The sequence below is a fragment of the Thamnophis elegans genome, chromosome 4 (assembly GCF_009769535.1).
Source record: "Thamnophis elegans isolate rThaEle1 chromosome 4, rThaEle1.pri, whole genome shotgun sequence".
NCBI classification, from domain to species: Eukaryota; Metazoa; Chordata; class Lepidosauria; order Squamata; family Colubridae; genus Thamnophis; species Thamnophis elegans.
In genome coordinates this window covers 23,956,348-24,100,526 of record NC_045544.1, presented here as the reverse complement: position 1 = coordinate 24,100,526, position 144,179 = coordinate 23,956,348, and the positions used below count along the sequence as shown (strand labels likewise).

Genomic DNA, 144,179 nt, shown 5'->3' with positions numbered 1-144,179 from the left:
AAGGCCGAGGGACTGGAACCAGTCGAGGCCGAGAAGGCTGGGCAACCGGCCCTTGACTATGATGAGGGGTAGCCGGCCATTGAACCCCTTAAACTGCACCCTGACCTTGCGGGTTCCAATCACTGGGATCAGGTTGCCCTGATAGTCTCGTAATGTCAGATTACAGTCTTGTAATTGGCGTTTTGACAGCTGGGGCAAAAGCCATTTAATCGTGCTCCAGGACACAATGGACGTGGCGGAGCCGGTGTCCAGCTCCATTTCACAGGGCCTCCCTTCAATATTGACAGTCAGCTCAATCTTTTTCTGTACATTGTGGCAGGCGAGGCCCTGATTTGCGTTCCGGAGGATGGCATGGCAGTCCATCCTGGGTTTCTTTGGACCTTCCGTTCGGTTCCGCGGTTGATGGAACCAATCAGCCTGAAACTCTGAGGAGGACATGGGTTGCGCGGTTCGGCACACCCGAGCGATGTGGCCCTTTCTGCCACACCGCTGGCAGAGGGCTTGTCTAAATCTGCACTCAGCTCTTTCATGGTTGCCTCCGCAACCACTACATGCAGATTTAGGGTCACCCTTCCGCCGTGTTACGCTCTTTTTGTTCGCCTCATAAAGGCGGTTGATGTCCTCCTCTTGCCCTTCGACGTCCGATTCCTCGCTCTCCGTGTCTGGTAGACCGGTAGCTGTGCTGAACGTATTGGCGGACTGTGCGGTTGGAGTAGACCGGCTCTTCGCAATGGTAGCTAGGGATGCCGTGGCCATTTCGGCAGCCCGAACCTCATCGAACGCGGATTGAAATGAGAGGTCTGCCTTCGTTAGTAATCGCTTCTGAAGTTTGAGGTCTCTGAGGCCACACACCAGGCGGTCGAGAAGGGCCTCATCGAGATCACGGAATTCGCAATGGAGGGCGGCTGATCTTAGAGTGGCGACATAGGCGCTGACTGACTCCCCCTCGGCTTGGCTGCGTTGATGGAATGCGTGTCGGCGAGCTATCTTGGACGGAGACGGAGCGTAATGGCCCGTCAGCTTTGCCATCAGGACTGGCCATGGAACGGCCTTAATAGGTTCAGGGGCGGTGTGGAAAACGTCCGTGCCGCATACTGACAGGAAAAATGCGCATTTCCTTTCATCTGTCAGCTCAGTGAGGTCGTGGGCGACCAGAAAACATTCGAAATGGGCGGTGTATGACTCCCACGTTTCGGAGCCATAGTTGAATGGCGCGAAGTTTAACGTGGCCATTCCTGTCAGTGAGGCGACGTCTCGTCGCAGCAAGGTTAGATATAAGCGCGGTTCTAGTGACTCAGCGAGTGACTTCAGCTAGCTCGCACCTCAGTTTGGCAATCCCACCTTCGTCGCCAGTGGTATGTCCCCAGGGACCGTGGGTAGCCAGAAGAACTGAGGCGGAGACGGGAATAAAGGCTAACAATTTTATTCCCTAACAAATACAGGCTAACATTCAGAACCAGCTTAAACCCAGGAAAATGCGCGCTGCTCGTTTGGACAGCTCCCTTTTTATACAGGAGCTGTCAAACGACCAGCCAATCAGGTATCGAGTTCTTCCCGCTTGAATTCTTTATTTCAACGCATGCTCAGAACATGACAGGAGAGTTCCTTCAGATATACTTTTTCCATACCCATTCCAGCTTTAGACCCAGATTTCTCTTATAAGGTCAATATCTAGGTTGCAGCTCTTTCTCCGCCTCTCACAATTACTCTCAAAACCCATTACAAAGGCTCTTTTTTTTCTTTGCAATGATGAGCTAAATGACCACACCTGCCATTGTCATCCTCTCTGGCTGATGTGGATCATTTTAATTGAACATGTTGGAAAGTTCCAAATAGATGAAGGGTACTGTATAGATGCAGGACTGTATTTCCATGTAGTTCATTCTAAATTAGTAAGATTATTCTAATCCATTTTTCACCTCTAGTTTTTGAACTGTGCAATTTTTCTTTGCTTGAGATATTCCTTTGAACTGTTCTGCCTGATGCTGGGTGATTCTGATGCAGATTTTATGGGTTTTGTTCTTTGCCCTTTTGACCACAAAGGTCTCTCTTTAAGCCCTCATGAAAGGTCATTTTTATTTTATTTTGCTTTGCCTTGCCTTGCCTTATTATTTTATTTTATTTTTATTTTATTTAGAAAATATATGTGGTAGTTCCTATTCTTTTAAAACCTCCACCTAGTTTACAATATATAGTAAAACATTATTAACACCTATTTTTAGAAACAAGCCTGTAATGAAATATAGATTTACAAAACTTAAAAGTGTTAGAAAGTTTGGGAAATAAATCTGTTTTGAGCCTCCCCCCCCCCAAAAAAAAAGTGTTGAAGGATGAAAAATATTGCAACGTAGGGGTGGGGGTGAAATATATGCCAATAATCAGTTTGCTTAAAGAAATTAGAATTCTCAGATTAAATTAACAAATGCAGAATTATTTTTAGGCATTAATAATGTAAATGCTGGGCAACCTCTCTGACTCTTATTTCAACATAGCCATGAAAAACACAAGAAAAGAAAATAACAGACTATCGATAAAAATCTAACATGTTAGCTGTATCTGAAAAGATAATTATGCACATCAGCTGCATTGACTGGGGACTGTCAACTTCACAATTATTTCAGCAGTTCAGCCATGGAATTGTCTTATATTGACATACTTGATAAGATGGAAAACGTTCAAATAATGTTTTAGAAGAAATGGGTGTTGCGCATCAAAGGATTTGATTTCAACCTTCAGACAGTACTATGCTCTCTCAATCTGTTTGCTGGTTATATTTTTTCAGTGCTTTGTCATAAACCTTTCCTCAATTTTTTCTGAGTCAGTGATATATGACTGGTAAGCCATATGATGAACAACTGAGGGAAATTGGAATGTCTAGTCAAACAAAGAGAAGAACAAGGGATAATATGTTGGTGATCTTCTAGTACTTGAGGGGCTGTCACAGAGAAGGAGGAATCAATTTATTCTCCAAACCACCTGAAGGCAGCACAAGAAGTAATGAGTGGAAGATCATTAAAGAGAGTTCTAAACTAGATCTAAGGAGAAGTTTCCTGACAGTGAGAACAATTCATCGTGGAAGGACTTGCCTCCAGAACATGTGGGTAGTCCATCACTGGAAGTTTTCAAGAAGAAACCGGACAATCATTTTTCTGAAATGGTATAGGATCTACTGCCATGGACTAGAAGACCCCCAAGGTCCCTTACAATGGATTATTCTATGTTCTGTCTTAAATATGACTCATAAATTATGAAGAACAGAAGCTAACCAATCATTTTAAGTACTAGTATACTAAGGCACTGCTAAGATAGCAATAGCACTTAGACTTATAGAGTGCCTTACAGCCCACTCTAAGTGGTTTACAGAGTCAACATATTGTTCCCGACAATCTGGGTCTTCATTTTACTGAAGATGGAAATCTAAGCCGGTCAGGATCAAACTCTTTAAATGGGCAGAGTTAGACTGCAATATTACATTCTCATCACTGCACCACCACAGCTCTCACCATTAATATCACCAAGGTTAAGGGACCAATTTGCTGAGTCTTTAGCATTGAGTAGATGAGTCATTTAAACTATTAATAAACTGATTTAAAGAGAGACAGTTTGGTGTGGCAGCTAATGTACCATGATAAAAACTGGAGGACCATGAATTTGTCCTATCTTAGGCACAAAGCCAACTGGATGACCTCAGGCCAGTCACTCTCTTTCAGTTCTAGGAAAGAGATAATGACCCACCACTGCTGAAATCTTGCCAGGTAAACTGCAAGGACTTGTCAAGACCAAAGTCAACATTGACTTGAAGGCACCAAGAGAATCCAACCTCTTCCTAACATAAAAACTGGCCAAACTGAAGAGTGTGATTCCTGTTATAAACAAAAGGGAGTTATGCTAAATTTACAGAGTCCCTGCCTGCTTTTTGTTCTATTGATATAAAATTCAGGTGGGAAAAAAATGTGGGATTCTTCTTTCATTATCAAGGATGTTACCTATTACAGCTGTTACAATTATTGCTGCCTCTTTATTTATGTATTCATTTATGACATTTACAGAATACAACTGCCAAACTCAGACAATGTGATTCTGGGCAGCTTATAAAAACAACAAGAAAAAAAATGAAAGAAAAATAACCAACTAACATTAAAAAAACAAGATCTATAATTAAAGCTATTGAAACAATTAAAGGGAGATCACAGCTGAATATAATTCGTCAACTCATCCCAACCCAGCGTTAAGAGCTACCATTCAGAAGACCTGCCCCCTGGCTTCCATAACATGACTTTGTTTCAATGAGGAAGCATGTAAGAAGAATAGTTACCCTTGGAGCAGATGAGTGTGCAAAGAACTCAGTGCTATGCCAAGTTTGTATTTGCATTGAATTGTAGCCAGTGCCAATTGGTTCACTTAAGAGGGATCACCCCTGTGGATTACATGTGACCAACAGGTAATATAATATATTAAAATGAAGAGAAATCATGAAGTATTGTGGAAGTTTAATTTATATATTTATTTTATACCTAAGATATAGAGCAGGGGTGTCAAACTCATGGCACATGGGCTGGGTGCCTCACATGCTGGCTATGTCCACCCCCCACCCCCACCCCCCACTCCCGGTTTAGCAAAGGGGGCAATTGTGATATGTCATGTGACAACAATGTGTCATTGCGAGCTTGACACTCCTGATATACAGCATATATTCTGTTAGCTTAACTATTTAAAAGCCACTCAGCTTTGTATATCTGGATTTGGGACTGAAAAAAGAAATCTGACACCCCTTGTCCTTTCTTCAGAATGTGAATAGAATGGACACAGATACAATAATTCCCACAGTTTATTTAACATGTTGACAATATTTAATCCGATAGAATCTTAATGGTGTGAAAAGCCACAGGAGAAACAATTCAAAGCATTCCAGTGTAATTTACACTATTTTCTTCGCCTTTCTTCCTGAATTGTAGCAAGCCAAATCTATATAATCTGTATCTTTCCTGCAACTTCCTTGGGAGCCTGGGGATCACTGTAGTGCATTCCAGTACAAAATATTTTTTGTTGCCTTTATGTCCAGTCACTTTAATTTCTGGTTTAAGTGAGCATTTTTCTCCTAACCATGTTGATGAAAAATAAATAATCTCCTATGGAATTCAAGGGAAAATGGGAAATAGGCAAGACAACCAGGAAGAATGAGAGCAGGGATTAGTGAATCTCCTTGAAGATATTTTGTAGGTTTTCCTCCAGACTAGGTGTTCCTATTTCACAAAATGGCAACCAAGGGAACACAATCTACTAGTAATTGGTCCTTGAAGAAATTACTTATTATCTTCTTTGTTCTTTTTCACCAGAATCTCTAGCATTGTTTCTCAGCTTGGTTCTGTTGTGGGTGGATGGCACGCTCTGTGACCGAGGTGATATGCAACTTTTATAAGTAAGCTTATACAGGTTCCAATAAAGGAGAATATGTTTGGCTCAGGGTTGAAATGAGGGATGCTTTCTGCTCTCTGAGCTTGGTTGTTTTCTTGCAGAATCTTTTTTTTTTTTGCACTGCACTGATGATGTTACCTAGTTTGGGTAATGAAATGTCTGCAAGAAAACGATCAAGTTGAGAGGGCACCAGTGATCTCTCAAGAAGGCAGGCTTTCAATCAAAACCCTGAGCAATAATTGCTTATAATGTTTCTAAGACTGTAGAGTCCAAAGCAAAGGTGGGTTGCTCCTGGTTCAGCCCGGATTGGGCAAACCAGTAGTAGTGGCAGCAGAAGGCTCCACCCACCTGCCTGCATGCACAGAAGGTTCACATATGGGCACGCATGAGTGATCCAAAAGTAAAAAAAATGGAAACACACCAAAGCCATCCTTGTAAATAAAAATGCTTCTGAAGACTGGAATTTTCCTCTGCTATGGAAAAGAAAAATGGTATAGTTGTATACTTAAGAAAAGACATTAAGGCTGAACTAATTGAAGCAGATCCCTTTGGAAGATATATCGCATTAGACCTAATTCTAGAAGGGAAAAAGACTTGATGGACGACTTCGAATTGAGAAATGTTTGGCGAGAAAGAAACGCAGAGGCATATGACTTCACCCTTTTTTCTGATGGACATCAATCCCTTTCAAGGACTGATTTTATACTAATCACTAATGATTTATTTTCTAGGGTGAAGAAGACAAAGATTGCGGCGAGGGTCCTTTCGGATCATAACCCAGTCTGGATGGATTTGGGAAGGGTAGTGCAGGCAAGAAGGTCTTGGAGGTCGAATGAGAGTTTATTTAGATATGAAAAGTATATTAATGATTGTAAAAAATTGCTATCTGAATACTTTGTTCTGAATATGAATAATTCATGGAATTTGTAGGGGATGCAAGTAAAGCGTATATGAGAGGAGTACTGATGAATATAAACAAAATACATAGACATAAACAAGGGCAAAAACGAAAAGAATTGGAAGAGGAAATTAAAAGAAAAATTTGAAATGTATCCAAATTGTGTTATAGAGGGAAGGAGGTGTTTCAACAGGAGGAGATTTAAAAGGCATTCCTGGAATTTTTTTTTTTTCAGAATTGTACAAAGGGGACAAAATTAAGGGTTTAGATATAGACAGATACTTAGATAAATAGATAATACCCCTAGTTAGAGAAGAGTACAGGCAAAAGTTGAACCAACAAATAACCTCTGGGGAAATCCTGCAGGTAATCAAACAACTAAGATTAGGAATAATGTAAACTGCTTAAAGTTTGTGTAACGGCAAGAAGCTGAGTTCAACGCAGAGATTTTACTGACTTTTTTTTCTTTTTTCTTTTTTTTAAATTTCCTTGGTTTTAATATATTTTAGACTGTTTGATGAAAAGCTATACCGTGTACGGGCTCTGGGAAGTTGGGGGGGGGAAGGGAGGTGGGGTCCTAGGGGGGAGGGGGGAAATATAGTATGTGCTAGATTTTAAAGTAATATGATTGCACTTGTATACTGTTGCTTTTTTAATTCTAGTGCAAAAATAGGAAGCTGAATATATTGATAGATAGTAGACATACACCGAAGGGAGGAGCAGAGGGAAAGAAGAAAGAGGGGTAGAGAGGGTGGGAGAGAGGATTGGAGGGAGGGTGAGATGGAAGGGAGGGAGTGTTTTGGGAGAGAGGAGTGATAGAGGGGGAGGGGAAGTAGGGTAGAGGGGAAGGTTGGAGGGAAGAAAGGAAAGTTGGAGGGGGGTGAAAGAAAGGGTGTATGGAGGGTTGAAGTGGTATATTGGGTTTGTATTTTGAGGGGTATTGTCGACAAGAATGGCTGTGTTTATTGCTCAATGTTATATGGCCCCGGTTATGCACAGTATATATGTGACTGTATGAAATGAAAATGAAAATGAAAATAAAACATATTTACAAAGAAAAAAAAAAGACTGGAATTTTGTTTGCCTGCTTCCTGCCCAGGTTTTTAAATTAAAATAATTTCTGAAAGATATCCAAATAAAAAATAAAAAAGGGAGGATTTGAATAGATATATAGGGACATGTTGCTGCTACTCAGGGGTGGGTTGCCGCCGGCATTACTGTTGGTTCGGTACATGTGCAATTTTGCACACACAAGTTCAGTTGCCCCTAAATAGGCCTGTGCATGCACAGAACATTAAAAATATTTTTAAAATGTGCTGCACCGACCGGGAAACCAGTTCGAAGGTGTGGCAGGCCTGGGTCACTGCCGGTTCTGGCAAGCCAGGCCGGCAAGCCATTACCAGTTCATCTAAACCAGTAGGACTGGTAGGAACCCACCTCCACTGCTCCTAGAGACCATGCACCAGGCCTTAAGGATAACTTAACATGAGAACAGGCCAGATGCGAGAAAAGATCATCAAACATATGTTAACTTGAATTTTCAGATGAATTTGAATATGCAGTTGATAAGATAAGGTTTCCAGCAGAGGCTTTGCAAGGAGGGAAGGACATCAAAGCAACTGTTCCAGTTTGTGGCAAAGCATATGCTTCATTTGAAGGTTGTAGTGTATGAAATGCCTCGACTTGTCCACAGGGCCCTTTATCTGGGGATTGGCACACCAAAACAAGGAGGAAAAAGCCCAATTCTCTGCAAGACCAGGGGGCCTGGGGGAAAAAAGGTTCCTTCAAGCAGAATGCAAAGAATATGCATTCGAGCCTTGTCGCTGACCTTTCGTTTAAGTTACAGATACGCAGAGAAAGAATTGCTCAGCTACCATTTATGGTTATGGCTGATTTCACAGACGTCAGAGAATTACAGCAATCAAGCCACCAAATCCCCTTCTACTCTGTGCAAAGGTTCAAATGAAAGTGTCCCAGGTTTCTGGAATGATGGAGAACAAGTCTGAGATTTGTTTAGGCATTTTAAGGGTACTATTATGACACTCTGGACACTCACAGTTCTTTCCTAAGACTGAGTTTCTACATCCCCAATTGTCCTTGTTTCTTGCTTCACCCTTCCTCCTATGAGAAAATGTTTAGCCTGATACATGTTCCCCTTTTGTTTCAACTCATTTGTCTATTTCTGTTCTTCATTTCAACACTGAACAGGTTTGCTCTCCCTGGAACAGCACAGACCTTTATTTGTAAATAATATATATTATTATATATAATAATGCCTAAGTCAGGCCTGCAGCCATATTCCTTTTGGATCTTTGGCCTGCCAGACTTTCTATTATTCTACTGTGCCGTTTCTATTGTGGGAAAATGGGAGGGGGGATGGTACGGAGTTAAATGCTATGTAGTCACAACAAAATTCTTTCTAGAAAGCCAAGGTCATCCTTTGTCTCTGCACCTTTGCACCTGAAATGCCAGCATGACAGTGAAAGATTGGACCATGTGATGGACTTGTGGGCAGGGGCGGGGGCAAGATCATGAACTCTCAACTGGGTGGGGAAAACCAGGAAGCTCAGATTCGGGTTTTCCCAGATGTGCCAACATGACTTTCTTAATAAATTGGAACTTAGAGCACTACTTTGCCTTGGACTCTGATTTAATTCTGGATGCTATTTGGAACCCTGACAGTTTTGCTACTGCAGCATATTCTCCAAATTTAAGTTCCCAACTGGATATGGTCAGGATTATCTTTTTTCCAGTTTTGAGCAAAGTTTATTCTCATTGTTGTAAGCATACATCTCATTAAATTATGCTATTATTTGTTGATTTCCCCCTGAAATTACACCTAGCAAAACAGTTGTGGTTTCATTTCAAATTTGAATTCCAAAATTATTTGTATTATACCATGTATGTCTTTTCAGCTCTTTTACCCAACCACCACATGTGATGAAACATTCCTTTATGATTCATGGCATTTCACACATTAATTACTGCATGATGTGTCCACCTTAGATATTATCAATGAGTTGTATACCATATATGGCCTACCAACTCTTGATGACACTCTTTATGATGCTAAATAGCACCCGGTACAAAATAATGTCTTGTGGCAGCCCACAGCATTGTTGCCAGATTGTAGCATGAGAGTCACTTGGACCATGTAATGGACTTGTGAAGCAAGATCATGAACTCTCAACTGGGTGGGTAAAACCAGGAAGCTCAGATTCGGGTTTTCCCAGATGTGCCAACATGGCTCTCTTAATAAATTGGAACTTTGAGCAATACTTTGCCTTGACCTCTGATTTAATTTTGGTTGCTATTTGGAACCCTGACAGCATATTATATCTTGTTTTAGCCTTTTCTTTTGTAAATTACACATGCTAGAAGATAACCATTCTTCCTCAGTCTTGGTTATTAGACTACCTATCATCCTGGCAATCTGAACTCACACATTTTCTTATTTATACCCAGCCCATGATTATACTGTACTTGGTTGTATAGGCATAGAATCAAAATCATGTGACATATTAGTACCGACTTATAAAGCTTTAGGCCACACCTGGAAATCTGCATTCAGTTTTGGCCACCACATTACAAAAAAGATGTTGAGACTTTGGAAAAAGTGCAAAGAAAAAAGATGATTAAAGGGGCTGGAGTCAAAAACATATGAAGATTGGTAGCAGGTTTTGGATTTGGCTAGTCTAGAGAAATGAAGGACTGGGAGGAAATGGTACCAGTATTCCAGTATTTGAAAGGTTAACACAAAGAGAAGGGGGTTAACTTATTTTCCAAAGCACCAGAAGGCAGGACAAAAACAATAGAACTAATCAAGGAAAAAAGGAACCTGAGATCAAGGAGAAACTTCCTAACAGTGAGAACAATTAAATCAGTGGAACAGCTTGCCTCAAGAAGTTGTGGGTGCTTCATCACTGAAGGTTTTTAAGAAGAGACTGGACAGTCACTTGTCTGAAATGCTTGTGCCTAGTTGGTCCTTCTCGTACATCCTGCTGCCAAGGGAGATCTTCTCAATGCTGTACCTATGCATTTGAGCTTTTATAGCTGCTTTACAGCTGAACATCATTCCAAAGCTGGATTTCGTACTGTGTTCAAGCCTGATATTTTGAACTGTGATTTTTGTTCTTTATTAGTCAATTCCCTTGGCTAATTTGACAAATACATTTAATAAATCATGATTAATTTAATTCATTTGATAAGAATCCCTTCCATTTATAAAAGCACTGAATAGCTTCAAGTGAGATTGGAGCCATAGAACACTCTACTTGATTTTCCAAAATGATGTTTATTTATTTATTTATTTATTTATTTATTTATTTATTTATTTATTTATTTATTTATTTATAGGGTTTGTATGCCACCCACTCTCGAGAGACTCAGGGTGGCTTACAGATAAAAAAGGAAGGGGGAACATACAAAAATTGAAAAACATTAAAATTCCACAACATTCATAGCTTAGGATGGGGCTGGAAGATCAACAGCCCCAGGCCTTCCGGAACAGCCAGGTCTTGGTTGCTTTGCGGAAGGCCGGAAGGGTAATAAGGATCCGGATCTCCATGGGAAGATCATTCCATAGGGCCGGAGCAGCTACAGAGAAGGCGCTCCCCTGGGGAGTCGCCAGCTGACATTGACCGGCAGATGGAATCCGGAGGAGGCCTAGTCTGTGGGATCTTATGGGTCTCTGGGAGGTAAATGGCAGGAGGCAGTCTCTCAGGTAGCCAGGTCCTATACCATGTAGGGCTTTAAAAGTAACAACTAGCACCTTGAAGCGTGTCTGGAGACCAATGGGAAGCCAGTGCAGCTTGCGGAGGGTAGGTGTAACGTGGGTGTACCTAGGTACGCCCACTATTGCTCGCGCGGCTGCATTCTTGACTAACTGATGTCTTCGAACACTCTTCAAGGGCAGCCCCATGTAGAGCGTGTTACAGTAATCCAGTCTTGAGGTGATGAGGGCGTGAGTGACCATCCGAAGGGCCTCCCGGTCCAGATAGGGTCGCAACTGGTGCACCAGGTGAACCTGGGCAATGGCCCCCCTGGTCACAGCTGACAAGTGATGTTCTAGCGTCAGCTGTGGATCCCAAATTGCGAGCCCTCTCTGAGGGGTGTATAGTTTCACCCCCCAGGCTAAGAGATGGAATAGCTGGACCATCCTTGGGAGGGAGCATCAATAGCCACTCAGTCTTGTCGGGATTGAGTACAAAATGTAGAACTATTTATGAATATTCTTTGGGGATGTCTGCACATTAGCAAATCTAGTGGACTTTAGTTCCAACTAGCCCATGTACAGGTCCTCGATTTACAATAGTTCATTTAGTGACCGAAAATACACTGAAAAAAGTGATGATTATTTTCCCCACTTACAACTGTTGCTAAATCCCCATAGTCATGTGATCAAAATTCAAACACTTGGCAAGTGACTCGTACTTATGACAGTTGCAGTGTCCCAGGGTCTTATGGTTATCTTCTGCAACCTTTTGAAAATGGGGAAGCCAGATTCACTTAACAACTGTGTTACTAGCTAAACAACTTCAGTAACAGTTGTGGCAAGAGAGGTCATAAAAGGAGGCAAATGTCATTTAAAAACCCACTTAGCAACAGAAAGTTTGGCCTCAATTGTGGTTGTAAGTCGAGGACAACCTGTTTTGTTCCAAGGGTATCAGAAAATGTCTTGTTATATGCTTTTATGACAGTTAAGTATCTATAGCATGTTCTTAATATACCAAACTAGTCATTCTGTCAGGGAAAAAGAATTAATCTGATAAATCTTGTTTTTGACAAATCCAGGCTGACTTCTGGTAATGGCATTTCTCTTTTCTAAATATTCACTGGCATGCTGCTTGACAATTTGTTCTACTGCCTTTAATGTACCTTGACATTAAAACTAACTGGTCTTTAATACTCCTTCTTTCTTCTATTGAATACTGCAGTTATATTACCTCATCTCCAATCTCAACAATTCTCCAGGAGTTTTTAAAATAAGTACTAACAACACCTTTAGATGAAGTACATCCAGCCCTGAATTCTTTTAAGTTGGCACCGTGGAGTCTTAACTATTCTTGTATTGGTTCTAATCTACACTCCTCTCTTTTCTCAATCATGTTGGAAAGATTTGTTAACTGATTTGTGTAAATTGTTCTGCTTTCTCCTTATTCACATTACTGCTTGTCCACTTTTCTTGTTCGCTAGATAATCAGTAGCAATAGCAATTAGATTTATATACCACCCCATAGCACTTTACAGCACCCTCTAGAAAGTTTACAATGTAGAAGCATTATTTGCATATTGCCCCTAACAATCTGGGTCCTCATTTTACTGGTCTTGGAAGAATGAAGGGCTAAGTCAACCTTGAACTTCGTCAGGATTGAACTCGAGGCTGTGGGCAGAATTTGACTGCAATGCTGTACTTTAATCACTATGCCACCAGGCCTCCTGGTATCTTTGATTTGCCTCTCATCTTGAAGATACTCCCAACTTCTTCTCATTATATTTTGTTTTCCTCACTAGCTTCACATCAGTTCAGATCCAGAATTGGATAGACAAGGAGATCCTACTGCCACTCCTATAGGAGAAGACTCCTTTCAACTTCATCCTATTACAGTGATGGCGAACCTATGGCATGCGTGCCAGAGGTGGCATGCACCGTCCTCTCTTTGGGCATGTGAACTGTCACCCCAGCTCAGCTCCACCACACATATGTGTGTGCCTCCCACTGACCAGCTGGTCTTCGGGTCTCTGCTGTCCATGCATGGGGGCTGTGCATGCATGTACGGGGGATGGGATGCATGCAGAGGGTGCATGCACATGCGCAGGGTGCACATACATGGGGGAGTGCATGCACAGGAATGCGCACCCATTGCATTTTGGGGATTGGTACATGCGCTTTGGGCACTTGGTCTGGAAAAGGTTAGCCATCACTGTCTTGTTACATCATCTCTGCCCTTCAAAGATGTGTCCTCCTTTTACAGTGTCTCTTTTTTCTGTGAGAGAATGTAGACATGGCCTTGTGAAGGAGGGAGGAGAACAAGGAGTTGTTAAAGGAGGAGAAAAGATTAAATAGTCCCAAGGAGAAACTCTGAGAAAGAAACTCGAAGTGTTACCTATTTAAACTTAAAAGAGCTTTAAGGAGCAATTTGTAAATATATTGGGACTCTAGTGTGATGTAAAACATTTTACTTTTCCTGCCAAGCCATGGAGACTGTCCCTCCTTGAAAGGAAAAAAGGCACTGGGAGGTGACAGCCCTGCCATAGGAAATCAGGGATTTTAACTGCAAACCTGCCATGAATTCTAAATGAGACTCCAGGGCAAGCTTTTCCTTCTTTGCTCATTTATAAAATGTTAAGCTTGGCCAGTGGAGAAACGCTTCATTGTTTTCAACAGGGCTTAATACATTTTGTCACAATTTGTCTTCTTGTTCAAAATATATATAAAAAAAGCTGCAACTTGCTATAACTTTTTAAAAGTAGCAGAAGTCCTCTTCCTTTATGTTTTCATATTCCTATATATTTGGGGAAGTTGAACCTCAAATGTTGTTTTCTCTGCCAATTTCATTTGGACCAGCAATGAACATAGTTCCTGTGATGTATTTTGATCTATTGCAAAAAAAAGACATTTCGCTGTTCCAAACAGAGTAGAATAAGTTTATGTCTCTTCCTGTCTTACTAACTTTGGGAAAACCTAGAAGATTTATGATTGCCAAAGGATGCCTGTATTAATTTAGTCAGAAGTAGTACTTTTCATTTAACTGTGGGATATCTATCTTTTTAAAATGTAAACTGCTGAAAGAACTATTAAAAGTAAAATAAACTATACTTTATTTTTACTGTAGTACAAAAAATTTTCCCACGAAGATGAGAGAGAGAACTATTAAAGTAAAATAAACTACAGTTTATTTTTATACTAGTACAAAATATTTTTCACATGAGGGAGGGAGGGAGAGAGAGAGAGAGAGAAAGAGAGAGAGAGAGAGAGAGAGAGAGAGAGAGAGAGAGAGAGAGAAACTACATAGCAAAAAGAATTAGAAGTAACGCGTGGGCCAAGATACTACTACTAAGAATGCTACAATAGAACTGTAATGAAGGTCAAAGACAAAAATGGAGAGGTTAGTGAAAGAAGGCATTTTGAAATTGGCTGGTAGTAAGATAATAAGATCCTTTAATAAGATAAAGAGATTTAGAAGGAGAAAGAAGGCAAAGCAGCATAAGGGAGAAACAAAAATCATTGACTTCTGGATGGATTATGAGTAAAAAGATCCTAGACTGGACATGTCAATCATTTCATCTGCAAGTTTTGGGACATAGACAGGGCCGGATTTAGATGAAAAGAGGCCCTAGGCTATTCCACTTATGAGGCCCTTTCACCTCCCATTTTTAAGTTTGTAAATTACATGAGAGACAATAAAATACATCATTACTGTGATATATATCAATATATATCAATATACATAGCTGGCCTCCCGACGGAGAGCGGCTCTGCTCTGCAGCAAAGCCAGCGAGGCCAGCCGCCTCCCCTGCTGTGCTCAGCTGCCCGGCCGCTGGTGGGCTCCGCGTTGACGGGGCAGCTACTGGGAGCGGCTGCGCCTGTCGCCCGACCACCGGTGCCAGGAACGTGGGCGGGCTCCCCAACTGCCGCGGTGCTGGAACGATCTTAACCAATACATTTTTATGTTTGTTTATTAGTCATATGCGTAGAATTTCTCCTTATTTTCGGTTCAGTGTTTTAGTGTTCACTGTTTTTAGAATAGTGTAATTTTAATTTTGCTAACAATTTGAATGTAGGCCCCTTTTGATCTTGATGCCCTAGGCTGAAGCCTAGTTAGCCTATAGGAAAATCCAGCCCTGGACATAGACAAGATTGGACTAAAATTGGAACTCTGTAGGACAATCTGGACAGGACTAAGGAACAAGTCTGTCTGAGCTCTGGTTCATTAAAGGTAAGGTGACTGCACAAAAATTCCAATAAATACTTCAGTCTTCAAATGTGAAACTTGTATATAAGCAATTCTTTCTCCCATGCTTTAATTGAAGTGGGGAGATCTCCCACTTCTGAGAGTGAGCTTTATCTATACATGGACATTACTTGTATATTAGCTAATGGCTTTCTAATCAACGTGAGGATCCGGTTTAAGCATTTTACAGATACTGTCATGGGTAATGTGATAACTAAAAAGTTGTGTATAATAACCTCCCTTAAATCTTTCTCCTTCAATATAGCTAATCTCAGATTTTATCCCTCAATATAGGGCTTTATCTGTCAAAGAATGAATACTTAGAGAAGGCCTACTACGTTGGTATCACAAGCTTGCTTATTTTTGAATTAATTTCCTTTCAGTCTAGACTCTTGAATATTATCTTTCCACAGAACTGTTTTTCTGACTCATTTGGATGAAAGATCCTCATAGCTTATCATCCAGTCTTTCCTCATTGCTGTGGCGAACAAATTTCAAGAAGTGTTGCACATTGGGTGATACATCAAGCATGAACCAGTGAAGAGGAAAGGAATATGTGTGAAAATATATGAATAACTGATTTCTTTTCCAGAGGGAATATTGTAGATCTATGTGTGCACTAGGAGTTGTTTTAAACTGAATCAGATAATTAAAGCATCTCTAAAGCAGATCTGAATATCCATATCTAGTGACCATGTAACATCTCTAAGATCTAGGTCTTGGTCTAGGGTTGGAAACTGAGACTTTTCAAATATTGTGGATTTACATTTTCTACCATGATTTCCCATTGGCAGTTCTGGCTGGGACTGATTGCAGTTGAAGTTCAACTTCTAGAAGGCCATAGAATTTCCAATCTCATGAATTTTAATCTCAATTAGTTCTGAATTAATAGATTATATATACTAGAATCATAAACCTGATACTGAACCTGGGCATCCTTGTATAAAGCAAAATTACTAAATTAATGGCCATTCCTATAAAAATATTAACTTTGCTAAAATTGCCAAGCATGCATGTTTTTGTCAAACTGGATTTTTGCACAGTAGGAATCCCTAAAGCATAATAAAGCAAGTTATGCAGATCTTTGAAAGGGTACTTTATGTTGATGAAGGCTCAGACAAAGCACTTACTTAAAGAAGTTTCATGATGTGGCCCTACTAATTTTAAGAGCAAAGCAAAGTGGCTGTTTTGCTTCACTTCATCTCTCTCTCTTGAAGACTCTTCTGCTGACAGTGTAGAAGACTGTCACTACAATGCTCACACTTTGCCCATCAATCTGGCAGTTAAGTAGAAGCCTCTTCCAACACTTCCAGTCTGAACCTTCAAGTATCTAGACTGCTAAGCATACACAATGCATGCACAGAAACACCTTCTGGCTATTGCAAGTGAAAAGTCTCAGGGAAGCAAATTATGTCACTGTCTTGCCTTGAAGTAGTGGTAAGGGAATGCAAATATCTAAAATGCTTTTTATAAATGATCTGATACAAAAATATAATGGGGTTGTGAAGCACTGAAAAGATCAAGATTTATAAAGATCTTGACAGGCTAGAACAGGGGTGTCAAACTCAATTTCATTGAAGGCCGCATTAGGGTTGTGTTTGACCTCAGAGGGCTGGAGGGTGGGTTGGTGGCATGGCAGGGATAGGCATGGATATGGCAGGCATGGCCATGGTGGCCATGACATAGGATTTGTGTTGATGGGGGGCTCTGCCAGCCAAAGCAGGGTGTGAGGGGTGCATGTTGGCCCCTGTGCCCCATTTTGGGCCTTGATGGTCTTCTGCAGCATCTGGCAGCCAAAACAGGACGGAGGGGTCCACACGCAACCCCCCTGGTGTTCCATTTTTGTTAGCAGGGGCACCGCAGTTTGGCCCTTTGCTATTTCCCTGATCTAACCTGTGGGCCTTATCTGGCCCATGGACCTTGACACCCCTGGGGTAGAATATTGGTCCAAAACTAAAGAGATTAAATTTAACAAAGAATTTCTTGTATTTAAGTAACTCACATAAATACATAAACTAATCACAAAAAGCAAAGATGTGACTGGAAAATGTAAGAGCAATAAATATAAAAAGGATGTTGATAACTTTTTGGACAATACGTTCAATGTGAGCTAGAAACATGATCTAGCTTGTAAAAATAGCAATAGCTATAGCCTTAGACTAATATATCACTTCACAGTGCTTTGAAACCCTCTCTAAATAGTTTACAGAGTCAGCATATTGTCCCCAACAATCTGGGTCCTTATTTTACCAACCTTGGAAGGATGGTAGGCGGAGTCTTGAGCCCTGTCAGGATGAAACTCCTGGAAGTGGGCAGATTTAGCCTGCAATACTGCATTGTAATTACTGCATTATCACGCTTAAACAGATGAGCACTCATTTCATGTTAACTGAAGCATAGCTTCCAGATCACAGGTAAACAATATTTGAATTTTATTTTGCAATAGGTGTCATAGCTAAAACATCAGGAGAAAAGTAGCTAGATGAGGAGGCAAATTTATGCCTTTGAATCAATGTTGTCTCTTGATGATTGATTAATCATTAGACAAATCTATGCAGTTTTCTTAGCAACATTTTTGGAGTGGTTTTCCATTGCCTGCTTTCTAGGGCTGAGAAAGTGTGATTACCCCAAAGTCACCCAATTAGCTTCATATCTAAATTGAGAATATAATTTACAGTCTTCTGGTTTCTAATCTACTGCCTTAACCACTCCAACAAACTGACTCTCAATACCTAACTGGCTCTCTACCTATTCCTATGAACTTGAAATATATAAATATTTTTATTAGGAGGAGGTTAAGATGAGAAAATAATCCTTATCAGCTGAAAAAGGGTCATTCAGAAGATTGAACAGAAATATTCTTTATTGAACCAGTGGTGAGTTCCGGATCCTGTTGCAACCAGTACGGTGCAACAGGGCTGGGCACCCACCATGTGCATGCATGCAGCATGCATGCAGCATGCACACAACATGCGCATAGCATGCACATGTGTACTCACTGCCCATGATACTCCAGCTGCTGGGCTCTGTGCGTGTGCACAAATGCCTCGATAGGCTCAAATAGCGGTAAGGAGAGAGGGAGGGCAGGCAGGCCCGCTGGAGCACCGTACTGGAATGGTACCTGGTACTCCCAGCAGGCATCAGTATGCCTGTACTGGGGCATACCGGTTGTATCCCACCACTGTATTGAACCAATGAAGGGACATTGCAGTGAGCATGTTCTGAGTAAGCATTAGGACAGGGGTGTCAAACTGGTGGCCCACAGGCTGGATGCGTCATGTGCAGGCCACACCCCAGCTCCTCAAAAGCAAAAGAAGTCACAAAATGTCATGATACATCATGTGACGCGATTGAGTTTGATACCGGTGCCTTAGGACAAATTTCCTAATAGGTCACTGCTGATAACAGTAGAACTAGACTAAAAGAAAAGGGTAAAAGTTTCCCCTGTCCAGCCTTGTCCAACTCTGAGGGAATGGTGGTCATCTCTATTGCCTAGCTGAGGAAGCCAGTATTGTCTGAAGACACTTCTGTGGTCACGTGGCCAGCATTCTGTGCACTCTTTCCAGTTATTCAGTATAATTCTTGTGTCTTGGTGATCAAATATGGACACATTATTTGGTCTGGGCAGTGAAGAATAGAGCAGAACTATCTCACCTGTGTAATATTCTACATGATTTCTGATGAGCCCAAGAGTCTATTGCTTTTCTGGCAGCTGCAATAAATTTTTGGTTCATGCTTAATCTGTAGATCTTCTTGAACATATTTCTGATAATCCAGGTGCCACTTATCTTGTACCTTTACATCTAGATCAGTGGTTCCCAATCTTTTTTTGGCCATTCCTCACCTAAGCATCTCTAAAATCCTGATGCCCCTCTCCCCTGTGACGTATGATTCTTACTTTACTCAAAAAGTGAACTCTACTCACGGGGAGGAAGCCTAAAAGGCTTTTACTTGGTTTAAATTGCCCCCATTAAAAATCAAATTGCCCCCTTGCGGGCATGGAAACCACTGATCTAGATTAATGGCAACGTATGTAATCTAAATTATGCAATGCATTTGACCTTACCAATTTTTTATTTTGCAAAATAAATGTTTATCTTCATCTCAGCAAATTTTTTGACGTCAGCATATCATATAGAAGAACTATACAGTATCTTATGTTCATTTGCCTTTTATGCAATATTTATTTAATGAAATATTTCACCCCAGTTTACCTTTAGCTTCTGAACAGCTGCACTGAAAATGCTACCACACAGAAAGAGGAAACGGCTGAATTATTGGCTGCTGTTTAGTAACCTTGTACCTATGATGAGGTGTGTGATAATATACAGTGCGATCTAGGAGCAGCCAAAGTTCAGGGAAATTAGTGGGAGTAAATTAGCTAATCTTACCACTATCTTCACTACTTTGAAATCTGGCATTTCAACTTGCCAGGCTGATTTCTGTCTAGATAATATGCCAGGTCTAAATAATTAACTCTGAAATATGTGCACATTGGGAAAAACAGAAATTAATAGTACTGTCATCTAGTAAATTACAGGCATCCCTGCTGAATTAATAAATTCAATCGCTAGCATTTATTGAATATACTGAATTTACACAGAAGAAGGATAATTTGACATGGCTGAAGGACTCAGGTTGCAAGACAAGACAACTTCATACTTGTAGTAGTTGCTGTTAATCATCAAAATAAGAGGCGTGGTGATCAGTGGTTAGAATGTGATATTGCAGGCTAATTCTGCTGACTGCCAGTGTTCAATCCTGACCAGTTCAAAGTTGACTCATCCTTTCATCTTTCCGTGGTCGGTAAAATGAGGACCCAGATTGTTGGGTGCAATATGCTGACACTGTAAATTGCTTAGGGAGGGCTATAAAGCACTGTGAAGCTGTACATAAGTCTAAGTGCTATTGCTATTGTTATCAAAGTAGCTAGGCTTTATTTGTGTATTTGTTTCACATGTCTTATATCATTTACTTTGAAAACAATTTGACATAATTTTTGGAAAGATAAAATGCAATAATTAGAGCAATGATGTAAAATTGTATAAAACCATTTTTATGGAAAGACCAGAGAAAAATCAGAATAAGGCCATTCATCCAATATTGGTATGTGAAAGGCTGAAAAAAGAGTTTGTTCTTGAATAAATACCTAAAACCTAATAGTAGGTTGCTGTTTTGCAAACTTCAGAGAGAACATTTCCCCATATTACAACTATGGGGCTTTAAGGCATCTATAGCACAGTTTGCCCTGATGATTTTAGTGATATTGATCTACATCTGTAAAGGTGTACATTTGATAGGGGCTTTACTTGCAAGTTGTTTAGAGCCTCATATATCATGAGCATAGCTTAGTATTAGTTAAATGCCAGTGCACTTTTTTCAATAGAGCTATAATTCTAACCCTAAACTTGTCATTGCATTAAACATAAGCTTAGAACATAGCACATCATCTTCTGATACTGATGTAAAGACTTAGACCAGAATATAATGCTGTCTACTTTTTTCCTTTTTATTGTAACATTGCAAATCTTGATACTTTGTATTATCTTTATACATCGATACATTAAATTAATAAATTTTAACAATAAAAAAGATTTATGATAAATAATAAAACTATTATTTCAATGCAAATTTCAATCCAGTAATTATCAATGTAATGAAATCAGAATCATGAATGTTCTATTTAGAAAGGTTAAAGATCAAAATTATGAACATTCCATTTAAAAAGCTTAAAGTTTTGAAGATAAAAAGAGGAAATAAAGATTATATCAGTAGTATTTTGCAGTTTAGGGTATCAACATTTAAAGACATTACTTGACTTTTCATCCAGAGTTAAATATATCATACAAAAAAGCCCCACTGCAATTCATGTCAAAGTTATTATAATAACAGTTCTGATCTTGAACAAATTGTTTAGTAGTAAGATCTTCACTGTATTATTACTTAGTGCATGTATGTGTGTGTATACTTGAGCATGTATGTGGGGGTAGGTGGATGGGTATTATGTATTGATAAAAGAAATAAGAGATAGACAAAGCAAATTAAAAAAAAAATAGAAAAAAGGAAGATAATATAAAGAGAGACTATTGCTATTTCTGACTCTCCTGTTTTTGTATATTTTCTGATATGCGATATTTGTAAGTATTTAGGCCCTCTTAAAAGCTGCAAATAATTATATTTGCCATGCTACATGACATGTATATATGGAAACCATTCTTGTTCAATTTTAGTTAAACTTTGATATGTAAGTATAGTATTAGTGTCAGGCCTTCAGCCGGTTCATTTTGGGATCTTTGGCCTGCCACACTAATATTGTATTCTATTATACTGTTTCATTAGTGGGCAATTGGAGGGGGAATAGTAAGGAGTAGAATGTGATGTTGCCAAAATAAAATTCCTTTCTAGAATCCAAGGTCATCCTTTGTCTCTACACTTCTGCACCTGACCGAAACTGGCTGTGTGGAACTGCCAACATGGCAATGGAGGATTGGACCATGTGATGGACTTGTGGATTTGGTTTTTCTCAGATGTGCCAACATGAATTTCTTAATAAATTGGAACTTAGAGCAATACTTTGCCTTGGACTCTGATTTAATTTTGGATGTTATTTGGAACCCTGACAATTAGTTTTGATATGGTCAGGATTATCTTTCTTCCAGTTTTGAGCAAAGTTTATTCTCGCTGTAAGCATATATCTCATTAAATTATGCTATTACTTGTTGATTTCCCTCCCCTCTGAGATTACACCTAATAAAACAGTTGTGGTTTCATTTCAAATTTGAATTCCAAATTTTTTTGTATTATACCATGTATGTCTTTTCAGCTCTTTTACCCAACCACCACATGTGATGAAACATTCCTTTATGATTCATGGCATTTCACACATGAATTACTGCATGATTTGTCCACCTTAGATATTTTCAATGAGTTATATACCATATATGGCCTACCAACTCTTGATGACACTCTCCATGATGCTAAATAACACCCAGTACAAAATAATGTCTTATGGCAGCCCACAGCATAGTTGCCAGATTGCAGTGTGACAATCATTTAGTGTTCCTCTCTGAAACCATCTCAACCTGTCAGAGAAACCACTGTAACATAGTGCTCCCAATTCATAAAGATTTACCATTCAATAGGATGGTACATTAAATGATGCTTGACACAGATAAGATATAAAGTGATACTTCAGTGCTTGTAATTGAATGTTATTAGTCTAGGCTCCAATTTATAAAATCTTATGGGATTTAACCAATGACATTTAAAGCATCTTAGCATTTTCTTGAAAATATAATTCTCTGATGCTCAGCCACAATTGCTTTTCCATTCCATTTAACACACAGACACACACACACACATACACAACACACACACAGAGATAGAATAAGTTGTAAACAGAGCTGTGTCTTTTATTTATTTGAACAAGGAAAGCTACATGTGCAAAATGAATGTATAGTACATATATAGTATATGAGCGAGAATATATAGAATTCTATATTTGTATTGGGTCTTCTTCTAAGTGATGGTCATTGCCAATTGGTATCAATGCCTTGGAGATTTTCCCCACATTCCTGTGCTTTGGGTATGATGTATTTTTAGATTTCATTTAGTTAGTTAGAGATCAAATTTGTTTAGTAGTTAAAAAACTAGGCTATAAAATGGGAGACTGAAAGTTCTAGTCTGTCTGTCTGTCTGTCTGTCTGTCTGCCTGCCTGCCTGCATGTCTGTCTGTCTCTCTGTCTCTGTCTCTCTGTCTCTGTCTCTTTCTGTCATATCTTTTCCTGTGTAAGATTGAGATTGTCTTGGCAACGTTTCAGTAAGGTCTCACTCGCCATCTTTAGGCTGGGCCCAAAACCCAGCCTGAAGATGGCTGCGAGTGAGACCTGATATGCTGATCTTATTGTATTTGGGTCTTTTCCCATGTAAGATTATCCCATTTAAGACAACCTTACATGGGAAAAGACCTGAATTCAACAAGACCAGGATACCTACATCCGTGAAAATCTACGAATATATATATATATATATATATATATATATATATATATATATATATATATATATATATATATATATATATATATATATATATATATATATACACACATACATACATGTGTTTTTATTTGTGCTGATAAATAAATAAAGGGAGACTAGTATAGATCTATTTCAAGCTATTTAGCTCTCATCAGCTAGCCATACCCTTGCTGGGATTCGAACCTGTGCTGTATTGCTTCTTAGGCAAACGTCTTAGCCATTAAGCCACAGGTCTCCTCCTTATCAGCTGAAGCCAGGGAAGAAGGTATATATTTAGTGTCACAACCCCTGGTAAGCCCCAATTATATATATATATTATATATATACATACATACATACACACACCCCAATATATACATACACACACACACACACACACACAAACACACACACACACACACAAACACACACACACACACAAACCTTTTGGCTACGAAATGGGGAAATTGCATGCAGCCTGGGCCCCAAGTGGCCTTTTATTAGTACAGATGTAGTACAGATGTAACCCCTCTGCCCTTTTTCCAAAATGGTGAATAAGGCAGCAACTCATGATAGTGGATTTGACTTAGGGCTGCCATTTGTTGATACTTAATGCAATCCAACAATGTTCCAGTAATGCAGGCATACCTTACACTTGAGTTTATCAAGCACACTAAAACCCACCTTCTCTTATACCAGTGTGACATCAAATCCAGGGGCTACTGAAATCATTTTTTGATGTTACACTGACATTGGTGCTGAACTGAGGAATCTCTTGATTAAATTAACAATTTATAATTTAACTCTAGTGCAAATACACAGACACCTATGAATGATGGGAAATAGATCATAGTGAGTAATTGATTGATTTCAGTGAACACCCCAAATTAGATCCTAAAATACACTTGGACATATCTGCTGGTTAGAATAGGACATATTAATCTTGAGGAAAAAGAATGCATTTAGTAAAGCTGGCAGAATGAAAAACTGTCACTTTCCTTACAAATCATTCATAACCTCTTGAGACCACACAGTCATATGTACCCATAGGCAAAGTTTTATAATGGAAAGGCTTGTTAAAGAAATGGACAAAGAGATCTGTCTGTTTTCTTTAGCTACATAAAGAATCAATTGATTTCGGCACCAATACCTATGTAATCTCAGGAACAGAAATAGGAATAGTCTTGTGATTAGAGGAGGGGAGGAGAAGGAAAAAAGGAAGAGTTCAGCCACCCCAAATTTCCTCTTACTTAAGTTGAATTTTTTGCAGTCTAAGAAAGAATTATTTTGAAGACATAGCAAGCATTTAAAAAAAAAACCATATTAGATAAGATTTGATGAAATCAGTCTGATAATGAATTGAAACCTGATTGCTGAAGCTAATGAAGAATTAACTACTCTACTATCATAGTTACTGTTGAGAACAAGCTTTTTATACTTGCAATTTACAAAACCAAAAAATTAAAGTACTATATGATTCCCCCTAACTGAATAGTTATAATTAGCTTTACAAACTCTGATACAAATGGCAGAATAGTTATTTGGAACACAGCTCAGATGATATGTGCATCTCTGTTTTTATTTTATTTATTTATTTAATTTGTCAAATATATGCGAGATAATGATCAGAGTTGCTAATAGGCAATGAGGTTAAAGACAGAGTTCATTACAAGGCACTGCTGCAGGTCCTCTTTCAATATGGGGTATTATCATTTGCTGGTGCAGAATAGTATCTCTAGTTCTTAATGGAGCTCCTACAAGTGAAAAGTTCTTGGTCTATTTATGTGCCTTTAAGTAATGCATAACTTCCCAAAGTGCTACTGTGTTAACCAAAGGTAACATGAAAACAAACTGGATTATTATTGAAATATTGAGGATACAAGGAAGCTAAATGTTTGAGAATTGATAGTGATTTCCACAGTGAAAAGCCAACATCTTGGTTCTCATCCAGTTGGTCGTGAGGGCACTGGAACTTTTGTCATTCCCGCCATTACTGTCTCCTCCAGCATTTTATATTCTTTGGAAGCAATTTTTGGGATGGTGCTGGTTGTAAGAAGGAACAGATGGATGCCACTCTACTGACAAGAGGGCACAGTTGGATTTCACTATTTGTAAATTCAGTATTGAGAGCCAGTTTAGTCTACTTTCAGAAGTGATTGGACAACCATTTGTCTATAATGGTATAAGGTTTTCTGCCTGAGCAGGGGTTTGGAGAAGAAGATCTCCAAGGTCCCTTCCAATGCTTTCTATTCTATTCTATTCTATTCTATTCCACTCCACTCCACTCCATTTATTTAAGGCACTAGATGAGGAAGTGGGAGATAGTGAATTCTACTTCTGCTTTTGTCTGAAAGCAAACTGGGTGACCTTGGCTAGTCATTCTCTCTCAGCTCTAGGAAGGAAGCAAGGGTGAACCAACTTTGAAAAGTCTTATGAAGAAAACTACAGGGACTTATCCAAGCAGTTGACAGGAGTAAAAACTATTAATTCAAAGGAACAAAATAAACAAAAATATCAGCATTAAACTTGAAGTCAAATATTTAAATATCATTGAAGCACTGATAGATAAATGCCATTAAGAATAAAGGTTTGTTTGTTTTTATTTTTTAAACTTAGAAAAAACTTTTCCGAAATCAAATTTAGGGGGGGGGAGGACACCCTATTTCAGGTTTTAAGAGATATTTGATTTCTTCTGTACAAATGTTGAAAGAATAAAAGCTTGATTCTATATACTGGTAAGATAAGTACTTTTTCCAGCTATTGTTTATATTTTACTCAGTATTACCAGGGCTGCCAAATTAAGAGGCTTGTTCCCAAAACATTTTTTGCTTCATTTAATATAATTAATTACCATAACTGAGTATCAGCTTTGATTGTACAGTACATTGCCTGGAGTTGGTAATGTGATCTGACTTTTTGTCTTAATTGCATTGACTAAGGTTGACTTTGAAAAATAAGGAAACTCATGGTATGTTTAATGCATGTATTCTTTTCAAGGTGTTTTTTTCAGTTTTTTTTCATGCCTGCAAAAGATTAAAATAATTCTTATCTTGAATTTCAAACACTGATAGCCATCTAAGTGGCAAGTGATCTACCTCTCAAGAGAGACAGGATAGGCTTTTAAAAATAGATTTCACAATGCTACTTTGAAGAAACACAATGAAACTCATTACAAGGGTTAGATACAAGTTTAATTGAAGATCTTTTGAAATTTCAAGGACTATTTCATTTCCTTTGAATAACACAATCTCCTTGACTTAGTCTGTTTTTTTTTTCTTTTTAAAAGAAAGTGTTGCTTTTTCTTGTGTTATTTTTGCTTTGGCTTCTTTATGTATATTCTAGCTGTAACTTTCTTTGATTTTACATCAGCAAATTTCTAGGGCCAGATTTACTTCCTGATATATTTTGCTATCAGTTTGAGGAACCTGCACACCACCTTAGTTATCTTCTGAAAGAGGATTTGATTTAAAAATTAGCTACAATGGGACATGTGTACATTTGAGGGGAAGTTTTTTTTAAGAGTAGTAGTCAACAATTGTTTGTTCAGGAACAATGGTATAAATGGTATATTTATTATAGTAATTGTAGGTTATGTGTATTTGTGTGTATATGTGTGAACATGTGTCTATATGAATTTATAAAATTAATTGTATTGTATTATGGAAGTTCCCTCAAGTAATGCATCAAATACAATTTCAATTTGTACAATTTCAAATACAAAACTATTTAAAAACAGTGGTTTAAAAATGCTGTTGGCAAATGTTGTAATATATTATATTTTAGTTGCACGGTGGTAATAGAACCTTCCGATCAACAATATTTTATACTATTGACTCTGTTAGACCTCTTGGAAGAATTTTTATTACTTTGGTAATGTCTTTCAAGAAACTTTCCAAAGAATTTTAGTGGTCTCAAGTTGCTTTTGTGCTAGCAGATAAAATCATCATTGTGGAGGCAATTTGTCTTCCAATGTTCAATCCCCTCACTCTGCATTGCAGTATGATAAATTCATATAAATTCATACAAATCTTCTAGTTTGGTCTTAAATAATGAGAAGACCATTGCCTATGATTTTGTTTCTACCAGACCACTGTTAGAATTGCATTTGGAAAATCATCGCTCCTTCAGGTGTCATTAATACCCAGTACTAAAGAAATGATCTGCCAGTTAACCCTAAACCATTGCTATGTGTCTAATAAAATGAAAGTAAGCGAGGAGTATAATTGATAAAACTATATTAGAAACAGATTTAATATTGTAGGATCCAATCTGGGTCAGTCACCGTGACCAGAGGTTTAGTGTTCTGAACTTGTGGCTCATGTTGGAGCCCATCCTCGGGGAACTTTTCTCTAGCAGAGTGAAAAGCAGAGTTAATATTTTTCAGAACCATTTCTTATCACATGTATCAGATTGCATAGTCTACCTGCTCTATAACTTTGTAACAGTTGCTGTTCAACAGAGCCAGAGGAGACAAGTTTTTTTTTAGGAATTAATTAATTGATATATAGAGCCTCCCAGCTAAAAAATAATACTCTGAGTGGCATAATGTGCACTAGAAATGAAAATCCTCCCTCTCTTCATCTAAAAAGTAAAATAAAAACCCACACCATTTTAAAAACAAGTAAAATAGTAAAATGGCATCCAGATTAAAATGTACTGTAACTAACAAGTAGGCCTCTCACCTAGGCCTAAAGGTTGAGGAAATTAAATGATAGTATGTAATGAATTTCTACTTTATGTCTAACTCCATTCAAATTTAGTTTTTATGCACAACTTCTTCTTCTTTATCCTGGTAATCTTTGGGAATGCAATTCCAGCATGCCAGTACAAGATCTTAGAAGGATAGAAGAATTGGCACATTTTTGTTGGTTGTAATTTATGTCTGGAATTCAGATTCAAGCAATACACAGGTGCAGTTACTGGCTGCTTATTCTCTTGAAATTTCCTAACTAATTTTCCACAATCCTGTTTTATCAATAGAAGAGTTAAGAGCTGGTGAGACATAAATAATAGAAAGGACCATGGGTTGCAGACGTATTGATGGATTGGTTCTCAATCGGTACTATGCATATGAAACCAAATATAGAGAAAGATTGTGACATGAATTGTGTAACAATATGTTTGTGAGCATTGTATCCTGGGGGAAAATAGCTTTTTATTTACAATATGGATCTTAAATCCTTCCACCAAATAAGCGAAGGGTGTTAAGATTCCAAATATTGTGAACTCTCTACATTGGTAGACAGAGATAGGTCAAAAGACACACATTTAGCTATGATGCTAAACAATTTACAGCTATTCTTCATTTAGCAATTACCTTCATTAGGGATCATTTGAAACTACAATAGTAATAAACTATGACAATAAATCATTTTCCGACCCATGGATGTGTTTATGAGCATGTTTCATGTACCTGACAACAAAAGCTTCCAGTTTCAAACTGATTTAAGGTCTGGTCAGTTTCAGGCAGCAATGCAAACCAATCGGAGGTTTGTGTTCAATTAATTAAGATCACAGAGCAGAGCTTGTTAATTTGTGGTTAGCAGTTATTAGGGACGTGCTGCACTACAGAGAAAAGCAGCTCTGAGTGAAAAGCAGTTCAAGAAAGCCTGTTTACTTTATTATTAATAATAGCTTGTTTAAATAGCTCCATATAAATAATTTGAATGGAATGTTGCCATAAACGAGCAGAGGGTGTGTTCACAAGTCTTTGATATTTATATTGTTTTCAAAACGTCGTCTGCTTTCAAAATATGCCCAGCAAATCAGCAAGAAAGGTGTACTTTTTTATTTTTCAAATGTTATCTGAACCTTCTCTAGGCATGATAGGGAGGAATTGGTGTCTACCTGGAATGTTCTTGTGAAAACTTTTACTGATTTTTATAAAAAATGTAATCACATTGAAGAAAGATTAGAATGGTAATAGAAAAATATCCGCAAAGATTAAGATTGCTTTGCAGTCTTTCAAAGTAATAATGTTAGATGATACTGCTTTTACAGTATAGGAAGGATCTGCCTTTTTTCCCCTATAAAATAAATAGCAGATAAGAATATTACCATGCATGAACACAAAAAAGTGTTTGGCAAAGGAAGCTGCTTTTGACCAATGCTGTCATTAGTTGAATGAATATTTTAAAAAAAAACCTGAGTAAGTATAAACCTGTGGATTTTTTCCTTCCTTTTGCTGGCAAGTAGCAACACCAAAAGTAGTAGTAATAATATTCTTTTATCTGTTAAACAGTCATCATGAGTCCATCTGTGATATATACTAAAATTGATGATTATCTTACTTCCAGAAATCTAATCAGTTTGTTTCTGTGTGTGTGTGTGTGTTTGTGTGTGTGGGTGTTTTAAAGGCTCCTATCTGAACTGGCCAGATCTTTTGGGTATACATAAAGTTAAGGGTAAATCTGCTTCAGAAAATATCTGCAGTTATTAATATGCTTTTTCTATTAACATGGTTATGGTTTTTTTTGTGTATATAGAGGTTTTAAATTATGAGGTTTTTTTTAGTATTTTTAGCCCTGTAAGGTGTTCAGTCACTTGAGTAAAATGGACAGCTATATACATTAAATAATTAAGAGTTAGGGAATAATTTTTGTTCTGATTTGGTTGCCAGGACTGTATCTGAAAGTATTTGACAGATTATTCCCTGTTAATTCTATATTTATTTTATACTTCACTGAAGCTGAAGTTATTATAGAGCTGAAAGGACATGTACATTAGCTAGGAAAATTGATCCAAATCCAGACTAAATACAAAATTAAACCCCATGGGAAAATACATTTGAGCCTTTTTATTTTAAATATTCTTATTACAACAACTTTGTTCACATATTGACACAAATTTACATATCCAGTGTTTTATCTTTTGGGAGGAATGCCTCTGTTAATGCATGTTTTCAAAAAAATCAATGAAATTCTCATAAAACAATAAAAACAAAATTTCATTTACCATCTTGAAGGCTTTGTCACAGTTTGAATTCCCCGGCATTCCATAAAATGGATCTTTGCAGTTTGCAATCAGTGTAGGAGATATTCATAATCACATAGAATCTTAAACATAGAAATTTCACAACAAAAGGGGAGGGAAAAACAATTATATAATTTTACTTGCACATATTAAGGAGGCAAAATGGTAAGTCAAACAACAGGAAAATATCTTTTTTTGAGGTCACATGTAGAGAGCACAAAAAGCAATTGCAACTTCTAATCAATAAAAAAAATAATACACATTTTTGACAAGGCCTTGCTTTTTCATGGCTTCTTCAAATGTGTATTTTAGAAGATACAATTTATATTTTCTGGAAGTTATATTATCATTGGATAGTTATATACAATTTAATGCAATAAACGAGAACAATCCTTGTCTCTAAGCAAACAAAGCAAACATGAAAATATCATTGTGTTTGTGGAAACTTGATTGTTAAATACAGGTACTAAAAAGACTTAACCTTTTTTTGGCAAGACCAATGAACTAACTTTTGATGAATAATTCATCTCGTTCTTTTCTGGAATTTGTCATAAATATAGATAATAAGTGCTTTAAATAAAGTTGTCTCATAAATATATGCCAAGTGATGTAAGAGTTGCTTCCCCATGGCATGATTTCCGCAACATGCTCATTCATCAAAATCAAAAATTATGCTGTCATGCCATTTAAATGCTTTAACTTGCATGTGTCTAAGTGGTTTCCCCCAAACAGGACACTTTTTCATTTATGACAAGACCATACGGTTCCGTTCTTGCTGCTTATATTTATGCATTTAGATTTTCCATTTATTTTTCTTCTTCTTTCACAATATATTATCATAAGAATTGATAATTTAATCAATAAACCTTTATTACATTTCAACTTTATAACCAGAAAGAAACTACAGTGAGATTGACTAATAGCACCCATTTCCACTTCAAGTATCCTATCTAATTAGAGAGTCTGTGATTTAAAAGCTTCTCGGCTAAGTGGTTTCAATTAGTAATCAGTTACTACCTGGTAACTTTAAATGTTCTCCAGCAGCCTGTTACTTTAAATCAGTGTTTGCTAAGATCAGCTATTTAGCAAATACAAAAAGTATGATAAGTAGAAAATGTGGTTTCTGAAAGTAAAAATCAAATTGATTCATCAGTGTGCTTGGGCATTATTGTCTAATGTTAAAATAGTACATAATATTCATGTTAATATACTCATGACAGGATGAGAAGATATAGTCAGCAAAATATGTTTTATATACTGTACATTTGGCTTTAAATTTTTAAGGTTTTGTTTTTTACAAAGTAGTGCAAAATTACAATGCATTGATAAAAAAAATCAGTCCTATTTAGTAATTATTTCCCCATTTTTTCACCTTGTGCTTCTTTAATGGGTACAAATTGGCACAGATTAACAGCAGAGTGACAGTCCTGTTCCTGTTTATTTTTACTGATATAAATATAAACTGTAGTTAAGTTCAATGGGGTTCATATACAGTTTATTTTTTGCTCAGAATTGCACAAATATATATGAGATGTTTTTTCCATTGTCATATTTAAATTGCACTGAATAAAGTAACATTTCAAGCTGATTTTGTGTGCATATTGACAAAATTCGGGTAATACATGAATGGCACTGCAATTCTTTATCCAATGGATGTCAGTGAAGAATAAAATATCCAGCTGATTTTACATATGAAGCTATGACAAAGCATACTACGCACAGCAGTGGTTTTTCCAAAAATTTCACATTTCAGAGAAATGTTTATCTATGTTTCTTAATGTTCCCATAATTTAGATTTATCTGTCACTAGAAAGTGAGTTATGACTTTTAACAATATGGTTGAAAAGTACCTGTTTGACTAAGTCATTATCAGTGAGAGAGATTAATTTAAATTAACTTTTATTGTATCTCTGACAAGATCCGTTCTTTCAGGAATAAACAGAATTCATTAGGACCACCTACTGGGTATAAAGGAAATGATTAGAGACATTTTAAATGACACATTGATTAATTTGTCAATAATTATTGTGGCATTTTTTTCACTATATTCTACATTCTTGTAGGACTATATTGTTAAAATAATGGTGCTTGTGAGGTAAACAAATTGATGTACATGTTATCTTTAAAAATCATTTTTTTGTTCTAGCATAATTTTCAATAATTTTTACATGTGTTTTGACATACATCATTTCAGGCAGGATGATCTAAAGAGGAAAAAATGTTCTGGGGAAAAAACAGAGTTCTATAAAGTCTTAATTTTTGGTAATGTTTAAGCAAAATTGGAAAAAGTCCTTTGCTGCCTTGTATATTTGAAATGAAAAAGTGCAACTTCCTGTCTTCCCTTGGATTTCCCTCCTGTTTTCTTTTTAGGGAGAAAGATATGCTAGTTGCCTTTGAGGGTGTCATAGGATTATTTTACATTCTTAATATACATGCATTTAAAGGAACCATTCCAGGATAGAATGTGAGAGTAAACTGATACATTTCAATATGCAGAATATACAGTAATGGCAAGTATTGAAGAACAACTTTTCCAGGGACACTATGCTGAGTTAAGAAAAACAGTACATGACTAGCATACATAATATGTAATTTCACAATCTACACTGTGATCTGTTTTAAAAATGAGATCATCCAGTATAGATTTGCAAATGCCTTTGTATGAAGTGAAGATACTTTTATCTTTTTATCAAGAACTAAAATTATATGTACTATATAGTTGTCACAATCAGTTTGCCTTGAATTATATCGTCTACAAACTTTTGCATATGTTCTTCAGATCGCAATGCTACTACTTCTTTATGAATCCTTGTAAATGACAGTTGTAAAATATTTAAGGGGCTTAAACACAGCAAATGTGAAATCGTGTAATTAAAAAACTTGTTTTCCCTAAGAAACTATTTTCATGTGAAACACATTTTATATAAAACACATATATAAACCGTAGGATAAAATCTTGTGTGTTTTTTAATTGGAAATTAGTCCAATTAGGAAATTAAGATTAAAAACAATTTAGCACTATAAGGTTATAGCTGACAAGTTTTCATATTGTGGCAGAATGTATAAATTTGAAATTCAAAACAAAAGACGAGTTTGTATCATTAGAAATTCAATAACCTTTTGTCTATACAGAAGAGTTTCAAGTGACACAATTTTTGCTCAGGAAGTCCTAATTCTACTTCATGTATTTTTAGGATTATATATCCTTGAACTTTTACAAAAGTAACAAACTCCATGAATAAGTAAACATTTACCAATATTTGGGCTCCATGACAGTAACTCCTAAATATAACTAGTGTACACTGAAATGCACTTCCACAGAAGGAAATTATGGGCCATATTAAGAGCTGGTATTATAACTATTTTCCAATCCAGAAAGTGGCAATGTTATAGTATGCATCATTTTTAAAATTTATATATGACATAAAAGGATGCATTTCTTGCACATATTACATACATACATTAACAGTAATTTTGAACATGTGTAATTTATTTGTTCTGTACATTAATTTATTAAGTTAATTTCCATAAATTTTACTTTAATGTATAATGGGTGACAGATATAAATTAATATATTAGTTTTATCCTTTTCCAGTGTTACTGTTCCTTAAATTGTTCATATTTAGCAATTAGCATTGTAACTGAGTATTTATCCTATAGTTTCAGGTTGTGCAGAACACACCTTGAAGACCTAAAATTTAACTATTACAGAGTTAAAGCAAAATACTGGAAAAGAGGTATCTCTTACAGCTCTGTTTGTACTATGAAAGAAGCATTTTTCACACAATCAGGGCAGCAATTATTAAGAGCAACACTGTAGATTGTATTTGTAAAAGCTGATGACATTTTTCATGGGCCAGATTTATATGCAATGAGAATTTGCTACCCTATAATTGTTAAATGTCTCTTGTATGAAAAGTTCATATCTGAAGCCAAAATACAATTTAAAATCAACTTTAAATCTTTGAGATAACAGAGCAAATCAGTGAAAAGAGACAACTCTGTGTTCTTTGTTATGCTGCACATGACCCTGTTTAAATGATATTTTAATCACCAGAATAAGATACTTACTCTAAACACTTCAATATTCTATGCTCTTTTGAAAGTAATATCCCCAAAACAAAATAATGCAGTTTGCTTTGCATATTGCTTTTTACACCCTCCTTCCCAAATGTACAAATGGCATCCAAAGGTAGTTTCAACAGTTATGCAAGCACAAACATACACACATAAACACTTACGGAGGACTAGATCTTGCAGTCTCAGCATCACCTTACTTATCAAACACAAGTCTGAATTCTGGGAGATATTGAAAATGCTGAAGAATATGGCACAAATAATTGGAGATGAAATTCTTAGCAATCTAAGGGACCCCTTTGTCTCACATAACACCAGAAAGCAGCATTCTTTCTATTTGGACTAAAGCCACAACTTTGACTCTCAAATACAAATATTTTCCAAAAGTTCAAATTTCATTCTGTCACATATACAAATATTCAAAGTTTTTCTTTTAGCTTCTTAATGCAACTGCTGGTGAATCTACAGGATTCACAGTTTCCTATAAGAGAACATTCTTTTAAAGTGACACAATATATGAAAAAAATAAACATATTCTTAAGGAAGTATCACCTTCAGTTTTCATTCTAATTGTATGACATTTTGTTCTTAAATGTATTTCATATATTTCACGAGGCCACTGGCTTGAATGAGTTTCCATGAATTCTATGATGTCCATTTACAACTGGTACAAAAGGAATGTAACACTTCTTACATTTATAACTTGTTGAACATATTCTTTAAAAAATTGAAATATTAAACTTGCAAATGCATTTATCTAAACATTTTGTTGAACAGTTTTAAAGTCCAGAGTTCAGACACAACAGAACAGTTAACATAGGGCACTTTAGCACCAAGTTTGATTACATATGTACTATGAATCTTGGATAATTAATTTCACATAGCAAAAGTTCATTTGGGGATTTTTTTTAGCACTGAGGAAAAACCAGGATGCTTTAATTTTGCAACCATGGACTGGATGATTAGAAAGCATTGCATATGTGTTTACATGTTACAGAAAATGAAGCAAATTTATGGGGCAATGCATTGGCTATTGCAGATCTGATGGAAATACATTTGAATGAACAGAGTCCACTTAGATCAGGGGTATCACACTCATGTCATCATGGCATTGTCATGTGATGTATCGGGACTTTTTTGCCCTTTGCTAAACTGGGCTGGGGCAGGGAAAATCATGTGACACATCCAGCCCACGGGCCGCGAGTTTGACACCCTTGACTTATATCAACACTTCCCATTTTGTTATCTGTGCTCTATCTTTTATTGGTTGGGAAAATTGTTCACAGAAAAAAGCCTGATCCTTCATGACAGTCTTTGCTGTTTCCCCCTGTCATTAAAGCTGCAGTCTACGAGAGAAATATATTCCATGTGTATGTATGATACGGACAAATAAGTAAATGCGACAGAGACCATCAGACATATTCCTTCTCTCATGAGGATGGACTTAAACATTTTATCTCCACTATTTTTTTCAAGAAACCCTTGAATTAAATGTTATTTTTGAGTTTAAAATGCTGATTTCACAAACTGAAATTTGGGAGTCCAGAAAATCTCATGTGAAAAATTCACATGTGCGTACACACACAGACAGACATCACCACACAAAATCTGTTTTCTAAAGTTTGAGGTTAACTGTTGTCATTCCATTTCTTCAGATTCTGGAATTTATGACAAATTTAAAATGTGAACATTTATTTATTTGAATTTTATCTCATCTTTATTACTTTATAAGTAATTCAAGATAGTGAACACACACCTAATACTCCTTCCTATTTTCACCACGCAACATACCTGTGAGGTACAGTAGGTTAGCCTGAGAGAGAATGACTGGCCCAAAGTCAGTCAGCCGGCTGTCATGCCTATGGTGGGATTAGAACTCAAGTCTCCTGATTTTTAAACCACTATACCAAACTGGTTCTCTTTACTCACTGTGACATCATAACAAATCATTTCCAAGAAACACTCCTAAAAGTAAACTTAATTGTCCAGTGTTTTATTTTTTATCAGAAGTTAAATACATTTAAACTATATTTAAAAGGGACTACTTTAGTCAAATATCAAAAAATATAATTTATGAAATATCTTTGAGTTAACTGTTAGGTCCTCCTTTTTTTGATACTGATAAAACCGTGCAGAGGAGAAGTCTCTAAATAAAGACTCCTCCATACTATCATTTTGCATTGCCTGAAGAACTTACTGAAAGAACATTTCATCTTAAACAGAGACCGAATTAATCGCTTCAGAAAAGAATATGAAACAAAGCCACAAACTGTTAAGTCAATTAATAGCATTTTGAAATCCAAGGTTGAATGCAGCTCCCAAATACATGCTTAAAAATATCTACCTTCCACCTATATTCTTTGCTGTAAAATGCTGAACATAATTGTACTCTGCAATTTGAAAACTACTTACCATTCTGCAAATTGTATTCACTAGTAAAAGTACCGTATTTTTAAGACTATAAGACGCACCAAGATTTCAAAGAGGTAAGTCAGGAAAAAAGTTTTTGTCCTCCCCAGCCCACAGGAGAACTCTGCAGGCTTCAGCATGGCTCGGGGAAGGCAAAAATGCCCCCATTTTTCACCAAAACGGGGCATTTCCCCTTCCATCAGCCCTGCTGAAGCCTGCAGAGTGCTTCTGGGGTGTGGGGGAAGGCAAAAACAACCCAATTTTTCACAAAAATTTAATGCGGGGGCAGGGCTTCGGGAGGCCAAAAATAGCTGTATTCGGTGTATAAGACACACTAATATTTCCACACTCTTTTGGGGGGGGAGTGGGTCTTATACTCTGAAAAATATGGTAATTAAAAATTAAAATGTTTTATAGGCCACTGAAAGCTATATGTTATAATGAGAGATGGAAGCAAGTTCCTCATCTGTCATCAGTTTCCAAACCAAACATACAATAACAAACTGTTGCTGAAACTTGGCAATACTAATAAAGCTGATACTATCTTAACTTGCCTTCTCCTCTACTCTCAAGAGTTTCATCAGTAATTGTTCATCGCTGTTGCATTTTATGAAGGTGATGCAACCTGTTGCTGCTTGGGAAGAAAAAATGTCAATAGAAAAATGTGATCATCCATAAAACATATGCATACATGTTTTCATTTTAGAAAGAAATGTAAACTATGGACAATAACATTACTTAAACTCTTAGCCTTAAACCCTTATGCCCTTCTTAAGACCTAAGACAAATTGGACCTCTGAAAAAAATTGGGTAAAAACTCAAAATTGCCATACTGTAATTTTTTAACCTGATAAAATGGAAATTTGGGGAATGCATATAAAATTGTTATAGGAACTGCATTCAATTACTTTGATTAATACAAAAGTATTAATCAATGAAACTTAGTACCGTATTTTCAGAGTATAAGACACAGCAAGGTTTTGAAGAGGATTTTTTTAAAAAAAAGGTTTTTACACTCTGCAAACCTCCCACAAATGGTCCATTTGAATAGCCCTTAGGACGCTTTAGAGTGCTCCTTGGGCGGCAAGGGGGGGGGGAGGCAAAAACAACCCAACAACCCATTTTTTGAGAAAACAGGCCCGTTTTTTGTCAAAAGAAGGGCAAGGATAACCTTTAGGAAGCTTATGGGGTGCTGCTGGGGACTGGGGTGTTTTTTGCTCATTTCTGCCCTCCCCAGCCCCCAGGAGCTTTCTGAAAACCTTCTAAAAGCTATGCAAGGCCATTTTGGTGAAGGGGTGGAGTTTCAGGAGGCAAAAAATGCTGTATTCAGTGTATAAGATGCACCCAGATTTTCAGCCTCTTTTTTGAGGGAAAAAGGTGCGTATTATACTCTGAAAAATACAGTTGTCTTAATATGTTGTCTTAAGCTGGCTTTTTTTCCTTTTTTTTGAAACCAGTACAAAAGCCAAAGAAGCTTCTCATCTTGTAAGGACTTATGCATTTATAGGTTAGACTAATGAGTGGTTAGCTTGCTTCTTCTGATCCAGACTGATAATTTTGTTTATCTAGAATTACAGTGCAAGTTTAATTTTCCCATTTTTGGTGACTTTTTCACACACAAAAAATCTATTTTTTAATAATGTTTTTTTTTAATAATTGAACTGTATGAAGGATTAACCTGACATGTGAAACTAAATGCAAGTCTTCTCATTGGAACAACCATAGGAGTCACTGGCTTCAAAATGGAAGACATGATTCAATGATCAAAGTCTCATTCCTTTCTAATATCCATAGTACGGCAGTACACTTACATTTTAAAAAAATTTAAGTTTTGATCACCATGTGCTGCCTGGCATTTGGAAGCCAGGGTCCATCACTGTGAGTGAGTTTGCTTCCCATGGAGTAAGCAATGATGTTTTGCAACCAAAGGCAATTTATAAGACAGAACCATTCATAAACAATTTAGAAAGTTGGTTTATAAACCAGAATCAAACATTGTTTTGGTTATTCGGATGTATCATCATTCTATTTCATAAATTATATTTGTTAAACCATAATAAATAGTTTGGTCCCTGTTGTTTTATGTTGATTAGCTTCGTATCCCCCTCCCCAATTTCTTTTGCTGCCCTCCAAGAAAACCCCCCTGCTTTAATCAATATAAAAATGATTGCCTTATGTAACTGTGATGCAGCATTGCAAAAATGATGAAACAAGAAATGGTACATAAGAGCATACTCCTCAGTGAACACTGTCAAACACAGCAGCATTTCCAACAAAGTATAAAACAATGTCGTGGCAGAGTTTCAGGATGGAATAATTTGTGCAGCCATATCATGGTCTTTAAAAGCACCCAAGTTATTTCACATATCTTCCATAAGTACATCCTGCAAAAGTTGCTACTTTTTGGTTTCCCAGATGGGACAGTAAATGTATGATTAGAATGTAACAGTATGTCACCACAGTTTGGATTGTTTAAAGAAGGGAAATCCAATGTTGGATTATTACTCTTAATTCCTTTTCAAAATCTTGGGTCAATAAAATACAAGAAGAGTCTGAAAGATGGTGGTCACTTCTTCAACAAATAAATGGAACAGAAAGTGACCAATCCACCACTATTATTTTTTTTGAAAGACATCTTTATCTGGAAAGGAAGGAGAGTGGTTAAGGTTTCAAGGCTTTAAGTGAATTATTGATCCACATTGAGAAGGCCAGATGACAAACAGTAATGCTTTTTTCTGGACTTCTCCCTTCCCTCTCCTCATCTTGGGATGGCGATTTTGACAGCTTTCCTCCCCCTTAATATAAAGTGCAGGAAAAATGGATAAAGGTTTAGTTCCAAAACCATTTCTCTAAATTACCAACAGACTTGTATTCTTGGTGTCTTTTTATATGGTCACAAGCAAGACATGCATGTGATTCCCAGAATCGAGAAAGGCGCACTGAAAAATCCTTCCTCCAGTTGAAATAGCTAATATACAGTTTAGTGTTTTTATCAAGCATCAGAAGGTACTCTGAAAGGTCCTTTGGAGACAGGAAATCCTCCACATGTATGAAAGAGTTAGCTGGGATGTAATTCTCATAGTTTTCTCTGGGAGGACCTAGAACCACTGGCACAGATCCAGCAAAAAGAGCATTGTAGAGTTTCTCTGTAATGTAGTCTTTATGGATAGAATTTTCAAAGGAAAGATAAAACTTGCAAGTGGAAATAGTGGGGATCAAATTTTTATCACTGATATAATCTCCAAATGCTTGTCCATAGGTATGAATTTCAATATATTTACTTAATTCATTATAATACTTAACTCTAGCATGCTCAGGATTCCAGTTACTCACTACCCAACATACAAGTTTTTCTTTATTCGGCATTTCGTACTCAAAGTAATTTGTGCTGACTGTCATGAAGCCATAAGGCACCTGAATATCTGAATCCCGACGATAGGTGAGGGTCAAATTGAACAAATGTTCAATCCCGCTCTTTTGTGGAGTATGAGTTGGAGATTCCAGGTTCATCCAGATCCATTTCTGAAATGGAGGTCTAGGCTGCTGAGGTAAATTAGTCAGATCCCAGCTAATGTCTCTATGGTGAATGAGAACTGCATGAGACCGGTTATATAGTATGCGGTCCGTTGTCAGATGGCATCCATGAATATTAAAAGTGGGACAGAATTTCAGATCAAATGTCTGTCCAAATGGCCAAACCCATATCAGAATTGTTGTTTCATTAATGTAATCACTTTTGGTTGAGAAGAAATTCTTCATCTTTAGAACTGAGCTGGCTGATTCAATAGGACTAGAGATCCATCCGCTTGTGGGTTTGATGTAGATGAGCAGGCAGGCCATGAAACAGCCAAGCACAATGAAGAGAAATAGAAATGGCCGGAAAATTCCTTTGGATGATGATGTCATAATTTGATCTACAAAAAAAAGAAGGAAAAGTTGTTTTTAGATTAAGATGATTAAAATTTGCATGCATAAAAGAGCTACTCTAAAAACATGTTGTAGAAACACAAAACATATAATGGTTATTATGCAATATTGATAAACCTAACAATTACAAATATTGGGAAAGAACCATAATATTTTCCACAAACTCTAATGGAAGCCAAATGAATTGAAAATATGTGTTGAGGTGGAATGAAAACTGTACTCACTATACTGCATGTATTTGTATATTTGTATTTCAGTGTTAAATTAATATTTTTCAGTTAGTCGCATCTATATTCAAAATAATCCTTTATTATTTCTGGTTTCAGGAGAAGTCAAAAATTAAATATTTATATTATTTTTAGGGGAATTTTCCTTTTTTAACATTTATAATGTTGCTACTGTTATTAATGTTCTATTGGGCATTAATTGTATAACTTCAATAATTCTTTGTTCATTTTATATGAAATATATGTTCATGTATATATAAAAATACGGCTGTATTTAATAAAATAACACATGAAAAAAGAATCCCCCCTCCAAAATAGATATAATGTAGATTTATTATTACCAACATACATTTTAGCAATTAGCATTTTATATACTGCAAAGGGTGTAAAAACAATAGCTTTAAAAAAAAATTATTCATGGCTCTATGCTAGATGCAAAATGGCAAACATTTAAAGAAACCGTCCACTGGCATGGTACATAAAGGAACTCAAGGAACATTAGGAATAAAATCCTCACTTAGCATGATTGCCATAAACATTTCTCAGTTCTTGAGAGCAGAGAGAAGCTCAATCATGCTAAATATATGCAATCACTTCTAATGCATCTCATTAGGACATAGCTTTCTTTGTGTGCTTTTTTGTCTTTCTTTGTGAATGAAAATACTTACATATTTAAAGCATTTATCTATATTTACCACTACAAAACCCCATCCCAATTTAGACTTTTTAAAAATTTTAATCTTAAAATTAAAACAATGTGGTCCATATGGAACTGATCTTGAAGGACATTTGGAAAATCCAGCTGGTACACAATACAGCTGCATAGGTAGTAAAGAGTATTGGGCATCCGACACATGCAACACTAGTGCTATATGAGCTGCACTGACTGCCAGTGTCCTTCCAGGTGCAATTTTAGGTGCTGGCTTTCACCTTTAAAGACCTTCATGGCTTGAAGCTAATTCACCTAATCCAATTTGGCCCTACAGATTTGGCATGTTATGGGTCCCATCAACCCATAACAAGGAATGTCATTTGGCAGGGACCAGGTGATGTGCTTTCTCTGCCATAGCTCTGGAAAATACTCCCTTAAATGATCAGGATGACCCTGACTTAGATTAATTACTCAGTGGAATGGCTTGCTTCCAGAAGTTGTGGGTACTCCAAAATGGATATTTTTAAGAAGAGATTGGACAACCATTTGTCTGAAATAGTATAAGGTCTCCTGCTTGAGCAGGAAGTGGATTAAAAGACCTCCAAGGTTCCTTTCAATTCTGTTATTCTGACCCTGCTGGCCTTTTGTAAACCATGAGGACTAGTTCTGCACTTGGGTGTGGGGCCCTGATTGTTAAGGGTCCTACTTCTTGTCTGTATTAGCATCCATAGAATAATTCTACTTGTCAACCATATGTATTTATTTTGTATGATTTGAAACATTTTTACTTTTATGATGTGGATCACCCAGAGTCACTTCTTGAGATGGGTGACTATAGAAATAAAAAATACAATTTAAAAAAAAACATCAAAAAGGATCAACAGCAATAATAAAGAAAAGACAGGGCAGAAGAAATTCTGCAAAAAATAGGCAACATGAACAAATTAATTTTGCATCATACACAGAAAACGGTATACCAACCCTAATTAAACTGGAAAGCAATTCTACAATTGGATGAACTCTATCATGAACACCATGTCTTAGGTTACTGGATAGAGAATTCCTGAAAAATGTGGGATGGTAAAAATGATACCCCAGTAATCTTAATGACCAGAAAATAAAGGCAAAGCAATCCATCAATTACTCTTAAACCCATGTAGGTTGGATACCTTCACCTTCACTCAAACATGCTTTCAGTCAGTGTATCTTCTCCTAAATAATATACACTTCCCCTAAAGTCCCAGAATTCTAAATTTTCCAGGCCAGCATTAAAGGTAGGTCTATGAAAAGCACAATGCATGACTCCAACCATCAAGTTAATATATTTTGCACAGATTTGCCACACCAGTTAATGTTGGGGAAACTTTGCTTTGCCCTTTACTTTTATGGATTACAAATTAAAGTGGACACTTTTTTCTCTCTACAAGGTGATTTGATGTCAATTGGTAGGTTGTAGCTCTACTTGCAAATATGCAGAGATTCCTTTTACCGCCCTCTAAAATAAAATATTTATTTTAATATTTATTTTTCTCTAAAATATTCATAAATGTTCCTCATTCACATAGTACCTATGCCATTTACTTACCATTCCATTTGCTGTTTATTTATGTCATTCATATTAATACTTGTTTTCTCATCCCCTTCACATACTCTATGCTAGTCACATATAACACTTATATGTCCATTCATTCCTCACTAAATCTTCACCATCCAGCTACTATTTCACACATGGCAATCATTCACATGATTGAATTGCAATACCTCCAAGATTTCAGGGATTATTCAAAAAGTGTCAGGTTTTAAACACACCCCCCCAATTTTCTCCATGTCTAATTCTATACATCACATGTTTTAACTCTGGTAGTACATTCAGTTATTCTAACATCTGTGAGTAGCTTTTGTACACTTTCCTCCTTTAAAAAAAACTTGAATAGCTCTACAAAATCAAATGTGGGCTATAAGAAGCAAATCTGAGTTAAAGCAATTCTTGTAGAAGCAAGAATTGTAGAAGCAATTTCTACAATGCTCATCTTATTTTATTTGGCTACTTTAGCAATCAAATAGGATTTGTTTTTGCCTCAGGTATCAATAAGGCAGATCTGGCTGCATTACCAAAACCAAACGGCCTGGGGAATTACATCATAATGTAGCATTATTTCTAAAGACATTTTAAGGTGGGAAATGACTGTCTTGTGTTTCAGGTTGCTATAGAAAGTGTCTGTACATATTGATGAGGAGAGATGCAGGAAGAGTAGCTAGAATATCCCCTGGAAATCAAGGGCTAGCTGAATCAGAGCAAATCTACATTTGATTGGAATGCAACCTCTTGGCAGGCTTGCCCAGAAGAATGACCTTTTCTAGTGATCGTGATGGATAATGAGCTTAATGAATTGCATGATAAATAGTTTAATGAAGTATCCACACACAGTTGCTCTGACTGCACAGGTACATGGAACTACAACAGAATGCTAAGGTGGATTGAAGGAAGGATGAATCAAAGATCAGTTGAAGATAAAGATGTGACTGATGAATACAATGATCAAGAATTATGTAGATTGATTCCCATTAACAAGTACTACCCCAAACACTTCAATCTCCTCCTAAATTGTATTGTGAAATTGTAGCACTAGTCCATTGAATAATCAAGCTAACATTTTCAGTTATAAAATAGGAGACAAAGAAGAGCACTGGGTATAAACTGGGGAAAATGTGTGAAGTTTGTAAGAACTTTTCCTTTCTACAGATTAATTTCTTTGCTGCGTTTCCCCCCTGATTCTTCAATTACTCTTTATTTCTTAAATAAATTAATATAGCTGTCCAAATCACACGTAGTGACTCAGGGTGACATAGAACATTCAAAATCCAGAGTTAAAATTCACCACTCCAAACCCTATTCCATCATAGCAGCAACAACAGAATCAGACAAGCCACTTGATTGGCTCTGAACGAGATCCTCAAACTCGCTGACAAAACTATATTTTCAAGGCCATGTAGAAAAGCAACAAGGTGGGAGCCAAACTTATATCTGGGGGAACGAAGGGTGAAAGCCATTTCCATGCTGGGAAATCTTTCTGAAATCAAGGCGCTACAAGGCAAATTTGGCAACTATCTGATTTAGATAACCTCTCTGCATATATTAGTTGGGCAAATTATATTGATTAGCAATATGTATAATACCTCTAATTTATTGTAATGGAACAGAGACATATATTTAAGGTACCACTGTATTTAAACTCTGATTCGCCAATGCAATTGTTGTAGTATGTATTATTTCTGTGACTATTATGTCCGCTGTGGGCAGAGATTCTGAGAGGGGAGGAAATACCTCTCTGGGTTTTCCCCCTCCTAACCTGTAGGTACTAGAGGTAAGGAAAAATTGTTACTGCAGTCTTTGTTCAATATTCCCCTGATCATATCTCCAGCCACATGATTGTGGATTCTGAATATATAGGAATCTGTCCTAGAGGTATGGCACGCCCAAGTAATTATGCATTGTATTCTAATAAAATAAAAGCTGTTTTTGGGGAGGAAATTTCATTAGAGAACACAAGTATGGATCTATTGCATACAGGGTATGCACTGAAGATAATATAATTTGGATTAATTTCAGAAACACCTGAATAATTTCAAAATGAAATAGTATTTCTCCAAAGCAAACTTAATTAGAGCCATCTGGAACATTAATGAATATTTTGGAAATACACAGACATTGTTTGAAACAATTTTGCCACAAATTCTTCATATGCAAAAAAAAAGTAAAGGTAAAAAGATAGGTATGTAAACATTTTGTGACTATCTTTGCAACAAACAACGTGAATTGTGTTTAACCAGGGCTCTTCAGTCATAGTACACATTGTTCTAGTGGTTAAGGAATCAGAGGTAGACCATAAATCCTGCTTAGACATGAAAGCAAGCTGATTGATCTTGGGCCAGTCGCCCACACTCAACCTAATCCTCTTCACAGGATTGTTGCAGGGAAAATAAGAGGAAAGTATGTTGGATATATTTGTTACCTTGAGTTACTTGCAAAAGTAATAAAGATGTGATAAAAATTAAACAAATTAAATAAATATGATTATTTGGTGATTGATTGATTGGAAAAGTCTGGAAATTCCCAACTTTTCTATTGCATTTATATAGCAATTGAACCAAAATGTGTACTGGGAGGAAAGTTCTTAAAAGGATTACTTTCCATTCATCCTAATTTCTGCATTTGTGCTAATATTTTCTTCATGTCTCATCCATAAGGATATATGTTCTGATATATACATATATCAAAAATGAATGAAATAGGATCCCTTTCTTGGCAAATATAAATACTCCCCTTGCACAAAGGCAAAAAACCCCTGAATTTTATAAAAATCCTCAAATATTATAGCTGAGTCCTCATCTGTGCTCTAATCTATTTTTATAAAATTGTTTCAAAAACACAGACATAATTACATACTTTTAAAAGATGCAATAAAGTTTTATTTTTTGAAAATCCCTTTCCCCCAAAATCTACTTAAATGAGAAATAGATATTTCAGGAGTTTGCATATTTATCCAATTCTACAAAAAACACTGAAAAGCTTAGGATAATTCCATTTATTTTTAAAATTAGAAAGGAAAGCTGTTTAGTCCATACTAAGTATACATATTTATTTTACATGTAGCCTGTTTTATATAATTTTACGTTTTAGTATTTATAGAGTTAATTTCTATTCAAATGTGTATAGTTATTGATTTCCAATTATAGTTAATTTATTTTGCTTCAGAATAAGAAAAATACAAACTCCCCTAATTCCTATTGATTACAGAAACTCACAGAAACTCTAGGTTATTTTGTTTATTCAGGTTCTAACCACAAATTCATACTTAAATAATAACCCACTCAGAATATACAGAATACAGCCAACCTGAATATTATGATACTTCAACTGTTTTATTTTTTAAAAGCTCTTATAAAGCTGAAATATCCTAAGGCAAATCAAGGATTTTCTGGCAGTTGAAAGAATGTTACATCCAGTACATTCAGTGCCAAGTTACCTATTTTTACAATATGAATGAATAATTTCCGCATGTAGTTTATGCTATATTTAATATTATACTGTTTAACTGATTTAACAAATATGCATTTTATTTTGCATTGCTTTGAGAACTTAGTAGTAAAACTAAAGAAGAACGAGACAGAAAGGAAAAGAACAATTGTTTTGCAACTTACTGTATTCAAGAGGCTTTTCATTTTGCTGGGAAAAGGACCATTTTTCTGTTCAAAAAATAATAAAAATATGACAAAGATGATCCTGAATACAGGTATCCCTGATATTCACAAATATAATTCTATTTAAAAAATAATTAATGTATTTTATAGTATGTAAATAGAGGATCGTACCGTGATTCTGCGTGTCTCTGCAAAGAGCCTAAAGTATGGACACACCTTAGATGCTTATCTCATTATTACTCCTAGCTATTTTGGTTATGACTTGGAGGAAGCAAAAAGAGATTTGTATAGAACTTGCTTCATCCAAAAGGTGTTGTCTTCTATTTTTCCTTCTACCTAGAACTCTGACCTATTAGCTCCAAGTAAGGATAGCTACAGTATAACAGTATAGAACAGTGTTTTTCAACCTTTTTGTGCAAAGGCACACTTTTTTCATGAAAAAAATCACGAGGCACACCACCATTAGAAAATGATAAAAAAAATTAACTCTGTGCCTATATTGACTATATATAAAGTAATTTTCCCACGGCACATCTTACACTATGTCACGGCACACTAGTGTGCTGCGGCACAGTGGTTGAAAAACACTGGTATAGAAGACCTTTTTTTTTTTTTTGAATTACTGTTAAATTAGCTATACAATCCATCAAGCTAATAATTTAAATCTCTCTTTCTCTTCCCTCTCTCTCTCACATGTACACACAGGCCAAGTTATCAAGAAATGAAATGAAGAGAATTACATTCTAATTCATCTGGAAGGTATACAGTACATTTGTGGAAAGTCATGCTATTTGGTGAGGAGGATATACTAGAAAAGACACCCTCCTAAAAAATACACAAGCAAACAAACATCGAGATGTTTGAGTAACAGAATTGGTCAGTAGTTGAAGAAAACAAAGCAAAGTCACTGAAAGAGACTTTTCTTGAATTAAGGGGTCAGGAATACAAACAGAATAAACTAACTCGGAATACAGCAGCCATCAATAGCAATAGCAATAGCAGTTAGACTTATATACCGCTTCATAGGGCTTTCAGCCCTCTCTAAGCGGTTTACAGTGTCAGCATATTGCCCCCAACAACAATCCGGGTCCTCATTTTACCCACCTCGGAAGGATGGAAGGCTGAGTCAACCCTGAGCCGGTGAGATTTGAACAGCCGAACTGCAGAACTGCAGTCAGCTGAAGTAGTCTGCAGTGCTGCATTTAACCACTGCGCCACCTCGGCTCCTCAAAACAAGGTCCTTGGCACAAAGACATCTGAAACAAGTTTGTAGAATGTTCTTTTTCACTCCAACCTTGATCTGGAAACTTGGAAAACTTAATCTGAACAAAGATGCCTAAAAATACAAGATATTGATTTCATTATAACAAACCTTGTCTTGGTTACTAGCCAAATGTCATACAAAACTAAATAAAGCATGTACTTCAGTGAACCCTTAATAATAACCCAATTCTCAGACCTGGAAGCCATCTTTTACATTGGGCCTTCAGGCCTGCCACATTTTCTGCTGTGGGGAAAATTATATGGAGTATGGGTGATATATAGTCAAAATAACATTCCTTTCTCAGAGAGTCAAGGACACTTTGTCCTGCAGCTGTGATGGTGTGACTGGAAGGCATCTCCAGTTTTGGACAGTGCCTGATTGGATTATGTGATGGATATGTGGGTGCTGGGCAGGGACTTGAACTTTCACTTGCATGGGAAAACCCTGCAAACTTTCAGATTTGGGTTTTCCTAGATGTGCCAAAATGACACCTCTACTAAAATGGAATTTTGAGGAAACTTAAGCCTTGCCTCTTCTTTCATTAGGGGTGTTATTTGAATCCCTGGCACCACTCAGAATACAGAAAGAATACAGCAAAGCTGAATCTCTATTATGATACTTCAACTGTTTTATTTTTAAAAAAGCTGTTATAATCAAGGAATTTCTGGCACAGTTGAAAGAATGTTAAATCCAGTACATTCAGTGCCAATTTACCTATTTTTATAATATGAATGAATAATTTCCACATATAGTTTATACTATACTTAATATTTACTGTTTAACTGATTTATCAAATATGCATTTTCTTTTGCACTGCTTTGAGAACTTAGTAGTATACTAAAAGAAAAAATGGCAGAAAAGAAAAGAACAATTGTTTTGCAACTTACTCTATTCAAGAGGCTTGAAGCTAAATTTTCATTTTGCTGGAAAAAGGACCATTTTTCTGTACAAAAAATAATGAAAACATGACAAAGATGATCCCGAATACAGGTATCCCTGATATTCACAACTAGAATTCTATTTAAAAAATAATTAATGTATTTTATAGTATGGAAATAGAGGATCATACCATGATTCTGCGTGTCTCTGCAAAGAGCATAAAGTTTGGACACACCTTAGATGCTTATCTCAGTATTACTCCAAGCTATTTTGGTTATGACTTGGAGGAAGCAAAAACAGATTTGTACAGAACTTGCTTCATTCAAAAGGTGTTATCTTCTATTTTTCCTTCTACCTAAAACTCTGAGCTATTAGCTCCAAGTAAGGATAGCTACAGTAAAACAGTATAGAAGACCTTTTTTTTTTTTTGAGAATTACTGTTAAATTAGCTATACAATCCATCAAGCTAATAATTTAAATCTCTCTTTCTCTTCCCTCTCTCTCTCACATGTACACACAGGCCAAGTTATCAAGAAATGAAATGAAGAGAATTACATTCTAATTCATCTGGAAGATATACAGTACATTTGTGGAAAGTCATGCTATTTGGTGAGGAGGATATACTAGAAAAGACACCCTGCTAAAAAATACACAAGCAAACAAACATCGAGATGTTTGAGTAACAGAATTGGTCAGTAGTTGAAGAAAACAAAGCAAAGTTACTGAAAGAGACTTTTCTTGAATTAAGGGGTCAGGAATACAAACAGAATAAACTAACTCGGAATAAGCAGCCATCATCATTTTTGAGAGTTACTGTTAAATTAGCTATACAATCCATCAAGCTAATAATTTAAATCTCTCTTTCTCTTCCCTCTCTCTCTCACATGTACACACAATCCAGGTTATCAACAAATGAAATGAAGAGAATTACATAACTGATTTAGTAACTGAAAACTTGGAAAACTTAATCTGAACAAATATGCATAAAAATACAAGATATTGATTTCATTATAACAAACTTTGTCTTGGTTACTAGTCAAATAATGTCATACATCTAAATAAAGTATCTACCTCAGTGAACCCTTCATGCAGAAATATGCCATATTCACCTTAAGAAAACTGTAGGAAGAAGGTGGTTACTTTAAATAAAAACCAGAGCTCGCTCTGAGCTTTCCATGGTACTGATGTAATATACCTGAATCTGGATATAACTGGTCTACTCAAGCTATTTCCTTCAGAATCTAACCCTGAAAGAGGCATACCTGAAACCATGACTTCCTTGTTCGCCTCCAGCTTTGGAAGGAAAATATACCAGACATCCTATTGCCTTTCAAATGACACAGTGCATGTAGAAACGTGAATACATACACCCAAGAAGCTAATGAGTGTTTGCTTGAGGCATAAAAGCAACAAGAAACTTAAAGGCTGAAGAAAGGAATTAGGTAAGTGCTGGAACAGGGGTCAAACATTGTAGTGTTGCACAAGACCAAAGAAGCAAGAACCACAGAAATTGTTAATGTTTGTTGGGGTAAATACAGAATATTGGAAACTGTAATAGGGGTTGTATAGTTCTTGTATAGTTATTTAATTAAGGCAGAGTCTTTAAAATACTTTCCGCATATTTCTCCCGACTGCATGTGATTTGCTTTTTATAAAATATGCTGTCAACTGATTCTGTTGTTACCTCATTCATATCTTTCTCAGTTCCTCCAAAATTCAAAGGTAAACATTGCAGCAAGTAAGCCATTTTAGTTCATGGTAGTTTTTAACTTCCACTAAGCCTACAACTATTCTCAATAGAATTCAGCTGGATTCAGAAAATTTCTTCCAATGTTCACCTTGAATCATCTTTAATTTCAATCTATTGGTTCTTGTCTTGCCCACTGTTCCAATGGAGAATAGGTCTATCCTGCTTCAGTTATGATGTAACCAATGCATAGTATAGTATAGAATATAGAAACTATTAGCTTCTTGCTACCTGAACAAAATGGTTATGTTGAATGCAACTCAACCTGAGCAACCTTGCTCAGAAACTAAATAATCTGTTTTGGTACCATGTCCAATTTAGAATAACAATAATTGATCTGTAATATCCCAAGTTTTCCATTTTTGAATGCTGGAATTAAACTGGCTTTTTCCCAGTCTTTTTGCAGCATATCAATTTTTCAGAAGTTTTCAAAGATTAACATCTGGCAGTTTTGAGACCACTTCTGCAGCTTCCTTCATCTTCTTAGGATTTAATTATTCTCACCCTGGAGACCAGAATTGTTTAGGGTAGCAAGGTGGAATCTTACTCTACCTTTTAATAAACTAAGCTGTCCCCACTGCCTTTCATGAATCCTGTTAGTAAGAGTTCTCTTTGCCTTCTGACAGAAGGACAGACATAGGAGATAGAGGATGTTACTAATTAGCAGCCTTCCTGCTGTTATATGCCACGTGCTGTGGAATATCCATATCCCCTCTGTTAACCATGTTCAGTCCTGTACCTATTTGCCCAGCCATTCTCTACGTGGAATCCTTGCTTCTATTGCCTTCCTGCTGTCAGTTTACTTCTTTCTTGATAAAGTGCCACTAGACTTGTCAAATACATTTTCCCTTTCCTTGTGAAATACAATTCTTTCTGCTTAAGAGTTACTTATACTTTTGATGCAAGCCATGGCCTAAGAATGCAATATTTTCTCTTTTTTTCTTTAACCAGTTTTTTCTATTCGTTTAGGAAAGATACAGTATGTGAAAATGGTACTTGTGCCACAGCTCCTTCATCATCCTATTCAGAATTTTTTAACCACTTGTAATCTTCTCATGTTGATAAATATCCTTGATACATGCCTCAGAAGGACAGCACAATTCTCATAATAGCACATCTTTCCAAATATAATTGCTCTGTCTTTTGCGATAATGAATCTCCCATCACCACTTTTCTTTTCCACCTCTGCAGAGAACTCGGTTTGTTGATTTCTGCAGAGTTGATAATATCCTCCATTATTTCAGGTGACTGAATCTTTGTTTCAATGACAGAGTTTGAAATGTGTAGATAAGCATCACTGATGGGTATCTCCTCTTGGTTTGTCTCTTATTGCTTGCTACTTGTGCAAAGTAGGAATGTATCTCTTAGATTTGATTTTATTGCAATTACTGATATTCCCTGCCATCGTAGCTAGGCTAGAAAGTGTAGATTCAATTACAGAGAGTACTAATTTGGGTAGTCTGTTAGGACCAGTGGTGGGTTCCAGATCCTGTTGCAACTGGTACAGTACACAGGGCCCGGCGGCCACCACATGAATGCATCCAGCATGCACACATGTCTTTATCTCCTGCGATGCTCCAGCTGCTTGGCGGAGCATCGCACAGGCGCCATACGCTTGTGCACACATGTGCACATGGCCCATTTCCTTCAAATACAGGTAAGGAATGAGGGCGGGTGGGTGGGCCCTCCAGAGGACCATACTGGAACGGTATCCAGTGCCCCCGGCAGGCACAGGTACACCCATACTGGGAATACTGCCTGCAGCCCACCACTGGTTAGGACACAACCCAGATTCTTTGAATGTGCAAAGATTTGTACAGAGGCAATTCTTTTTGCAAGCATATCCAAAATGCAGAAAGTAGCCCCACCTTTCCTCCAAAACCCTTTTTTCTTAGTTCATTTTTAAAAAAAGGGCTTCACAGACTTCCAAGTAATTTCAATCTTTCAAATATCACTGACTGTATTTACATAGTATTTTAGATAACACGTGTAATGAAATGTTTTATCATCCAAATACATTTTGAAATAGGTAACTGTTAATAAATTGAAATGAAATCCATTTCACCATTTTTAGCTATCTACTGAACTGAACTGAAAGTTGTTCTGCAACAAAATTCTTATGAGCGTTTTAAATGAGATTAAATATGTCAACCTCCAAAGAGAAAACTGGGAAAGATATTTCTAATTAACATTTTGTTTCAGACTGGAAAGCCTGATGTGCAAACAGCTGAGGTTCTAATAACTTTACTTCTATAGTTATTTTTCCCCCTGTAGGGATTTACAATGCCACTTGCTTAGAGATTGAGATTTATTAGATTTATATGCCGCCCTTCTCCCAAGGACTCAGGGCGGCGTACAACAATTAAAAGAAACACATAATATAAAAGTTAAAAAAATTAAATGGAATATCCCAAACCCAATTAAAATTGACAATACATTTTTTTAAAAAAATCGAATTAAAATTAACAGTGATCAGTAATTTATTTTGTTTTGTTCAGGCCAGGCTGGTTTGCTGGAAAAGCCAACTTTTTAGGGCGCATCGGAAGGACCAGAGGTCGGGGATTATACGAAGCTCCGAGGGCAGCTCATTCCAGAGGGAAGGCGCTCCCACAGAGAAAGGCTCTTCCCCTGGGAGTCACTAGCCGACACTGTCTGGTCGACGGCACCCTGAGGAGGCCAACTCTGTGGGATTGCACTGGACAATGGGAAGCTACCGGTGGCAGTAGGTGGTCTTGCAGGTAACCTGGGCCTAAGCCATGGAGCGCTTTAAAGGTCATAATCTGTACCTTGAATCGCACTCGGAAGACAACCAGCAACCAGTGCAGGCCGCCTAAAAGGGGTGTAACATAGGAGCACCTAGGTGCCCCATTATAACCCACGCAGCCGCATTCTGGACCAGTTGAAGCTTCCGGGTGCTCTTCAAGGGCAGCCCCATGTAGAGAGCGTTACAGTAGTCCAGGCGAGAAAGGACGAGGGCATGAGTGGCTGTGCACAGAGCATCCCGATCCAGGAAGGGGCACAACTGACGTACCAGGCGAACCTGGTAAAAGGTCCCCCTGGTCACGGCCGTCAGGGTGTTCTTCTAAACTAAGCCACGTATCGAGGAGGACTCCCAGATTGCAGGCCCTTTCTGAGGGGGCTAAAATTTCTCCCCCTATCATCAAAGATGGAACAAGATGCACAAATCGGGATGACGGAAACCACAGCCACTCCGTCTTGGAGGGATTGAGCTTAGGTAAAATTAGAGGGTATTTCTTAAAAATAATGTTACCAAAGCAAATCTAGCATAAACAATACTTTGCAATGCCACTTCTTATTAATCTAAGGACAATAAAAAGACTATGATGGCAGTTACTTCAGACAACAAATAAGTAAATTGAGATTTCTAGGTCAATTAAGATGAATCCAAATAGTGTGGCAAAGTCATACTCTGCAATGACAGGAGAGTTTATCTTTCATCACTGGCAATGGTGTGTAGGTATTTCAGTAACTTCTGACCAGATAGCATCTCTATGGAAGAATTCAGATAATGCCAAACAGAAGTTACCGTATTTATCGGCGTATAACACGCACCGGCGTATAACACGCACCCCCCATTTTAACACAAAAATTTGAGTAAAAATTTTTTTCATTAAAAATAAATGACTTGGAAGCTCGGAACTTAATGTTGGATTAAAATTTATAACATTAGAACATGAATTATAACATTAACTCCTCTTAAAAGGCAAATATGAAATGAAAAAACACCTCTTTGAGCAAAAAAACTTAATCAGAATCACTGCTTTTTGGAAAACCAAAAACCTCTTCCTCATCTTCACTCTCTCCCTCTTTTTTCCCTTCCTTCCCCCTTCCTCTTGCCTATCAACTTCATCCTCTTTGTCTTTCTGCTCTTTCCCTCTCTTCCCCTTTTCTTCCTACCTCCTTCCTTCTCCCTCCCTTCTTCTTTTTCTTCCTTTCTTCTTCCATCTTCCTCCTTCTCCTTCCATTCTTTCTCCTTCCATCCATCTTTTCTCCTTCCATCTTCTCCCCCCCTCCCTTCTTCTTTTCCTCCCCCCTCCCTCCTTCCTTCCTCTCCTTCCCTTTCTCACACACAGGAAGGGGAGGGGGGCTATCTAGTCGCTTTCACAGCATAATTTCTTTATCTAACTTTTAAAAAACAGTGTGCAAATCAAACGAGATTTTCGTAACCTGCGAAGCACCAAGTTATATTATGTTGTTACAAATTCGCAGCTACTCCATTCTTTCTGATAGGGAACTACATTTCCCAAGATGCCTCAGGTCCTCAAAGCGCTGAACGCAGCTTTGCAATTGACTCCAGCGAGGCCCGGTAGCCGGAGGCTGGGGTGGTTGTCAGGGCGATGCGGAGCGGACGCGCCGTTTGTTACTGCTTCCAGCAATCAAGACGGACAAGGGAAGCGACTGAAACGGACGCTGGCCGCAGGAGAGCGAGGCTGCTGCTGCGGCTTCTGTTTCAGTAGGGAAGAAAACTTCCTTTCGCTTCCCGAATTTGACTGGGTCCCGGGGCTTCTGCCGGGCGGCAGAAGCCCGGGAAGCGAAAGGAAGTTTTCTTCCCTATTGAAACAGAAGCCGCAGCAGGAGAGCAGGGCTGCTGCCGGCCGTTTCACCTTGCGCAGCGAATTTGACTGGGTCCCGGGCTTCTGCCACCCGGAGTATCGGCGTATAACACGCAGGCAGGGTTTAAGCTTGCAATTTTAGTTTTAAAACTGCGTGTTATACGCCGATAAATACGGTATCTTGATGAATGTTCAGGGGATGCATACAGGGTGACCTCTTAAAAGTTGAAAATGTTTTAAGACATGCCAATATTTCTGGACTAAACTGATGCCAAATTTGGTAGCAGCTCAAAAATTACTTGTCCAAATCAGTGTCCCATCGGGTTAATTACATTCAGTTGTCCTTGGTGCTCTCTGAACTGGTTGCTTCCAAAACATTTTGTTATCAAACTAGATAGTATTTTCAGTGCTAGAAGGGACTGGGGTTTGTTCCCTATAGACATTCACTTGCTCTGCCAATGTTGGTGAGGGTGTTGTTTCTTCCTTGCTAGTTCCTTGATTAGGCTGCTGTTTATTCTTTGATTGTTTGTCTTCAGTTGCTTTGTCTGAGTTGGTTGTTCTTTGATTAAGGTATTGTTTACTATTTGATTGTCTGGTGCAAAACCCTGCTTATCTGGATGTGATTATTGACAATATATAAAATGTATTGTTGTTCTTCAGTTCTCTGTTTTAAATGCATTTGTGCAGACAGAGATACAGTGAAGTTGATATAGCAGCACCAACAATAGTATATTTTGGCAGGTTGGTCAGGGATAGAGTGATTTTCCCCCCATATATAATACTTATGCCTATATTTCAAAATGGGAAAATGAATTCAGTTTGGAATCAGCTCCATAGCTAATAAACGATTGTGAAAATGCTTTGTGACCAAGCAATACTGAATTAGCTAAACTGCTTCTTGAGAAAAGTACTATAAATTACACACTTTAAAATCACATGGTGTAATCTTGCACCTGATACTCTTCAGCATTGGCTATGCTGGCCAGGCCAGTTAGAAATTCTATTCCAGTAATTACACACACATTTCTATGCTAAAATAACTTTTGCTATTATTAATAGCTTTAGATTACTGAGAATGACACAATTTACATAAAATTTTAGAAACCCAGCAACTGATACAATATTACTGAATTTATTTTCTATGTTGTGCTGTTTTCTAAAACAGGACATGCTTCAGAAAAATGTTTTCAGGTCAATCTACCATGGAATTCCAGCTTGGCTTAGAAAGCTTTTATGTTTTATAATACATTCTCAATTCATATCATATCCTAGTAAAGCCTGCTAGGCATTATTGTTTTCTCATGCAAGATCACACACTGAAAACAAAATTAATGTGCTACTACTAGTTTCTGCATCACAGACTATATTAAGATGAGTTATTTTGCATATTATGTAGCGGGAACGGTCTACACACATATATTCCCAATTATTAATTTATTGTTAAAGTGTATCACAGGAATCTTGTCAGACTAATAGTTAGCACCAGGTTCGAACTAGATAAGAGTCAAGGCATTCAAGGGGGTGTAGGACTTATTAGTTTGTGGCTACTTAGGATTCTAAACCAATTCCTCTTTTAACTCTTCCCCTTGGCTCTGCCAGTCCTTCTCCTACACTAAGAGCAACAGATAAAGTTGCAGGCCAGTATATTTCTACATAAAGAATTCACTTCAAAATTACACTTGTTAATTACTTCAGATATTTATAAAATAAACTCCACTGCATTTGTATTAGTAGGCAGGACAAGAAGAAATGGATGGAAACTAATGAAGGAGAAAACCAACCTAGAACTAAGGAGAATGTTCCTGACAGTTAGAACAAATAATCTTCTGGTTTCCAGAAGTTGTAGCTGCTCCAACACTAGAGGTGTTTAAGAAGAGATTGACAACTATTTATCTGACATGGTATAGGGTTTCCTGCTTGAGCAGGGTTTGGAGTATAAGACCTCCAAGACCCCTTCCAACTCTGCTATTCTGTTGTTATTATTATAATTTGTATAATCCATTCTTATGGCACCAATCCTAATCCCATTAAAAACCCCTGCAAGATTGGCAAAGAACAGTGAAAATGTTTATTTGGAAAAGAAAAAAAATAGAAAACAAAGAATACCCCAGAGTAAAGTAGAAGCGTTTTCATGATTCAAGTGCCATAATTGGGCTTGTTTTTTCCAAATTTTAAATTATATTACTGTCTCAGATACTGAAAATACTATACTAGAATGTTAATACTAGAGGATGCTGGTTGAGTTTTATAGATATTTATGGTATAAGAGCACAAAAATGTTAAAAACATAAAAGGACATAATATCAGAAGGGCTTGCTAAGAATTTTGAATTTCAGGAAAACAATAATAAGTTATCTACCCCTTAAGTTCATCATCAAATAAATACTTTTATATTCTGGAGACAATTATCCTAAGAAAAATATAATTAAGTGCATAATTATTTTTAAGATAAACAATAAGTATGAAACAATTATACAGAACTGAGACAATTTATTAGGAAGCATATATAAATTGCTATTAAAGCATGACATAGATATAGAAGAAACAAGTTGGTATCCATTTTCATCCTCCTTTCTTATTTTTTTTAAAGTAACTCAGGGAGGCAAACATATTTAACATTGCTTCCTATTTTCCTCATAACAACAACCCTTGAGATATGTTGGGTGAGAAACAATGATTGGTCCAAAATCACCTAGCTTGAAGTAAAAGCTATCATTAAAAATGTAATGTTGGATTCTGGATGAAAATTGTCCAGAATTGTTGGGTCCATGTTAGTTTTCTCAGAAGGGGGAGCATCATTGTCTTTTTCAAGGTAGATGAAAATTCATCACTGCATGGACTTATCATTAATACACATTAATGATAATGTGTAACCTCCTTGGGAGCTTTGACCAACAAGGAAGAACATGGTTCTAAGAAACAAGGGGTCTGCTTAAAGAGCCAAGGATCTTGTCTACTTCTTAGGAGTTGCAGGGTTACATTGATTGATCGATTCTTGTTCTCATAACTTTAGGTTGCTAGAAATACACAAAAAGCTGTCAAAGAACAACAAAAATGAAAAAGAGGTTATAACAGGAACACAGCCATCAAAACTCTTTCCAAGTAACTGGACAAACTAGCCTTAGTCACCTCGATTGGACTTAGTCTATTTGGACTAATCAACTCATGTTTGGACTATTGCAATAGACTAAAACATGAGGTGACAAAGTCATGAGCAACTATGAGAAAAGACTGCCCATCCAGGAAGTCAGAATTAATGCATCAGATGGTGAAGACTCCCTAGCCAGAGGTGCCACCTCTTCTTCAACAGGAACTGAGAATTCAGGAAAACCTCTAAACTTGAATGTGTTCCATATAGAATAATGCAAACTTATGCAAACCTAAATATGACACATTATGGATCCTTGAAAAAGCACATCCACTTTTGCCTTCTCAGGGTGAAATGTAAGCATATTCTTTCCTCTCCAAATCTTCACAGCCTCAAGCTCTGGAACATGACCTTGATAAGACTGGCCCAGTAAAGGAGATGAAAATTTATTACCACCAGCGAACCGATGATATTGGACCCTGTGTCAATGGATGATTTCACTCAGTGGGCTCACACACATTAAATAGAACACGTGACATTGTCATGCTCTGAGACATCATACAAGAAAGAATCTGGAAGCTTAAACTAACCTCACAAACACCCTAGCAAAAACCAACCCAAGAGAAAGGAAAAATAGTGTAACACCATACATCCCATTCCAAAATCATGTAGTTATCCCAGAAGGGTATCAAGATTAATCATACTGAAAGCTGATGAGAGATCAAGAAGAGCTAGGATGGTTGAATTACTTCTATCCCAGTTCCACAAGAGATTAAAATGGCAGTAAATTCTTTTTCCATATTATGTCCTATCCTGAAATCTGACTGAAAAAATATATATAAATTCCCATACTTTGATCCGGTAGTCCCTATTTGGGGTATAATATCCTTAATCCAAGGCTCTTTTCTGAAGACCTTCCTGAGAAAGGAAGGCCAGAAATTGGATGAAAATTAGAGAAAATGAAGAACTGTTGCATCTAGTGATGGCTTCTTTATTTTTTTTTTTAAATATATTTTATTCATTTTCACATTCCATTTTACAATCACTTATATACAGGGTATTTGCTATAAGAAAAAAAAATAAAAAAAAATAAAAAAAAAATAAAAAAATAAAAAAGAAAACACAACTCATCATTCACAACCCCACCTGACACTTCCATCCTCCATACACCCCATCTACCCCCTCCAACTTTCCTTTCCTCCCTCTAACGCTCCCCTCCTACTTCCCTTTCCCCTCAAACCTTCCTTCTCCCCTTACTCCCAACACGCCCTCCTTACATTCCCCTTACTCCTTCCTTACTCCTCCCTCCTCTTTCCCTCTACCTCCCTCCTTGGTGTATTCCTTTATTCAAGTGTTGTTTATTATAATCTAATAAAAAGTAAAATAAACCAAGGAAAAAAAATTTAAAGAAAGAAAAGAGAAAAAAAAGGGGGAAAAAAAGAACAACCGTATATAAGTGCATTCTTGTTCTTATTGAGACTATGTTAACACCCACCCACCCACCCCCCATAAATCCCCATCCCTACTCCTCCCGACTTCCCAGGGCCCACACCTGGCACTGCCTTCTATCTAAAGTATCTTATGTTCGTATGGATTAAAAATAAAAGCAATATATTAAAGGAAAAAAAAAAAACCAAAAAAGGAAAAAAAAAAAAGAAACTCTTTGTGTTAAGCTCAGCCCCCCCATCTTTATATATGCTTAAATAGTGTAAGTAATTCTATCTATATTTTATTCTCGTCTCTTGCTTCTTTGTTATTTACCCCGACCTCCTGTAGACTCTCCCATTCCTCTTCCTTAACCTTGTATTCAGATAAACATTTATCCAAATTTGTATAGACATCAATATACAATCTAACTCAAAAATAATCCCTTCTAGTAAAATTTAAGCAGCGTGGATCATTCCACATATTCAAATATTACTTTATAGAAGAATAATCAAACTTTCCCTTTCTTAACCTTAATTTCAAACAATAATTCAAAATAATCTGACCAAACTTTCCCTTCTTAGTAAAGTTTAAGCAGCGTGGATCAAGTATTACTTTACACAAAAATCAGTTTGCATTCTATCTTGAAATGATCCCGACCAGCTTTCCCTTCTAATAGGATTTAAACAACGTAAATCATTCCGCATGCATTTTGCCCTCATCCCTTGCTTCTCTGATATTTACCACTATCAAATTTATGCAGACATTAGTTTAAAATTTAGCTCAAAATAATTTCACCAAGCTTTCCCTTCTAATAAAAATTAAATAGCATAGATCATTCCACATATTCAAATAATACTTTCAACAAGAATCAGTTTACCTTCCGTTTTAAAATTATGTCATCCAGCTTTCCCTTCTAACAGAATTTAAACAACATAAATCATTCTGCATTCATTTTACATATATACATTCAGTATCACCCCACCAATATACGTAAATCATTCCGCATGCATTTTACCCTCATCCCTTGCTTCTCTAATATTTGCCACTATCAAATTTATACAAACATTAGTTTAAAATCTAGCTCAAAATAATTTCACCAAGCTTTCCCTTCTAATAAAAATTAAATAGCATAGATCATTCCACATATTCAAATAATAGTTTCAACAAGAATCAGTTTACCTTCTATTTTAAAATAATCTCTTCAAACTTTCCCTTCTAACAAAATTTAAACAACGTAAATCATTCTGCATGCATTTTACATATATACATTCAGTATCACCCCACCAATACATTCCGCTTTTTCTGCCGGAGAGAGGTCGCAAACCCCCATTCAATCCACAACTTTAGTGAATATTTTAGAATGTCTAAATCCTCAAACTCCGCTTTTCTGCTTCTCCGAGGGAGGGGGAGCTACCCCCTCCATCTTGCAGCCATGTGGTCTGTTGCTTGCCTTCTCCTTCGGCTTGTCTCTCCTCTTTTCCAAGTGAATCAGGAAGTCCCGCCTTCAAAGTCTTGTAATAGAAATCTCGAGCCTCCGAAACAGAATTGAGACGAAGTCTTTGATTCTCAAATGTGACCGTAATGCCGGCTGGGGCCTCCCATTTATATTGAATCTGATGATTTCTAAGCTCTTTAGTTAAAAAGGTATAGTCCCTTCTTGCCTTTAACATCTGGAAAGGTATTTCTTTGAAGACAGTCAAGTCCTGGCCATCAACTCTCAATCTATTATTGTAAAATTTTTGCATGATCGCGTTTCTGGATTCTTTTGTGGAGAAATATATGATTATGTCCCTCGGGAGCTGTCGCTGTTCCGCTACCAACGAATTCTGGCGATAGATTTTCCGAATCTGCCAATCAAAGTTAAGTCCCGGGCTTCCCACCACATGGCTGAGGGCTTCAACAAAGGTCTGTTTCAGATTCTCTCGCTACTTTTCGCGGAATCCTCTGACTCTTATTGCGAATGCCTTCTTATTAAAGTTTATCATAACGAGTTGTTCTTGGGTGTCTCTAATTTTTTGTTGTAATATTTGAATATTAGTAGTCAAATTAGAATTAGCCTCCTCCAAACTTTCCAATTTATTCTCTATTTCAGCGGTATAATCTGACAGGGCAGACACGGCTGCAAACGTATTCTCCTTCATTTGGTCAATTTTAGACTTTAAATCACCATATAGCTCCAATACAAATTCCTTAATTTCTTGTTTAAAATCATTAAACATTTGAAAAAAAAATTCCTGTGTTAAGAATTCTCCAGTAGAGGGCGTAGGAGACAAGGGCTGCAATTCCAGTGTAAATTCTTTAAGCTCATTCACAGATTCTTTAGGCACATTTGTAGAGAGACGCTTCGATTTTGACCTGGGTGCCATTATAAATAAACAAATAAACAGCGCTTTCGCTCCCCTCTGTTTCCAAAAAAACCAAAAAAAGTTATTTTGTTAAGGAGCGGTCTGCAGGAAGGTAAAACCGGCTACGTACATCCCCTATCAGTCACCAACGGAGAGAAATCGCCATTTTGAAGTCCGTTTAAACAAAGAAGCCTCTAAGACAAATGGTGCTGGTATTTAAGATAGTAATAAAAGCATAAATCTCACAGGAGTGGGACCCGCCCGTATTAATCCTAGCTTCAAACAACTTTGCTTTGTCCTGGGGGGGGGGATCGCCTGTCTAGGGCTGCAAAAAAAGGCAGCTGAGAAGAACTGGCTGGAGATAAAAGCTCCGCTCACGCTGGATCTAATCTCTGTCCACAGCCAAAAAAAAAAGAGAAAGGCTGTGAATTACGAATAGACCCTAACCACAGAGCTACTCCCTGCCCCTTTATAGCCAAAAAGGGGTAATATCTATGATCTTATTTAGATATACAGACCAGATCTCTGAGAGAGCTCGGTTGAGCCCTCCTCGGCGACAGGCTCCAAGTGATGGCTTCTTTAGAAAGGGCTATACCACCTCCAACATCATGACAGATGGCACTACTTTTTCACACATTGACTCTACATGGACCAGTGTGATCGATCTAATCAACAGTGATCAGGTTAATAGAATTTAGTATATGGTCCATTTCCTCAGGAGTTATAGAGTAAAACAGTTCCAGGTAACAAAAAAATAGATTAAACATCAATCTGAGGACTGTTTCTGAAATAATTGTGGCCAGAACATAAATCAAATAATAGTTCACCCACTATTTACCTCCAAGCTGAACAGAGAAACAAGGCATTCTCATTCTTTGAACTGAAGTTGAAGCAGTCCTTTAAAAGAACCTCTAGAAATCTATTGTTGACAATGGTACCCTCACCTGTAGAAGAGGAGACAAATGAAAATTACAATCCAGAGTAGTGGGTAATTGGAACAGCAGTAATAGGCCACTGTCACTATCTCAGTTACATAACCGAAGCATCCTTTCTTTAAAATAAGCAGACAGACAAATCCTCCTCCATTTGGGGTGTTGGATACTTTACAACTATTTGTCTTGTTACCCTTAGATTGTACAAAACAGAAATAGACATTACTTATTCATGAAACAATGGTTCTTATTCCTATACAAGTAATATTGACGTATGACTAGTTGTTTAGCAACCACTCAAACTTATGATGATCCTACCCAGAGCTACTTATGAACTGGATTTGAGGTTCTCATGGCCTCCCACTCCATGGTCATATGATTGCATTTTGAGCACTCAACAACCAAGTTGCATTTGTAGCCTCACACAATCATGTGACCGTTTTTGCTGGAAACTGGCATTTACCTTTGGTTTCTTGCAAAAACCACCTATTGCAAACAAAGGAATTGCTTAACTACTGCAGTGTTCTCGTTACAACTCTATTTAATACTGCTGCAGAAAGGTTGTAAAATTGGGCACTATTATGAGACCCTATTAACAACTGCCACATCTTACAACCATAATTCTGGGCTCAATTATGGTTGTGAATTGAGGATTATCTGTATACTACATTCCAGTATTTAAAAAACCATCCAATATTTACATGATTGCAATTCTGATCTGCAATGATTATAAATCCATAGCTTGTAAAGAATAGGAAGGAAAGGAAGAGTAGGAGCTATATATTCTCTTACATATTTCCATGCCAAGAAGAAATTGTCAGGATGAAATTGCAGCATACATAACTGGTGGCGGGGAAGTAATACTTAAGTGGTATCTCATGCCACCAGGTGACTGCAATATTGTTAAATGATATATTTTAGAACACATTGATCTAATCACTCAAATAAACAATTAGTATCCAGTTCAGAACTTAAGAATTATTCAAGAAATGCATTCACAAACTTTTCAACTCAGATACTACAATGAGAAAAGCCAGTTATTCCAAGCTACTTCAGAAAAAGTAGCTTGCCATCTTGGTCTTATATTGTTTGGTGTATTTTGACCCACCTAGAATCATTTAGAATTGGGCAGCATCAAATCAAATCATCACTTCAAATACAACAGTGTTCAATATATGCAGTTCAAACCTATAACTGATAGTCAGAAAATAAATTGTGCTTGTTGTGTTAGTTAAGATACAGAACTAAAATTGGGGAAAGCTGTGTTCTAGTTCTGATTTGAGCCAACTAGAAGTCACTAGAGAGATTTTTGAGCCAATTGCCTTCTTTCAAAGCTAGGAAGGAGATAAGAGGCAAACAATTTCTGAAATAACATCAACTAACAATCAATATACCACACAGTGTCTAACTCAAGGCCTAGAGCAGTGATGGCGAACCTATGACACGCGTGTCAGTGCTGACACGCGTAGCCATTTCGGGTGACACGCACATGCTCCCCAAACTTGTTTCAGCGGCAGCTCTCAGCCTGGGCGGCAGCGTCACGCAGGCTGTGGAAGGAGGAGGAGGAGGAGGAGGAGGAGGAGGGAACCAACCAAAGAGAGGCTTTTACCGGGTCTGCGCCCCACAGCCAGGATCGTCCTTGCGCCTCAAGCCGCGTTTCTTCCTGCAAAGCCCTTCGGGCAACCCGAGAGTTCCGCTTGACGCCAGAAGGGCTTTGCAGGAAGAAACGTGGCTTGAGGCGCCAGGACGGTCCTGGCTGTGGGGCGCAGACTCGGCAAAAGCCTCTCTTTGGTTCCCTCCTCCTCCCCCTCCTTCCACAGCCTGTGTGATGCTGCCGCCCAGGCTGAGAGCTGCCGCTGCCGCTGCCGCACAACTGAGGGAGGGAGAGGGAAAGCAGAGGTAGCCTCAAATTCCACCATTGGGACAGGGGAAAGGGCTTGTCCCTCAAGAGTGGGGGGGGATAGAGGTGGGAAGAAGGGGCCCGGCCTGTCCCCAGCGCCCCCCACAGACGGATTACGGATCGAACGCTTCTCTCTCTGCAGCCTTTTTCTGCAAGTCCCAGCTACTCAGCGGGGCATCATCATTTCCGGGGGGTTGCAGTTTTCCAGCTCAGATATCAGGATCCGCCGGGATTAAGTGGGAGAAAACGCCGCTGGCCGAGCGGAACAAACACATCCAAAGGTTAATCTTATTTTACGAAAACACAACTTCCAAAAGTCGATCGTGGCCTCCGTCAAGAAGCTCTTCCCCCACCCCCACCCATTCTGGGGTCTTGGTGTCCCTCGGCTAAGATCCACCCCGGAAAGCAGAACGGGGGCAGCCCTCCTGTAATTCTGGCTGGGTTAAAGAGCAGGGATGGAGGAGCCATATCACACCTTCATTCAAAGGGTGGGGAGGGGGAGGCCCGATAAAGTCCCTCCCTTGGGGTGTCTGAAGTCCCAGCTGAAGCAGCCGAAGGAAAAAGGATAAGCATCCGTCGCTGCCCAATGGCGCTTGGGGTAACCCCGCTGGGCAGAGCCAGTCGAGGCTCATCCTGCAAATGAGGGTTTCCTTTGGGGAGGGCCAGGTGGTTTCAAGCACCCCAAACAGCCAATCTCTCTCTCTCCGTCCCCCTTCCTTTGCTCCTGGGGCTGCAGAACTTTCCATGGGCTCAACAGTAATTGAGTAAAATTCTAAGCCACTGCAGTAGCTGCTTTTGGTTTTATTTTTTTTAATATTTATCAGTCTCTCTTTTAGTTGAAGAGTTGAAGTCCACAAGGCTTAAAGCTGTCAGGTTTGAAGACCCCTGGGGTTTTTTTCCTAAAGGGTTAGGGGTGCAAGGGTCTTGTAACTTGACAGCTTTAAGACTTGCACGCTTCAATGCCAGAGTTTCTGAGCCAACATTTTGGTTGCTAAGCAGGACCGTTGGTAAGTGATACTGATACTAATATCAAGGGCAACATACGAAATCGACTGATGAACAAAGAAGTTACTAAGCAGCTATGTTAAATAATTTGTTTTTGGTTTATTAAATACAATTATATTGCAATTATATATTTTTGTAGTTTAAACTATAAATTGCGCAAAATTATGTTTTTGTCGAAGTGACACACAACGCGAGTTATGCTCGGTTTTTTGCCGATTTTTGACACACCACGCCAAAAAGGTTGCCCATCACTGGCCTAGAGGAACAGCTAAGTCTTAAAATCTTGTTTAAATAAAGTCAGAGTGCATGTATATAATTCAAACTATTAAAATTTATTGCCAAATTGCCATCTATTTTAGGATTCAGAAAAACACTGTGCATACTGGAAAAGTGTGAGGAGCAAGAGGGTCAGAAGAGACAAGCCACAGCAACAGTCAGATGGCAAAAACATCCGCATAGGGCTTCCCCCCCCCCTTTCATGTGGTTCATGTCTCTACTATTTGTCTTAACCAACATTCTGGTTATGATTTAGGAAACAAATTGTGATCTGGAGAGGTTATGAAAGCAAAGGATGTTAATCTATGTCCACAATGTTAACCTGCCAATACAAAATAAGTGAACCAAGATTTTTTCTTCAGTTCTCACAACAGATGAAATTTTTATAGACGTATTATTTTATATCCAAAATCAAGCAATGTAAACACCATTTCTGCCTGGCAAAACAGCCCATCTTCCAAATTAAGTGATTCTTTCTGGAGCTACCTTTCAAGGAATAATGGACACACGTGTATAAAAGCTATTGGTAGCCATTATGTGATATTTGTCCAGTAACTAAAGGCTGTCCCCACTATACATGGACTATGAAGCCAAACATAGTGTAAACCACATTTACCATACATTGCAGGTTTCTGTAGTAAACCAAGATCACCCAAAATTAACTTCACTTCAGATGTAGGCTTCCATGAAAACATATTCCCAATCTAGTTCTTCGACATTTTGCAATTTTGTAAATGTGTCTAGCCCTCATAGAAAAGTCATTTTCTTGGAATTGTTACGAAGAAGATGGATGGTAACAACAGCAGGCAGTACCAAGGAGATCTCAGGGGCATCTGTGGGGCAGGAGGTAAAAACAAATTCCAAGAATTCCAAATTCCAATCAGCTGGCTAGCCACACTTGGCTAACCAGCTGATTGGAATTTCTTTGACAGGCATGATGGCTTCCAAGCTGGCTTGTTTAGCCACACCCTAACCTTTTGAAGGATATTTCAATGTCCATAATCATCCAGGTTTGCCCTCTCACCGTACTAATGTCCTGATGTAATCTAGAGGGGTTGTACTGTATGTGAGCAAAGACAAAAAGGAACAACACTTGGAGAATTGCTTGAAGGTAAGCAGCACCTTTGCCTTGTGTCTTGTTGTATAGAAAGAACAACCAAGCTGAGGCTATACATAACCCCCAATATGTGTAAGAAACTCTGGAAAGAGAAAAGGATTATATGCACTTATCCCATTAGAACCTAAAGAGAAAGAAACCGACTAAGTTTGTCAAAGCCTAAGCACCTGATCATGGCTAGGCCAGATAATTAGAACTGGGAGAGTGAAACTGGCCCTGTTCAGCCAAGACAGCAGCTTTGTATTAGAGAAAGTGTGAAATGTAATAAAGGGATGTGTAAAGCTTTCATCGAAGCTGTGGTGTGTCCAATTGTAGCCAAAGGAAATCCCCACACCAATACAGACTCTCTTGGAGAATGAAGAATGTGGGGCAATTACAGGACATGGCATTTAACAGGTAGTTCCTCTCTGCAGCAGTCTCCTCTATTACAAAATAAACAAAAACTGCATTTGTTCAACCGAAATTAGTTATATACTTTATGAGATGAAAATGTAATCTCTTATGGCCAAGCTCTAAGGAACTGTGCAGTTTTCTAATCACTGCCATAACTTTGCCTTTTAACAAATGACATCTCAAAGGAATTATTGATAATATGAAGACCTTTTTAAAATTAGTTATACTGTATTTTTGCAAAATAATGGAAGATTCAATTTTATTATTAACTGACTCTTCGCAGATTGATAAAATGTTACCAGTATGTTTTCAAAGTAGAATTTTCACACATGCTAAAGAAATATTAATCACTTGACAATTGTAAACTTGACAATTTAAAACAGGAAATTACAATATTGCCTATAGATTTCCATCACATTAAATAATGATTTATCACCAAAGTTAACATATCCTAGAATTTGTTCATATTCATGAGCTCTTAAAATGTCATGAGCTCTTAAAATGTCATGTTGAAACTTCATTATTTTCATTATTAAATAAAATATAATATTTAAAATGTTTCCTGGCATATAAAGGATTATTGAACATCATCAATTAACTATATAGTCACCAACTTAAAGAATAGAAGGAGACATGGGCCAGTTCAACCTCCAAGCAACTGCAAAGAAATTTCCAAAGATATAATTTTATGATTGCTGCTACTGGATTTTGATTTAAAGGGGAATAAACGTATTTAACTCAATTTTTCTCTACTTCTTTCTCCATCTCCTAAAATTATGAATTTTGTAAATTCAAAGAAAATTTCAGATCCCACCGTTGCTTTTGAATCATGGTAATTAAATATTCCAACCCATGATACTTTCTCTAGTGTGTATATGGGTAGGTAACATGTTACTCAAAAGAAAGTGTGTAATTTGTAATTTTTTGATAGCCTGACCATTTTTTTCCTTTAAAAACTGAGCTTTCAATTCTACATCAAGGTTAAAAAAAGCTCGGCTACAATGAGGAATAAAGTACATTAATGGAACATGTAACAAGGTAGCCACTGGACAAAGAAGTCATTCACCCTGAATAATTCAATTTATGTACACAATAACACACTGGCATTACATTGGGGTGATTGTTCTTTTCCCCCTTGATTTTGGAATGTATATCATCTAAAAATGGACCTCAATACAGTCAACCTGGTCATCATTTACCATCTGTATATTTATTTAAACTTTCATTGTCATGATCTTTAACTGGGCCACATAGCATCATAGGGCAACAATTTTTGAACCAAGGTAGTTCAAATGGGCTAACTTACAGAATGTGTCCAAAATCTGGTTCCCATGACTGCCAAAGGAATGAAATTTGGGAAGGTTGCAGCTGTTTCAGGGCTATTGGCTGCTGCTGCATTCTTGCTGGGGTCACATGATCTTCAATTTCAATATTCTATGACAGTTTCCCAGCTAGTCTTGCAATCCCCACCCCCCCAACAGCAGTCACTTATCTGTTTGCTGAGAAAGGAAAGGGCAGAAGGGAAGGGGAGAAGGAACCTCTTTCCTGGCCTATGCCATCTCCCATATGCTCCCCTGACCAGTGACACCCATTCACATGCTTTCCCTGATCTATGTCACCTACCAGTACCCCTTTCCAAACTCAGACCGCATCTCTGGTTCATACGCAGCACTTCTTGTGCAGCCTCCTGTTCCATTCCTGCACCTAAGAAAATATATTTGAACACTGAAGAACCAAAAACTACTAAATATTTCAGAGCTACAGTACTTTACTTGCTCCCTTGCTTTGAAGCCAGTCACAACTGTTTCAGAAGCTTTGTACCACCTACATGGTAGTTCTTTTTTAAAATAATTTTATTAAGGACTGCAATTGGAAAGATAAAAGCTAATAAAATAAAAAGTAAAAGGGTAAAAAATAAAAATTGCAGAGAAAAAAGAAATGAAAAATGAAAAATATATAACAAAATTTCTTCTTTCATCACAAGTATAAATAATTTTAATAAGTTTTTAAATGCAATATATACTCTATTTTCCCATATCTCAAACTCTTAATTATAAACAAAATCTGTCATTCATTTCTAGTGAACTAAGTCTTATTAATGGTTAGCAGAGATACTGCAACTGCATATCTATTTTAACCTTGATCATATAAACCATCTTTCAAATAATTTCCTAGAAATAGATTTATTTTGATTTGTTTTCTTTGTTCGGTTTCGGTAAATCCTTAAATACTTTAACAAGTCTCTTTTCTAAATCCAATTACTTTTTTGGCTTTTTATTTATATATCTCCTTTAATTATTACAACATCAAACAGTTTTATTTTTATAGCCAGTATATTAACTTTTTCCATATCATTATTGTAGGCTGTCATTTTAAAATCTACTTTCAAATCAAATTCATTCTTGTCTTGCCTTTGTTTCCTTTGTATTATAGATAGATGATACTTACATATCATCTATCTATAATAACAGACATTTTTAAAATAAACTTCTGAATCCATCATTCTCAATGATTCTTCTATCATCCAAATTGAAGGTATCTTGCTCCATTCAGTATTAAGTTGATTTTAAATATTTTTCTCCTTTAATTGTAATCATTAATTTCTTCTAGTTCCCTTTAGGTACAATCTTCAAATTCATCCTATTTTATCATATTTTTGGTAAAGAATCAAAACATGGGAACTATTCTAATATTTAATTTCAAAGTCATATTCAAACCTCACTCCTTTTTAATGCAATGTAAGTAATACAACTGAAAAGATCTTCATTGAATAGTTGTGGCTGACATCTACACTTTTCTCCCACTTTTCTCATCTCCCATAAATGCCTCTGGGATGGGGAAGGGGAAAGAGAAGTTGGCTAAAGAAAGAATCAGAATATATTAAATTTTTCAATTCTCCAACATACCAGTTAAATTATCTACTATTTAACACAATGTGTTTACTGGTGCCTTACTAGCCTAGTTCAGGGATGAAATGCAGCAGGTTCTGGAGAAACAGTAGCGGAAATTTTGAGTAGTTCAGAAAACCAGCAAATACCACCTCTGGCTGGCTCCAGAGTAGGGAGGGAATAGAGCTTTTGCAATATCCTTCCTCCAGGAGTGGGGAGGGAATGGAGATTTTGCAGTATTCTTCCCCTGCCATGCCCACCAAGCCACGGCCACAGAACCAGTAGTAAAAAAAAATGTATTTCACCAGTGGTCTAGATGCCAAGCTTCCAGGAATTATCTAGTGTTTTTGGATTTGGTTAGTCTATGCACATAGAAATAAGCAAACAGATATATAGAAACAAATCTATTTACACCATTCAAAAGAGGTAATAAAAAGCCAGGAAGGAAACCAAAAACCGGAAAAAATCGTCTAGCAGTGAAAACCCAGATAAACACCAGTCAAGCAATAAAGCAGAAAACAGGCTAATCAAGGAACTACCAAGGGGAAAAAAACCACATTCCTCACCAATAGGGCAAGCTACTGTACATTAAACAGGGAACAAATTCAATATTTATTATCCCGGAAGATATTAATCAGTTGGATAATGAAAAGTTGGCAAACAACCAAGTTCAAAAAGAACAAATGATTCCACTTTCATCAGTACCATCTACTTGGCTTTAAATATGTCACAGAAAATAAACCATGTTTATGTTTTCTATATGGAAATCCAGTTCTTATCTTCATCTTCACAAAAGTAGTGAACTTTATTAAACATTTGTACCATATGCACATATTTGCTTGTTGCAATTCTCCAGACTGCTCACGCTCAATATTCTGTTGTACAATTTATGTAACTCCAGAAGATATAGATCAAAATTATTTTTATAATGACTGAATAAAAAACAAAATTTTGTGCTCCCCCAAGATGATTCAGACTTATCACTTGATTACCATTTAGCATTTCATAGCTCTCTGTGACTGCAATATCAATTCAAGACATAAATCTTTTTAGTGAACATCATGGCTTACAATATGGATTCTATCCACACTAACTGACTTTTTTTCATGGCTCACACACATATGAAAACAGTCCCTTAATGTTACCCATAGTCCAGATAAAACAAATATATAAGTGGATGACTTTCTATAATAATAAAATCATGAATGATTTAAAAAATAAAGGATTGCCAGTGTTCTAAAAAAAAAAAGTTAAAATCTGAAAAAAAGTCAATAACATCTACTTGGCTGCACTCCTTACATAATCAATATCTTATACTTCTGCTTGGCAAACAGTGAAGGAATATTGAGTCCATTTCCTACTTCTTATTGGACACATATAACATCAGCCCTATTTAATTTCCTTTTTTACACATAAAAGAAATTTCTCCCGAAATCAGATTTAAGTTAAGTACAGGCAGGAATTTTTTTTACTACAAGAGTATATAAATGAAAATGTTAAAGTATGCATTGAAGGTGAGATACTATTAGTGTGATAATGCTTCCGTTACTTTGCAGTAAAGTATACTGCAACTTATGCAGTAAAGTATTCTCAACTTATAACCACAATTAACGCCAGAATCTTTGATTGTTGAGTGAAGCATTTGTTAAGTGAGATTTCATATGACTGCTTCGCTCAACATCCTGGAACTCCTGGTTGCAGTCATTACACGATTTCCTAGGTCATAAAACAAATGAAGCAAAAGCTGGACTGACTCAGCTCCACTGAACCAAAGTCCTCCATGGGCAGCCCTTTTTCCCTTAAGGAGCTGCCTATTAGAAGGCTCCACCCAGTGTATGGCCAAATCCCTCAGGCAGAGAACACTTTTGCTCTCCTATAGCTGCTCACTGGAAAGACACAACTCTGAATCTTTCCAGCAGGCAGCCTTTTCAAAGAGGCTGGTTGAAAATGATCTGTCCTGAAATTCAAGCAGGATTTTGGCAGAGTGTTTGTAGGATGAGGCATTTGCAGCCAGCCTGCAGAGTCAAGAGCTGATGCCCTGTACTGCAAAACCTTGCGTGGATTTTTTAGCAAGTCCCCAGATACCAGAGAGTGCCTACTGGGCAGGTGGAAGCAGCTTGCAATCTTCCCTACTGGCTTCTCCACTGACTTTCTGGGGAAGCCAGAAGGGAAGATTGCAAATGACAAGCACATAATTGTGGGGCACTTGGCATCCAGTCAAAAAGTGTGAACGGGTTGCCAAGTGGCCAGACTGCAGTCAGGTGACTGTGGGAGAACTGCAATGATGTAGCTTTGGATACAGATCATAATTCATTCAATACTGGTATACTTTCAAACACTCTCTGAACAAATGGTCATCAAGTGAGAACTAACAGTATCCAGGGTAATTTACTTTGAAATGAACAGTTATCATTTCCATACATTTCATCTGAACACATCTACAGTAATTGGCTATTAATTGTAAAATGGAAACATCACTTTACCTGAAATCTTTGACGTAGCGTGAGAAAAATGAAGAGATTTTGGAGATTTTGCTACTTTCTACTTTGGTACACATATATCCTTCAAGCAAATTACTGAAGCTTTAAGTTCAGCAACCAGAGGAACACAGAATGTAACACAAATGAATCAGTGCATACTGTATTTTGAAAGACAATTACTGAAGCTTTAAGTTCAGCAACCAGAGGAACAGAGAATGTAACACAAATGAATCAGTGCATACTGTATTTTGAAAGACAAAATAAAGATAGGTACTAACGTGTTTCCCCAAAAATATGACATGTCCTGCTAATAAGCCCAGACCTGGTTTTTGCCTGGTTTTTGAGGTGGATGTAAATATACGCCCTCCCCAGAAAATAAGCCCTAGTGAGAGGGTGCTATGGCAAGTACAGGAGGAAGCCGTTCCCTTCCCCGGTCACCTCAGTGCTTCTCGGCTCCTTAATCGGATCAGTTGAGTCGATCCGGCTGCCATTCAAAAAACAGCTGATTTGCGGGTGCTGCTCAGGCCATGGCCTCCAGCAAGTGAGACTGCTTTTGCATCGATTACAGCCACAAAAACAGCAGGAGGCCAAGTGATGCACCCCACGCGCCTTGTACCAGTATTTGGTATTTATTATTTGGTATTTATTATACATTTATAGGCCGCCCTTTTCCCTGAGGGGACTCAGGGCGGCTTACAGTAAAAGGGGAAAGGGAGTGTAGGACAAATACAAAAAGAAGTGTGAACGAGAATAAATTAAACAGTAAAACACAACATTCACTCGACATTCGGGAGGGGCGAAAGTAAAACTTATCCCCAGGCCTGACGGGCTAGCCAGCTCTTGAGGGCTATGCGGAAGGCCTGGACGGTGGTGAGGGTACGAATCTCCATGGGGAGATTGTTCCATAGCGTCGGAGCCGCAACAGAGAAGGCTCTCCTCCGAGTAGTCGCCAGTCGGCACTGACTGGCGGATGGAATACGGAGGAGGCCAGCTCTATGCGATCTGATGGGACGCAGGGAGGTAATTGGCAGAAGGCGGTCTCTCAAATAGCCAGACCCACTACCATGGAGCGCTTTATGGGTGGTGAGTAGGACCTTGAAGTGAACCCGGAGATCAACAGGTAGCCAGCGCAGCTCACGGAGGATCGGTGTTATGTGGGCAAACCGTGGTGCGCCCACGATCACTCGCGCGGCCGCATTCTGGACTAGCTGAAGTCTCCGGGTGCTCTTCAAGGGCAGCCCCATGTAGAGCACGTTGCAGTATTCCAGCCTAGAGATCACAAGGGCTCGATTCAGGTAGGGCCGCAACTGGCACACCAGGCGAACCTGGGCAAATGCCCCCCTGGTCACAGCTGAAAGATGGTGGTCGAAACTCAGCTGTGGGTCCAGGAGGACTCCCAAGTTGCGGGCCCTGTCTGAGGGGTATAGATTTTGTCCCCCCAGCCTGAGTGAAGGTACGTTGGTCAAATTTTTGGGAGGAAAACACAACAGCCACTCGGTCTTGTCTGGGTTGAGTATCAGTTTGTTCGCTCTCATCCAGTCTTTAACGGCCTCAAGACCCCGGTTCATCACGTCCACCGCTTCATTGAGTTGGCACGGGGCGGACAGATATAACTGTGTATCGTCCGCATATTGGTGGTATTTTATCCCGTGCCTCCGAATGATCTCACCCAGCGGTTTCATGTATATGTTAAATAGTAGGGGGGATAAGACCGAACCCTGCGGCACCCCATAAGTTAGGGGCCTCAGGGACGATCTCTGCCCCCCCACCAACACCGACTGCGACCTGTCCGAGAGGTAGGAGGAGAACCACTGCAAAACAGTGCCGCCCACCCCTATCTCCCGCAGTCGTCGCAGAAGGATACCATGGTCGATGGTATCGAAAGCCGCTGAGAGGTCAAGGAGAACCAGGATGGAAGCGCGGCCTCCATCCCTAGCTCTCCAGAGATCATCGGTCAATGCGACCAAAGCGGTTTCTGTGCTGTAACCGGGCCTGAAGCCAGACTGGAAGGGGTCTAGATAGTTAGCTTCCTCCAAGGTACGCTGAAGCTGGAGGGCCACCACCTTCTCAACAACCTTCCCCACAAAGGGGAGGTTGGAGACTGGACGGTAGTTATTAAGGACAGCTGGATCCAAGGACGGTTTCTTCAGGAGGGGTCTCACCACCGCTGTCTTAAGCGTGGTGGGGAAGTGCCCCTCCTGAAGAGAGGCGGTAACAACCGCCTGGATCCAGCCTCGTGTCACCTCACTGCTGTTGGCAACCAGCCAGGAGGGACACGGGTCCAGTATACAGGTGGAGGCACTCACAGCTCGCATAGCCTTGTCCACATCCCCAGAGGCAACTTCCTGAAACTCAACCCAGAGATGGTTTGCCAAGTCTTCCCCTTGTGTCTCGGCTGGATCTGCTGGAGTGGAGTCCAGGTCCGATCGAAACCGGGCAACTTTGTCCGCCAAGAACTGGACATACTCCTCAGCCTTACCCTGTAAGGGGTCCCCCGTCTCCCTCCTATTTAGGAGGGAGCGGGTTATCCTAAACAGGGCGGCTGGGCGGGACTCGGCGGACGCTACCAAGGAGGCGATATGTGTTCTTTTTGCTGTTCTTAAAGTCCGAATATACTCCTTGGTGCATGCTGTTAAAAGTGCCCGTTTTGACTCGGACCTATCGGACCTCCACGAGTGCTCTAGGCGTCTCCTCCGGCGCTTTATCTCCCGGAGCTCCTCAGTAAACCAAGGAGGCCTCCGGGGGCCGCTGACCCGGAGGGGCCGTAGTGGCGCAATCCGGTCTAGAGATCCCGAAGCTGCCGAGTGCCAGGCAGCGATGAGGGTCTCCACCGAACTGTGGGCGAGGGTATCAGGAATAACCCCAAGCTCCGTCTGGAACCTAACAGGGTCCATAAGTCGCTTGGGGCGGAACCACCTGGTCGGTTCCTCCTCCCTACGGTGGGGGTTTGGCCTCCGGAAGTCTAGCCTCAGTAGGCAGTGGTCTGACCACGACAGGGGTATGATCTCATTACCCCTCAGACCAAGATCATAACTCCACTGCTCCGAGAGGAATACGAGGTCAAGTGTGTGACCCGCTGAGTAGGTTGGGCCTCGAATTACCTGAGTCAAGCCCATGGCTGTCATGGAAGCCATGAACTCCTGCGCTCCATCAGAGTGTTCACCGAGCGAAGGCAGGTTGAAGTCCCCCAGAACCATAAGTCTAGGGAACTCAACCGCCAGCTCGGCTACTGACTCGAGGAGCGAGGGGAGGGCTGCTGCAACGCAGTTGGGAGGCAGGTATGTAAGCAGCAGACCCACTTGACCCTTGAGGTCCAGCTTCACCAGCAGGGACTCACACCCGACAAGCTCCGGAGCAGGGATCCTACGAGGTACTAAAGACTCCCGGACTACAATAGCCACACCGCCACCCCTTCCCTGGGCTCTCGGCTGATGCAGCACCTGAAATCTTCCAAAGGGTACTGTAGCAGCAGTTATCCACATTTTTTTAATCATTATTTTGTCCTGACCTATGTGGCCAAGTGAGCCATGTGGATTGGGACAAAATAAGGGTAAAACATTGTGAATAGCTGCTGCTACAGTACTCTTCAGAAGGCCAGTTTGAGTCTCCTGCTGCAAAAGTGTCTGCGCCCGAGACTGCTTTTGGGAGAGGAGGCAAAGAGGAAGCAATCAGCTTCATCTCGCTGTTGCTCTCAGCCCCTCCCACTTCGGCTGAGCTCAAGCAGAGAAGTGGCTTGCAGGGTTTCAGGAGCAAAGTTGAGGCTGACAGGAGTCAGGGCAGGGGAGAATGTCCAGTGCGGCCCTGGTGCTCTTCTTTCCTTGGAAACGGAATCTTGAGAGTGGGAAATGGAAGGATGGATATGTTGGTATGTGTATAAAAAACAGAAAGTGAGGGAGGCGAGAAGCCGTGGATTAAGGAGCTTTGTGAAACGTTACGCCTACATGCAGTTTGGCAAGGGAGAAGAGATACTTCCCTCTCTTGGCAGTGTTTTCCTTGAAAATATTTGAGAATCAGCCAGAGAGCAGGAAGAATGAGTCCTGCGAGGAGATGTTGCTGACACTGCTGCCTGCAGAGACACAGACGGCGAGAAGTTCATTGAAGACCTTTCCAGCCAGCCCACAAGACTATCTGAAGGTGGGGAGGGGGTAGAGAGATTTCCTGCACATCAGCAGCGGCATCTTCTCACAAGGCTTCTTCTGACATCTCCAGTTGTATGGATTTCCATGCCTTCCTTTACAGGATGTTGCTTCGCACCTGGGACATCGGGATAAACCCTGTGAGGAAATGCCGCTGCAAATGTGCAGGAAATCCCGCTCCCTGCAGATCATCCTTTCAAAACGTAGTTTCACCAGGATGAAGAGGTGGCTGGAGGCGGTGTTTGCATAGGGTTGGGCTTTCTTTGCAAGGCAGACAATCTGGGGAGCAAGAGATTAGGAAGCTTGGGCTGGCGTGGGTCCGTTTCTCCAGTTAAGCATCTGATTCATATCCAGGGGTGAACGTTTCACCCTTCATCATCTCTCTGCTTTGGCTTTAAGTGGCAGAGGAAGCCTGCCATGCCCGGTGGGGGGGGGGAGAGAAGTGGCAGCAATAGGAGCCATGTCTTGCTCCACACCTCTCACTTCTCCCCCACCCCACCTGCCACCCGTCTTGCTAAAGAGACAGTGGGAAAGGGAAGCAGCCTGGATTCTGTTAGCATTGGGGCAGGGTGGGAGGAGTTGGTCTGTGAGACATGCGTCCTACCCGAGACTTGCAGCTCCATCGTGTTCCTCACTGTTTTGTCCAGGGAAGTTGAACTCACAAGATTTTTTTTACAGGGTGCTTCCCTGGACAAAACAGCGAGAAACACGATGGAGCTGCAAGTCTTGGGTAGGACGCGTGTCTTACAGCCCAACTCCTCCCACCCAGCCCCAATGCTAACAGAATTCAGTCTGCTTCCCTTCCCCACCATCTCTTTAGCGAGAGGAGTGGCAGGTGGGGAGGGGGAGAATTGAGAGGCGTGGAGTGAGATGTGGCTTCTCTTGTAATCTCTTCTCCCACTCTCACTGGGCATGGCAGGCTTCCTCTGCAGCTTCCAAGTCAGGGCAGAGAGGAGGCAAAACGCTCACCCCTGGGGAAGAATCAGACACTTCACTGGAGAAACTGCCCCATGCCAACCCAGGCTTACTAAATCTCTCACTCCCCAGATTGTCCCCCTCACAAAGAAAGCCCAACCTGATGCAGGGTGGTGACAGGACACATCAGAGCAGTGCCGGCCAGCTGCTCGGTCAGCTCAAAGAACAGGGATGGGAGGCGGTAGGGGCAACAGGACATGCAGTCCCATGCTTGCTGCCTCCTGCATCCCCAAAATAATAAGACATCCCCCCCTCGATAATAAGACCAAGGCCATATTTCGTGGGTCAAAATAAAATAAGACCCTGTCTTATTTTCGGGGAAACACGGTAAGTATAAAAGATGTATGAGAAAAATATACAATTCATTTATTAGTTCAAAATATTTTGGAGATATCTTTATTGCCTATGTTTCTAGGCACAAATTTATTTATTCTTTCAACATATTTATATAGCTGCCCATCCCACAGAAAAGTGTTTTAGGCAAAATAGTATAAAAAGCAGCCATAGAATTGAAATGTTAAAATGACAGTTGGTCTTACCTGAACTGTTATTTTAAGAGGTGTTCGCAGGATGGGCCAGTGATGCTATTGTCACAGCCAATTGGCCCCGAGTTTGGGTTGAATCTGAAGCCATGCCTCTGGGCTCCTCTCCTCTGACTCCAGTTTCAATGCAGTATGCACTCCCCTAGGCCCCCGATCCCTTCGATTCAAATGAGGCGCGTCATGCAGAAGCCGCCCAAATTTAAAGCGGCAGCTCCGTTGGAGGCTTCTCTGTGCGCATGGAGGCTCTTTAAGTTAATTCAACCTCCCCCCAGCAAATCACCTCTGAAGAAAGGGACACCCTTGAGACTGCAAAGGAGCTCGAACACCCCCGCTGACCCAGGGATAGGAGAGTAGGCTCCCTACCTACAGAGGGGAGGATGAACGCCCTACAGGGCTCTCCCCGACCATGCGAGGAAGAACAACTGACCCTGGGGCCTCAGCAGTAAATATCAAAGAATGAATTTAGAATCTCCAATTAGCCAAAATTATGCAGAAAGAATGAATGAATGACAATTTCCTACCTAAATCAACTCAAACCAGTGCTTGCACCAACAGACTGAGAGGAAACTAGGCAAGGATAGAAGGAAGCATTTAAGAAGTTTACTCTCAGTCTTTGGACCAATCAGGCTTGGAGAATACCCACACGTGACCACTCCCTCTCTTCCACTGGAAAATGCATTGTTCACAATGGCCGTTTTTTTAAAGCTGGTAATCAGAAATAAATGCTGGTTTTCAGGAAAAAATGTCATAAATCATGGTCACATGGTCACATGATGCTGCAAATGCCTATAAATGAGGTCAGTTCAAAAAGCCCAAAATGTGATAGTGTGACTGCGGGAATGGTGGTGGCATTGTAACTTCAATTCTGGTTCGTAAGTACTTTTTGGGAGGTCCATCATAACTTTCAAACATTTGCTAAGCAACTGGTCTTAAATCAAGGACTATCTGTAATTGTAAAAAAATCCTTTAACTTCTGCAAGCCATAGAACACCAATAGTACAGTTCAGCTCCACCTCTTCTGCTTATGTGCCATCAAATGGTTTTCAACTCCTAGCAACTACAGGGATAGAGTTTCTCCATGATGATTAATCCCTAATCTGTTCTTTCAGGTTTCCTAATGGCGCACTCATCGCCACTGTAACTGAGTCCATCCACATTGCTGCTGGTTGTCTTCTTGTTTCATAGTTCCCATGACTGATCCTTTATTTTTAACAAAAGGAAATCAGGGATATTTACTAAAAATTAAGCTGATGGTTCATTATTTTGTCTTTTTTTTTTTAACTGACTGAGCCATCTCCAAACAAAAGATAGCTTGTCTATGGTATCTATTCACAAGCAAATACTGTTGTTCCTGGAAACCTGAAGAATTTTATCTACTGACTAGTAGAACAAGCTAATGAAATTACCTGAATACAAATAAACAGCCCCCTAATTTTAAAGAGTGAAACAAAAAATGATTACTCTTTTCATTGTTACTGGTTTTTAAAGCACTTAAAAACAAATAAAAATGTCAAATATGTTACTGTTGATAGAGGAGAATATTTTTAGCTTTAGGGTTGACATGAGGGGATCCTTGGTGCTCTCTGAGCTTTTTTTTCTTTTTTGCAGATGTTTCATTACCCACACACTGAAGATGTTACCTAGTTTGGATAACGAAATGCTTGCAAGAAAACAAGCAAGCTCAGACAGCACCTCATATGTTGCTGTTCTTTAAAATGTGCATAAACAGAATTTGAATACTATTTAAGATTTCAAAGAGATTCTGAAATAAGCATCTAATTCAATTAAGCTTATTTTCAGATAATTATATACTGGACTGAATACTATCTGTATGGTTGTATTACTTATATTGAATAACTCTGCTTTAGCTTTGTACAATTCAATATAGTGTAATGTAATAGTATAAACATGCCAGTGGTGGGTTTCAAATTTTTTTAGAACCTCTTCTGTAGATGTGACCTGCTTTGTGGGAGTGGCTTGCTGGTAATGTGACTGGGTGGGAGTGGCTTGCCAGCCATGTGACCAAGTGGGAGTGGCTTGCCAGCCATGTGACCGGGTGGGTGTGGCCAACTTGTAAAATGTGGTGAAACTCACTTAACAACGCTCTTGCTTAGCAACCAAAATGTTGGCTAAGAAACTCTGGCATTTGAAGCACGCAAGTCTTAAAGCTGTTAAGTTACAAGAGCCTTGCACCCCTAACCCTTTAGAAAAAAAACCCAGGGGTGTTCAAACTTGACAGCTTTAAGACTTGTCGACTTCAACTCCCAGAATTCCTCCTCTCGCTCTTCATCTTGATTATGTGAGGATGGGTGGAGGGAGGGAGCTGGAACCGGTTCTATAGAAGAGGTTAGAACTGGCAGGAACTCACCCCTGAAACATGCTGATGTCTGTACTTGAAAAATATGAATGAAACATAGGTTACATACGTTAATAACAATGCATCATATTTTTATTAGTTTCATCCCCCAAACGTACTCCAAAACCTAATCACATGCTACATTTGCATTAATGTTTTGCAGCATTAATTATAGGTGACTAGTATTTCTGAACAAAATCTATCATATAAAGGAAGGTGTATTTTGGTTCTGAGTGTACATAAACTTTTTGATCAAGTCTTAATTTGCTCTATATTTATGTGTTTTGTATCAAACAAGCATATTTAATTTCCAGTTAACGTCAAATAACATCTCGTACATGTTCTGTACAGTTATAAAATAAATAATTTTATCCGTTCTTTTTAAAAATTCAGAGAAATAATCATTTTTGCATTATTTTCATGAAGGATCCTCTCTTTTCTTTCTCCCCTTAACTTGGAGATTAATGTTGACTCAAAAGTGTGTAAACTGCCTGAGAAAATCTTTAAAAAAAATTGCATCAGAACATTTTAACTAAAACGGTAAACACTTTTGTTCAGGGAATAACCAGAATATTAATGTGGAACATAAATTAAAATATCCATGAAAATTATTCAACCTTTAGTTGAAATCCTTCCAACTGTCCATATTAAAAATCCAATCAAGGTTGTAGTTCTATTTTTAAATAACATTGCTTGGATTGTTGGGAGATTTGATGTAAATCTTTTGCTATTGAAGATCAGGTATCACTATCAGGATTATTATGAAAATTTAATTTGTAAGATTCCAATGTATAACATAATAGTATGTTTCACCAATGACCCAACTCTATCAGATCAGCTATTAAGTTGCTGGTCAGTCAAATTAAAAGATCTGAAGCACAAGCTTAGTTCTTCAGTTCAATAAATTACTAGTTCTGAATCTGTAATTTTTTATAAGCTTTTCCCCCCTCTAAGTTGATATTAGCAACCAACAAATAACAAACCCATTTTGAGTTCAGATACTTGAGTCTTATAAGAAACTTACAAGTACAATACACTTCATAAGTGTATCAAGGAAAAAGCATTCTAAATCACTACAGTTGAAACATACATTAAATATGCTCAAATTAATCAATTTCAACAATAATTGTCACTGCATTCATATGCTGAGTCAAGTTCATTTTTTAAAAAATTAATGCAAACCACCCATTCATTTGCCTAAATTTTCTATAATCTTACTTCACCTTATTATCATTTGAATTAAATATTTGTTTATTGCCAAAAAAATTGCTGGATATTTAGAACAAAACTTATTTATGAAATAACTCACTTTAATATTATTTCTTTTGTTATAGTACCATATATCCAAGGCCTGCGTGGTTTAATAATATTCTATGTAAGTCCTGTGGGTTGGATTTATAATTTGCTTTAACCACAGCCCTGCTCTGGAGTATCACATTATATCTTTAAACTCTGGAGCATATTACTGAATGTGTAGTTCATATACAGATATGTAGTACATAAGATGAAAAATGATTCTGACTTCTTGTTTCAATTTCTGTTTGGAATATAAATTAAATAGCATTATTGCTTTTCTGTGAAAACTTTATTTAAAGATAGAGTTGTGGTCATTGTTATTTTTAAAGTTGGAGTACTTGAGTACTTCTTAGTAATTGCTGGTATTTTTAGTATTTGGTTCCTTCTTCAAAACAGACATAGACAAACTAGATATCAAGTTAACAAACTAGATATAAAATGAAAGATCTATGGCAAAGTTGCTACTTCACAAGAAGTTATTTTACAAGGTCAGTTACACTACAATGCAGTGACGTGCAGTCAGGGGAGGCAGGGCCTCCCCACTGTCATCATGAAAAGAAAAGAAAAATTAAAAGGAAAAAGGCTGAGGTAGTTGCTGCCAGAATCACAGTGGATGACTCTGCTTAGTGCTTAACTGTGTAAAAAAGCCTCTAAAAAGTGCCCTCTACAGGAGGAGGCGGGAGAACCACGTGCCTCATTTAGTCTATAGGAAAACTCGAGCAGAGTTAAGCAAGGGTTAAAAGCCGAAAAATTCCTTATGTAGATGAGGCACATGGTTCTCTCACCTCCTCCTGTAGAGGGCACTTTTTAAGAGGCTTTTTTTAAAACAGTTAAGCAGAGTCATCTATTGGGGACTCTGGCAGCAGCTAATCCAGCCTGACTTCAGCAGCTCTTGCCTTTTTCTTTTTACATTTTTACATTTTCATCATGGCAGACAAGAGGAGAGTTGAAATCCTCTCTGCTTTTAAAGTCTTCCGTTGGTCTAAGGAAGTTTTTCCTCTATGGCAGACACAACGGCAGGGCGGTAAGGTTTATGGCTGGTGAGGCAAGCGGGCAAAAATTGCCCTATGTTGGACACAGCGGCAGGGCGTTCGGACACCCCGGCACCATTTCTGTTGTAGAGCGGGACACGTCCCGCTCTTTGGCAGACATGGTGCCGGGGCTTTAAAGCCCTGCTGCCGTGTCCGCCATAGAGGTGGGACACATCCCGCTCTATGTCGGACACAGAGGCAGGGCGGTGAGGTTTATGGCTGGTGAGGCAAGCAGGCAAAAGCCGCCCTATGTCGGACACAGTGGCAGGGCTTTAAAGAGGGACACAGTGGCAGGGCTTTAAAGCCCCGGCGCCGTGTCTGCCATAGAGTGGGACGCTTCCTGCTCTATGGTGGACACGGTGCCAGGGCGTCCGAACGCCCTGCTGCTGTGTCCGACATAGGGCGGCTTTTGCCCGCTTGCCTCACCAGCCATATACCTCACCGCATGTCACTGCTACAATATTATACACACAGTAGAAGACCTTGCAGCTGACGTGTCAGATAACATCCTAACAAACCTGATATTCCTGGTCTTATTTTTTTCCCAGTCTTCACCAATATCAATTCACATTCTAGAGTTTTCCTGTTTAATCCAGTAGTACCTATATAAAACCCATATTGCTTCACCATAACTTTTCTGGGAGAGATCAAATGATCCATTTCAGTTGTTTCCAGAAGCAAGTGTTGAGTATACAGATGTAGTATCTCTTGGATCAGTGGCCCACTGATTTCTCTTCTAAATACTGCATTCAAATAATGAGTTTGGACTAGGTCTAAGTTCCTTTTCTTGTTGCCTATTCCCAAACTCTCCATGCTGCTTGCTTTCCAAACACAATGAATTATGGACAAAAAAAAACAACACTGCATGACAAGTATTTGAGTAGCATATAAAATTTGAAAATAGAAGAAGATAAAACAGTATCTTTGGCTTCCACCTGTGCTTCAAATAAAAATAAAGAACAATTTTGTAGCATATTTTTTTTCCAAAAACTTGAAGAAGGGAAAATAGTTGTTTGGGAAGGTATTGGAGTTGAAGATTTGAAATTAGATAAATCAAAAAAAGATGGATTGCAAAAGTATTTTAATATATGAAGGTGGGGTTCTTGGAGTTCTATGAAGTAGGTGGTTTTCTTGCAGACATTTCTTTACCAAACAAGGTTACCATAATCAGTGCTAGAAGGGAATAGTTTGCTCTTACAAATGGAAGAATGGGCCTTAACATATATTTGGAGATTACAAAATCTAACAAAGAGAAGCTCTATTTTTTTTAACCAGAAATCAGTCATTTTCTAGAACAGGGGTATCAAACTCAATTTCATTGAAGAGTGCATCAGGGTTGTGTTTGACCTTTGAGAGGCAAGGTGACCAGAGCACACTGCCAACGAAAATGGGATCCCAAGCTCCATTTTTGGCTACGATGGCCTTCTGCAACTCTCTGCCAGCAAAAATGGAGCTCGGGAGGGCCGCATTCTGATCGACAAGCTCAGCGTCTTAGCCTCTGAGCTACCGTTTCCCTATAGAAGCAATACAATGTATTAAATTTATTAAAAACATTAAGAAAAAAGCAATATATAGTCTAAATTTCACATTATTTCAGCTGGTAAAATTCAAGCTGTGAAGTAATGGGGAAAGAAGTCTTCAGCTTTGAGAAACTGAGAAGGAAGCCAACAACAGCACAATGATTTCAAACCTTCCCCATTCGTGCTCCAACATCCCAACCTGGCAATGGTTCCTTGCTGACTACAACATGCCATAAAGGGAATGGTTGTAAAAGAGAAGAATGCTAATTAGTCTAACACTGGAGTTTGCATGTAATTATGCATTTCACAAAACTGCTTCTTGTTGATAGAAAAAGGGAATATAGGTAGTGCTCTAATCTGAAATCTTTTGTTTTTTCATTTGCATTTTTTTTCAAAATCTGAAAAGCTCTCCATAAGACTGACTGTTTTGAGGAACAGAATATGGAAAAAGAAGTAATCGAAGATATTTTGCTTTGCTTCCATTTGTATAATCAATTCAAAGCCAAACAAACAAAAATCAAAAAGATCTCCAACATTACAGCAGTTTTAATATTCAAGTCCATTCCAATTGCTTATTCATATTGGAACACATTATAAGCCATGGCTTTGTCTGTAACTTTTGTTACATTAGCCACTGCCCATACACAAATGTCACTTGATAGCATTAGCCTGTGGTAAATTGCTGGTTCAATAAAGAATGCCACAACTGTATTCACTGAAAGCAAAACATTAAATTAAATCCACTCGGTTCCATTTCTCTGTGAAATCTGATAGCAGACGCTAAGCACATTCTGAATCAATTCTTAAACACTTTGATGGACTATACAAAGGCAATTAACTTGGCTAAGTTTTTATTGGTCTTTGGAATGAAGAAGAATGGCCCTTCTGGATTGGAAAGCATTTACCCTTGAACGAAAATGACTGTTGGCTTACCTGAATGGTTATTCACTAGGCACTGCGGGAGTGTCCAAGCATGGGTTAACTTTAGCTTGCTGCCCAAGGACTGAGTTCAAATCTTTGTGTAGCCATGCCTCCTGTTCACCACAGAGGCTCAGTTTTAAAAATGAAGGTATCTGATCCAAAGGTTGCTGTATGGAAAAGTCCGTGTCTTATAGGTGCTAAGTCCTGCACCCACACACAAGAAAAACCCCAGGGGGGAGTTGGACACTCCTGCAGCACCTAGAGAATGACCATTCAGGTAAGGCAACCATCATTCTCCTAGGCGCTGCTTGGAGTATCCAAGCAGGGGACATACCCAAGCTATGTGGTCCCAGGGTAGGAAGAAGGAATGTTCTGGTTAACAGGGCCCGCAAAGACTTGCTGTAAGACCCTCCTTCCGAATGAAGCCTCAGCTGAGGCAAAGGTGTCCAGTCTGTAATTTTGAATGAACGGAGATGGTGAGGACCAAGTGGCCGTCCAACAGATCTCCTCAATAGGTGCTTGAGTGGCCTAGGAGGCCGTCGTCATGCTGCTCCTTGTGGAGTGTGATGTTATACGAGGAGGAACAGGCCTGGCTTGTTGTTCGTAGGCCAACTTTATGCATGCACACAGACAGTGACCTATGGTGGAAGATGACACTTTCCTGCCCATTGAAGTAGGTTGGAATGAAACGACGAATGATTCTGACTTGCGAAAGGAGGCCGTCCTCTTTTTGTATACCTGCACAATGCGGCACATATCCAGCTTGTGCCAGACCCACTCCCTGGGATGGCTAGGGTGTGGGCAAAAGTTGGGGAGGATCACCTCCTGCGTTCTGTGTAGGAAGGTAACAGCATTCCAAGCATCTCGGTATATAGTCATACTGGCCACATGACCCCCGAAGCATCTTCAGATAACTCTGGTTCCTTTAGCTAAGAAACAGAGATGAGCCCCTAGATTCAGACATTACAAGACAGGGAAACCTTTACTTTTTTTCTTTACTACATATATATTGCTTTTAGCCAAAATAATCTACAGGCCCTCAGTCTACTCCTAAAACAATCACGATATAATATTACTATATGACAAATTAGTTCAAAAACACCCCAATACTTATCAGCTTAGATCAGGGGTGTCAAACTCAAGGGCCGGGGCCCAGATCTGGCCCACAAGGTACTTGGCTCTGGCCCATGGGACTGCCCTGGACAGGGCAGTGAAGGACCAGCCCACGGTGCTTCTGCCAGTGAAAACAGAGCTCTGGGGGGCCGCATGCAGCCCTCTCATGCTCCATTTTCACTGGGAGAAGGTTGCAGGAGGCTGTGGCAGCTGAAAATGAAGCTCAGGAATCCGTGTTTGGGCAATCACAGGCGTCCCCAACATGAGTGATGTCAAGCTGACCATGCCCACCCTGTCCATGCCCTTCCCAGCCCCCCAAAGTCAAACACAACCCTGATGTGGCCCTCAATGAAATCGATTTTGACACTCCTTGCTTAGATACTTAGCAACTTTAAGGAAGGTCCAGATGATTGCAGTAGATTATCTTTTCTCTAGGGTTGCAAATTCTGTGGAATGATTTAACTCCAAAGCTTAATTTAAACAATTTAACTAGAAAGCTAACATTTCCACATGTTCTCTGAAAGACATTTCATGAAAGTCTTTCCCAACCAAAACTCCTACCAAAGGTGTATTTTAATAGAATGTTTCATTTTTCTATTATATTTGAAAACTGTTTTTAAGATGTATATCACTGAAAGGGCTACTATATGTGTGCTGGAAAAATCTGTGTGAGCAGTAGATGGCATCAAATTCAGAAAACTTTCTTTTTTTGGGTGGGAGGCACTGCTGTTGCATGATTACCTGCAGTTTTGCAGCCAAATTATGCATAACTTCATTAAAACATAGCTAATTTAGTAGATTTGGTAGAGTTATTATTAAAGGAACCAAGCACATGTGCTGGTTTTTCATTGCCCATAATTTTCACTAATCATACATCCACTAAAAATATATTTTAGTACTTTTTTACATACATGCATACTATGCCAGATGATGTTTTGATGCATAATTAATGGGAGAATATGTTAATACTGCATATATTCAACATTCATTTTTATAATATCATTTACTGAGCTAAATTCACTGTGCTATTTTAAAAATAAGCAATGTATGGCTTGATTTAATGTGCGTATATTTATTTAATGTAACAGTATACAGTTAGCATTAATCCATATGTTAACATATTTAAAAACTTTCTTTCAGACATTATTATTTCTAGTGGTCCGATTCTCTGGCTTAATAGTCTTCCTATTACAAGTTAAAAGAAAATATGGTGGAGAGAAAAAGTAAAAATATACACGAGGACCTTATCATATGACATGCATTAATTATTCTATTAATTAAAATATTTCATTGGAGTATTTTTTTTGTCTACCCTTTTTAAAAGGTAGGGTTCTAATTCCAATTTCACCTTTTGCCAGTGTATTTTCTAAGCAGCTCACATCTATAATTTGAATATCTGTTCTATACCCATCTTAATAGACTACAATTAAAGAAGGCTTCACAACAGATTTGAACTACATTGCCTCATAAATGCAGTTGGTTACTTGCAACTAGATGACCTTGCCTCTCTCACTGATTACATGAAATTATATTGTGTATAATCTCAAATCAAGTGTTAAGTAATTTTTTCAAAGACTTTCAAGTCCAAATTTATTTAAGTGTCATATTTTCAATATAATTAGCATTAAACTGTGTTAGCAGAGGATTAGCAAAAGACCAGTGGAAGTGCTGCAAACTATATTTATCATTCTAATTCTTCAATTCTCAGTTCTTTCAATCCTTATTTATTAAACATATCTCAGTAAAGAAAAAAAAACACAAAATAATAGAAGCGGTACTTTATAATAAAAGATTAAATATGTTTTTGAAATCTTACATTTTTTTCCTGGCAATTTTCTTACTTGACTCTTTAGTTGACCTATTAGAGGAATATCTATGTCATTTTTTCCAATTGCAACTTACTATGTTTGTTGGTAGAAACAATAACAAATTATAGTATCACTCATCACTGCAGATATGGAGAAAATATACTAGAACATTCACTGGAAATTCCAATGTAACAAAATGATTGGAAATTCAAAATGAATTGATCATATCAGAAAGAGAAGGGGTGTACTTAAAAGGAGTAACAATAGGTGAGGAAAAGCAGCATATATAAAAATGTTGAAGAGAGTCCTGTAACTGTTCTATAAGAAAGCAAACAAGGATCGTAATAAACTGCATATTATGAGTTGTTTCTTTGATTATCAGTCACACTGAATAGTAAAAATCCTTATCTGTAACTTATGACTTATTTTTTAACATCTTCATCTTGAGACAAAATACTTTAGCCTAAACAATCCACAGAATCTTATTTTAACCTAAACCAAGGCAGTTTCTGACTAAAATGGTCTGACTGAGATCGGCATATGTCGAGTAGATTGTAGAGTTGATACAGAAATATAATTTTATGTTATTTTATTCTATCTTACATATTTATGCATTAAATAATTGTATTTTATCCCATAATTATTGTATTTGACCCTATTCTTATTTTAAATTGTTTTAATAGATTTTATTGGTAACTAGCCGGTAACCTGGCATTGCCAGGGTATTTATTTATAGGGGGAAAATGTCCAGACCAAATGTAATTTCTAATGTTGGATTTTTCCCCATGCCAGTGGGGTAAGGGGTTGTGCTTTTAACTACTATTCCAGGCAAGGAATGCCATAAAATGTCAAAGAATCTCTTGCAACTTTAAACTTTATGGGGACTTGGAAAGAAAAGCAGTATGTCTAAAACTGAATTGAAAAACTTCCTCCCTTATTTGCATCGCTTTCCTCAACCTGTTAAATACCTGATGTTAGAGCTGTTTGTGCTGTATAAAGAAAAAGCTGGTACTAGCACAATAAGGGAGGTGACACTAGGCTGCTTCCCTCATTGCAGTCGGTTGAAACATTCTGTGTTGTTTCCATGAGCAGTAATTTATCTCTTCCTTGATTTTCTGTGTGCTGCTACTCCTGATGCAGACACAGCCAGTGAATGTAGACACTTAGCGGAGTTCCTTGTCCTGGTGGAGATGAACTTGCAATACCATTCATAATTATTTGTTGACAGTACTTGAACTGAGCAGGTTCAAAAGTTTCAAAACTTAAAGCTTAGGAAGTTCATCTATTCTCATGATGTTGAAGCTGTGGCATGCAGAGCCTTCTCTGCTGGCACACGCGCCATCACCCCAGGTCAGATTTCTGTGGTGTTTCCTTCGTGAGCGCCTGTTTCCTTGCAAATGATGAATAAGAAGCTCATGAAAGAAAAAGATTTTACCTCTTGCATGTTGCTGCTGTTGGGATGTTCACTGGACAGCTGGTCTTCAGGTCTCTGCTGCATATGCATGCATGTGTACACATGTCTCTGCATGCACACATCTGCGCATGTCTGTGCATATGCATGTTCACACATGCACAAACCTTTTAGTTTGGGCATGCACATGTGAAGTTTGGGCAAGCGGGTGTCTAAAAGATTCATCATCACTGATCTATTCACATTGCTACCAAGAAAAGACTTTCTTGTACCCAAAGATTTGGTTTAATGTAGATATATATTTGCTACTTTAAAAAAATCTTTTAAATTTGTAGATTTCAACTTCTTCTGATCATGGGACAGTCAAGAACTAAAGCTTCAATCAGGCAGGAGTGCTGATATAATTGTTCTGATAAATCTAGGAAACTGGGCGACCACTATGAACAAAAGTCCTTCATGCCAGCAAATTACCTATTCAATATTACCCGCCAAAAACATTACAGAGCTTTCCCTTTGGCCTGTTCTGACCTAGGCTTCCCAAGAGCATGAAGCAAACTCCTTGTCCCAACAAATACCCTTTTATTAATTTACTGTGAATTCTGCTCATTCACACACAAAATTGGACTTTAGGGTAGAGGTTTTTCAAGGGAGGATTTACAGTCACAGACCTTATCTGGCTTGGAGAGCTGCCAGGCCAATATTTGCAAAACTTGTCAAGGAGTCTCATAGAATCACAAGCTATTTAAGTGAACTAATTGTCTCCTGAAACTGCATTCCACTTTTGCTCCTCTTTTATTTCCTCTGGGAGGGGCCATTCACTGTACACCTCTGGCCTTACTCCCAAGTCAACCCGTTCTTTAGCTGTTCCCTTCATCTGGCAACTCTGCGCATGTGCACACTGGGAACAGGCTCCAGCTGTTTGTCTGCCTCACTATTGTCTGACTCTGAAAGCAGCTGATAACTGGCATATGGCTCTGGCCCCTTCTCTGCATCTGACACAGAGCCCTCATGAGAGCTTTCCCCAGACTCCAGGACTGGCCCATGTTCCCCCCCCAACCGCCACACAGTCCGAATCTGCTGCCCACTCTGTTGACAGGCCACAACATGGCCCACTTCAATGTGTTGCTTTCCACATTGCTTGAGGAAAGATATAACAATACCTTTTGGCAATCTGAACTTGCATTTGTGATCCACAGAAATCTGTGACTCTATGAAAACATCCTTTGATATCTTTTCAATAGTAACCTGAACCCTATTCTTAATAGATGTTTCACCTCTTCTGAGAATTATACATTCATAGTAAGTCATCACCGCTACCCTAAATCCCAATTTTATCTAAATATTCCATCATCTTTGAAATGGCCTTTGATATTTATGCCTTAAGTATTAAAGGCAGCTGGGTGACTTTGGACAGTCATTCTCTCTCAGCCCAAGGGTTGCTGTGTAGGGAAAATAGGAGGGGAAAGAAATATTAAGTATGTTCACCGCCTTGAGTTACTTATAAAATAATAAAAGTAGGATAAAAATTTAATAAATAAATAAATAAAAGAGTGAAGTCAAAGTTTACTGGAGATATGCAAGTTTGTTCCAGCATAAAATAAGTTAGTTTATCCTGAGTGCCCTAGCAGTATTTATATTTTAAATAAGAACAAAAATAAGCAGCCATTTCAGAAAGTATTGCTTTAATTTTTAGATTTTATAACATATAACTTTTTTATTCTGCATTATGTCCTTTTGTCACATGAGTCACTGACACCAATAAAGTGTATGTGTGCAGGTGTGGGTATGTATGCACACATCCACCCACACATGCACACTTAATAGCTCAGTAAACCCACTAGTTTTGTGTTTTAATTTTTATTAAAGATTTAATTCTGATATTTTAGCATTATACTCACGAATTAGTTTTATAATTTATCAGATGTAAGTTTCCAAATTTAATGTCACAGTACGTTACTTTGATCCATTTTGCTTACATCAATTATCTAGAAAATGTTTATGCACATTAACCATTCTTCCAAACTTTATACAATGCTGATTGATGACTGTGACATAAGTAAATAAACTTCATTTCTATTACATTATTATGTAGTATGCAATGAACTTATTATCCACAGGGTAGATGTCAAGGAATTCAAGATTCCCACTCTTCCTCCTTTTTTTTGTATATGACATGCTGTTGTTTAAATATTAACTGTTCGTATCTTTTATGGTACATGCTATATCAGATGAAAATGCTTGGGTAAAAAGCTTAAATACTCATTATGTGTAAGCAAGGTACTTTTATGTGTAGAGTATACAGTATTTTACTACTAGCTTTACCTGGCCTCTTGTTAGAATTGAAATCTGGCCAGATGCTTTCTATAGGATATTTTAGTGGTTTATGATGCCAGAAATCATGAAAGGTGGATGCTTAACTTTTAGAGATTTATGAACACAAGTGGGAGTTGAAAATTATATTCATTTTTATTTTTTAAAAATAGGAAAAATGAACCATGAAAGTGGGATCCACAACCAATGGCAAATGATGTCTACTAACAAAAAAAAATATGGATGGAATGTAAAGTGATAATAGTAGGCAGCACCAGTGGTAAAAAGAACAGACCACATTTGTTCTATTTCACATCCATGCATGTATTTTCTTTTCCTTCTTCATTTGCTTTCTCCTTTCCCACCTCATACATAAATGCCTGAGCAGTGGCCGATATTACAGGAAAAAGAACCTGGATGAGAATATTTAAAAGAAATTTCTACTTTAAAAAATATACTAATTTATAAAGGATAATAAAGATGAAAACCCCAGTTTTAAGAATAAATATAACTAACATTTTACTTAATTATAAATCAATATAAGCATCATTTAATAACAAAATATAGGGTGTATGTAAAGGATGGAATGGAAAGAATGGAAAACTTACATTAGTATTTAAATCACCTTTGCTAATTTAAAACAAAGCACACCATATTACAATTTTAGTCAACACTTTCTTCTTATGTTATAAAACTACACACATTTGCCATCTTTTGTTCTCTGTTTATAGAATCTCAAAAGGCAAAATTCTGCAATGACTAAATGTTGCACTTTTTTGTGCCAAGCAAAAACATTGCTTAGCAGATGCATCTGTATTTGTTAACCCCTTACAGATCTTACTTGTAATTTAAGATATAGCACTGAATAAAAAAAAACATGAATGGAAGGGAAATACACATTGATATTGTTCTGCAGCACTTATTCAAAAGCTTGCAAAGTCATTATATCACACATCTTCTACAGTGGTTTTGTTTTATAAATTTCTATATGATCTAACTGATCTAAGAAAAAAGCTAGACCAGAATGGACTCAAATGGATTGGACATACTGCTAAGCTTTTCAGAACACTGACTGATCAAAACAATAATGATCCTCCAATTAAACTGATGCCTATACACAGGAATCTACTCAATTAATATTATCACTATTTTGGCACTAGATTAGGATTAGTGGTATGCATGAGAAGGGTTGGACTGATTCCGTTTGTAACTACCTAAAGATTTTAGGTTGATTCTTCTTTTGACTCCAATCCAGATTTTGCCAGTATTTCTACTACACTTCCCCACCTCCCATTTTAAGGGCAGCATAGAAACCCTCATTGAATTAATCAATATTTGAGAATTAATAAGTTCTGCCAATCCTCCACAGTTACAAGTTTTATAGAATCCAAATCAGTGTTAGGTCTTAAACTTCAAAGACCTTATCCTCACTCTCTGTTATGCAAGTTGACATATATTCAATATGATGAACTTTATTTTGTACTTTGCCCAGCATATGCTAAAAATATAGTGATTACTATGTAAATTATAAGTAAAATTACTAGCTACAATTTAAGAACAGTCCATGAGTTGTAGTTATGAAATTATGAAACAGAATTATGACTAAATGAAATTAAGAAAATTATGCACAGAACATAAAAACTATGGAATTATTATAAAACTCAAAAGTTATAAACTATTGTAAGATTAATTTAAAGTAGCACTTAATTAAATTTATAACAACTAAGCACTACAGTAAAATTACTATAATAAAGTATAAGATAATATTCTATGGCATCCTGAAAGCTAAAAGGTGCAGCTATAACAGTGCAAATTATGAAATTAAAAATTACAGATGAAACATGCCTGATTTAACACTTGCTATCAGTCAATTTCCACCAGAGTAAGTTATGAAAGAAAAATCAAAGTGAAATTAGCAGATATACCATTAGTGTGGGTGATCTGTATGTCTGGAAAGTAATGCATTTGTTATACTGTGAATGCCTCTGTAAATGAGCAGTTGACAAGGACATGCCTGATGGTTTCAATTTCTCCATTATTACAGTGGCACAGGTATTATAGGAAGTGGATCTTCCCATGTCTTTCTTTTTAAAAGTTGAAAGAAGAATGCTGCAGCACAGAGAAAATGCTGCCTGTTAGATAGTCACCCTATCTACAGTGGTTTCCACCAAGGTCCTCTGTTCCGGCAGGAACAGAGGTTTAATCCTATTGGTCGAAGGGTCTGACAGCTCCCTATAAAAAGGGCTGCTGTCAGACTCAACCTTCGCTGGATTGTTCTCACTTGTTGTACTTAATAAAGAGCTGTTGTTACCGTTAAGCCTGTGTGTGCCTATCTATTACCCAATCCAACACTGGTGATGAAGGGGGGATTGGAAGACAACTAGCGAACCAAAAAGAGCGTAGCAATCCATCAAGTACATACAGCCTGGAGCTCAGCGCAGAATCGAGCAGCCATATTTGAGCGGCAAACTTAAATTGCCCTCTGTACGCAAAATGGCTATGCATGCCCCATTGACTCCGTATGACCCAGTTACCGAGCACTGGGAATTGTACATGCTATGATTTGACTGCTTCCTCAAGGCAAACGACCTCATGGGCATTCCCGAAGTCTGTAAGAAGAACATGTTCCTCGGATACTTTGGCCAGGAAGTGTTCGAGATGGTGAAAAACCTTTCTGAGTCGACACCACTTCAAGCAGTTCCCTGGTCTGCATTACAGCAGATGCTAAAAACCCACTATGCGCCCAAGCAATCCAAGCACGTTCGCCGGCATGAGTTTAACATCAGAAATCAGAAGAAGGGAGAGTCAGTTAACGAGTACGTGGTGGCACTTCGCAAGGCCACAGCATACTGCAAATTCCAAGACCTGGACGAGCTGATTCTGGACCGCATAATTTGCAGCATGTGGGACATTACCCTGCAGAGGAGGTTACTTGCTAAATCTAACCTCACTCTGCAGATCTCATTGGACGAGGCCAGGGCGTCGGAATCAGCCGCCAAATTGACTGAGACTCTGCAGCGCGAAAGCGTACCGAAAGACATGCGTAAAAGTAAATGCGTACATCGTGAGGCTGCAGAGCCCGAAAGCTCAGAAGGTGAAGAAGATAACAGCTGCCGCATAAGCAGTAGCCACGCCCAGCCGGTGCACAAATTCAAATCGCATGACCAGATGGACCATTTTCCTAGCTGCCTACTCCTACCACCTCATCCACCAACCTGGCTCCACGTTAGGGCACGCTGACGCTTTGAGCCTCTGCCCATTGCCAGAACTTCTTACTGACCCTTCCCCGGAGATGCCAGTCCTTCTCAATGACTACCTTGAGACTGGGCCTGTCTCGTCCAGTGATGTTGCCTGTCACTCTGCAAAGGACTCCACCATCAAGCAAATTTTGAACTGGGTGTGAAGGGATGGCCCAAGGGGCCTGTTGGGGCTGATTTCAAAATGTACTTTGCCAAACACGATGAGTTGTCGGTTGTTAACGCCTGTTTACTGTGAAGGGACTGGGTAGTTGTTCCACCCAAACTGTGCATTGCAGTATTGGAGGCTTTACATGTAAGGCATCCTGGAATTGTCAGGATGAAGTTTTTGGCTAGGAATTACGTGTGGTGGCCTAACATGGACAGGGAGATCGAAGAGTGGGTGGCTACCTGCACACCGTGCCAGGAGTCCAGACCAGCTCCCCCAGAGGCACCTATTAAGGAGTGGGAGCGACCTCAAGGACCATGGTCTAGCGTGCACATTGACTTTGCTGGCCCAGTTCATGGCCAAACATTTCTTGTAGTTGTGGACACCTACTCAAAATGGTTAGAGGTAGTCCTGATGACCTCCACTACGCCAGAAGCAGACATCAAGGTGCTAAGAAGACCCATCCTACTGAACTGTGCAGGTCAGGCAGAGCGACCCAAAAGCCCGCCTACCTGCGTGACTACGTAACCAGTAGGATTGTTCCATCTAAGAGGGGAGGGGTGTTAGATATTCACCCTATCTACAGTGGTTTCCACCAAGGTCCTCTGTTCCAGTAGGAACAGAGGTTTAATCCTATTGGTCGAAGGGTCTGACAGCTCCCTATAAAAGGGCTGCTGTCAGACTCAACCTTTGCTGGATTGTTCTCACTTGTTGTATTCAATAAATAGCTGTTGTTACCGTTAAGCCTGTATGTGCCTATCCATTACCCAATCCAACACTGCCCATAATTAGATTTTGTGGTTGCCTGAGGTAGAATCATACAGTCAGAAGGAATCTTTCAAATCTTCTAGTCCAGGGAAGGAATCCTCAGATTACTGCAGACAAATGGCTAGCCAAATTTTTCTTGGAAACTTCCAGTGATAAGAGTTCCAGGAGACAGGTGGTTCCACTTTTTAATAGGTTTTACAACTAGAAAATTCCTACTTATTTCAACTTGGAACCTCTATCTTAAAGGTACTAGTGCTTCCCTTCAGCTTTTATTAATGGGAAGCTTTGTGTCCCAGCTCAGGTCAGACTGTCACTCTCCATCCATTCTTCCTTGCTTCAGAAGCTCATTTGCTCATAAAGTGGAAGTTGGGAAATATATTCTAAGTCTCAGCTTCAATCATTTTTTCCTCTCAAGATGGTGCTCTCTCACTGAGTAGAGATAGGAGCACTCTGTTTACAACATTCCATGCTAACTAGTCACTGCGTTTTATGACTTGTGGTCTCGGTGGCTTTTGATAGTCTTGATTCTGGCATACACACACATCCTGATTGTTCACAATGATTAGTAGTTGAGCAGCACTGTTCCTCATTGATTTTGGAATGGTTACTCATTGGTAGATCCCTTTTAGGCTACTGTTGAGTTTATCTCATTCCTGATTTTCAACATTCTCCTTAAACTATTGCAAGAAATAGCATGTTACATGATAATCATTATGCCGATAAATGTACTGAATTTACTGTACTTAAATGTACTGTCAGCTGGAAAACTGACAGCCTGGGTTTGAGATCCAAGTGCTGTGCATCAGGGTGAGCTCCCATTCCTGCCAACTTCTGTCACTAGCAGTTTGAAAGCATGCAAATCTGAGTAGATTAATAGATAACACCTCAGTTGGAAGATAACAGCATTACATATATCTTCGGCATATAGCCATGCTGGCCACATGGCCATGGAAAATGTCTTTGGGCAATGCTGGCTCCCTTGGCCAAGTAACGGAGATAAAGACTGTGCCCTAGAGTCAGACATGACAGGTCAAGGAAATCTTTATCTTTTTCTTACTAATATATATTTATCTGAAGAGCCTGATGTGGAATCTGGAAAGGAATGAGGGACTACATGACAAAAAAACAAAACCAGGATAAAGTTGAATCCTAGCAACAAAAAGATGTTTTTTGTACATAACCATTTGATTTTTTACTATGCAGCTCTCCCTGAAACACGATGCCTTGGAGACAATTGCCCACATCCATATCATATATGTGGCACTAATAAAAGGTGCTCTAAATAGGGGTCACTCTGGAAACTATGTAAAAGCTGCAATTACTACAAAATGCAGCCATCTCTTTACTGGCAGGTGAGACTTTCCAGAATCACATGGTACCAGTATTGCAGGCACTACATTGAATACAATTCAGTTATTGGTTATTATTTGTACAGCCCTACATGATTAGACACCAAAGTTGGGCACCTCCTGAAAAGCTTCAATAAAATTAATGCACAAGGATAAACAGGATCCCTTTGTGTGAGATTTGAAGAAGAGAACTAGAAAACAACACTTTTCTTTGAGCCGTTCATCGCTCTGAAATAGCCTTCCATCAGAAATCTAGTTATCATACTCTCTGCTAAAACTCTGCTAAGAGAGAATAATTCCATGGATCATTTGTCCTATAATGTTGCTAGAAGTGTCTCTAAGAAGGAATATAATTACTGCTTTAATTGGAAATATTTTTGTTATATTTATGTTTCATGGATATATGAAAATCCCCGAGCTTCTATGGGGATATATAAATTCTATAATAAAACATACAGACACACAGACACACATATGGAAAACATATTGGAATAGCACTGCCTTGTATTTTCAAAAACATTAAGAGAATCACGTTGGGAAATGTATCACCATTTGTCAATGATTACACTCTGATAGCTTGGGTGACTTATGTCCTTACTCCACATGATTTTCAGGTTCTTGGAAAGAACTGATAAGGTCTTCTAGGCAAGTCCAACTATGCTATAACAGATCAAATGAAAACCAGGATATGAAGAAGGTGTCAGAAATGATCTACTAAATTCACTCTCAGCAAGAAAATGTGAATAACTTTGATCAGGCACACTTTCTCAGCTCACACTACCTCACAAGGTAGGAGAGACTATCTGCAAAACCTGGAGCATCTGAAAAAAAGATGAGATACAATTCAAACAAATAAATTAATATATTCTTCAGTCAAATATAATCTCCTGCTATTAAACACAAGGGAAAATCTAGTGTGAGTCCTGCTATGCATGTTGGATGTTCCCAGTTGTTGTGGACTATGAATTCCTAAGCCACTCAGAAGTCAAATGCTACTAGCAGTTCCATGTTCCAGCAGCTATAAATCCTTACTAACAAATGACAGTAATGGGCTACTTGACTTTCTATAGCGGTGAATGATAAATCTAGGACAGTGATGACTAACCTTTTTCTAAAGGTGTGCCAACTGTGTGCACGCATACCCTCCACCTGTGCATGTGTGAGCGAACCCAGCTGCGCATGTGTGAGTGACCCCCACCTGCACATGCATGAGCGACCCCCACCTACGCATGCGCGAGCAACCCTGCACACAGGGGGGGGGAATTTTCACCCTCCCTAGGCTCCGGAGGATTTCCTGAAGCCTGGGGAGGCTTTCTGGAGGCCTCCGGAAGGCTGTTTTCACCCCCCCCCCCAGGCTTCAGGAAGCCTCCAGAGCCTGGGGAGGGTGAAAAACAGGCCCAATGGTACAGCCAGCTGATTTTTGGAAGGCCAAAAATCAGCTGGCTGCTATGCCAGCAAATATGGTTCTGTGTGCCATAGGTCCATCATGATGGTTCTAGGATTTTCCTCCGTTTGGATGTGAGGTTGCTTGGTCTGGCACCAAGATAAATGTCTGGTCTTCATTAATACCAGAAGGAATAAAATAAAAAAACTGAAACATGAGGTTATTACACAGCTCTCATGAATCTTATAGTTGCCTGTTCTATGAGGAACCAATTGTGCTTGTGCAATGGCGAGAATACCAATACCATATCTGCTCCCTGAAAAGTTGTCTATAAAGGTTGATAAATCAATTATGATCTATGATACCAAGTAAGCAAGTAAACAAGTAGAGAGAGTCAGTTTGGTGAAGTGTAGTGGTTCAGCCATCAGGCTAGAAACTGGAAGAACCTAAGTTCTAGTTTCACAGGCACAAAGCCAGTTGGGTGTCCTTGAGCCAGTCACTTTCTCTCAGCCCTAATTAAGAGGCAATGGCTAAAAAATCTTGCCAAGAAACTTCAGGGACTTGTCCAGGCAGTCTCCAAAGATCAGTCACAGAACAATCAGAATGGAAGAAAAAGAAAGTGAGTAGAAAGGCCAGGAGAGATCAGTAAAGGGAAAAGCAAAGCTATTGTTGTTGTTGTTGTTGTTAATAGTTGTTGTTGTTGTTATTATTATTATTATTATTGGATGCAGCCCTTAGAGTTGATTTCACATCATATGATGTTTTAGAACTCATGCAAAATCTTAATGAACCAGGCTGTTAATATAGAGAAGATTTTGAGCTACCATATTCAGCTCCTGACTCTTCATTGAGACAGTGAATTTTTATGGCCTTATGTTCTGTGAAAGTACAAAACCAATTTGAAAAACATGAAGAAAACTAGAAGCAAAGCAAACAACTAAAATATCTTTGCCTTAGTAAGAGTATGCAGCAGTATGACTGAATTTTTTCTTTAAGTGGTGCAACATACAATTTACTTAATCTCTGCAATAGCAAAAATACTATTCTCATTGACTCACTAAAATAAAACTAACTGTAAATGTTTAACACTAAAGAGCAGCATCACTGATTTTAAAGACATCAATTTACAAAATGACTAGTTTATGAGTTTCTTAATAAAATGTTTTAAATAATATTTAAGAATTAATAATTTAATAACAAAACTACTGGTTAAAAAACTAGAAGCTAGAAGCCAGGGGATAGTGAGTTCTAATATTGCCTAGCCATGAAAGGCAGTTGGGTAAATTTGGGCCAGTCACACTCTTTTAGCCCACAATGTCAGGCTTTGCATCAATTTCTGTTGCAACTGGTGGATCAACATTTTATTGCTTTGAAAAAACAGACCCAGCCCTTGCGGGAAAACACTAGGGAAAAAATAATCTATGAATTATACTTAATAGAAAGAATAGGAAGTGATTAGGCCAATAGATATAAACTGTATTTGAAATTGTAGATTTATAGAATACAGTATATACAGCTGGCATTATATACCAAATTCTGAAAAACTTACCAACAACATTTGTGAATTTATTTTCACTTTATTCATTATTATTGTACTGATATTTTAATTTTATTTGCCACCCAGAGTAAAATCGGCAGCTATTTAAAATAATATTATAATTCAATAATAACATGTAATCAAATTTAAATAAAAATCAAATTTAGATGGGCTGGGGGATTTGGCAAAGAAGTTGAAGTTCAATATTTTGATTCTGTTTTTAATGATTGTCTTATACCAAAAATATCTTATCCTGAATTAAATAATTCTCTTTGGTATTATTAAGAAGATCTTGCCATTACTAGAATGAAACTGCTTTTCAGCTAAATTTAATAAAAAGATTCAGAACAATCCAGCAATCCATCAGTATTATATAATCCAAGAAAATTATAACTCACACAGTAAGTATTACACAAACATGTATACATCATGACTAGAAACTTGGAAACTGAGTTTTACTGATAGCATTTTGATAACAGGGCATGTTAGAAACAGAAAATATTTTGTCCAAATAACAGATGTTTTGCTTAGACAACAGACAGAGTAAAGCAATAAATGGATCTTGATAATACTTTGCTTATTTTCCACAATGCCTAACAATTATTACACTGTTATTTTTACACTTTTGCCATCAATCTACTTTAAGTATCCAAAGAAAAATTATACAGAATATTCAACAATTTTCACTGTAACAAATAAAACCCTCTCTCCACAACTCAACTGATTAAAACAATGTTTTCCTCTTTCATACAGGAAATATAATTTGTTTTTAGTAAAAGAGGCCATAACATCCAAGCTTCTGGTATGTTTCTAACATGAAAAAGTAAGACATTCACAGCTCTATTAGGTTCATTGCTATGTTATAAAACTCGTGGCAAATATTTTTTTTTAAAAACCATGATGCAGAACAGTAATTACATAATTTAATGTTTCCCCCCTCCACCATAGAGGGGGGAAATATTGTCTCTACAAAATTATCTCACTTAAATATTGTCTTTTACTTTTTCATCTGTTTGTTGACTGTGTCCTCAGAGGTAATAATGGTCTTGAACCATCCCACCACTGAATCCCCCTTGTCAATGGACTCTAGGATGTTAATGTATCCTAATTCCAGAGACTGTGAAACTAGCTGATGTGCTAATTTTATGAAGGACCGTTTGTTGGGGAAAAAAAGGTTTTTGTATGCAGCCTGATGCTCTCAGTACTTGGGCTCTGAGGAAATTTTTACTCTTGACCGTATCTTCTGGTTATCAGTCACAACTATCCTAACCATTTTCTCAGTACAATTTACCATTTATTTAGTGACCATTTTAAGTTATGATACCAATCAAAAAAGTGACTGACAATTGGTCCTCACACTTACTACGTTTGCAGCAACCCCAAAGTCTCGTGATCATGAGCAGGACACTTGGCAATGGGCTCACATTTACAACAGTTACAGCATCCATCAATCATAGGATCACAATTTGTGACTTCCCAGCCCATTTCTAAGAAGCAAAGTCAATCTTGGGTGATTCACTTAACAACCATGACAAAAAGGTTGTAAAATTGGGTGAAGTCAGGTGATGCCTCATTGTACCACTTCACAATGAATTTTTCGGTCCCATTTCTGATTGTAAATTGAAGACTATCTGTATTGCTATACTTATTCAGTTCTTCCTGGATGAAGCCTGTGAATTGGATATGGTGATGGAATTCCATGCAGATTTTGGACTAAAAACCCATAATCCTTTATCACCATCTATAAACACTGCTTATACTCGGGAGTACAGATTTATCGAAGTAGATTGCCATTATGTAGCAGACAATTTGTCATGACTGGCATGTTCCATGTGCTGCCCAGGCATTCATAGTGTTGTGCATATGTGAGCTGACCAGTTCTTAGGCATTGTGATTTGGGAATGTTGCCACTAATCTATTATTCCGGTATTGGGAAGGTATGGAATAGCAATATAATGTTACATAGGCTAGTCTAACAGTACTGTAGAATCAGCCATGCTGCCATCAATGGAAAAAAAGCTGGTTTTAAAATGATCAAGTTTAAAAGCTACAAATGAAATGTAATACTCATTCCATAACAACGCCAGATATTTTGGCTCTTTATTACTATCAATAAATATATCTTTATACAAAAATGTGGCAAACCGTTTAAAATGGGGAGATTTTGATATTTGAGATATTCCAAGGAATAAGGTGGCTCAAATACTTGTAGTAGAAGACTGCTCGTTTTCACCCTTGAGCTCAATATCAATGTCCTAAAGGTGTGGGTTTCCCCCAAAAAAAGTTTAACATCTTAATGAGCATGTATTATGCAGATTTATAACACTTAATCCAGTCCCATAAATTTGATAAAGCATTTGATTCACTTCTCAGAGGTTGGGAGTATAAGCTTTGTTTTTATTAAAACTGTGATGTAAATACATTTAGAGTTAAAAAGATTTTAAATAAATAGATGAATAGATTTTAAAAGATATATTTAAAAACAATTAAAAAAATTCTTCTCAAATATAGACCAAGCAAAAAATCAGAAAGAAAAGAGGTGAATTAAAGCTTTTAAAAAAGCATACTTCAAACTACAATCATTCTAATTTTATGAAAGGAATACCCTTGAAATGCTTTAAAGCATTTCCCAGTTACAGATGGGAAGTGAACACCAGGATCTATAGTCCATACATTTGGAGAATATGGGTAGAAACAGACAGATATGATTCTCTTCCCTCAGAATTGTCCACCATAGTTTTCAAAATGATGGTCTATTTTAGATGTAATCTGATTTTCCCCCATTTCATTCCCCCCATTATGAACTTTTAATCTTTGTTATATCCTATAAAGTATCTACTATTGCAAGAGTGTGCAACTTTCTTTGATTGAAAGGCTGACCAACTAGCAAGTCATTGAAAAAGATAAGACATTCTGCTTCTGTTTCTACTTTTATCTTGAGGAGGAAAAGAAAATCATCAGCTCTCCTGATAATATTTTGACAGAACTAGTCTGTGATGTTAATAAACACTACTCAGGTGCTGGGGACTATGTGTGACCTGTAGATTGCTCACCCCTGCTCTACTGCATTTTTATCTAACAACAGAACTGCATATTGTGCAGTTTACAGTTTTATTAAACTCCAGACGTTTCTTTAAAATCAACTTATGGAAACAGACATCTTCCAATGCTTCAAAATGTCTTCCCACCTTGTAGTATCATATAAAATGTTGCTCTTTTCAATTTATGTTTCATGATTGATGGTTATGAAACTAGCATCAAGATTAATGGTTATATGCTTTATTCATCATTATATGTGCTTTTTCACTATATATGCAACTTTAGTACATAAGCTATTATGAGATAACTGAAATACTTCAATTCAGATATCCACTCAGCCATGATACTTCCTAATTGACCTTGGGCATGCATGATTTTTCAGGTTATCTTACTTCATTGCTTATAACTCAGGTAGTGTATGTGTGTGTATGTATGTGTGTGTGTGTGTGTGTATATATATATATCTATATATATCTATATATATCTATCTATATCTATCTATCTATCTATCTATCTATCTATCTATCTATCTATCTATATACATACATACATACATACATACATACATACATACATATATATATATATATAATTAGCCAACTTCAAATTTTTTGTAACTTAAACAACCCAGATAAAATAAAATGCATCCTGAAAGTATACATGGATATCCCACATTAAATAATTTTAAGACTAGAAAACCTGTTGTATCTACATTCTAGGAATGATTTTCATCCATGCTAAACTTTATCTTTCTCCTTTTATTAGTGAGAAGGACACATTCAATATTAAAATACCAGTGTCTGTATAATGTACAGGTAGTCCTCGACTTACAACAGTTCATTTAGTTCATTCAAAGCTACAACGGCATTGAAAAAAGTGATGTATGACTGTGTTTCACACTACGACCATTGCAGCATCCTCATGGTCACGTGATCAAAATTCAGACATTTGGAAATGGACTTAATATAATATATGATAGTTGCAGTGTCTTAGGGTCATGTGATCTCTATTTTGTGACCTTCTGACAAGCAAAGTTAAGGGGGAAGCCAGATTCACTTAACATCCATGTTACTATCTTAACAACTGCAGTGATTCACTTAACAACTGTGCAAGAAAAGTCATAAAATAGGGCAAAACTCACTTAACAACTGTCTCTCTTAGCAACAGAAATGTTGGACTCACTCGTGATTATAATTCAAGGACTATCTGTAATTTATTAAAACTTGTATGTCACCCTTGTATTCTCAAAGCAGGATGCTTATCTGCTCTAGCCACATCAGTCTGAGTTCATATTTTGTTGATATGCACATTTAATATATACATAAATATATATGCATGTGTGAGAGAAAAAGACTGATGGGATAGTGCTTATATTCCACATACAAGGTTGTTTCATTATTGTAGTGTTCCTAGGCTTATTTAGATACATCCTATAGTAACTGGTTGGTTGGTTCATCTTTTAAGAGGGATTATTACTTTGATAATATGAGCCATCTTCTCAAGGGGGGGGGGGATAATCAAATACTTTCTCTATTTTCACCCTAATAGATCTAAAATTATTTTTTGAATACATGTGCAGAGAACTGTGGTTACATCAGGTAACTGACTGTCTCACACTGAAGACTATGTTGGCTGAAAGGCTGATGTTGTACACAAGGTGTGTCTCCTCCCCCATTAAATAATGCCCTGTTTTTGATAGTACAAGGTTAGCTTCTTTTTCATAGTGCCTTTTTCTGATAATGGTTCAACAAAAGGGACAAAATCTCTAACTGATTTACTCTACAACCCAATCAAAAATATTTTAATTCATTCTAATAATGTAACACATTAATAATTATATTTTCAACATTTCAGTTCACATACCAACACATTTCATTCACCTAAGTTAAAGATTATTGGATACATTTTTTCACTCTATGTTGCCATGAGCATCTATTTATCCAAAACATTAACTTTTGGATAAATACCATTATAGTGGTTATTTTTCTATGTTGATTCTTGGTCTCATTTTTCACATTGTACACATTTATTAATCTGTACAGAACATATCTTGCCTAAAATAAAAATAAACTTATTGAAATGCGGGTGTTAAGAATTCAAAAGGTACTATTGCAACATATCTGAAAAGGAAGTAAAATCCAGTGTTCTTACACTTGTTTAAAATTTGGTATTCAAGTATATTGCTCCACAAGAGAAAAATGCCTTTTTAAAAACAAAAAATCATCCTTTTAGTGTTTTCTAATACACAACAAAACATATTTATACATATATCATATTTCCCCTTAAAATAAAGAGGGGGGAGGGGAAATGTAAGAAACCAGAGCAACAGTTCTGAATATATCTTGTTGCAACAGGGAGTATCATGATACACAAGTATCGATAGTATTGTCATTCATGGTTCATTTATCACTATAGAACATGTGAATCTGAGCATTTTAAACTACTGTATGACAACCCTGAACCGTATTACCAGTTGTTACCTGGATTCCTACAATCCAGTAGATGTCCAAAACCTGCTGCACTTACTCTAAAATTAATATCTGCAACCCTAGAGACAGCTCACAGCATCCAAAGAAACACACCACTTAATCTTGTGAAACTCTCCACAGTCAAATCTTTAAAACTGTCACTCTCTATATATAGACTCATCCCAAATCTTTAAAAGAGCAATATCATTTATAGAGCTAAAGACCTTTTTCACGCATCTCCAAGTTCAATATGACATGCCAGAAAAGAACGTTAAACCATACTCCATCCTCGAATTATCCCATTCCGCCCGGTCATAAATGGTAAAGTTCCAGGCGAACGGTGTGTTGAAGCAAACGGGATTCAGACGTGTAATACGTGTGTATTTGTATACACAGCGCACATAATTTTTTTTAAAAAAAATCACAAGAGTGTAAGTACTTTGGCAATCAGCGCAACGTCTTTTATCCTTAATCTGCGAAGCGAAGATGAGAAGTAGTGATGGGGAGGAGGGGGGGAAGAGAGAAACTGCTGTCATAACAACCTTCCACGAGAACTACCGAAATAGCAAAAAAAAAAAAAAAAAAAAAAAATACTACACAGCTCACTGTGGAATAAAGGAGACCAGAAAGCGTGCCGCAGAACCCCGCGAAGAACACAAAGAAGGAAAACAAGACACCCAAAAGGAAAGGCGATTTTCCCAACAAAGTTCACCTTTCTGCATTCTCTCCAGAGAGCGCGTGGGAGGGGGCACTTACCTATGCCAAAGCCTCATTACAAAAAGCCCTTGCGAACCAGGCGGGCCCCGTCTGCCCTCTCCTTCTGTCCAGCTCAGGTTCTTTGCTCTGTCCAAGAGGAAAGATCCTACGGTAGCGCTCGCCGGAGGGCTGGCACAACCCCAGCAAGCTAGCGGGCGACCAGGGATCTCTTTTTAAAGACTTCTTTGTACGGCGAGAGACGCAGGAGGGAAAGGGGAGAAGGCTGCTCGGGCAGGAGGAACGGAGGGCGGAAGGGGGAGGGAAGCCTCCAGCCTCTCATTCCAACGGCTCCTTAAAAATAAAACGGTCCTTCAGAAGTTTTTTTTTTTAATGTCCTAAAAACAACGGGGGGTGGGGTGGAATATGGGTTTTTTGGGGGGGGAGGGTTGAGACGATTCAGATAGGGCTCCCCGAAAGGGCTCAGGAGGGCTTACAGGAGGCGCGGATCGCCCGCGGTGACCAACACGCGAAGGAACTCGCGTGGAGGGGAGGTCAGGCGGGACACGTGCAAAAGAAAAGAAAAGGGGGTTCAGAGAAGAACACCGCTGTGGGGATTTCTGGAGAGCCGGGTCTTGCAGGTCCGAACGGTTTTTATGTCCATTTCTGGAAAAGCCGACTCCTCTTCCTTCTCTCTCCCCACCCCTTTACTCCTTCCTTTAAGAAGTCTCGGCCAGTCCTCTCAGGGAAAGGGCTAGGAAGCCATCCAGGCGCGAAGCAAAAGCAAAGGCGCCTCTCACTGCGGTAGGAGGAACGGCGGTAGCTGCTTTGCATCCCCCCCCCACTCCCGCCCGCCTTTCGCTTCCCACCACAGTCGCCACAGGCACCAATTCCTTCGAATACCAAGAGAGCGCGCGAACGGTCCGCCGACCCACCCCACAGCCAGGGAGAATATATAAGAGAGAGAGAGAGAGAGAGGGAGGGAGAGAGAGAGAGAGAGCAGGTGCTCCGAAGGAGGAGCCATCCATTCATTCACTCACCCGTCCTCGGTGGGAAAAGGCGGGAGCGCCGCCGAGGCGCCGCCCTGGGGGCAACAGGGCAAGAAGAGCAGCAGGAGGAAGAGCGAGTGCACGACGGAGCAGCGGAGCCCGGGCTGCTCCTGCGCGCGCTCTCGCTGCCCATGCCCGGCGCCCAAGCTGGATGCGGGGAAGCTCCGCGAAACCGTAGGAAGACAGACAGACAGATGGAGCCGGTCGAGAGAGGGAGAGGGAGAGAGAAAAGATTTAAGCTGGAGGGGCTCGCGCAGGCGCGCGGCCGACGAGAGTCGGGGTGGTGGTGGGGGCGGGGGGGGGGTTGGAAGAGGGAAAGCGTGGCCGGCTGGGCTTGCCGGCGGTGGTGACGGAGAGGAGGCGCGCGGGGTCGCGCGGCGAAAGGGGGAGCCCTGGCGCTGCTCCGGGAGAGAGCGGCTGGCGTCACGGTCTTTCCCCTCTCCTGCCGCAGAGAGGCTCGTATCCTCGCCTCCGGGGCTCCCGCCCAGAGCAGCCTTAGCAGCCTCTCGCTCTCTCTCCCCCGCTCGGCGGACCCCTATTTGTTAACGAAGGAACATTTCTTAGCCTCCGCGACTCCGCTTCCTCTTTTCCCCTTTGAGGCTCCGTGGCGAAGCCCTCCAGCTGGGAGGTGGGGGCTTCCCACAAAGGTCCTTCCGCAGAAGAAGGACCGAGCCGAAATCCCTGTCTGTCTTATCTTTCCCATTCCTTCGGGAAGCTGCCCGGGGTGAAGGAATAGCTAACCTGCCTTGCTCTTCCTTGGTCGCGGAAGCGCAGAGGAGAGCCGGGCTTGTGCAGAAAACCAAGGCAAAGCCAGGGCTGCGCTCACGATTCGTTGCAAGATGGGGTGGTGGTGTATTTTTTTCTCCTCCATTGCTGCAATGGATGGTCCCCTTTTTGTTTGCTTCCTCGCTCGCTCTCCCTCCCCAAAAGCCGCGTTTACCTTTTGTTCCCAACAAACGAAATGCCTTGCAGGCGAGCGGCCCTAGGAAGGGGCAGGAAAGAACAATTTTTTAAGATATGTAAACTTGCGATTCGGCACCCCCGACTCATCGCTTTTGAGAAATAAAACCCTTGCAAAGATGGGTAGATGCCGTAAACGGATGAGCGGGGTGAGCGAGGGAAGTCGTGCGATAAGGCAGATTCCCTAGGATGCGTGGATGTGCTGGGCTTTACTGGCTTTCGTGGTAAGGGGAAGGATGCGCGGAAGAATTGGGAAAAATCGATCCGTTTTTAGGATTTGTGAGGAGTTATCCAATCCATGGCACCTTCCTTCCTCTGGTGCCCTCTCGATCTGCAATTCCCTTAGCATCTAGCCAGCATATTCCCTTGCAAACTACTCTTCAACTGGGTAGAAGTTTTTGCTTGTATTGCTGCAGGATTGCAGAGTTTGATAAGACTGCAGATGGTATATGATGAGGTTTATTATCATCAATAAACATAATTCCAATCTTCTCATACTGCCTATACTTACTATAACATGCAAATTAGGCAAGGAGGAGAAAAAGCTATGAATATCAGGGAGTACTGGCTTATGTTCCCCAGAACATTCCTTGAATGGCACTTCTATTTTAAGTCAAGTGTTCCTTATCATCTTTATAACATCAGTGTTTAAGGTCTATGCTTATTTGGGACATTGATAAGCTGTAATTGAAGTGCTACCATTTCCTATTTCATTTTTAGCTAACATGAATTTTTACTGTTCAAATGTGTGGTTTGAGTACGTGCAAGGGAGGATTATATCTCTGACAGAGTGGAAGTTAGAAGAGATTATGTTAAAATATAATTTGACAGTATTTAAGAAGTTGCAAGGCTGCTTGTAATTTTAGCTGCAATACAGTTGATCACAGCTACTCCTGCTAGAAGACACTAAATGTAAAGTGGGCAAAATAAAAACACAAGGTACTTCCGAAAATAAGGAAAAGCTTATTTCTAATCAAAGACTGCTATGAGCTAAAAGTGGAAAAAGCTGCTATCTTCATGTTCCAGTTGAAAGGTTTCCAGGAACATTTCCCTGGCCAATCACTAAAATAAAACTGGACTATTTGAATCTTAGACCTGATCTAAGATTCAGGGCCCTTCCTACAGTTTCTTTTTTTCCTCCTTCATATTTTTTAAAATTAAGAATATACTGTATAAACCTAAATATGACACTATATGATGCAGTAAGGCACTGGTGTCAAACTCACCATGTCATGTTGCCATCAGGTGACATTTCATGAGGCTTTTCCCATTGGCAGAGCTGGAGTGGGCATGGCCTCCATGTGATGCATCCAGCTGCTGGCCACCAGTTTGATACCCCTGCTAAGGTGTCAAACTCATAATCAGTCATATGGCTGGACAATGTGGAAGAAGGAAAATATTTGCTGGTGTTTCATTTATTTCTAATCTAAGTTTTGCACTTTTGAATCTGTGATTCTCTAGTTTTAGAATGAGAATAAATGCATATATTAGGGGAAAGTGCATGTTAAATATATATCTTCATCAATCACTACTTTTAATGGTGTTAGGATTTTAACATCCCTTTGGTGGGATCAGTTGTATCATCCGGAGTGTAAATTTATCACAGGCAGGTCAATAACCAAGGTAACAGACTAAATAGATCCATTGGAAAAGGAAATGGCGGTCCACTCAATTGCCAATAAAACTAAGTCACCATTTACAACCAGGATTGTGTCAAAATTATAATGGAAGATTAACTTCTAAGACTGGAAGGGGTCCAGTGAACTACTGGGGGGAAAACAGAGCAAGGACAAGTCAAACCAGTGCTTATGACATGGCTGAATTAAAGCAAACAGGATGACTAACTGCTGATGTGACAAAAGCAAAAGTTGATGCTCTGTGTTAGATTCCTGAATCAAGGCAAATCTGATGTTTAGAGCAGAAACGCCAACATACATGTGAGTTTAAGAAGTCTTAAAAAGCAATTCCCAACAAATTATTGTGGCAAAAATAAGTGGAGATAGACTGAACTAAAAAGAATTTTAAAATCAGTGTATTACTGAAAATAGCTTACAAAATGGAAATTAGAAAAAAAAAATGTAAAAATTGGACAAAAGTGCACAGATAAATGTAAACTAGGAAATTTTTAGTTGTTTTATTCCAGTACACATTTTTCAACAAAATGAAGCATGTTTTTGTTTTTATAATAACACAATTTCCTTTGCAATCATCACAATTCTAGGCATCAATTCTGGTTGAAGGGATGCTTGGATTAAACGTTGTTCTGAGTCAGGAGATACTACAATTGAAACATGACTGACAAGTGTCTAAATCCTAAATAATCATTTCTTAGAAAGCTTAGAGGATGGTCATTTTGCCAGCTAATCAAACAACTTGTTCTACTAAGGCATTTTCACATTTGTATTATGCAAAATAGTTAGACTGTAACAATGGTTTTAAATGACATTTTGGTAATTATTCTGGTTTTATCCCTTCATTATTTTTTCTTGGTGTTTGTGTTTTAGCTGGTTAAATCTACTACTTAACAGCTTGAAGTGCATTTTATATGCCTTCATATTATTTTTTTTGACACATGATAGACAATGGTCTGAAAACCTCATTAGTTATATGAAAGTGAGGTGAAAGTAGAGTTTCAATTTCAATTTTATTTTAAAGTCTGCATGCAAAATTCAATAATTTGAGCATTGGCCAGATATGTTTGTACATGCAGTAGATAAGTATACCTATAGGTGTACATATCCACCTGTGCTTTCAAAGACTAGTATGATCCTGGCTTCCAAAAGCAGTTTTCTGAAAGGTTGAAGAACCCCAGGAGAAAGAGATCTGACAGTGAGGTCTGGTGAGTTGGAGGGGCATGGTAGAAATGGAGATATGATATTTGAGGTAGAATAATATATCTGCCCCAAAATCCTGATTGATATATTAGTAACAATAATACAAATCTGTACTGGGAAAAACCATTTAATTTTGTTCCCATCCACAACAATCTCCAGTCCTCAACAATAATCTTTGCTACTATTACCATTTTTTTAAAAAATGCAACCATTTCTTCTCCACTGTGCAGGGGATGTTATCATTTCATAGGTTTGGGAACTATGGAGAGATTCAAAAGGTTTCATGCCACATGGAATACAGCTCCATCTAGTTCTCGCTTAATTATGCTAATTGCGATCAGCATATCCATCACTATTAATGTAGTTTCTCTAATTAGGAGAAACTTAGGCCTCCACTAGCTAACTTGACTGATTTCTTCATTTGACACAATTTTGGGAATTGTGGCTGCTATTCTTTTTTTCATGTTCTTAAGAAAAGAGTAACTGAATAAGAATGCTTTTAAGTACGTACATACTTTGCAAACAAGACCTTGATTCACACATTGAATCAACTTGAAACAATGAGTTTTTCATTAGTTTTATAGGATCTTTGTTATTTTTATAAGGAGAGCAAGGGAATCTAATTAATATTATCAGGACAACATGTTGATATTATTAAGAAGTAATAAACAAACATACTCCCTCCCCCACAAATGTCAGTCGCTATTAGGCAAAATCAGAAACATTGTTATTTGCAAACATTGGGTTGCACTTTGTTATTGTGTTATAGCAATATAACTATAGTTAGTATTTTTTGAACTTATATTCCATCCAACCTTCCACATCTGTATAGTTCAATTAAGTCAAAGCTCAACGTTAAAATGTGTGAAATTTAAAAGCATTGGTGTGGCTTTTAATATTATATGGTCTTACTTGCCATTCATAATTTTTTGCTCCATTCTGGAAAGTGTTAAAATAAGTTGATGTAGACCTAGTCTACATTATTTTTCCATTCAAGAAATTTGATTATTCTGTAAAATGTGTCATTTGCTGGAAGCTACTCAAAAGAGTTAACTATTGTAGTGAAAGAGCTCAGCATAATTGCTGCTTAGAGCTAAGATTGAGATTTTCACTTATCTCATCCACTAGGACAGTATAATTCAATTCAAGATTCTTGAATATCTTGCCAATATGGACTTGGATATAACCACTGCTTACCAGCTAATAAATGTTTGTCCTTGAATCCCTTTTAATGGTAATGAAGAGAAAGAGGTAACAGCTGACTCAGCTATACATCTAAGTGTCTTGCAGTTCAACAAAGACAAAAACGATATCTTCAAAGATTCTACATCTTGCAGCACCAAGAAGTGCATACAGACAAAAGATAACAAAGTGTTCACAAAGTTTTCACTTTTACACTATTGCCTATTTATTTCCCACTTGAGTTTTATTTCATTATCTTGTATAAGATAATTTAGAATTCTCCTAGAATTAGAATGTATATAGAATTTAATACATCTAGTATTAGGCCAATAAATTGCTTTAAAGATGTGGCACACAATGATTGCAAAAGATAATTATACCAGCTATTATTAAATAGAGGTATTCCTTGTTTAGAGACTGGGACCAGTAACTTGGTTGTTAATAAAACAATTGCTACATAAAACCATGTGCTTTCAGCTTTCCTTTGCTTTACAGACTTGTGAAAGTCATAAATGTGAGGATTGTATCAAAGTTAGTTTTAGATCAATGTTGTAACTGCAAGTAATCACTGTATGAGGTCATTGCTAAATGAGAACTACCTCTATTAGTATCTTAGGAAAGGGATGGGAATTCATTTAGCTGAAATAAAGTATCTATCTATTACCAATGGCATCTGTTGAACATTTTGATAAGTAATGGCCAAATGTAAAATCCTAACTTGTTTTATCTATTTACTTATTTGTCATATTTATAATACTACCCATCTAAAATCAGGTGACTTTGGGCAATGAACAATAAAGTCAATACAAATTAATGTTATTAATATTAAAAATGCAAAATTATAAAATGCCCAAAACTAAATAATAAGGATATTATTTATTATTATGAAGAGTGAATATTAAGTCCTAACTTAGTTGCAGTGGGCTTTGTAAAGGTAGATATTAAAAGTCCATGTTAAAAGTTTGAGTCTGGAGCTCTGTGGGTGCTCTAAAACATGTTTTGAACAGACCTTCCAAAACAGGTTTACGGTTAAACATTTTGAAGATATTTATGTTTATCTTTAGGTGTACACATGGAAAAAGGAGTTTTACAGTTAACACCTTGTTGAAAGGTCTATAAACAGAAGTAAAATATAATGTGGACACATACATACACACAATCCTGACTGAGAATAGAATCCATTTCAACCTTTTCTCTGCAGCTGAGCCCTTAGTAAACCATGCATATTTTTTAGCCTGGATTAGATTGGATTTAAATGTAAAAGCTTAAGTATGGCTATAAGACATAGAACTTAGGAACTGACGTAAAGTACCAAAGTTTGCTTATTGCTATTTTTAAGGATTAACTTTTTAATCTAACTTTTGCAAAGTATGTATGATCATCATCAGATTTTTAAGAAATAAGAAGCAATAAGAAATAATAATGCTGCCCAAATGAATTTTGGAATATAGATATTGACCACTTCACATACTGAAGCAAGTAGAAAATAAATCCAACAAGCTCCATCATAAAATGTCTGATAAGAAATAATTATTTGCTTTGTAATTTACCTACATAATACCTTGATTCTCAGCAATGACTTCAGATGAGTTCTGTTAATCTGACAGGTTGTTATCTGTTTTTCACTCCGTGTTTAATATTTTAATAACATGTACCATAGATATGTTTATTTCTGAAAAACAAGAATATTGTTATGCCAATGCTATTCTTTAGGTTTTAAAATGAGTCTAATTATCCTCTGGGCATATCCTAAAAGTAATTGAGCAATTTATAATTGTTTGTTTATAAGTCAAGTTTGGGACTGTCACTGCCAAGATATTTCTGTAGAAAAACAAAGTCCGGTTTTTGTAAAGGACTAATGACATTATTCAAGACTGGGAAAAAGGATAATGGGGTCAAACAGTTTAAGAATCACCACTTTAGTGAGAGAAATAAAGGATTTTGGACTCCTTTAACACTACTAAAGTGGCTAGAACTATCACTGACATTATTCCTATTAACTGATTTACAGTGCCGCATTTCAGCTGGAAGTGTGAAGGAATGTAGTAGAAAGTGGATCCTTGGGGAAGGGGGAGGCAACTCAGCTCAGATATTAGGTGTGAGAGAAAGAGGGTGAAGACAGGTCCTCCCTATACAGAGTATATTGTAGATGCAGATAGTAAGGTTCCTCAGTCTGAAAAGATTTTGTCTATAGATGTGAAACAATACAGAACTCAGCTTGGAAGAATTGCCAAAACCAAACCATTGTTCTTAGTTTTGGGCCTGACAAGAAGTCTCCAACTTTTTTGTATCACACCCTGAACATGGCATTCTTCAGAAAATGGCCCTATGCTAGATATGATTTAAAGCTCCCCAAGAATCAAGAAAGACACATGGAGTTACATCTGAGTAGTTTCCTTTATTGCTTTTTACCTATAGACAGAAATCTTGCCAAACTAAAACAACTATTTGCATTACTATAGCTCAATGGTAGAATTCTTTTTTTTTACTACCGGTTCTGTGAACATGGCTTGGTGGGCGTGGCAGGGGAAGGTTACTGCAAAATCCCCATTTCCTCCCAATCAGCTGGGACTTGGGAGGCAGAGAATAGATGGAAATGGGGCCAGACAAAGATGACCTTTAATAGTTCCCTGAACTACTCAAAATTTACAATAATACAATAATATAATAGCAGAGTTGGAAGGGATCTTGGAGGTCTTCTAGTCCAACCCCCTGCCTAGCCAGGAAACCCTATATCATTTCAGACAAATGGCTATCCAGCATCTTGAAGACTTCCAGTGTTGGGGCATCCACAACTTCTGGAGGCAAGCTGTTCCACTGATTAACTGTTCTAACTGTCAGCAAATATCTCCTCAGTTCTAAGTTTCTTTTCTCCTTGATTAGTTCATCATCAATGATTTGGATGAGGGAATAAATGGGGAATTCATCAAATTTGCAGATGACACCAAGCTGGCAGGAATAGCCAACACTCAGAAGATAGGCTTAAGATACAGAAGGATCTTGACAAACTTGAATATTAGGCACTAATAAAATGAAATTCAATGGTGAAAAGAGTAAGGTTCTACATTTAGGCAAGAAAAATGAAATGCACAGGTACAGTATAGGTGGTACCTTGCTCAACAGTAGTAACTGTGAAAGGGATCTTGGAGTCCTAGTGGACAAGCATTTAAATATGAGCCAGCAGTGTGCAGCAGCTGCCAAAAAAGCCAACACAGTTCTAGGCTGCATAAACGGAGGGATAGAATCAAGATCACATGAAGTGTTAATACCACTTTATAATGCCTTCGTAAGGCCACTCTTGGAATACTGCTTTGGTCACCACAATGTAGAAAAATGTGGAGACTCTAGAAAGAATGCAGAGAAGAGCAACAAAGATGATTATGGGACTGGAAACTAAAACATGAAGAATGGTTGCAGGAACTGGGTATGTCTAGTTTAATGAAAAGAAGGACTAGGGAAGACATGATAGGAGTGTTCCAATATCTCAAGGGTTGCCACAAAGAAGAGGGAGTCAAACTATTTTCCAAGGCATCTGAGGGTAGAATAAGAAGCAATGGATGGAAATTAACTAAGGAGAGAAGCAACTTAGAACTGAGGAGAAATTTCCTGACAATTAGAACAATTAATCAGTGGAACAGCTTGCCGCCAGAAGTTGTGAATGTCCCAACACTGGAAGTCTTTAAAAAGATGTTGGATAGCCATTTGTCTGGAATGGTATAGGGTATCCTGACTAGTCAGGGAGTTGGACTAGAAGACCTCCAAGGTCCCTTCCAACTCTGCTATTGTATTGTATTCTTATAGTTTCCACCCATTCCACCCATTGTTAATACCATTGTGAAGTGGTATTAACATTTCATGTGATCTTGATTCTATCCCTCTGTTTATGTAGCCTAGAACTGTGTTGGCTTTTTTGGCAGCTGCTGCACATTGCTGGTTTATATTTAAATGGTTGTCCACTATACTCCAAGATCCCTCTCACAGTTACTACTATAGAGGAAGCTACCACCTATACTGTACCTGTTCATTTCATTTTTCTTGCCTAAATGTAGAACCTTACTCTTTTCACCATTGAACTTTATTTTATTAGCTAGTGCCCAATGTTCAACTTTGTCAAGATCCTTCTGTATCTTAAGCCTGTCTTCTGGAGTGTTGGCTATTCCTGCCAGCTTGGTGTCATCTGCAAATTTGATGAGTTCCTCATTTATTCCCTCATCCAAATCATTGAGGAAGATTTAGAAGTGTACTGGGCCTAAAACAGAGCCTTGGGATACTCCACTGCATACCTCCCTCCATGTAGATGCAGTTCAATTGAGGACTACATGTTGAGTGCGGTTGGTCAACCAGTTACGAATCTATCTGGTGGTGATGCTGTCTAACCCACATTTTTCTACTTTATGTAGTAGTGGGTTATGGTCTACCTTATCAAATACCTTACTGAAGTCCAAGTAAACTATATCGATGGCATTCCTCTGGTCCACTAATTTTGTCACTTTGTCAAAGAATGCAATAAGATTAGTCTGGCATGATCTGATTTTGACAAATCCATGTTGGCTTTTGCCTATTACTTTGTTTACTTCTAGGTATTTGCTCATTCGTTGCTTGATTATCTTTTCCAGAATCTTTCCTGATATTGAGGTCAGGCTGATAGGTCTGTAGTTTCCTGGATCTATTTCCACTACTGGTTCTCTGCACCTGCTGAATACCCCCTTTGCTATAGATATATTCTGGGAATCACTAGGGAGGAGTCATTTTATCCCTTTTTTGATTAAATTTTCCATGCTTCACTGCCTCTTTGTCTTCTGGAAGGTAGCCTCTCCCCATCAAGAATCCAGACTACATTCCACCACATCTGACCAGCCATAAAACGTTTTCTTACCAGAAGCCCAATTAATGAGGTTGTTTTCTGTTATCATTTCAAGTTTGCCTGGAGGCTTTCACTTCAGTCTATGTTTTACACACGTTCTTCATAATATAAAATAAAAGCAGTGACAACAAGAATTCTTTCCAAGAGTCAGTTGCTGCAGGAAGGCTCTCTCCACTGCTTTGTTTAGAAAAGGAAAAAAGATAATAGCTAATAGACTCATTTTCAGTACACGAACAAGGTGTGTGTTTTGTGTGAGTGTGCGTGATAGCTTGCTGTTCATCTCAAACTGCAAAATGTATTATGCTAGCCTCGTTTTCATAAAAGAAAACATTATTCCTGTAGCAGATGAATTCAGCAGTAAGCAAGCATCTGCTATACAGGGATAGATGGAAGTTGTGGGGAGAAAGGGGGGGAGGGAATCCATAAAAGATGAAAAGACATCTGAGAAAAAGTTCTATTACAAAGAAGATTACAGGATAGTCCTGAAATTAAAGCCTTTCCTAAAAGACTAATGGACTGAAGTTATTGCTTACTGAGAAATAACAAAAAGTTCAGAACAATTATAGAACAAACATGTTTGTTTAACCAGCTTATCTTGCATTTGACTGGGGGTGGCAATACATTTCATTAACCATATATATAAGAAAGATGTTTTCTCTATTTTCCCTATGAGAAAATATGATTTAGCGAAAAACTCTTCCTCCTTTCCTCCATGCTTAGCAAATCTCAATTGATCCTCCCATTTCAAAGATAAAATGTTGTGTGTGGGGGGCGAACTAACATTTCAGATAAGGGCAGAATATAATATTATATGATCCACATACCTGCAGTCTGAAGTGATAGAAATTGCAAGCAGGTTTACTCCTTTAGCAGAGCTAGGCGTTAATTCATTTAACTGTGGAAACAATTTGCTGGACACAAATGTGAAAAAGTCATAGGGGTTAGAAGTAGTCAACTTCATTTACAGTTGCTGAAAAGAAAGAATATTATAAAGTAAGGGAATCAGAATCTACTACCAGAGAAATCAATAATAAACAAAGTGTTATCTCCAAGCAGCAGGAGAAGATCACAAAACCAAAAAAAGACATAGAGAGACAGAGAAAATGAGAGAGAGAGAGAGAGAGAGAGAGAAAGTGAGAGAGAGAAAGAGAGAGATAGAGAAGTGCAGACATGGTAAAGAATTTGTGTGTTCCGTTTTCAAACCACTATCTTTTTTAAACTAGCCTCGCTGAGTTCTTGAATCTTGACACAAAAATTACCAATACTGTAAAACAATTTGCAAAACAATTTTTAACATTTTTCCCAACACATGATGTATCCAGTTTTAGTATTCCTATAGTTTTGGTAATTTTACAGAAGATAGTACTTAAAAAGCAGGTTGCAAAGAGTGTAGCATAAAAGAGGCACAGACTATAACTAGAGTATATACTGAAGGACTTCTGTAGCTCAGTGATACCTGAATGTAAATTTGAAGCTACTCATTGAGATCTAGGTTATTTGCAGTAGAACTGCTTCCAATTATCTAAGGAAAGCAATTACAAGTGATTTCAACATTCCATGCTCTAAATTATAGGCAGCCTGAAATGAAGGAAATTTGACATCTATTTATTTTATTTAATATATGTGTATGATTGCCCAACTCATAAATTGTGACTATGTGTCTAAGATAATAGATTTAACAGATTTACAGAGTTGGAAGGGACCTTGTAGGTCTTCTAGTCCAACCCTCTGCCCAAGCAGGAGACACCATTTCTGACAAATAGCAGTCCAGTCTCTTCTTGAGAGCTTCCAATGAAGAAGCTCCCACAACTTCAAATAAGATTGAAAACATGACGATTGAATAAGATTTTTTAAAAGTAACAACAAAAGGGTAAGTCAGCCCAGCCTGGAATCATATGTTTCAACTCACTACAGATGAGTTCATCTACCACACTGTTCCAATGCCCAGATTAAAAAAAACCTGGGATTTCAAGGTCTTCCAGATGATCAACAGGACCAAGACCATCCAAATTGTAAAGTGGGGGGAGATGCTTTCCATAGGGCAGAGAAGACACTTCCTGCAATTCTATCAGATGACAGAGGAGATCTCATTCTCAGCCCTTCCAGGTAGACCAGTTCAAGAACCAATTACTAGGACTTGGTTTACTTCACCAGCTAGAGTAAAAGAATATTGAAAGCACAGCAGCATTTTTTCCTTTCCAGACATATCAAAAAAGAGTCAAAGTGAGGCCATCTTGACTTTGTAATTCATGCTTTTCTATTTCCCAGGGCTATTTTCATGCTTCCAAAGCGCTAGCACATATTTGCCTCATCCCTTTCTCCACGCTCCTCTACACTCCCCATATTGGATTTCATGGGACAAGCAGACTCGGTTGAAGATTGGTAGTCCTGTGAATGCCACATAAAACTGGACAGCCTGTTAAATTGCACCTGAAAAGTTACTGGAAACCAATCTAGCAATAGCAATAGCATTTTTATATACTGCTTCACAGTGCTTTACAGCCATCTCTAAGCAGTTTACAGAGTCAGCCTACTGCCCCCAACAATCTGGGTCCTCATTTTATCCACCTCGGAAGGATGGAAAGCTGAGTCAACCTTCAGCCTGGTGAGATTTGAACTGTCAAATTGCAGGCAGCCGTCAGGCAGCAAAAGTAGTCTGCAGTACTGCACTCTAACCAATGCACCACCGTGGCTCATTAACTCACAAAATAGTGCTGCTTTATGGATGTACCAGGGTGCAAACCCAACTACCCATGTGGCTGCGTTCTTGATCAGTCACAGCTTTTAAACAGATTTCAAGGGCAGTCCCATTGCAATGGACAGATGACCCAAGAATGTGCACACCAATTACATCTGCTGCAAACCTGTAGACTTCCTATCTGTAATTAAATACTGAACAGAGAGCTCTAGAGATACCAGGCTTCACACTAGGACACTGTTGTAAATCTCAGTTTTCTACACACTGAACTCCTCTTTCAGCCACTGACTTAACTTGGCAGAAAGCTCTCAGACATGACTAAGCTAGATTAAACTCTTTGTTGCAGACAACAGTGAAACATTATACAGACAGAAGATTTGCTTTTAGCGGTGCAAATAATCCAAAGATTTAAAATTGGTCTACATTCCAGGGTTTAAGCCTTAGAATTTTTTCCTCCTGCCATCTTTTTTTCAAAGTTTTATTTTTTTAATACAAATTTACACATATTATAGAAAGGAAGTGTTGACCGAATCTTTCCTTTTACATCCTCTTATTTACCTAATTCATTTTATATCATAGCTTGGTTTTCACTTTCAGCCAAATTATTTTCTGTCATTATTTTCCACTTTTATACTTATTTTTTCTTAATACACAAACAATATCTTTGATTGCCCCTTCAAAAATTACACCAAATTGTAATTTCATATTTCTCCATTGGTCTATTTTACTATAAACAATATATATCCTCTAATAAAGTTTTAACTTAAAGAGCATTTCTTTCAATTTTTTCTACAATTAACAATATACTATAATTTCTTTATAGTATAGTATATAACACTATTCCTTTTAATCTACTAATACAACTCTTTTTTCCCTTTCTTCCTCTTTTAACCTTTTTCTCTTGGGCTCCCAAGAATTCCACTTTTAATCATTTTTCTTCTCCTCCCTCCTTCTCCTAACTTCTTCTTTTTTTGTTTCCTGTTTTTATGGTCATAGTATCTTTTCTTCAGAGTATTCATTTTTATTATTCTGGTACCTTTCCCCAGAGTTTTCTCTGTTCTCCTTCTTTCCTTACTATCTTGTAGTCTCTTTTGGGGGGGGGGGGTGATCTTCCCTTTTGTCTGCTTTTTCCTTGTGACTGTAAATTCCAGTGAAATCATCTATCTGCATTTTATTTTCAATTTTTCTTTCTTCCGCATTATTTTCTAGTTCCTCATTTGTGTCCTCTTTTACTCCCTCTTCTCCTATTTCTTGCTCTGAATTTTCTCTTTGAATTTTTTTTTTCATTTAATGTTTCATGTGCACTTTTCAGCATTACAAAATATTCCTCATAAATACAAATCTCCATTTTACAAGTTTAAGTATTTTTACAGATATTTAAAATTTGGATTATGCCACATTTAATTACAAGTTTAGGGTCTTCTAAATCCAATTGTTCAACGTTAGCATTAATCCAGTCCAGTCCAAGTTGATGGTTTTTTTCTCTTCCACAGCTATAAACAATTGCAATGTTACAATAACAGATAGTCCTTAACAATTATCATGGTTTCAAAGTATCTTTCCCTGTAGTCAAGGTCACACTTCACAGCTGCAATCTCACTTTTATTTTATTTTATTTTTCCTTTCACCAGCTGGTGTCGTATTTTCTGCTCACCAGTAGATAGCTCTCTCCAAACCACAATACAATCCAGCAGCTGACTGTCAATAGGTGTCAAAAGCGCTTTCAATCCACAAAAAATACAATAAAATAAGGAGAAAAAGGCCTTCCCCCTGGGCTCTTCCTTTTGGTTATTAATTTTTCTTCACTGTAGAAGACAAAATCCTCTGAGGCTTTGCTGCTTTAATGTCCTCTGCCTCCTTTTATTTCAATAAAAATCCCTGAAAGCCAGTTAACCACTAATTCCGCTCTGGGACCCTTTTTAAGATCAAGATCAGTTTTTTTTTCCCCCTGAGTTAGTTGGCCAATCACTCATCAGGTTTCAACACTTCGTCCCAACACTATTCCAGCAGAATAACTTACTCCAGATGCCCCAGCTTTGTAGCAGTCATTCAATTATGGCTGCTGCACCCACTTCCGGTTTGAAGGGTTTTTGTCTGACCTCCCTGCCAGTTCTGGTCTGAAGACCTCCTATGAGGCAGCAGTGTGCAGCAGCTGCGAAAAAAGCCAACACAGTTCTAAGCTGAATAAACAGAGGGATATGAAGTGTTAATACCACTTTATAATGCCTTGGTAAGGCCACACTTGGAATACTGCATTCAGTTTTGGTCGCCACGATGTAGAAAAGATGTGGAGGCTCTAGAAAGATTGCAGGGAAGAGCAACAAAGATGATTAGGGGACTGGAGGCTAGAAGATATGAGGAACGATTGCAGGAACTGGGTATTTCTAGTTTAATAGAAAGAAGAACTAGGGGAGACATGATAGCAGTGTTCCAATATCTCAGGGGTTGCCACAAAGAAGAAGGAGTCAAATTATTCTCCAAGACACCTGAGGGCAGAACAAGAAGCAATGGGTGGAAACTACTCAAGGAGAGAAGCAACTTAGAACTGAGGAGAAATTTCCTGACAGTTAGAACAATTAATCAGTGGAACAGCTTGCCTCCAGAAGTATGAATGCCCCATCACTGGAAGTCTTTAAGAAGATGTTGGATAGCCATTTGTCTGAAATGGTATAGGGTTTCCTGCCTAGGCAGGGGGTTGGACTAGAAGATCTCCAAGGTCCCTTCCAACTCTGCTATTGTATTCTTATATTCTAACACCAAGAAAGCAATCAGTATGAAGGACCTCCTAATAGCGATTTGTCCAGCTGAATTTCCGTGAGGCTTGGCAGAGCCTGATTTTTTCCAGCTTGTCTTCCCACAACGCTTCTGGCTTCCAGCTCTCTCTCTCTATGCGCGCACACACACACACACACACACACCTTTTTGAGTTAACATATACTTAGTGGCTTGCTTGCTTCTCCCATTCTAGAACTTGTTTGTGCTGAAGTATGACTGTAATTTTTAAAAAATTCAATATAACTTTCACTATCATCTTCAGGTCAATGCCTCTTTCTGCCCCACTCCTTGGTTAGTTATACACCTCTCGTTCCTTTCCCTTAGAGTCAAACCTGCTGGTAGGTGGTTTGATCTGATTGTACAGCCACTCCAGTGGGTTGATTGTGAGGTAATTATAAATGGAACTGAGGAAGGAGATGGAGTGCAGGAATGATCTCCCTATAATGGTCCAGATTATTCTTCCTCTGTGGAAAATCCAAAATATGATCCATCTGGAATTCTATCTCCTCCCTGGTGAGATGGCAGTAAGGGAATAGAAATAAACAAAGAAAAGTGTTCTAGGACCACAGGAGAAATGTGGAGAAATGGATATATTTTTAATGTGACTAAAAGGAACTAAATGTTACAGATGAAACTGCATAGTTAATGTAATTGCCCAATAGAAATGTTTTTTTCCGGTTTCTTAGATAGTTGAGTGTAAAGGAAAATATGCCTGAAAACCAGGTGTAGTTTGCAACAATGAGTGGCTTGAACTTCCTGTGGAAAAAAGGAAGCTGCCTAGAGTTAGCTTGACATAAAATGGGTGGCCAATAAATTTTGCAAACAGACAAACAAACAAACGTTGAGAGGCAGGAAGTATGTGGTAGCTACCACTAGAATTGATGTGAGAGAGGTCAGACACTTTGATAGTCAGAGTTGTAGCTGCAAATATGATAAATATGGTAGAAATGCAGATCCTGAATTGACTAATGTAGCACTACCACGCATTATGAAGAAGGAGATTGGTCATTTTAACAGCTTATGTATGCCCAGGGAGATGGCTATCATAGTAAAGCTACAATATTTCTGCTCTCAAGGAAAGAGAATTCCTGAAAAAAGGGGAAGTGAGAAGATGGAAGTCTTCTCAAAGCCATCTAGGGGAACTCACATGTATAAATCCTGCTCCTGGCAAGCAAGGATTCAATTTAGATAAGGCAGGCAGCCTCCCCAAATCCCATATTATAAAATAGTAACAGAGTCTTTCAGGAGGTTTTACATGATAAATCACCACTCTGCTTGCTTTTATGAGCCAGGAATATAAACAAACAAACAAACAAAAAAAGAATGGGTCATCCTTTTTGACAAAAACGGTAGTGCTGGTGGGGAAGAAAGAGAAGAAGATAAAGTATTTCTGTAAGTTCTCATCAATAAACTTATATCAACTAATTATGTAGTTGCTATCAGGTTGTAGCAGTTTCCATGAATTTGGACTGCAGGAATATAAGATTGATTATTATGTTATTTCAAATACTTGCAACTGTAGAGGAGCAATACAGTGCTGGTCTAGACTGCAGGCATAAGACCTCTCCTAAAGCAGGATGTTTCTTGCAGTTCTTGCTAGGCTTCCATGAAGCTTGTATTTTGTCCTGTTCATTGGTGGTAGACAGAAAAGAGTTACTTGATGCTGGCATGGTTTTGTATGGAGAGGAGGGACAGAGGTTACTAGCACTTGCCTCCCTGGGCAAATCTTCAGTCTTTACCTTGTAGCAATCAGGTAACCTGAGCTGAGGGGCTTCTTTGTCTGGGGCTGGTACCGTCTTTCAGTGCAAAGCATGCACCCAAGAGGTCAGATAGCAATAGCAGTTAGACTTATATACCGCTTCATAGGGCTTTCAGCCCTCTCTAAGCGGTTTACAGAGTCAGCATATCACCCCCACAGTCTGGGTCCTCATTTCACCCACCTCGGAAGGATGGAAGGCTGAGTCAACCTTGAGCCGGTGAGATTAGAACCGCTGAACTGCAGATAACAGTCAGCTGAAGTGGCCTGCAGTACTGCATCCTAACCACTGCGCCATCTTGGCTCACTTCACAGCAGCAGCATTGGTGGTCAAGCTGATCTGGAATGGACCCTTTCCAATGAGGAGCCAGGCAATTCTTTCGATGAAATGCCTTCACCAGGTGCCAGGGAGTGGTAAGGTACCAAGGAATAGCAAGGATGAAAAGCTCCCCCCCTCTTTTGAAAGGCAACCTGTGAATGACAAGTCTTAAAGGTTGTAACAGAGGCACAGCAATAATTAACATGATGCAGTCCAAAGCTTTCATGTCAGCCAGGTGCACAACAGATAGAAGAGAGGCAGGCCTGAGGGTTGACCCATTCTAACAGGGTCCACCTGACAATTCCATGCATATTTCTTTCATTACCTGGTTTGATAGGGATACCAAATTGGGGCAAAAATGTCCTTAAGGAGGCCACTACTATGTTGCTGGAAGACAATACAGGTAGAGCAAAGATGTTTAGCCAGAACATGAACTCCAGGAGCAAACCATTTTTGATAGCAGAAGACACAGTGCCTCCTGGCCAATATGGGCAGGCCCATGTTGGAGACGAACAAGATAGGGCAAATAGGACGGCCATCCAGGTGATGCCACACCGCTGTGGAATCAACAGTACAGACAGAGTTGCACCATTCATGGTGTTCAGAGGCTGGAGCAGAGCCACTTAAGGACAGCAACTTGGGAGGTCAGCTGCAGAGCATCCAAAAGGTCTCTGACACATTCAGCATTTGTGAGGAGATCCTTGGATTTCCATCCAGGTCTTACATCTGCAAACATTTGCTCTTCATTCCCCACCCCCCCAACCCAACATCAACTGCATTGCATGCGTACCATATTCTATTATCCTCTGATTAAAATGGGCAACTTTCTCATGTAACAGAAGCATAATAGTATCTGGAACAGAGGACACTGATATCATTTGGTTTAGGCACAATTGGGGAAGGGAAAGAAATCAGGAAAGAAGTCAGATTAATGATTTCATTGCAAAATTGTTTCTCCCTCATCATTGAACAGCCTAAAAAAATTGCATATTGCATAATGAATTCTATAATCCCAGTGGGTAAAAAGACTGCATCGTTTCTTTATGGATGTCCCCTTTTTAATCCCCCCCCCAAGCCTAGATTCCTTTAGTTGTACTTTACAAAGGTTAAACATGCAGCGTTTTTTTCAAAAACTTTGTCCAAATCTTCGCCCCCTCCACAAGACTTCCTCTTTAAATGAGTCATATTCACAGCTTACAATGGAATAAGTGTCCTGATATAAATTGTGGGCTTGTGGCTTGCAAATAAACTAGCAAGTAGTTAAATCCGCCATGTTTACAAATTTTACACTGAAAGTTCCAAAGGTTTGTCAAAGGTTTGCATGGTGGCATCTAGGATGTCTTTACCAAATCATAGACATAAACACTTTAGACTGGGAGCCCCCCATCACAAAATAAAAACATTCAACAGTAAATAAGCAAAATAAGGGAAAACACACATTAACTATATGAATGAATGCAATTCTGGACCACAGGCAAACGGAAAAAAGGCTTTTCTTATCTATAGAAAAGTGGTCAGGTTAGAGACAATTGTGGTTACATTGATGCTCAGCATCTCATTCATATAGTGATCGCACTGCGCTTGCACCATAATGGCAACAAATTCATGCAAACAAAACTGGATCTCAGTGCATTCCTATCAGTATCTGCTTGGAACAGGTACTCCACATTAGGTTTCATTATTATTATTATTTCTTCTTCTTCTTCTTCTTCTTCTTCTTCTTCTTCTTCTTCTTCTTCTTCTTCTTCTTCTTCTTCTTCTTCTTCTTCTTCTCCTCCTCCTCCTCCTCCTCCTCCTCCTCCTCCTCCTCCTCCTCCGTTTTCCTCCACTAAGACAGCCCAGGGAACCAGCTATCTCAGGAAAATGGAAGGCAATTGAATCCTGCCAACCCAGGCAGTCCCTATGTATGGAAAGGATCAATTCCCTCCAAAAGAAAAATTAAGGAGAAAGACATGCCACCTTGGCAAGAGAGATTACAGGGAAGGAGCAGGCACAGGAACTAAAACAACATACCCTTCCAGCAAACAAGCTGACCCTTATCTACCTGAAAAAGGAGCAATATGGCAGGAAGTAATTAATTTGGTATATAGACACTTATAAAAGACACTGATTATTTGGTTTGAGAGCAAGTAAATACAGAAAGGGAAAAAAACAGGGTCAGCTAAAGAAAAATCATAGTGCTGAAGGAAAAGCACCCAGGATGAAAAATAGCAATTCAAAGAAAAGAAGGAATGGAAAACTCAATCCTAGCAGCAAAGTTAATTTTCCTCCGATTAAGTAAAGGAGTCAACAGAGAGATGATAGATAATGAGAAAAAGACAAAAAGGACTCTGACAGAGGCATGCTCCAAGTACATTGAGGCATAGCCTTCATTGGTGAAAAGTTGAAGCAAAATAATCCAGAGGCACATGTTCAGAAATCTCAATACAGGAGCCATCAAAAGAAATATACTCAGCATAATCAATGTGACAAGTACAAAACTTATACATAACCACCGAGAAAAAAGGCAGGGTGAATAATAACCACCCAGCTCATACTATAAGGGATTCAAGAAACACTTAACTATAACAATGCAAACACAATGTCTAAAAAAACCAACAAAGTTGCAGTAGTAGTAGCAAAATCAGAAAAAAATACACAAGCACAGAAAATGCACATAACAACTAAATATATCAACAACAATAATCAATAATACAACTGGGGAGGAGTCGTAGTCGCGACAACATGACATGCGATCTCAATGCTCTGAGATCGCAGTTGATACTTTTGTCTCTGGGTGGTCCAAATGGACCTAAACCATTCCGCAGAGACTGTGAACAGGAAGAATACATCTTGCTGATCACAGGGACATGGCAAAGTCTGATTGATCCAAGAAAAGCTCTTCAAGCCTGTGACAAAAAAATCCAGCCAAATGGCTGATGAAGTTGGGGCGGCTCCAAAATGAAAGGATATGGAAAGAGAAAGTGTTTTCACCTGGTGAGGAATTTTTACTGTGACTGCCTATAAAAAAACCTTAAAATTAATTTAAACTGGAGAACAGAAGAAATAAGCGGCAGAATTACATTTGGACTGGTTTTAAACAGTGGGTTATCTTACTTTTTAAATGCTATTTTAACAGATGGAATTTATGCAAGCCTTTTAAAACCAACTGATTAAGTTTCCTTCTTCTATTTTTTTTTCTTTGACTATTCTCCGTAATCTATGGACTAAAACTCTCCTCTTTCATTACTGTGGGTGCTTTTCTAACTCATTTAAGAATTGGACCTTTTTAAAACTTGAAATACAAAAAGATACAAAAAGAAACAAAGAAATTGTAACATTGTAATATTGTAACCCTGCTACTCGGAGGCTAGAGGTTTGTGTATTGGAAACTAAATACTTTTTTCACTGATTATCCTGGCTTGGCACTTCAAGGACTCACAGCTTGTTTATAGAGAGTGATAAGAAGAAGAAGAAGAAAAACACACAGATGTTCCCTTGAAGTAGATTTTTAACCAGAGAAAGATGAAATGTTATTGTGATGCTTAGTTTTGTTAAAAAATTTTAAGCTAGCGCAGCAGTGTTTGTCACCTGGAAATCATGCCGCAATTTCAACAACAGAAAGAAGTTTTAAATCTGCAAACAATACTCTCAGAAATACAGAAATTATCAAATACAAGTGAAAGGATAGAGAAGAAGTTGGATTACTTAGTGCATCTAACAGTAAAATATGATGGAGATGTTGAAGATGTTTCTCAAATGGAAAAAGTGGCAGTTAAAATCCAAAAAATCGAAAAGGAAAATGAATATAAAGAAATTAAAATTGCTGATATTTATGGTGATTGGTTTGTTTATCAAAATGGAAAGAGTGGAATGCTAAAAGAGGAATTAAATGGATGGGAAACCTACTCCAGATGGGAAGATACAGAAGAGGAAAAAATAAAAGAATTTATGGATTTAAAGAGAGAAATCTTATTAGCAATAGTTTTGATAACACCACCGATAATCAAAGATAAGGAAACAGAAGAAGGGCATCAAAATTACATGAGAGATTTTATAAGCAAAGAGTTGCTAAGAGGAGTCCATACAAAGTTGATTAAGGAGATGATTAGAGGACTGATGCCACAAATGGCAGAAGATATGACACTGTTTTGTTACTGGAAAGATACAGGTTGACAGATGGAAGACTAAAATTTAAAACTAGCTAAACTTAGTGAAATTTAGTGATGATAGATATAGTTAAATAAATAATTGATAATGATAATAATGTGTGTAATGCGTAGTGTTATGATAAGTAATAACTGGATATGAATACTGAATGGTACCCCTTAAAGGAAGATTAGAAACCCTTTTGGATTATATATAAAGGTTAATAATAATAAAAAAGAATTAAGTTAGATTCAGTTAAGTCTTGATTACTAGGGGGAGAAATGATGTGATGCAGAATGTAGTTCAATAAAGGAGGGATAATGATAATAACATATATATGTGTGTGTGTGGGTGCAACATAAGGAAATGAGATGTAAATTGTATACAGTGATTTGGAAAGAAGGATAGAAAACTTTGTTATTAAATATTATGGATATTTAGCTAGAATAGGACATAAGGATTTAGTGTCATTGGAGGATTTTAGAAATAGTAAATGAAATGCCAGTATGTGATTATGTATTAAATCTTGGTATATTTTATGATGAAGGACGTTTAAACAACTATAGTCAAATGAAAATGGAGGTATGATGACGGTAACATGTATAAATATCTGAGTTAAAATACTTGAGCTAATATGAATTATGCTTGATGATTGTGGAAGAGATGCACGAAAGTCTTTTGTAACCAACTGATACACTTTCTACAGTATGTAAAAAAGGAAGATTTTATGTGCTGTGTTTGTTTTTAAAATTAAAAATAATTTAAAAAAAAAATCAATAATACAACTGTACTCACAAAAACCAGTACATCCAACTGGTCAAATTTATCTGCATAAAAGCATTTTCCTCAAACATCAGCATAACTGGGCCATCACTTCAACTGTTTGACTCCTCGTTGAAAGGGTAGACCTCACTGTACTTCTCGGGGAAATACAAGGAAGACCTCGGTACATATATAATATACATGGTCAGGGGAACTAAACCAGCCGTGATACAAGCAACAACAAAACCAGTCACATACACAAACACAATATAAACACATCCTTACCTCCAGTTACAACAGAGGCCTGCCAACGATAAAGGAATGAAGGACAGAGAAAAATTCCTTGTGTTTCCCCCTTCACTGTACAGGCAGTCACCTGACATCTGTTTCATGTTATGCTCATAGCTTCACCAGAGGTTCCTCTCCTCTTTTCAGGAAGGAAGCCCTCTTCAGTCCTGGAACCAGGACGCGACCCTTTACCACAATACAAGAGAATGATCAGTTCTCAGAGAATAGTTATATAGTTATACTCTGAAAAATATGGTACATTGATAAATTGTTTCTCCATCACCAATGAACAAGCTTAAAAATTACAAATTGCATAGTGAATTCTATAATCCCAATGGGTAAAAAGACTGCATCATTTCTTTTATGCATGTCCCCCCTCTTTTTTTTCAAACCCAGATTTAGTCATATTTTACACAGCTTAAATTTGCAGCTCTCTCTCTCTCTTTTTCCCCAAAAACTTTGTCCAACTCCCCCCCCCCATACACAGACTGACACACACACACAAGATTTCCCCTATGAATGAGTCACATTCATAGCCGAGTCTATTTGTACAGTTCACAATGGAATAAGACAAAGATTGCAGGCTCGCAGCTTGCAATTAAACTAGAAAGCAGTTAAATCTTCTGTGGCTAAAAATTTTACACTGAAAGTTCCAAACGTTTGGCAAAACGTTTGCATGGTGGCGTCTAGAATGTCTTTACCAAATCATAGACATAACCATTTTAGACCAGGAGCCCCCCATCACAAAGAAAGAACATCCAACAGAAAATGAGCAGAAAAGGCAACATACATTAACCATATGAATAGTGAATGTAATTCTAGACCACAGGCCAACGGAAAAAGGCCTTCCTTACCTATGGAAAAGTGGTCCGGCTCAAACGCTTGTGGTTACATTGATGAATCTGGATCTCACTGAATACACTGGATTTCTATTAATATTTGCTTGCCGATCTAAGGGCAGGTATTCCACATTAGGTTTCCTTTCCTTTCTTCTTCTTTTTTCTCTCTGTTTGTTTGTTTTCCTCCACTAAGATAGCCCAGGGAACCAGCCATCTCAGGAAAATGAAAGGCAATTGAATCCTGCCAACACAGGTAGTCCTTATGTATGGAAAAGATCAATTTGTTCCCAAAGAAAAATTAGGAAGAAAGACATGCCACCTTGGCAAGATAACCAAGCCTTATCTACAGGAAAAAGGGGTGACATTGCAGGAAGTAATTAAGTTGGGATATAGACACTTATAAAAGCAAACTAAAAGACACTAATAATAATTTGAGATTATTATAAGGAAAGACAGAAAGGAAAAAACAGGGTCAGGTAAAGAAAAATAATTATCATTATAATGAGAAGAAGACAAAAAGGACTCTGACAGAGGCATGCTCCAGTTACATTGAGGCATAACTTTAATCAGGAGAAAAGCAGTAGCAGAATAATCAAGAGTTTTATGTTCAAAAATCTTATCACAGGAGTCATTAAAAGAAACACACTCGGCATGATCAACGTAACAATTAAAAAAAAGCCATACATGACCACTAAGGAAAAAGGCAGGGTGAATAACAATCCACCCAGCTCATACAATAAGGTTTTGGGAAAAATCTGCTCAAAAAGGACTCAAGAAACACTTCACAATATCAGTGCAAACACATACATACAGTGTCTATTAAAAAAAACCAACAAAGAGGTGGTGATAGTAGCAACATCAGGGGAAAAAATACAATCTCAAAAAATACACATATCAATTAAATGCATAAAATATCAAAAAGATTAAACCTTACCACACATTGTCAATGAAGAGGAGGCATAAGAAAGTATTCATCTTTCAAGAAAGGCAAAGTATAGTAAAACACACAGGGGCACGACCCCAACCACAACTTTCAATACAAGGGAGTGATCAGTTCTCAGGGGAGTCAGCTCCTTCTGAGGTTCTAGCCACGGGACCAGACCCGACTGTTTTGCCCAGAAGGCACGACATGTAAGGGAGAAAGAAAGAGAAACCTGTCCTTAAAGCAAGTCCGGGTGTGACCTTTCTCTTGCAGTTAAATTGTGAAACAGACTTAAGCTAGCTAACTAAACCATAGCAATTTCCCTATCTAACTACTGTATTTTTGGGAGTATAAAACGCACCAGAGTATAAGATACACCAAGGTTTTGAAGAGGCATTTTTTTTAAAAAAGTAGGTAGGTAGGTAGAAGGAAAGAGAGGGAGAGAAAGAGAGAGAAATACAGTAGGTAGGTAGGGAGAGAGAGAGTAGTTAGGTAGGTAGGTAGATAAAGGGATAGAGAGAGAGAGAGAGAGAGAGAGAAATATATATAGAGAGAAATACAGTAGGTGGTTAGGGAGTGAGAGAGTTTGTAGGTAGGTAGGTAGAGGGATAGAGAGAGAGAAATAGAGAGAAATACAGTAGGTAGGTAGGGAGAGAGAGAAATATATAGAGAGAGGTAGGTTGGAAGAGAGAGAGAGTAAGTAGGTTGATAGGTAGAGGGATAGAGAGAGAGAAAGAAAGAGAGAGACTGAGAGCGAGAAATACAGTAGGTAGGGAGAGAGAGAGAAATAGAGATAGAGAGAGAAATACAGCAGATAGGAACAGAGAGAAATTAGGTTGGTTGGTTGGTATGTAGAGGGAGGGGGAGAGAGAGAGAGAGAGAGAGAGAGAGAGAGAGAGAGAGAGAGAGAGAGAGAGAGAGAGATACAGTAGATAGGTAGGGAGAGAGAGTGAGTAGCAGAGGTGGGTTCCTATCAGTTCGCACCTATTTGGTAGAAGCGGTTCATCAAATCTACCGAACCGGTTAGAAGAGGTTCTACCAGTGGACCTGGAAAGCAGGCCACACCTATAGAAATTTTGAAACCTACCACTGGTCCTTGGATATGATTATTCTACACTATCATGCTCATATTTATAAAACTTAGTGCCTCTGTGAAAGGTAAGGATGAGTACTGCATTTGTGGTGCAATCAGAACATTGCGTGTGTTGAAGTTAAGGTGACCAGATTTTCAGATTGGAAAAGAGGGACGCCTTTTTTTTGTCAAAGGGTCACCCCAGGACACTGAAACCAGCATAAATACAAATCTGTTGCCAAACAAAATTTTGATCACGTGACCATGAGGATGCTGCAACGGTCGCTAAGTGTGAAAAATGGTTGCAACGGTCGCTAAGTGTGAAAAATGGTCATCAGTCACTTTTTTCAATGCCATTGTAACTTTGGTCACTAAATGTTTTCCCCCTCCTCGAGACTCCTCACTTCTTCCTTCATTCCTCTTGCTTATTTACCTTCACCTTATCTGTCTTCTGCTCTTTCCCTCTCTTCCTTCCTTTCTCCTTCCATCCTCTCTTCTTTCCTCACTCACTCCGTTCCTCCTTTTTTCTCTTCCTTCCTCCTTCCATTCTTTCAGCTTCATTTCTTTTGCCTATCTATCTTCTCTGTCTTTCTGCTCTTTCCATTTCTCTCTTCCTCTTCGCTTCTGTTCCTTCCTCCTTTCCTCCTTTCCCATTTCTTCCTTCTTCCTTCTTTCTGCCTATCTACCTTCACCTTTTCTGTCTTTCTGCTCTTTCTCTGTCTTCCCCTTTCCTCCCTCCCTCCCTTCTTTCCTTTCTAGTTCCATCTTTTCTTCTTTCCTCTCTCCCTCTTTTTCTTTTTTCCTTCCTTCCTCCTTCCTCTTGCCTATCAACTTTTTTTATTTTTTTTTTGTTACATAGACGACACATACCCACAACAATAAAAACAAAACAAAACAAAAAGAAAAAAAACCCATCATCACATATAGCATGTCATTTGGTTACAAGTGTTTTAACATTTATCATTCTTATACATTTATTATTTCATTTAATAGGTTATAATATACAGTTTGGGTTGCTTTGTTTACCACCCCTTCCTCCTGTTATAACACCACCTTATTTTCCCTTTCTTTTCTCCCTTCCTCCCTTCTCTACTTTCTTCCTTCCTGCTCTCCTTTCCCTTCCTTCTTCCTGTACCTTTCTCCTACTCCTGCTCTTCCTCATCCCCTTCCTACCCTCTCTCCTCCTCTTTCTCTCCTTTCCATCCTCCTCTCCTTACCTCTTTCTTTCACCCTCTCTCCCTTCTCTACTTTCTTCCTTTCTCCTCTCCTTCCCCTTCCTTCTTCCTTACCTCTCCTTTGCTCCTGCTCTTCCTCTTTCCCTTCCTACCCTCTCTCCTTCCTTTTCTCTCCCTTCCATCCTCCTTTCCTTTCCCTTTCCTTTCTCCCTCCCTCCCTTCTCTACTTTCCTCCTTCCTCCTCTCCTTCCCCTTCCTTCTTCCCTTACCTTTCTCCTACTCCTGCTCTTCCTCTTCCCCTTTCTACCCTCTCTCCCCCTCTTTCTCTCCTTTCCATCCTCCTCTCCTTACCTCTTTCTTCTTTCCCCCATCTTCCTTTCATTCTCTCCTCCTTTCTCCCTTTCTCCCAACTCCCTTTCTGGGAGTTGAAGTCCACACACTTTCAAGTCTCCAAGGTGGAGAAAGATTGATCTATCTAATTAATATAATTATTTCTCCCTCTCTTTTTCACTCTCTCTCCAGCACACACACGCAAATGCATAGGGCAGCCCACCTCACACACAGGTAACTCCGGGCGGCTTACGGGAAGAGGACAGCCGACCACTCCCCCACGCGGGGGGGCGGCAGGATTTCGCCAAGAAAAGTTAATTTTCTGCGAAAGGGGCCGGCAGCCTCTCAGCTCTTCCCGGCCGGGGAGACCTCCCCCACTTCCACTCCTGCGACCCTCCTCCCACCTCTTCGGAGCTTCAAGCAAGCTAACTGGGAAGGCCGGGGAAGAAGAAGAAGCGGCGGCGCGAGTTCTAAACTGCCAGCATGACTTTGAAAGGGCTGGATTGCCTTCCGCGCGGGCCGACATGGAAGGCAAGCGGCAAGCCAGCCCTTCAAACTCATGCCGGCACTTTAGCGTGCCCCTCGGCCGCCATTCAGCGAAAGATGTTTCGCTGAATGGCGGGCGAGTTCTAACTGCCAGCATGACTTTGAAAGGGCTGGATTGCCTTCCGCGCGGGCCGACGTGGAAGGCAAGCGGCAAGCCAGCCCTTCAAACTCATGCCGGCACTTTAGCGTGCCCCTCGGGTTAAATAAACAATTGAAAATGATAATAATGTATACATATGTTTTGGTATAACAAGTAGTAATTGGATATGAATATTGAATGGTACCTATGAAAGGAAGATGAGAAATGGTTTGGTTACATTTAAAGATTAATAAAAAAGAAGTAAATTATGATAATGGATATAGTCAAATAAAGGAGAGATAATGATAACAATGTATATATAGGTATGGGTACAACATGGGGAAATTGGATGTAAATTGTAAACAGTGATTTGGAAAGGAAGATTAGAAACTTCTGTTACTAAATGTTATTGATGTTTAGCTAGAATAGGCCACAAGGAACAGTGTTATTGGGATACTAGAAATAGCAAATGAGATGCCAGTATGTGGTTATGTCTTGAGTTTTGGTATGTTTTATGATGAAGGACATTTAAACAATTATAGTCAAATGAGAATGGGGGTAGGATGATGGTAATATGTACAAATATATTTGATTTAAAATACCAGAATTAATATGAATCATGGGTGACTGTGAAAGAAATGCACAAAATTTTTTTGAACCAACTCATACACTTTCTACAGTATGTAAAGGAAGAGGATTTTTTTGTGTTGTGTCTGTTTTTTTTTAAAAAAAAAGTTTAATAAAAAAAATTATCAGAAATGGATTCGCTGAAAAATAGATTATTGAAAATATTAAAAAGGCACGCTTTTTCTATTTTAATCTGCTATATGGAAATTGCACAATTTGAGCACAGCTTTTGTTTTTTTCATAACATAGTTTTTGAGGATATTATTCTTAGTGTTGAGTGGCTATTCAGTCATGATTTTACTTCTATAGGAGTGCAGCATCAAAATGAAATTAACATTTGTGTTAGTCGATTTATAGGATGTATCATAAAGTGAGTATCAGTTGATATTTTAAACACCTACAAGTACTAATATTTCCCTATAAATTAAGGTTTTATAGCAACAATTACCTCTGTTAATGATAAGAAAAATGGTCAATATTATTATTGAATAATTACTATAAGCTGTTTACAATGATTGACATATAGAAAATAATTTTGCAAGAATGTATTTCTGGAGATCAATATAGGTTCTTACCTAAAAGACAGTTGAAAGATTATGTTAGAACTGTGTTGGATATTTTGGAATATTTGTACAACATAATGAAAAACAAGCCACATTGATTTCTTTTAGACGCAGATAAGATTTTTGATAATTTTAACTGGACATTTTTGACTTGGGAAGATATGAATCTTATAAAGAATTTTGTAAAATGTGTAAAATTGATTTGTACTTCATAGAAAGCACTAACAAAATCATATGAGATAAAAAAGGAGTAAGAGAAGGCTGCCTGTTTATTTTGATACTTTGAAATATTGAATGGAAACAAGACAGAACAGTGGGAATAAAAATTAAAACATAAACTTTTAAATTAAAATTTAATTTTGGCAGACATTTTAAAAGGAATTGAATTTTGATGAGTCACAAATGGGATCAAATAGCATTGATAATTATGGATATTTTAAGACAGAAGAATCTAAAATATTTTGGAATAATTATGACAAATATTGTATTCTATTGTATTGTATTCTATTTCAGAAAAAATATGTTAAGATGTGGAATGAAGATAAATAATCTATGGTAAGGTAGGATAAACTACAATTGTCACTGTTACAATGAACATTTTATGTTGAATGTTATACTTTGTTTCAAACAATACCTCTTTTCCAAGGGTGGATTTCTACCGGTCCTTACCAGTCCTTGCGAACCGGTTGGTCAGTGGACCCGGAAGTAAGTAACTTCTGGGAATGCCGGCACTGGCCCTGTCGCTCAATATTGCCCTTGCCATCCTGTCACAGCTTGCTCCCTCTCCCACCTGTCCGCACTAAACTAGGCTAGCCCAGCCTGACGCTCACTGATTGGCTGGAGACTGGAGTCCAGCCAATCAGTGAGCGGGCTGGAGGCGATCTGTTTAAAATCGAGGTGCCAATGGCCAACATTCCTCTCATTCCCGAGCTGATCGGTCCTCCCCTCGCTTCGCCTTCCAGGAGCTTGCTGCTTCCCTCAGGTAAGCAACTAAGCGCAAAGGGGGCAGCGGGACTCGGGAGGGAGGCTAGTTATGCCCACTCACGAAAGCTGTGAGCTGGCGTATGCCATGTGGGCAAAAGCAGGTGGGCGGTGGCGGCAGCCTGGCTTTCATGAGGGAAAGCTTGAAGGCCTTCCCTAGCAAAAGCCGTGGGCTGGCGGTAGTGGCAGCAGCGGCCTAGTTTTCGCAAGGGAAGGCGAAAGCTATGGGCTGGCGTATGCCACGCAGCCAAAAGCCCCCCACCCCCCCTCTCCAGCCTTGCCTGGCTGGCTAAGCCTGCCAGGCGACCTGCTTAAGACTGGCCGTGTCCCTCCAGTCCAGTGTCTTACCTGTTCCTGCTGCCTCTCTGCCTGCCTGCTCCCTGTTGCTTCCATCCATTGCGATGAGGATCCATCGCATCGGAGTGCTGCTGGTAAGTGACCCGGGTTTTTTTCTTTTATTTTTTAAATATATTTTAAAATAATATTTTATTTATTGTGCATAGAATTTTTTAAAATAGTTTTACTTACGAGTATTGAGTTTAGAATATTTTAAAATGTTTTACTTCAATTTATTCTGTGTGGATTCTTTTTTTAAATTGTCTTAGACTATTTAAAAAAAGATTCTATCCAAAATAAATCAAAATAAACCATTTTTAAAAATTCTATACTCAATACTTTAAAATATATTGTGCATAGAATTTTTTAAATTTTTTTTAGTTTTGTTGTAATTTATTGTGTATGAAATATTTTTAATGGTTTCATTTTACATTATTGTGTGTGGAATAATTTGAAATGGCTACAGTATAAATTATTGCTGGTGGAATACTTAACAATGGTTTTTAAGGATTTTTTTATTTATAGAATATCTTTTTTTAATTATTTTTAGGGAATTTTTATTTTTTAATTGTTTATAAAATATTTACTACAAGAAATGTTATTCCTTTTTGCAAATGTTTTCTTTGTGATGCAATATGTTTCTTTTAAGTGTGCAGGTTGGTGCATGGTTTATGTGTCTCAAAGTGGCTGCTTTTCTATGGGCAGGCCAGGTTGGTGCAAGGCAGCTTTGCCAGATTTTGTGTGTTTCACCCTCGTTGTTTAGGTAATTGTGAGGTGGTTGCTGGTTCTGTGAGCTTCCTGGCACTGTCCTTTATAGTTTCCCACAATGCCTTGATGGTTTTTATTCCAGTGGCTTTGTCTTTCCTGTCCTTAGGGTTAGGGAAAACTGGTTTCATTTGCAGTCTTTTTTGGGGGGGATTCTTATTTTTTGTTGTTTTCCTGGCACTGTCATAGTTTGTGTGGGTGTGGGTATGGGTGTGTAATGTCCCACAGTTATCTACACATTAATAATGATCTAGTAATATTTCCTTATACATTTAGGGACCTTTCCTTACATTATTGGTGTTTTCTTTCATACTTTTGGATTTCTAATTTCTGTTTCCGTTAGTTAGCAATTGCTAAACAAATCCCACTTGAAAAAGTATTCAAAGCCTTCTTGATTTTAATTGTCAATTTATTTTTTCCTGCACATTGTAATATTTATTCATTTTCATATCTCTGTTTTTCCACTGTTGTGCAAACACAATTCCAGAAGCTGCTAACATGTGTAAAATTAAATATAAATTGTACTCCCTTTCAAATAGCCAACAAAATATTTCTGGTTTTAATTCCATATCTTGCTTTACCATTGCTTCTAACCACTAACTTCTGAATAGCTACTTGGACCAACCTAAGTGGTGTGCAGAAGACCGGCAAACCAATGATCCTTCCTCTGTAAGTAGCTGTCTTTATTTCTGGGTGTGCTCTGTGCTGGGTTCATCCTTGAGATAGTAAAGTCTTGCTTTCTGTGTCTCTCCTTTGTGCAGGTTATTGGAACAAGGTGGTGAGGTGGTGGTGCAGAAGATGAAAAAAAGGACAGTAATTTTCCTTTTCTATTATTTTTGTGCTTGTTTCATCCTAAGGTAGTGCATGCAATTAAAGTCTTGTTTTCTGTGTCTCTCCTTTGTGCAGGTTATTGGAGCAAGGTGGTGAGGTGGTGGTGCAGAAGATCAGCAAAGCAGTAATCTTCCCTCTGTAAGTAGCTGTCTTTATTGTTTTGTATGCTGGTTTAATCCCAATGATGGCAATGAAAGTGTTCATTTCTGTGTCTCTTTTTTGTGCAGCCCATTCATTAGAGTCAGTGATACTGAAGACTGGCAAGAACAGTCATCTTCCTGGTGTAAGTAGCTACTTATTTTAATGTTATTGTAGTTCATCCATTGGGGCAAAGAATTCAGTGACATTGTCTTGGTCACTCCCACCTGGCCACATGGGTGACAGACCACTCCCACAAAGGAGGCCACACCCACAGAGTAGGTTCCAAAAAAATTTGAAACCCACCACTGCTGTTTTTACAACTGTTATGCTATTTAAACAATTATGGAAGAATATACCAAAAATTGTATGGCAAAGAAAAAAACATGTTAAATATAAGGTACTACAAGAGACAAAAGAAAGAGAAATATTGGGCCAACCAGATTTGAAGGTCAATATAGTTGTCTGATATTTAGTTTGGATGAACCAAGGGGTGTATTAAGAGGCAGAAGGCTATGAATTTGAAGGGTCATAATTTGAGATTTGGATGACATGGATATCAATGGGATGTTAAAGTTAAGGTAAATGCAGACTTCAAAAATTAGTGTATCAAGTATAGGATAAATATAAACTAGGATTCTGCCACAAAATCACTATGGCTTTCATCACAAAAAGCATTTTATAGATGAGAAATGACTGTTCTTGTTGTTAGTTGTGAAGTTGTGTCCGACCCATCGTGATCCCATGGACAATAGTCGTCCAGGCCTTCCCATCCACTACCATCCTCTGGAGTCCATTTAAGCTCACACCTACTGCTTTGGTGACTCCATCCAGCCACTTCATTCTCTGTCATCCTCTTCTTCTTTTGCCCTCAGTAAGAATATTTCCAGGAATACACAAACATTGCTATTCTCTTTGACATTACAGTGATGTTTACTGTTGCAGTGCATTTTAGGAAGATAATATGGTCTTAGCTTAACAACCTATAAATATACAGCTCTATAACAACAACTCCCCAATTAAAGCATTTTTTTAAAAAAAACCCAACAACAACAGTGTTTTATCTGTTTTTCTCCCTCTCCCTCTCTCTCTCTGAGTCACCAACTTTTTTTAAAACATTTTTGTTTCCAAGCTTGCTTTTAGTCTAGGGAAGCAAGTTGGTAAAAGAAGAAAGGGGAAAAAAAACCCTGAGTTTTTTGGAATCTAGGATACTTGCCAGGCTATCTTTGCTGCTGTCTGAACTGCCTCTCAAAAGCTGAAGCTTTGCACCAGTCAGTCTGCTCAGCATATGTCCCTGAGGTCCTACTTGTCCTGCTGGGTCGTCACCTCCTCCAGCTGTCCTTGAAACAAACAGTATTGCCTGCACATGCTATTCAAACAAAACTCCAGCAATGGCTAATAGCCTTCCCCTATTGCTTAATACGTTTTCTGCATTTTCATTGACAAAGTAGATGCAGGTAGATCTTGATTTACAAGAGTTCATTTAGTGATCATTCAAGGAAAAAGTGACTTATGACCATTTTTCACACTTATGACCATTGCAGTATTCCCATGGTCATGTGATCAAAATTCAGTCACTTAGCAAGTGACTCATATTGATGATGGTTGCAGTATCCTGAGGTCATGTGATCATCAAGCAGAGTCAATGGAGGAGCCAGATTCACTTGACAACTGTGGCAGGAAAGATCATAAAATGGGACAAAATTCACTTAACAACAGGGTGGGTTGCTGCCCACATTACTTCTGGTTACGTGCGCAAAGAAAAAAAAACGCATGTGCATTTGCACCTAAAAAGGTCTGGGCACTCGTACAATGTAAGTAAAGGGAAAAAAGCTACATTTCTGCAATGAAGAGTGTTCTGCGCATACGCAGAACCGAAAATCAAGATGGCAACCGCCGCCATAGAACCAGTTTGGAGGTGTAGCAGGCTGGGCTACTATCTACTCAGCCGAACCGGTCTGAACTGGTAGGAACCCACCTCTGCTTAACAACAGTGTCACAATAGAAATTGGGGCCCAAAACCCTCTGTAACCTATCACATCATTCTATGTCAGGAGCAACTCACCCATAGACTGACATATATATATATATATATATATATATATATATATATATATATAGATAGATAGATAGATAGATAGATAGATAGATAGATAGATAGATAGATAGATATATAGATATAGATATAGATATAGATATAGATATAGATATAGATATAGATAGATAGATAGATAGATAGATAGATAGATAGATAGATAGATAGAGATAGAGATAGAGATAGAGATAGAGATAGAGATAGAGATAGAGATATATATATATATATATATAGATAGATAGATAGATAGATAGATAGATAGATAGATAGATAGATAGATGTCTGTCTGTCTGTCTCTAGTTGTTTGGGTTTTCTCCCGCGTAGAATTGGAGATGTCTTGGCGACGTTTCGACGAAGTCTCATTCGTCATCTTCAGGCTGCTTCAGGCTACTTCAGGCTTGGTGTTTCCAGGACTATTGTGTGATCTCGGCTGTTTCTTCCTTTTAACTGCCAGTGGGGGTTTGAACTAATTGGGTGGGGGCTTGGCTGTGTCTTGATTGGGTGGAGGTGTGTCCTTATTTGGTGGAGGTGTGTTCTGTTCTGATTGTTTGGGGGGTTGTGTTACATGAAACACACACACAAACACATATACTGAGAGCAGGTTGAAGATGATATTATTCATCACTGTCTTAAGAGTACTCACAATGGAGCAAGTAGAATGTGAGGATGAGTCCAGGCAGATGATCATCTCAAAAGGCCTTCTACTACTAACTTCCTGCAAAAGATGCTAATCTCTTGTATGTAGGTCTCTCTCCCTCTCTCCCTCTCCCTCCCTCCATCCCTCTCTCTCTATTTCTGTCTGTCTGTCTGTCCCCTTTTAGTAATGATTGCTGAGCCATTTTAGAAAGTACTTACATTCTAAAAAGCTAATATAAAGTCTATTAAATAAATAATGCTCATTAAATGGTGGGAATCATTTTGGTGACTAAGTATGTAACCATTATTATTATTTTCCCCTATCTTTAGACTGTTAAAAATAGTACTTTCTCCCAGTTCAGCTCTGAAATTAAAAATAAGTCTAATTGGAGAAAATTTGGTGTCGATGGAATACTTTCCATGGAAAACAGCAAACTTGAATTAATCACTTCTTCTTCTTTTCTAATCTTTCCAGCAACTGCTTCATGTCCGCCTATTAACCATACCATAATACGGTGCCGGGGAATTCTGGAAGTTGAAGTTTCAGAAGTTGCTGAAGTTGAGAAAAACTTCCATAACAATGCATTTATTATATAGTTTCATGTTAGTCAATGTCACCCTTCCAGACTCAAACTACATTTACACAAAGCAGAGGGTATAATGTGGTTAACACAACCATCCAGGACCAATTTCAATGTTGATTCCTCACCTGAAAGAGATATGGGCAGTATTTTCATATATTAATATCAATAAATATCTTTGCTGCTAAGTTTGATCACGCTTAGATACGTTATTAATGAGTTAAAAGCATAGAGAAACCTTGTGGTTGTATCCAGTTCATCATCACAACTCTTCATTTAAACTTAACATACACATATCTTCTTATGATGGTTAAATATGACTCTATGGTAGACATTTTGATACAAGCCTTTAAAATAAACATTCCTATTAACAGTATTTATTCATACTTTGTTTATATCATTAAAAAACTGTAAACAGTTAGTGAGACTGTTTCAGAACAAAGGTGGGTTGTGGGTTGTTTTTTTGTGTGTGCAAATCTTATATTTTATTTGTTATTCTATTTTTCCTTGATGATGCTTGGAACAAAGGATAAGCTAGCCACTATTTCTGCCTTGGAATTGTTATAGTACTCATATCAACATTATATATTTGTCTTAGAAAATCAATTATTGGACTTAAATATTTTAAGAATTTTGGATATCAACCACCGGAAGTGGTGATTTATTTGTGTCAAATTACTGATATTCCTATCTGACTATTTCAACCAGTTTCTCAGCCTTCTTTCCTGAAATTACCGGTTTAAAAACAAATACCTACTCTACATTTTCCAGGATGAGGACAGAAGGAATGCCTGCTGTTTGTAAGGTTTAATTATGCTGCTTGTATATTTTATATTGTAATAAATCAAAGGTTACAAAATAGCGCAAGTCTTCAGTAAGCTTTCTTCTGAAAGGAATCTAGATTTAAGAAGTTCTTCT

At 38.3% G+C, this 144,179-nt stretch overlaps 1 protein-coding gene across 2 annotated transcripts; it reads right to left on the bottom strand.

The window, feature by feature from the left end:
* Window positions 1-39,573: 39,573 nt before the first annotated feature.
* FUT9 (fucosyltransferase 9) lies at window positions 39,574-108,312 on the bottom strand. Of its 2 annotated transcripts, none has more exons than XM_032216959.1 (2): window positions 108,171-108,312; window positions 39,574-40,658 (listed from the first exon to the last, which is right to left on the bottom strand). In XM_032216959.1, the coding sequence occupies exons 1-2, from the start codon at window positions 108,310-108,312 to the stop codon at window positions 39,574-39,576; spliced, it is 1,227 nt and encodes a 408-aa protein (XP_032072850.1). The 2 variants fall into 2 exon arrangements, with proteins under 2 accessions (XP_032072850.1, XP_032072851.1); XM_032216960.1 differs by lacking the exon at window positions 108,171-108,312 and adding an exon at window positions 42,896-42,917.
* Window positions 108,313-144,179: the final 35,867 nt, after the last annotated feature.

Coding starts and splice junctions, on each gene's coding strand:
- FUT9 (XM_032216959.1), bottom strand. CDS start 108,312: ATGGGCAGCGAGAGCGCGCGCAGGAGCAGCCCGGGCTCCGCTGCTCCG. Junction 40,659..108,170: donor CCTTTTCCCACCGAGGACGG/GTGAGTGAATGA, acceptor TTTTTTTTGTAG/ATCAAATTATGACATCATCA.